The sequence below is a fragment of the Lissotriton helveticus genome, chromosome 2_2 (genome assembly GCF_964261635.1).
Source record: "Lissotriton helveticus chromosome 2_2, aLisHel1.1, whole genome shotgun sequence".
Classification (NCBI taxonomy): Eukaryota; Metazoa; Chordata; class Amphibia; order Caudata; family Salamandridae; genus Lissotriton; species Lissotriton helveticus.
Window position 1 is genome coordinate 435,702,936 of NC_136060.1, and position 144,179 is coordinate 435,847,114.

Sequence of the window (144,179 nt, forward strand, 5' to 3'; positions counted from 1 at the left end):
AGGTAGCCAGTATCAAGGTAGTTAACAATGCCGAGAATACTGAGGACACAACTGAAAAACGGAGAATGGGCTCAGACAATGCTAGACAGCGCAGCAGAAGTGAGCATAGCTCGCAAAGTCCTTATGAATCTTCTGGAGACAGTGGACACGAATGAATATCTTCAAGTGGAAACTGCAGACACCAGAGTTAGCAAACCTCACAAAATATATGAAATAACTTTACGTATAGAAGGGGATAAGACTAGAAAAATAAGGGGACTATTTTGGGATAATCTCTCCAAGGGCTATGACATCCTTCTAGCTGAAAAAGACTGGCCACCAGAGTTTGTCAGGGAGTGCCCTCATGGCGAAGAAATAATTATGCCTGCCTTCTCAAATCATATCCCAATTCATAAAAAATACACACTTGCCAGAAAGTGGGCAGTAGCTCATGCTCCTGCTTTATATAAAAATCATGTAGGATGGGATGAGGACTCTCCTCCTCACAAAATCCAGTTAAAATCACAACCTACTGCACAAAGACAGTACCCAATTAAGCAAGAAGCTAAAAAGCAGGTAAAAGAAATCCTAGATCAACTAGAATACCAGGGGGTGATTGAAACTTGCACCTCACAAATGAACAACCCTTTGTTTCCGGTCTCCAAACCAGACAATTCATATCGTCTAGTTTTGGATTACCGACACCTTAACTCATGTTGCAAAACTTTTGCAGTGCAAAACTCGCATAGTGCTGCACTAATGAATAACATAGTGCGCAAAAAATACAAAACAACATTAGACATCTCTAATGGATTCTTTTGTCAAAACATAGCACCAGAGAGCAGATATTTGTCTGCATTCTCAATAAATGGCACTCAAAAACAATTCTGTCGGTTAGCCCAGGGGTACAAGAATAGCCCAGGGGTATTCTCAAGAAGAGTAACAGAATTACTACAAACATATGATGACGAAGCATTATCTTATGTCGATGACATATACTTAACAGATGATGACTTAGATACTCACTTGAAGAGAGTGAACACCATAATACTTGGGTTCGCAGCAGAGGGTTACAAATTCAACTTTAAAAAATCCAGAATTGCCCATCTAACAGTCCTGTTCTTAGGATACGAATTATCAAGTGAAGGCAAAACCCTGGCTGACAATTTCCTAGAGAAATGTGCCGTACTCCAAGCACCTAGAACACTAAAAAACCTACAGTCAATTCTAGGCTTCCTAAATTTCGGAAGAACATACATTGCAAATTATGCAGAAAGTGTCAAACCCCTTTATGATCTAATAAAACCAGATTTTAAAAGAACCAATTGGACTCAAATACACACAGAAATTTTGAGATCCTTACAAACAGACATGTTAATTAAAACAAAATTAGAAACACGTGATAACACACGCAATCTTGTGATTCGAGTCATCCCAGGAAGATGCAGATTCACATATCTGACCTCTAATGAGGGAGAAAAGGTACCAATTGCATTCAAATCACACTTGTACACAGAAGCTGAAAAGAAATTCAGCATCAAAGAAAACATTGTTCATGCAGTTCAAACCGCAATAGCTAGAGAAAAAGATCAAGCGGACGGTAGACGTATCACAGTCAGAACAGCAGAATCAGCCTTTGAGGCATTAACAACACCTTGTAATTTACCAACAACAACATTGAATCCGGAATGGATACAATGGGTGAATTCAAATACAACGGACAAAGTATACTACTACTTTGATCCAGAACTAAAGGAATTGAAAAATCTAGAATATGAAAGAACATTCCCTCTGCCTATCGACATTCTGCCCTTACGACAATACGCTTGTGTAATCTATACAGACGGACATGCTCAACCCTCCGTTTGGGGAGAACAAGCATACAACCCAACATGTGAGATTACAAAAGAAGTGTGGCGCGGAGGTAAACTAAGACCTCTATTAACAAAAACACACTCAGTAGAAACTAATTCAGAACAACAGACTGAAATAATAGCATTGAAAATGGCGCTAGATAATGCGGATCGCGAATTCCCGACACTTATAGTGTCCGATTCATATTACTGCGTCAAATCATATAACAACGATTTGCAGACATGGATTCAAAACGGTTACAAAGATGCAAAGGTTACAAAGGTGCAACAATAAAGCAAAAACTGCTTTGGGAACAAATAGCTCTTTTACAAAAAGAACTACCAAAGACTCATGTGACACACTCACTGAGTCATCAGCGTGATGGCGTTCACGTTGCAGGGAATTCATTGGCTGAGACAGCCACAGTGGTAGCAACTAAATCGGCTTCCGTAGCTCGAAAAAAGCGTACAGTGAAGTATATTGACGGTGAAACAGTGCTGGCGGTGAAAACGTCATCAAAAGGCGACTGCTCAGCGCTACCGATCAACTATCCACTCAATTATACATACATAATCAATGCAAACTCCGTCCCTTTTGCTCGAATCCCTGGAGTGGGGGATAGAGTGATTCCAAACATGGACAGGAGAAACTTGTTAATAGCAGACGCACATATGGGCGAGGGTCTCAGACACCTCAAACTAAAAGATTCTCTGGAAGAATTACAATCAAGGTACTGGTGGCCAGGCATGAGCCTGCATCATACCATTTTTGTAAAGAACTGCCCAAACTGTAACAGAAATCGCAGTGGTGAGAGAAACGGTGTAATACCGTGTCGTTTCACTCCAGAAAAAATCAACAGTAAAAAGCAAAGCGTCCGATTAACATATACAGGCTAGTTTCCACTTATAATGTAGATCACCAGCACTCGGCTGACGTCTGGACTGTTATACAAAGATTTGTGAGTCTAAATGGCATAAACGCTAAGAGCATGCTATGTTTGACCATTGTTTTCAATCTGGCCCTCCAGCCTGAGGGGAAACATGGCCAAGTGAGCATAGCACAGCGGGACTCTTCTCACTTCCTTCCTGAGGGATACGGGATGGTGTAAAGAAAAAACCAAGGCATAAAGCTATCTATAACAGAAAGGATATTAGGTTCGGGAGCTGGGTGGGTCAAACATCTAATAAGTGCCCAACGTAGTCTAAATAACTTGCCAAGAAATTCTCTGAAGGGATTCAGTCCATACGAATTATTATTTGGAACTAGGATGTTAGTCTTAGACCTCGACAGTCAGACTTCAGTGGTGAAGGAAAAAAGCTTTGATATCAAAGATCGTTTGGCTGTTTTGCAGGACTTAAACGAAACAAGAAAAGACCTGAGCAACATAAAGTTGAAACAGCAGCCAACAACCACTGAAGAACCACCACCTGTCCCAGCAAGACCTGTCTGGATTCCAAAAGTCGGGGATCTAGTCAGAGAAAAGATCGCGGTAAAAAGGGAATTTGGGCCTTCTTACAGAAAAGCAGTTCCTGTCTTGTCTGTCAACGGGACAAGATCAGTTGTACTACCGCCGCTTGCTGGTAAAAAGGAGAACCGAGTTGTATCCATCGACCTGGTAAAACCACAACATGTGGCCGATAACAAATAGTAGGCCAAGTGGACTCCCGAGAAGTAGTAGAACACCAAGATTTGCTACTAACACAGAGGTTCAATCTAAGAGGCTAATCACATTCGAAACGCCTACAGAACTACAACAAGGACTATGCAACAATGCAATGGAACTTAGACCTCTGAAAACCCAAATAAAAACATTTAGCAGAGACACACCAATCTATAATGAAGTAACAAACGACTATGCAAGAAACAGTAATCCTGAAGCAATTGGAACAATTGACAGAACTGCATCCGGCTACTTCATAAACTTCGATGATTCCTCTGAAGGCTTCACTGAATCAAGAACACAGCCATCAACAAAAACCTTTAAAGATAAAGTTAAAGTACTTTTGAAACAACTGAAAGAAACATATCTGATTTCTCCATGGATTGAATTTTGGGTGGGTTTTGGTGCATTTATCCTCATACTTTGGCTCATCATGGTACTAACTTTGGGACGCTTCATTGAGGGAAAATATGCTAAAATGGACACAGCAAGTCAGAAAATCAACTTGATCCTCAAACCACACACATCTTCACACGTCGAGAAAAGAGAACTTTCTTCAGTCAACTTCACAGCCAATCCTATACCGGGTGGGGTAGCATGGGACAAAACTGACTACGAAATTTATGGTCCGGTTGAAATCCTGAAATATCCACACCAAATTAAGATCTCGTTGAGTGACTTTGTAAAACCAAGCTCATTTGCTGATGATTGGGACTTTAAAAGTATAAATAATATGATGTCTGACTTAGTGATGTCTGCTAAATTTACCAAACATGATTATTTGCAGGGTTCGACAAATTATGATAGTATGTACTGTTATAACCACTATGGTAACCATTTTCTACATAGATCTGCACAACCTAGAAATGTTTTAAATTATAATCAATGGGAACATTGTGCAACCCCTCCAAAAGGAAGCTCAAGAACCGTTTACGACAAATATTCATACTTTTCAGGTTTTAACACAAGTAATGCCGAAACATTTTATTTCAAATTGTCAAATAAGACAGGGACAAAGACCATGATAACAAATACGAAATTGATATATTCAGACTCATTCTTTGAACAAATGAATACTTTTGGTTTTGATTATTGGGACAAAAATGTTGAAGTAAAAAGTGTTTGGGGTACAAAAGAATGGCAAGTACAGGGTATAGAATCTTTGTTTAGAGCCTGCATGATCCCAGAACAAATTATATTTTTAAATGACACTGTTCAACAAACTACCTGTCTTGGCTTAGCCAAAATCAAAGACTTAAATAAACCGTCTATTCCAAAACCAACAATGAACAGCAATAGCTCCACAGATGAAGAGATAGACGTAAATTATGTATTAAACCAAAACAGAACACATCCTGATTGGAAACAGTGGTTGATCTGGCCCACAGATACTAATAACTGTCAAAACAGATTCCTGAACAAAACGCAGGGGTTCAAAATGACCAGGCCAGACCCTAGATATTCCCAAAGACAACACCCAGGAATAATAACCACCTACAGTGTGGGCAAATTATGCCTTCAGTGGCTACAGACTTCCACACTGGCAGAAATTAAGCAACACCTAACTTTACTTACTGATGGTGCTGACTTGCGTGATTTCATTATGGGACCGCGCAAACAGCGTCAGAAACGTTTCATAGCAGCCTCTGTATATGCAGCATACAACGAGGCCTGGAAGGTGACTCAAATTGAGACAGCAGAAAGAATACGGGAAATTGACCGTATTAATTTGGAAAAATTACTTTCTGTAGTGGACAATGGGTTAATGACTCTGTCCTCCAGAATTTTTTCTCTGGACAGCATTGTGTCTTCAGCAATCAACATAATATCGCAAGACTTGCTGTTGTTACAACACGGTCAGTCTCAATTGCGTTCTATTGTACAGCTTGGCTGGACGTTACAAAATCTGCGTTCAGGCTATGTGCCTTGGCGTTTAATCAACACAACGTCACTATTCAATATCTTTAACCTTACTGATAAACAAATCAGCATGGCACAGATGGGTGCTGATTATACAATTTGGAGCATTGAGAAACTCGAGAGATTACCAGTGACAATGTCAGAACGACCTGTCAGTGAATGGATAATACATGGGATAATTAATATTCCAATATCAACCTTCAGGTTTCAATACTGCCAAAAATATATACAGGCTGGCATGTACGAAAAATTGGGAAAGGGGTACATTAAAACAACATGGAACTTTCCCTATTCACATGCATGTGTCAGTAATAAAGGACAGAAAGTGTTTCTTAGTGGCAATAATTGTGCAATGTCACTGAGCGGTACACTTCTGTGTAATGGAATTAGTTTGCATGGAGCCTGTGAAGGGAACTCAAATAACCTTTCATGTCACCAGCTAGGCGCACCTGCAACAGAGACAGAACCATTCTTTCAAAGACTCTATAATGGGAGTTACATTCTAATTGTAGATCGCAGATGCTGTAGTCTTATGCCCGGGACTCCTTATCTCGTAACTACGACTGCGAAGGTCAAGTGCTGTGGACGCTTATTGTTCCCCAGCTCCCTTCCAGACAGGGAGGCAAGGGCATGGCCCAACTTGAAAATTACTTCTATTCGAATAGATACTTTAAGCAGAATGAAAACAGTGCTTCTTCAGACGCCGACCAGACTCACGTCATCGAAAGAAACGTATGATCTCCTAGTCGCAAGGACGACTGCAGAGATTCACTCCTTATTATCAACTAATTCCCCCATACATTTCGCAGAAATCCTGAATGAAATCTTAAATATTTCTGATACCAGTGGAGTCTCAAAAGTATTTAAGACAGTATTTTCGATGGCATTAACACCATTCAAAGCCATACTGGGTATTTTTCCAGATTTCGTCCATTCGATTTTTGGCGGACTTCCCCTCATTTTAGGACTAATTGCAGGAATCTTATTCTTAGTCCTTATATTTCGTTATGGCAAACCATGTCACAGACAAAACACCTGCGACAAGGGAAGAAACAATCCTAGCCATTGGATACCGGGACCGGATATAAAAAATCCTGGGACTATCCAGGCTTAGAGACCTGAACATGACTTGGTTTCTTTCATTTCGACCAATGTGGCATCGATGTGTTTTACCTGTATTAAGGTGCTTGCTATGCGGAGAAGAATGCGTGTTAGACACCTGTCTGACTCTACAATCAGATGCGCCAATGGATGCAGAAACATTGTTGAGTCCAATAAAGGCTCATGCTTTGTGCTGCCCTCAACGGCTACCAATCCTGATGACGGCATTCGTGGAAGCTTCACCACTACGATTAAGGGGTAGTGAAGTTCAAGATGAAAGCAGCATTGATCACGTACGACCTTCTGTCAGCAATTCTAATCGAAACGTCAATGGAGACAATCATGCGCACGAATGCATGGTTACACCTTTTTCCGAGTTAGTGGAACTCTCCCAGGAAGCTGTTGACAACTTTTTCGAGAGTCTAAATGATATGATGTTCTCACCAGAGCAGAAATAGAAACTTTTGAGAAAGCTCGCACACGGCGTTCCCTGAATTTGGCCTTCAACTAGAATAGCAAAATACCATGAACAATTTTCCCTCCAGTTCACGAACAGCAATTTTTTTCAGCAGCCCCAAAATATTTTTACGAATTTTTCGGGACACTTATTTTCTGCTTAAAGTAAGAACTATTCTTAGAGAACTAAAATTTCTATTTTTAGACACTTTTTAAACATTAGCTGCCCGCTGGTATGTTCATAATTATTTTATTCTGTGATGGAATGGTCTCGAAACTTTTTTCTGTATTAAGAGCCATTTCATGTGTAAATTCTCATATACAAATTAGTGATAATGTATAGATATGCGTGATTACTTTAGCATTATTCTACAGCTTGAGTGCATATATTACATGTGACTGTTTTTCCGTATATTTGATAATTTCAAAATGCATTTATGTATTTTGGGGTGGTAAGGTATACACGATACTCTACAGTATGTTTTACTATGCATAGATTCGTAAATATGTCCATAGTTAGCGTGGAGTGGGTGTGATGTATTCCTATAGGTTCTGTATCGATCCCCCTATTCCTGACCCTATTCTGGTTAACAAGTTAACTAGCAGCCATCCCATGAGGCAGAAAACCCCCATGATGCAGGAACCGTTATCTGATAAAGCCACACTACGGCACAGGAACGTGTTATCTGATTAGGTCATAACGCTTGCCATCTAATTAGACAAGCGATATTCCTCCAGCCCCTGATAAGGCATACGGAGTTCTCAAAACAAATCAAACCTATGACAGACCTGGGAAAAACCCTGCGGCCATTGTTTTGATTTCACCGAGAACTTCAGCAAAAGAATGTGCTAACGACCAGGTCGTATGACATCCTTATTGACGTATCTATGTCCATCCTTACGTCAATCTCGGCACCTTAAAGGTATAAATATTACCGATATTGCCCTATGCAAACACACGCGGTGGTGACGAGATCGGAGCAGCCAGACTTGCCGAAGCCAAGAGCAGAGCAGACCCCGCTGGCGCAGCCCCGCCTTCCTGACGCGCTGAGAACGAGACGCTGCTTTCTCCTGCCGAGAAATCCAGCTCCGGCGCTTCCGGGTAGCCCTCGCAGGCAGCCTGGGATATCGAGACCAGAGACGAGAGATACCATCCCTCTTTCATCCTAAATTCCAGGTACAGAACTGAATAACCCCTTGCAGAGAATTCTTTAGTCAGTCACTTGGCAAAACAAACTTAACTTAAACTGTAACTTTCTATTCCCGCCCACGTATTAGGCTTAGGTCAGGTACACGGGGTAGGCGTAGTTAGAAACACCAGTTGAGTACGATTAGTCAAATGTAAATGTGTATGTATTCATTTTATTCATTTTAAACCTTCATATGGCTTAGAAACCATATCAATGTTTTTACAGTATTATTTTATACTTCTGCTTTTAATGTATGCACTTTACTTAACCATAAGTATTGCAATATTATCGATCCATTTCTCTTGTATGAGAAAAGAGACTGGTCAATAAATAACATCTTTTATTGAACACGCCCGTCTCTTCCTTTTCTCTACAATCTGGTGAGACTAAGAATGCACGTACTGACTGAGTAAAATAAGTCGTCTTTTGTTTTCACACGACTCTAGAGATACACTCTTGATTAGGGGAGAGCAAAGTTGTCATGTTCTATGTTTGTCAGAAACTAAATCCCTTCTTGTCTATCCAGGGAGGTTCAACTCCTCCTTGCCTATTCGAGAAAGTTTCTAGTGAACTCTGAGCTAGCTGGCAAAACCCAAAACTTTAAGTCTAATATCGACAGTAGTAGACCTAGTTAACGTCTGGTCTAGGCCTATACTATTGAAGGTATTATTCCAATGCGCAGAGCCTATTGGGATAATAGGAATTACACTACAAAAGGTTCTTGGAAACAAAGCAAAACACCACTGGAATGTCCCTTTTTCTGAAATTCCAATGGCGAGAGGGTCAGCGCCGTATTCTCAAGGCAGCATTAACCCACTTAATGTGGCTTTAAGCCACGTTAAGTGGCTTAACGCTGCCTTGAGAATAAGGTCCCTTTCATGCTAATTTTTGCGTGAATGGGACGTTCCACTGCAACACCCATTGTGATTGACCCTGCCACCTATTATCAAGGGCGGCCATAATAGGTGTGAGCGCCAAACTTAAGACCACAAAAAACATCCTAGTCTAAAGTAGGCAAAATGAAGAGAAATGCTATATTTCTCCTCGTTTTTGCTTTTTCCAGGTGTGCTGCCTTGTGCAGCACATATGGGAACAACAAAATTGTATTTATGGAATGTTCATGTGCAGGAAGGGCCACCTTCCTGTACATGAGCAAGATTCTCCTGCACACAGACACTCTTGCACTCTGGTGCAAGGATATCTACGTTGGTGCTAAGTTGTGAAACGTAGCGCCATCGCAGGGTGAAACGCCAGGCTGCACCACATTCTTGAGAATACGGTGCAATCTCGCGTTTTCCGAAGTGGAGAGGTTTTAAGCCAAGGAGGCTGATGCCTCTCACCAACACCTCCTTGGGAATATGCCCCTTAATGTCTTAAACAGTCCTACTCTCTTCCTTTGGGTGAAAACTTGTATCCTCCCACCTAGAAACGCTGATCATCTCCCACTTTGATGGCGGCAATGCCCTGTCTATTAGCAGCACCACTCCCACCCTCCACCCTAAAAGTTCACTTCTTCACTGCAACCAAGCTCATCAAGTTTCTGTCGAAATTCACCCACATCACTCTCAACCTAATCTTTCTTTACTCCTTTCCTCAAAAGCATAGGTTTTTAGACATGCTGCATCATGGATAACCAAAAAATGAGAGCTCAACAAGGTAAACACACACTTTTGTCTAACAGAAGGCAAGGGGTATATCCTGAGCTAAGAGCAAATATTCCAGTCCATCAAAGAAAATTCCATATGCGGATTTATCTTCATATCATCTTGATTTATTTTCCAATCTTCATCAAGAGAACACACACTAGCCGCCAACACATTTTTCATCTTGGTCAGGTAACCAAACGACTTCTTCAGGGCTAGAAACATTACGATGAATATAATCAAAATGGCATAGACCCAAAGTGTTCTTTAAGAGTTAATTACAATTATTTAAAGCAATATAATACACGCAAAGCCATAGATCGAATAGTGAAAAAGTAACAAACAAAGTGGCCTAGATTGAGGTCAATTGACAGTTGTTCATATCATGACATCACCCACTCATTAGCATAATAGGTCAAAGACAAACAGAGTGATGTTAGAAATGATCCTTCATTTCAATACTTGTCCATCATCCCCATTTATACATTTGAGAGTTCTCATTCCAAGAAGATTATCCGGACATTTGTTAATTCTAAAAGACCACCAGAAGGCGAAGCTGTAAAGAGAACCACACGTGTATGTGCAAAGTAAACAAGGCAACATGCAGCCTAGGTTTAAAAAAATAGTGTAGATAATGTGATTAAGAAAAAGTGACCATAATCCAATAGATGATCCAGTGCCGTGATGTAAGAAACCACGGAACCAAAGAATTAGTAAAAGGCGAGATGCGCAGAGATAAAGTAGGGGAAAGCAAAGAGGTTGGAAAAGGAGGGGCTCACCTATAGCTAGGCTCGGTATATAGGCAAAACGGGTGGAGCCTTCTTAAAATCTCGACAGCCACCAAGACAATCTAGTGAAAAGATGTGAGAATTCACTCTGTTTAATCTATCTTGTAAGAATATTGGTGGATTTTACAAAGGGTGAATAAAGTTTGTATATTCACTAGTTAGTCAAGTAAGAGAGAAAGCGTGCACTCACTATTGATATAAATATTCCAGAATCCTTATATAGCTCGAGTAATCATACATATCCCGGTATCCATAAGTGCCAGGTGTCAGCCGTGAAAAATTGTATGCATCCAATTACGGCGCTCAACGTAGCCAGCGTCCTGGGAAAAAAGATGATATAAACGGTTGTAGGTATTCTATCCATACTTTATCAAACACATTCTGTCAGAGTCAGTAATCTCATACACATATGTAAACTTAAAACTTCAGGCATATAATGAAGCCCATGCTAAAATAATACCTCTTGGTGGAAAACAATAGCGTATGCACCCTCGAGGCAAAGCTCAAATGTGCCTCTACTTGCACATGTATTCGATATAAAAAATCCCACTAAGAAGGTCCCCAAAGTCAGAATCCAAATCTTAGCTCACCTTCGAGTACGAAGTATCACCACTCACAAAAAGGGAGAGTACGGCGTTCAGCACCCACGCCATATTGAACGCAACCTTATGTTGGGTTACTAGGACGATAAGCATTGAAAGAGAACTCTATTCGTTGACGCGGTACAGCCATACAACGAGTAGTTAAAATGGCCACCATCTTGCCATATATATGAAAAACATATTCTATAGTGCTATTATCTAAAATCTGACCACACATCATAGATTATTAATATTAACAGGTAGATTGGCGGGGTATCTGATGCCATCAGATGTGTAGTTGATGACAATGAGTAATTCAATTGAATATTTAAAATTATCCATCGCTACAAAACGGCCGTATGGTCACTAGGTAACTCAGTAAAGAGAGATAGCATTAGTCACCATTAGTTTAGAAGGGAGAAAGGAAAGGAAAAACATCAGAATTATCATTAGATGGTTGAAAAATAACCATAGGCTCAGACATATTGCGCTCCTATAACCCATGAACGATCAGGTATAGTTGAAAAACACACATCATAAATGGGGTGAACAGTGTAACGAGTGGCATTTACATGGGAAGGCAAAGAATAATGGTATTCATACACATCAGTTCCTATACATCCTAATCTTTTCAAATTTTATCAGGCCAAAGATTGTAATATGGGTGATAACATCTGAGCCCTTATTAGCAGTATTATCACAAAAGTATAGCATTGAGAGACCCTATTGTATATACAGACAGTATCCATTTCCTTTAGTTTGACATAATAACCTATGCCTCTCACTAGACTTTCTTAATCAGTATGTCGGTCCAACAATTGTTCCAAGTAATAAGTACATAATTCATATCCACAGTAATAATTACTGAGTTTGAAAGGGTTCACTGAAGTTATGAAAAGGGTCAGTCGATAAAGGAATATACATTCATCCTGGTAAGTGATCAGCCTAAGAAATATTGCATCGCATCATCAAAATTCAAACCTCTTTCCACCGCATGTACCCTCATGATCCAGCGTACCTCCTGTTGCCTGAGCTTCAATTTGCGATTCCCACCCCTCTCGTCCATGGATACCATCTCTATGCCATGGAATGACATTGTCAAATGATTAGTCTGGGATACACATTTTAAAGCATGTGCTGCTATGGGAACTCTGTCCTCTCTATTTTTTAGGGCCCTAAAATGTTCGGCAACCCAATCCTTAAGTCTCCTGATGGTACTTCCAATATATGCCTTCTTGCATTTGCATAGAATGGCATATATTACATAGGTGGTGTTGCAGTCTATGTGTGTTTTAATGTGATAGGTTCCAGAATCATTATATTCAAAAGATCAAGTGCCATGAAGAGACAGCCTGCACATACTACAATTCCCGCACCGGAAAGAACCCTTAGTCAGGGAGTGTAGCCAAGATGGTTTTCGATTGATTTTGGGGTAACTGGGTCTAATCATATTTCTAATAGTCACACCCCTTCGATAGGTGATCGATGGGTGGGAGTGAATATATTCTTTCAAGGAGGGATCAGAGGTGAGCAAGAACCAATACTTATTTAGAATTTGGTAAATCTGTGTTGACCAAACATTGTAGCCTGTAATAAGTCTTATTGTGTTCTTAGATTTATTGGAATCGTCTTTTTCGATTGTAGGGTCTCTGTTCTTCTCAGTTTTAGGGCTCTGTTCTTAGCCCTAGTTACCACATCATGTCTGTACCCTCTAGATGGAAATCTACTCTCAATATCAGAGGCACCAGTTAAAAAGTCTGTGTCCTCGCCACAGTTACGTCGAGCTCTGTGGAACTCCCCGTAGGGGATTGAGTTGATTTGGGACTTTGGATGAGAGCTGCTACCATGTAGGACAGAATTACAGGATGTCTCCTTCCTAAATAGTTTACTGCATAGTCTACCTTTATGTACATAGAGTGTCAGATCAAGAAAGACTATCTCAGTACGACTATAATTAATGGTAAAAGTCATATTGTATGAGTTGTTATTCATATAAGAAAAAAAGTCCAAAAGTTGTGTCTCACTGCCTGTCCAAATGAGCAGAAGATCATCAATATACCTTCCATAATAATTAATATATTGATGCCAGCGGGCACCGCCAGGGCCCCAGACATGCATCGTCTCCATCCACCCCATATAGAGGCAGGTAAACGACGGCTCAAATCTGGAACCCATGGCGACCCCATATTTTTGGCAATACCATCTATCATTGAAAAGGAAAACACTATTGTCCAAAATAAGTTTTGACATTGCCAGTAGCATGTTAGTGTGATCTAATAATTCCACTGGTCTTCTGTAGAGAAAGTGTTTCAATGCTAATATACCCTTTCCATGCCCAATATTAGTGTACAGCTGCGAGACATCCATGGTAACCAACATCATTTCTGATGCTATACTACGGATATTTACGTTGACCATTTACAAATTCTAAAAGAGATTATAAACAATAACTTTGTAGTGCTGTGGATTGAATGAATATGAAAAAAGAAGGGAGGTCTCCTCACGTTTCCGTTTAGGGACAAGGAGTAGTCTGTACAAAAAAAGAGGGGGACCCTATTGTTACCACACAATGGTTTGTTGTCTGTACACCACCATATTTCAAGAGACCCTTACAATTTTCAACCACGTAAATTGTTACATATGTTTACACAAACAGCAAAACACCTTTTATGCATTTATATCATTTATTTCCTTTTTACACAAAATTATTCCAAACAGTTATTGTGCCCGACACAAAAAAATGTATTTAAACGATGTTTCTATACATGTACATTATTTATAAATTAATACAGTTGATACCAATACAGTTAAAAAGCAAAATTCGTTAATCAACAAAAGTGTCTGACTGTGAGTAATTAAAATCAAGTTGTCACAAGGGACGATTAAAAACCAAGTTGTCGACGCAGCGTTTCGGTATTTAAAAATGACACCTTCTTCAGGACAGGTTCTTGTTAAGTCAATGCGTTCTATTTAGCATTCAACTATGGACCTCTGTTGTCAATTCACGAGGTTACTCGTTCGATGTTCAGGATGCCAATTTATTCATTTAATTGAGCATCTTTGGAAAGAGGATCCTCTCTTTCTTTATCAGAAATAACTTCTATGAAGGAGGACAAGGGGGCCACCGTAATGTAGAGTTGGGTCTATATTCTCCCTTTGGTCTGTACCTTAATCAGCAGGGGTTATGCTTTCAAGGCTGCACGTGACTGGATAATCACTGTGTCTCTTGATTGTGCGGTATTCATCAATTTACCGTTTCTTTATTCTGGATTTCGGCCTCCCTGCTCCGCTTGTCCTCCGTGTGTTCAGCGTCTCGTGGATTGAATGAATGCATTCTCTGTACAAGCATAACCCGGTGATTGGTGCTGAAAAACTCTAAGACGATGTAAAAAGCATAAACCTATGGTGATTTAGATAAAAAATTAGTGGAGTATTTATTTTCAGAAAGAAATGTGCCTGCAGCCACTTCAAAAGAAACAATATTGTGTTCAGGTGACTGGCACCATGCAATGAGGTTAAAATAAATACAACACAAAAGAGTAGCAGAAGAAATGTTTTTCAGCCTCAGGATTTCCCCTATGAATTCATTAATGTACAGGGGCGTCTGTAAGGAATCTTTATCAGTTATTGGCAATGTGGTATCTTGTCATGAACATTGGATCATTGATATATATATATAAAATATTAGAATTATATCTCCTAAATTTTTAAAGGGAAAGAATTTGCTCATTTTTTAACCTTATTTATCTGTTTTTTTTTTTTTTTTTTTTTAAGTTTGAAGTTTATTGAAGTATAAAGAAGCAATGACAGAAAATGAAAAAACAATCATATGTTACGAAGAACAAGAAAATTCTCTTACAAAATGGCAGAACTAATGAATATAACTGTATATAAAAAGAGGATACGTAGTAATACTCATAAACATAAGGAAATGAAGGAACTAGCTGATTAATAAAAAACGCATAAGTGATATGTAATAAGCATTTAAAGTATCGAAACAAATTGAATGTAATAAGAAAAAATACAATCACGGTGGTTTTTGAACTTCAACATTGCGAATGGAGGAAGTGGGTGGGAGGTTGGTGATTCTGGATAAATATTCAGTAAGGGGGATCCATAAGAGATCACGTTTAATTGCTAAAGAAATAGGGGAAACAAAATTAGTGTCTAGTCGATGGTTAAAACAAACTGCGTTCCACCAAGCGTTAAAGGAAACATCGTTAGCCTGTTTCCAATGCGACGTAATATGGTGTAATGCAATGGCAATCAAAAGATCAAACAATTTATGTTTCTGTGGTGAATCAATGAAAACATGGGAAAGTGAACCTAGGAAAACATGGACAAAGGAAAAGGAAAAACGAAAGTTAAAAATCTTTTGAAGTTGGGACCAAACCAATTGCCAGAAACGTAAAATGGGAGGACATTCGAATAGCATATGTTTCAGATCAGCCAAAGGGCATGAACAGGACCAACAAGTTGCGGGGGTGTCTGAGGAGAAAGATGATAGAAGGAAGGGAGTAAATAGAGTGCGATTGTAAACAAAAAATAAGGTTTGGGTAGTGTTAGCAGCTCTGGATGTACTGTGAAGCTTAGACCAAAGCCTATCCCACAACGTGAAGGGCCATGATTGAGACAAGTCTTTTTCCCAAGCCAACTCAACCTTAGATTTAGTGCGATCAGTAGAAGATTGCATAGACTTATAGAGAAAAGAAGCAGAAAGTGAATGGTCGAGGGCATTAGAAACCGAGAGATGAGTGAGAGGGATAGAGTTGGTGGCTGGAAGTGAAGAAAGGTATTGAGTAAGGGAGGGAATTAGTGATAAATATTGTTTATGGGAAGAGGAAGGTAACGAAAATTTAGTTTGGAGATGTGAGAAAGGGAGAGGTTGAGTATCAGAAAGAAGTTGAGAGACCCATTTTAAGCCAAGAGAATGCCAGGATTTCCAGTAAATGGAGCGATTGCGTATTTTAAGATGTTTATTATGCCAGATAGGTTGAGTATGAGTAGAGGAAGTAGAGGGATAAGAAGATAATAAATAAGGGTGAAGAAGAGCACGGGAGTGAGAAATAATGGGGGAACGGAGAGATGTAACATTAGAGGAGAAGGAAAGAACTTCACTAAATTCGTAAGGGGAAAGGAAAGAAGATTCTAAAGTTAACCATAAAGGAGGGTAAGAAGGAAGGTCTGAAGAGAGCCACCTTAGTGCTTGTTTTAAGGAAAAAGCGGTATGATAAAGTTTGAAATTAGGAAATTTGACGCCACCTAGGGATTTATCTTTTTTCAAAGTAGAGAGGGCTATTCGAGACTTCTTTCCCTTCCACAGAAATTTCAGCAGAATTGAGTCTATTGATTTAAAATAGAAGTCTGGGATACGAATGGGAATCATAGAAATGAAGTAAAGGATTAAAGGTGCTAGCATCATTTTGATGGAGTCCAGGCGACCCCACCAAGAAAGAAAAAGAGGGTTCCATCTATTAATAGATGCATTAAGCTTATTGGTAAGGGCTTCAAAATTAAACTTAAGAGTGTCAGAGAGGCGAGGAGCGAACCACACACCTAGATATTTAATCTTAGAAGGTTGCCAAGAAAAGCCAGAATCATCAAAGAGATGCTTGTGACAGAGAGGATTTAAAGGCAGGATCTCGCACTTATCCGTGTTGAGACGATAGCCCGAGACACTAGAGAAGGAGGAAACTTGATTAAGAAAGGATGGTAAGGTAATGTGAGGATTCGAACAATAAAATAAAATATCATCAGCATACACCGATAATTTGACTTGTTGGTGAGAACCAAAGTGAAAACCCGAAATATTGTCATCCAGTCTAATCTTAGTTAAAAAGGGTTCTAAAGCTATAATAAACAAAAGAGGAGAAAGGGGGCATCCCTGGCGGACACCTCTCTTAAGAGGAAAATAATCGGAAGTCACACCATTAGTAAAGATTGAAGCACGGGGGCACGAATAAAGTAAAGAAATAAGGGAAATGAATTTAGATGAAAAGCCGAACCAACGAAGAGCTTGAAACATAAAGTCCCATCCTATTCTGTCAAAAGCCTTCTCGGCATCGAGAGAGATGGCTGCTAGAGGAGTAGAAAGGGAGGGGGCCTTACTCAAGATGTTAAATAAAACACGTGAATTATCGGATGATAAACGACCTTTAACAAAACCGGATTGCTCCGGGCCTATGAGTTCTGGTAATAGGGGGTCTAATCGAAGAGCTACAAGTTTGGCGAAAATTTTATAATCTGTATTGACCAGGGAGATGGGGTGATAGTTTTTACACAAAGTATGATCTTTGTCTGGTTTGGGGATTAAGCAAATTAAAGCTTCTTGGAAAGTTCCCTGAGAGGATCCTGAAGTCGCAAAGGATTGAAATAACAAGAGTAGTTTAGGTAGGAGAAGGGAGGAAAAATGATTATAAAACTCGACAGTGAAGCCATCAGGTCCAGGCGCTTTACCTCGACGAAGGATTGAGACAGCATGAGAGATTTCAGAAAGAGAGACATCTAAATCTAGTGAATTAAAGTCCACATGAGAGGATGGAGGGGAGGGGATATCCTGAAAATAGGCAAAAAGATCAGTAGGGTCAGGACTAGATTCAGGAGTATATAAAGTTTGGTAAAAGGAAACAAATTGAGATAAGATGTCCTTGTCTTTAAACAGAGAAATACCAGCCGGACCTTGCAAGGATTCAATTTTGGACCTTTCCTTACGTATCTTGAGATAATTGGCTAAAAGTTTACCCATTTTGTTTTGACCACCATAATAGCGAGAGTTACATTTCAGGAGAGAGTTTGAGGCTGCATTGGTGGTAAATTTATTAAAATCAAATTTGGCAGAAATGAGTTCGCGAAGAGAAGAATCAGAATTAGAATGATAATAAGCATATTCCAATTTCTTAATTTTATCCAAAAGTTGAGTTGACTTGGAAATGGACTGCTTTTTCTTCTGAGAAACGAAGTTAATGATAAACCCTCTGGCAGCCGCTTTAAAGGAATCCCATACCATGACAAAGGGAGAACCAGGGAGGTGATTGAGTGTAAAAAATTCAGTTGTAAAGGCTGTAAATTGAGTGCAGAAAGTGGGGTCGAGGAGTAAAGAGTTATTAAATCGCCAACGTCCTGAGTGAGGAGAAAAGGGGATAAGGTCAATATCGACATAGACGGGAGCATGGTCTGAAATTAAAATGGAACCGATGTCTGAGTGAGTGGCAAGCTGTGCTAGGGGTTTACTGAGGAATAAGTAATCAATACGGGATTGGGAATGATGGGTGGGGGAATAGAATGTATATTCTCGAAGAGCAGGATTACACAATCTCCAAATGTCAACTAAAGCGTTATTTCGAATAGATGCAGTAAATTGAGAATGCATTTTAGAGGGAACAAATTTAACTCTGGAATTCCTATCTATAATGGGGTCGAGGACTTGATTGCAATCACCACCGAAAATAACATATTGTTCATTAAGAGTAATCAATTTGTCAGAAATAGAAGGCCAAAACAATTTATCAACACCTGTGGGAGCATAAACGTTGAAAATAACTATAGGGATTTTATCAATAAGAAGGTTAACAAGAACCCAACGGCCATTAACATCGCATTCTTGAGATACAACTGAAACGATTAACTTTTTATGACACAAAATAACTGTACCATTTTTCTTACCCAAAGCTGGAGATTGAAAAACATGTCCTACCCAGCAACGTTTGAGTTTCAGAGCCTCCTGTTCCGAAAGGTGGGATTCCTGGAGGAGGGCAACATCAGCTTTGAGCCTAGTCAAATGTGTTAGAATTCTTTGACGTTTAATGGGGTTATTCAACCCCTTAACATTCCAAGTAATTACACGGAATATAAGTCATCAATAAAATGATATGAAAGATAGAATGGAGCAAAAAGTGAGTAGTGAAGTAAGAATAATGATAGTAAGAAGTAAAAAACAGAGTTCGTAAGAGAAAGAAGCATGAGAAAATACTGAGAGCGTGAGAAGAGAAAGTGATAGGAGGAAGTGAAGAAAGAAAAAAGTGAAAGAGAACAGTAGAAAAAAGAGAAGAAGTGAGAAGATTGTAGAGACATACCAATAAAGAGAAAACAAAAAAGATATCGGGGTGACGACGCCAGAAGAAGACGACATCGACTACGGAAACTCACGCCACCGAACATCCGGGGAGCCAGCAGAAGACCAAAATTGAAGGGAGGCAGGAATACACCGGGAGGAAGAAACATGGGAAGAGGAACTGTAGGAAGAGAGAACAGGAAAGGCACATTAAAAGGACATATGGAAAAACAAAATATAAAAACTGCAAAATTAGTAGAACAAGGTCAAACAAGGCTAAAGATATACATCAGGATGTAAGATACAAAAACAAGATACGGTAGGGTAACAAAAAGACACAACAGAATAGATCGATGTGGTAAAACATGGTTGCTTAAACAACTCTTGCAGTGTCCATGCTGCAGGCTTCATGACGGTGCAGAAACTCTTGAAGGAGTAGTGGATCTTCGAAAGTGGTAGTCTTGTCTTTATAAGTCACCTTGAAGAGACATGGGTGAAGTAATCCAAATCTGGCACCAAGAGCTCGTAGTCGTGGTCTCAAATCAAGGAACTGTTTCCGACGGTCTGCTGTCACTTTAGCTACATCCTGAGAAAGATACAATCGATGGCCCTCCCATACAATTTGTTTTTTAGCTTTTGCCGCTGAAAGTACTTGAAGTAGGTCAGTATATTGTAGGAAGAGCATGATGACGCCACGAGGTTTGGCGGAAACTTTAGGGCCCAGACTATGTGCTCGTTGAATGTTAAAGGACGATGAAGGAGGAAGATCCAAAATTTTTGGTAAAAAGGTTTGGAAAAAAGCAGTAGGATTAGATCCTTCCAAAAGTTCAGGAAGACCGTAAAGGCGTAGGTTATTTCTACGATTTCGATTTTCCAACTCCTCAGTCTGCCGTCTTAGAAGAGAGACATCTTTCTCCAACATTGAAATCTTAGCACAAGATGTGTGCAGAGACTCCGTAGATTGTTCCACCAAAAGCACCCGTGATTCAAGAGTAGACCACTTGTCGTGAAGAAACTGCAAAGTTTTATTAGTTTCGGCCATAAAAGGTTTGAGCGCACGCAGCTCTTCAAGGATAAGGTCCATAGCTGTTGAGTTCGATGAGGAACCTGGTGAGGGAGGGTTGTTTTTCAGTCGCTTCGTCGAACCAGGTTGTATAAGCTTACTTGAGGGAGTAGTTTTAGGAATCGCCCCAGGGGTGATATCCGACTTGAGAGACACAGGGTTATCCATGGTCTGCGTCGTGGAGTCAGAATCTGAAGAATGACGTTGTTTGGCCTTTGAAGCAGTAAGCTTGAGGGTACGTAATTTCCCCATAAAAAGCAATGGGAAAAAATAACAGCAGTTGTACCACAGAAAACCTGGAGAGTTGTTTATAATAAAGTAGCAAGGGATGACCCCAGTGATGTAAGGTCCAATAAAGCACGTATTAAAATGTGCCCATCAAGCTGTGAGAAAGACAAATGACGGAGGTAGGTAGATGACCCACACACTGCACTGACGCTGGACAAAAACTCTTCAAAAGAGAAGTAATGCGCCAATAGTATGAAACCTCATATCAACGAACAGTCATTCAAATTACATGGGCCACTTCAGCAATGGAGCGATGACGCAGTTCAATTATAAAGGCAGTATAACAGAAGAGCAACCGTTCATGAAGAAAATCCCTTCCGAGGATGTGTGGAAAGGAAAGTCTGTGAGAGATTTTCAATTCATGTGGATAAGGAAAACTGCGGTGAAGAAGAGTGCCCTTTTAGATTAATGCAGCTTGCAGTGTTGGAGCAACACGAAGAAAAACGGCACTGGCAGTGCAGAAAAAGTAAAAAATAAGAATAATAAGGCTGCAGCTAGTATATAGGCATCATACATGTGTGCGCAGCATGGAGGCAAGAGGGTGAGGTGAGAGAGTTCGGCATGTTGGAGAATCAGGCAGAAAAGCGGCGGTTGCCGTCTGAGGAGAAAGCTCGTTAGAGTGCGAGAAAATGGCGGCCGCTGCAATAGCGAGCCGCGTCACTCACGAAATGTGGACATATCGCTGGAAGCGAGGAAAGCGGCTGACATCCTTCTGCTCCCCTCACATTCCGACATCCAAATATGTCCGTGGAATCAGCAAACGTCCGGTGTCCGCGGAGAAAAGCGCCGGCTCCGGTGCTCGAGTAGCGGAGCTCCGGTGTCAAGCCGCCATCTTGTGCGGCCCTCAAGCCACGCCCCCCCTTATTTATCTGTTTTAAACTGTATTTCTATATGGATTGTATGGTTTTATGACTATCGTCGAATAAAGCTTGCTTGACTGACTGACTGATATATATATATATATATATATATATATATATATATATATATATATATATATATATATTCACTGAAAAAACCATAGGTTATAGACCATATATAGTTAGGAATTAGCATTGTCATCAGTGATGTCATTTGAGATGTCATCAGTGATGTCATCAGTGATGTCACTGACCATGTCATGAATGATGTAATATGTGACATGATCAGCAGTGGATTGCGGGTGCGCGATATATAGTTAGTACAACTAACTATATATGGAATTTCAATGGTTTTGTGTGAGTAAAATAAGGTGTTTTAAATGCTAATTCCTAACTATATATGGTCTATAACCTATGGTTTTTTCAGTGAATTTTCAAGGTTTTGTAAATGCTAATTCCTAACTATATATGGTCTATAACCTATGGTTTTTTCAGTGAATTTCATTGGTTTTTTAAAAGCTAATAACTATAGCTGTAAAATGTATTCTTCTTTAAATCCAAAAATATATTTTATATGTTTATTAATAATTTTTTTGTAAAATATTTTTTTTGTTTCGCTCCCGGTTCGCGAACCGGGAAGCTTTCCGTTAGCTCAATTTGATGCCGCGACCCGGTCCGCGAACCGGTAAACGTTCCGTTAGCGCAACTGCCGCGTTAGAAATCAACATCGTGACGCGTCCCGGAAGCGCGACGTATCACGTTGTCGCGTAATGCGTCTTATGACGCGCCGCGTTAGCGCACCCGGAAGTGCTCCGGTACGCGAACTGAGACGCGAAGCGCAGCTCCCCGGAAGCGATCCGCGGCGCGTCGCGAAAGCGTGACGTATCACGTTGCCGCGTAATGCATCTTATGACGCGCCGCGTTAGTGCACCCGGAAGTGCTCCGGAGCGCGAACCGAGGCGCGAAGCGCAGCGACCCGGAAGCGATCCGGGGCGCGTTCCGCAGCGCGTAACATAAGCGTGAGAGGTCATGTGACTTGTTAATAAAACTTTTCATTGGTTCATTTAACTTTTGGTTTCATAATCATGTAAGGCTAGGTCAGGTGACCTAAAAATAACACTTTTCATTGGTTTAGAACTATTGTTTTTCCCAAATGATGAAAACCCCTCCTTCTTTCCTCACTCTGACTTTCATCATTGTGAGAGGAAGACCTTTATTCATAGTAGAGCAATGGCTTCAGTAGTTGCTTCAGCTGGTGCACCCCCACCACCACCTCCACCTCCTCATGGGAAGAGAGGACCACCTCCCCAGGTCATCACCAACACAGAGGAGGAAGAGGAAGAACTAGAGGAAGAGGAGACAGAAGGACCACAGTTCTTGGAAGAGGTGCCCCGGGTTTCCCATAGGAAAGCCAGTTTCATTTGGCAGTTTTTTTCACTCCCTCCAGGGCAGAAGAAAGTGAATGCGAGGTATGTCACCTGCCTCATTTGCAAAGACAAATTATCAAGAGGGACTGATAAAAAGTATAGCTATGGGAACTATACCATGCATCGGCACATGAGCAGGTGGCATCCATTGAATTACAGCCGGGCGGAGATACGAGACATGGAAGAAAACCCAACAGCAACTCCTGTGGCCAGGTCAACATCGCAAATATCGTTGACAGCAGCAGAGGCACGGGAAACCGTGCCAAACATCCAGGAGAATTTTGGGCATATGAAATATACTTGTCTGCACTGCGGTGCATTGATATCATGTGGTAACATGAGCATTAATTCAATCAACCTAGCTTATAACAACCACAATTGCCCTAACCGCCCCAGACAGTAATTTTTTTTTTGCTCCTGTTGAGCCCTTTTCAATGCCTGTTTTTTGTTGTTTCCCCCCCCAAAAAACCAAAAAAAATATTAAATTGTTCAAAAAATACAAAAAAAACAAAAAATAAAAAAAATATAAAAAAAATATAAAACAACAAAAACATTAAAAAAAAGTTCTTTTCAGAACTACCTCCCCTTTCAAAAAAAATTGCTAGAATGCTTAGCACTCTGGCAAGCTCTATTTCTTTTAGTTCGCTTCCCAGTTCGCTTTACCGGTTCGCAAACCGGGAGCTAACCCAAAAAAAAAAAAAAAAAAGAAGAGTAAGTATAAGGAAAGTAAACAGAGAGTGATGTTAAGAGAAAGACAGCTGTAGGGAGTAAACCAGAGATACTGTTTAATAGATCTATTTACCGAAGAAAAGACGGAAGAGGGTATAATTGTGAAAAACAAAATAGATAAGAAAGTGAAAGAAAAAAAAGAGAGTAGAACAATAACAAAGAAGAGTTTCTTGGAGAATGTGAGTGAATGTTCAAAATAAGATTAAAACATGGGGAATAACAGAGAGAAAAAATAGAAAACAGAAAACAAAAAATAACAGAAAAAGATTAATTGAAACAGCAAAGAAAGGTAAATAACATAGAGCCATATCTTCAACATAGGCAATAAAAGTTTTGCAGCTTTTATCGGCAGAAATATGTCACCAAAGCCGCTTTTGCGGCAGAAAACTGCCGCTAAAACCACTTTTGCACCAGTTTTCTGCCAATAAAAACAGCAATAATTTTATTGGCTGTGTTCATAATATGCCCCTTAGTGTGCTTCAACTACACAGAGAAAGCATTATGAACAAGTAGTGAAAGAGTGATCAGTCAAAGACACTAAGAGTAATAGAGACGGAGTGAGTGAACAAGAGTGAGGAACTATGAGAAGAGAGGGACTGAGAAAAAGAGTGGAAGGAGTTGAGTAAGTAGGTAATAGAGAAAGGAATGAGGAAAGTAGCAAAGGCAGGAAACTGAGGGTTAAAGAAATGAAGCTGTGGAACTAATAGTAGGTGAATGTGATAGAAATGTAACGAAAAGAATACAAAACATTTACCTTATAATTGTCGTTAAATTACTCACTTTTTGTTTTTATACTTTCAATCTGTGAAAGAGAGAACAAAAATTTGAAAAATATTAAAACATGTATTTAAAAATTACAAAAGACAAGGGAAAAGATTGAAGGACAAACAGTTTTTCAACAACTTTGACACTGACAGAAGCTTCTGCTTCTCCAGGCCCCCTACACAGTCCTAAAGATATACATTTTAAACTAACAGTATCTTGATGCAGATGAAGTGAGGCCTATCTTAAAACATGGTGCATCTTTTGCACTGCTGTTGTCTCAGAAAAGTGTCGCAAGACACTAACATTTTAAATGATTGCTTCAGGATGCCAATAAGATGTGTCCTATCCAGAGGTTTGTTTGAGGTGAGACCTACTCAGGGTTCCAAATGAAATTTCGAGTTGTTTGAAGAGAACAGAGGACATAATACATGTGAAGGCCTACCAATGAAGTAAGTCATGTCCACTTCACTCTTGAACAAAGGCCAGACCTCTTCTGTGTCCGTGTACAGACCTAAACTTCATCTGCACAATGTCATTCATAAACTTAGGAAACACAGGTGATGTAATTGAAAAATTTGGAGTTTCTTTTCCTCATTTCACAATCACATCACCTGTGTTGCCTTTGCTTAGGTATCTCATAGTGCAGATGTAGTCCAGCATATTAAACAGTACCTAGAAGTGCAGCACTGCATGCAACAACTTTGACACTTATAAAAGCTTTTGCTTCTGCATGCCCCCTACACAATGCTAATTATATACATTTTAAACTGATGGTATCTTGCTGGAGATGAACTGAAACCTATCTTGCAACATGGTGCATCTTTTACACAAAAGTGACCCACAATGGAGCAAAAGAGGCGCACGGCCACCATAAATCTGACCCTAACATTTTAAATGATTGTTTCAAGATGCCAATAAGGTGTAACCTATCCACAGATTTGTTTCAGGTAAGTCCTACTCAGGGTTGCAGATGGAATTTAGGTTTGTTGAAGAATACAGAGAAGATAATACATGTGGAGGCCTACCAACGAAGTGAGTAATGTCCACTGCACTCTTGAACAAATGTCAGACCTCCTCTGTCTCCAGGAACAGGCCTAAACCTCATCTACACAATGTGGTGTGTAATGTTAGGAACCACAGGTAATATAATTGAAAAACATGCACATTTTTTTGCTCATTCCACAATCATATGACCTGTGTTTCCTTTGCTTAGGTATCTCATTGTGGAAATGTAGTCTATCATATGAAAGACTACGTAGAATATGAGCACTGTATGCAAGAACTTTGACACTTACAGAAGCCTCTCCTTCTCCATGCCTCCTACACAGTTCTAAATGTACATCATAAATGGAAACAGTACAGAATTAATTATACATGTTAAATGGTTTATTTTTGCTGTTCTCAGAATGTATCAAATTTCACTAAAAACAGTGACTTGAAGGTATTCATCATATAACAGCGGGGGAAAAAAAACACAATCAAAATGATTGTGTTTAAAAAACCCATACAACATAACAAATCAGAATTCAGAACTCCTTAAAGTTAACTTACTTTCCATGACGTCAAAGGATGTCCTATGAACAGCTTACACTCTGTTGTGCTGTTATTACTTTCAGCCCGCCACTTTCTGAAAGAAAACCTCCATCGTTTTGAAAAACATGTTACATACAATAAATGACTTCTTGCTCTCTACCACAAGTTTCCACAAGGCCAAATCTTGTCAGAGCCATTTATAACTCTTGGATTTCCTGTAAGCCAATCCCGTCATTTGGCATTTCCGCAACTTTCAGAATTAAAATGTTGAAGATCATTTTCACAATCCTGGACTAGTAATATCTTCCCCTTCTTCCTCAGTCATGTTCTACATTTCCTATGACACTGATACTGCTTACTATGAAGCAGACTTACACTACCTCTATGACTACTACAATTATTTAATTCTCTACATCATTTTTAATCACAAAGCAATGTAAAACAGTAGACAGCATTGCAGACTTACATTCCCTCTACTCTATGTTTTGATTGGCTGCTTCAATTAGCTTATAAAAAGAAATAGTTTTTCTGAACTCATTCAAAGTGCACTTATTTCTCCATGACGTCCAGTCTTATGGTTAGAAGTTATGTCTCTGAACTACACTTATCCTCAAGGCCAAATCGTGTAGGAGCCATTAGAACTTCTTGAAATTCCTCAGAGCACATCCCGAGATTCTTTCCCTAAAATTTTGGTTTTAAAAACACCAGGTAAGAGTTTTTAAGGTCATACGGCAATTTTTTTTTGAAAATTAAAACAGAATCATTGCAGAATGACCAGCCATTGCTAGACTTTAAATAAGCTGTGTAATGTCCTGATGTTATTGAAGGACCGTCATGATATATAATTGCCGCAGTTACAAAAGTCCTTCCTGATATTGACAACTGCGAAGCCACAACATTTTTAATTAAAGTTGTCAATTTTGTTCCATCAGGCCTACATCGTTGGAACATTAAAATGACATACTGGCCATATGTTCGTATAAATAATGTGGACATCATTTCAGATTTACATTGGCTACACTCCATGTTGTGATCAGCTGCTTTTACTAGCTTATTAAAGGAGACTGATTTACTGTCTGGCAAAGTTAAATATATAAATCTTTCTGAGTCTACACTAGTAGTACTTGATACCCTACAGTTCTCGCAGTCATGCTGCCATTGATAAGAAAGCCCAAACAGCTGATCTACATCTATACCTTCAGCATGCAATACATCAAGCATATACATTAAAAACTCCTGACAATCTTGCTGAATATTTTGAGAGAATTGTGTTTGGCCTGAACATCTGTCTAACAGATTTCGAATTTCAGACACACTTTCTATGTTTGTTCTATCAGTGCTACATTTCTCTAACACAGAATTTAACAAACTGCAAAATCTTTGATCAGAAATGACCACAATCTCTTCTTTTACATTTTCTAGAGAAAACAAAACATTAACCACTACATTAGCATAGCAGTTGACACCAGAACTGTTTTCAAATTGAAAAACCAACAACATCTTCAACAGAATCCTTTTTGTTTCTGCTTATAATTTCAGGTTCATCGACTTTTCGTCTTTTTGCTACAACCTCCCCAGTATTGGTCACATTTCTTCGTTTCCGGCCTACCACACGTTTCTCAAACAAAGGATATTGAGGCAAATGTGGCGCATACTCTCTTCTTAACCTATTGTATTCCTTAACACAATCTAGATCCGCACAAATGCTTGTGACATCACACTCAATCAAGTACAATCCCGATAAAGTTCTAACTCGTGACAATGCCACATATGCCATACCCTCCTTGAACACAGAACTGCCAATATTCACCAATGCACTGTCTACACTTAAACCTTGCGATTTATGGATTGTCACCGCATATGCCAAGCAAACAGGAAACTGCTTACGGCGAACATATAAGTCTTTTACAAGCAAAAATCTACCAGAACAACGACCAATTAGCTGTACTTCCTCAATGCCATCAAATTTAATTTTTAAAAATTCAATTCCATCTCTATTTCTGTATTTTACAAAATCAACAACATTACCCATTGATCCATTTACCAGACCTCTTTCAACATGTAAATTCCTTCTTAAAATTATACGGCAGTTCAAGCACACATTCAGAGTCTTTTCAAAACCTGCAGTTTTAGATATACTCTTCTCTAATGAATCCAATTTTGTTTTCAGATTCTCAGACAAAATAATTGTTGATCCCATATGCTCTACTCTGTCAATAGCTTCCAGTTTCACAATCTCTTGCTTTTCTAAATGCAACATTTTGTTGTTGAATTTGGCACATTCTGCAAGAGTTGGCATCAAACATATTCCAGATTTCTTCTCAGTAATTTTCTGAAAAATATTCTCAGGCACAACATCTTGTTCTGGATATAAATTTGACAGTAATCGTGCATGTAAAGCTTCTTTCCCATGCTCGGTCACTATTCCAATTCTAACATCTTGTAGAATAGTCTTGTAAACTTCATCCTTCGCCTGACGCATATTTTCATGCAGTTCAGCATAATTGAAGTTTAACCATATATTGACGTTGCCAATGCTGCCTAGGCACTTCCTGGTATCTTCATGCGTGAGCATTTTGAACACAGGTTGCCCTTTCACTGGTGTCAGCTGCAGAAGATCTCCGAAAACAATGATGTGTTTGCCACCCAATAACACATCATACTCTGTTTTGAGAACTTCTTGCATTCTCAAATGCACAAAGGCAAGCATGACATTGGAAACCATGCTTACTTCGTCAATGATAAGAAGTTTCATTTTCCTCAAGATTCTTGAAACTTCAAAACAAGCATCTCCAGATAGCTTGTGATATTGTAATTTGTTGTCATGCTCCACTGGCAGCATCAGTAAACGATGTAAAGTAATCCCTTTAATGTTATGTGCTGCCAGTCCAGTTGGAGCGGTGACAACACAAGACAGCGATGACTCGGTCCTTTACTGCAAATAACATGAAATTGCTTTAATAAGGAAACTTTTTCCAGTTCCCGCTTCTCCACTCACGTACAGTCGGACAGGCTTCAACGACGTACATGAGCACTCTTTCTTGTCATGACTTTATCCATGATCAATTTGCATGGTAACTTCGTCATATATTTTCCTCTGCTCAACGTTGAGTTGTCTTTCCAACTCTTCTAAGTTAACCGCATCCTCCTGAGCATGTGCCATGGCTCTTTCCACTTCATTCATAGCAGTGGCAGCTTCATTTTCGATAACAGGTCCTCCTAGTGGATCCTGACTCAATGAAGCAGAACTCTGACTGTCCTGAGAACTGTCTCTGGCAATCTCGGCTGCAATCATTACTTCCTGCTCAATTTCCGCATTCAACATTTCTACATATTTGGGAAAAGCAGGACATTCTATGGTCTCCTTGGCGGCATTGAAAGAGTCTTCGTAACAGAGAAAATCTCCAAGCAGTTCCTCTTCTGCACGCCAAGGCTTGAAAAGTTGCAAAAGTGCTAAATAGAAAAACTCCTTTTTTTCAGGAGATTCGCCACTCAATTTTCGATGGTTTACCAAGTGGCATTTTCTTTGCTTGACCAGACATCCCTCACTTCCTATTACAGCATACACTCCTTTCTCAGTATCTTCTTTGATGTTCCTCTTGAATATGTAATTTTGAAGAACCTCATACAGACAAACATTCTCGAGGTGAATGCTTCGATTTGGATAATATGTATCCAACATGTTGGTCTTCAAAATGTCGGTACTGTTTGGCTCCTTTTCCGCCAAATACTCAATTTCCCGCACAGGTTTGAGAACTCGATTACGCGTTGCAGCAAGACCAAGACTCGCCCAAACGATACTCCTGGACTTGGCATAGAGACTTGCTGAAGACAACCGGTCAGAACATTCGTACGCTCCGATTTCTCGATGCGACAACATCTTCAGACTGAAACTGTACAACTTCTTGCTGAGGCTCTTTTCATGGGAAATGTCCTCCCACATATCCTTCAATTCTGTCTTCTCTTTTTTGGTGATGTAAGACGTCACATACCGAGCCACAGCCATACAGTTATCAGCCAGAAACTGTATATCCATGTTAGCATTCCACATGGACAAAATCACCGGGTTGTAGTCGTTGATGTACTTGGACTCTTCGTTCCTCTTCAAATTGTATGTGTTTTTAGGTGATTTCTTCATCACATTATGTCGCAGCGAAGACATCAAACTGTTTACTCTTCCTTTAGAAATCACCGGTCGTGGAAAGCCGAAACGACATTTGGTGTAGAACTTGTCCTTGTTTCGGAATTTACGACGACAGTACTTTCCACATCGATGGCTTTGGAAACGCAGAACTTTTTCTCTTAGGCTTTTCTTCTCCTTTGCGTTTGGAACAGCACACGTAGAATACTGTTGTATAAAACTCATCACTGAGTCTTCTGCATCCGTTCCAAATTTAGGTGCATCCTTGATCCACAGCAACATATGCATATGAGGAGCACCTCTTGCTTGGTACTCCTTTCTCCAGAAGAAATCCAACACCTCTCCAAGAGGTGGATTCTTCTTATTCATGATGAAAGACATCATAGCTTCAAATCTATGATTGAAGTACCTACATACATTGACTGGATCCAAAGAGCATAGTTCTCCGGGTGTCTTGAATTCGATGTTTTCTACGTTAGCATTTGCCTCTCGTAGAAATTCAAGTAAGTCTTCCCAGCCATACTCGGCACAGCTCAGAGTGAGGAACCATGTGGGAGTTCCTAAGTTCCTCAGCATACATTTTAAATCACCATGACGACGGTACCAGTACTCATTAGTACCACGCTGACACGCCATGAGATTAATCAGGTGAGAATCCAAAATACTGTCTTGGACATTGACTTTATCCATAAAGTCACTTGCCAAAATGTTTTGCATGTGTATACCACTTTTCAAGATGTCGTTCACTGCATATGACAGTCCAGACAGATCGCTTTCAAACAGGAGATGAAACAAATAAGGAATGCATTGTCGAAACCTAGCATCTCCTGCATACAATCGCAAAGTCCGGTATTCAGAAGCAGGAATTTGATGAGGTCGCTCATCATATCTTCCTCCCTGACCTGTTGGAAAAAGCTGTGGGAAACACCGAGCTTCCAAACTTTCCTCCCAAACACTAATGGGACTCCCTTTGGCTTGTTTCATTTGAAACAACTCAATAGCATTCCCCATGACTTCCTTGGAATGCAAAGGATGAACACTATAATGTTCATATATTTCTTCACTAGTAGAGGGTTCTACTTTCTCAATTTGACCAGCACACAAATCGCTATCCTCTTCCTCACTTACTTCCTCTTCTGCAACATATACATTCTTATAGTATTTATTATTTTTTTTCAAATACAATGTTGCCTTTTTAACTTTCCTAACATCCACTAAATCTTGCCATATTTTCTTATTCTTTGTCGGAACCCCATTAACTAAGATAACCAGAGGTTCCTCTTCCACTTTTTCTACTCCAATTGTGTTAATGTTTTTCTTCAAATCTAGAGGCAAATAAACAACTCTTCCCTTTAATCCTCTCTGTAAATCTGATGGAGGCAATTTCCCTGTCTTTGGCTCCATTCTTACAATAGCCTGAAAGGGATGGATACTTTGAATCAAAATAGATTCATAAGTATTTAAATCCTTCAATTCAGAAGGAATCTCAACCAATTCCAGATTATTATGAACTGCTCTAGCAGGCATCTGGTTTTGATTTAATTTGCAACAACAATAAGTACACACACGTTGATCCAATCCCAAATCAAAACAATTTTCTACCATCAAGTATGTTGCGAAATCCTTCCATTCACTATTATTTTCACTTTCACTTTTGCATATAAATCCACTAACTTAGTCTGATTCTTATAATAAGTGCGTCGACAACACACACAAGTGAAATTTGGCCTCTCACTTGATTTGACCTGAAACGTCGCAATTTCCCTCTGGAAATTATCTGTACTGGAAACCTGTACACTATCTTCCACATTACCCGCTTCTTCTTGGTCAATTTCAACATTCTCCTCTTTACTTCCAAAGTAACAAAACTCAATTTCTTCACATATATTCTTCACATCTATTTCAGAACCATGCAAAAGAGCAGCACATAATTGTTTAAGCATAATTGCTGGACTCTTAGCATAATACAACATTCTAACTAATTTCCTCACTTTATTATGATGCACTGCTAGCATCCTGAAATGATGAAAAACACTCTGGCATACTCTCCTGGAAAGACAAGCCAGTGAATGACCATGCAAACCTGTCACTTCTCTCACTCTGCAAGGATCTAATTCTTGCAACAACCTCATTTTCTGCTTCAAACTTTTCTTATTAAATGACCGTACAAAATCACAAAGCAAATTGATGGAATCCTGTCGCACACTGCAAATACTACTACACTTCCAGGTGTACACAGGACCCTTAGCACGTCTTCCTAAAACCTCATTACCTAACACCTCTTCTGCCTCTGTTGTCACAAGTTTTTCTTTTTCAACTGGACAACCATCTTTCACTTCATAAGCACGACCACTGGTGTCAACTGCATGCACCAAATCATTATCCTGGAAATAACTCTCCTCATTAAAAAATGCCTCACAGCTTGAACTATGCATCCATTCTCCAGAAAAAACTTCACAAAAATTACTACGATTAACTATTCTCTTCCATCTACTATTTCTTTTGAAATCATAAATTGCCTTGTTTAGCTTCCTAATTCTATTGATTATCAAAATAAATAACTTACGTTTAATTTCAAATGCCTGATCAATAACTTTCTCAACTTTTTTTTTTCTCTTATAAAAAACCACTTTCTGTTGACCTTTCTTAATATTTTTTAACAAATTGACAATTATCCTGTTGCGGAACATTCGTTTACGAATGTCCCTAAACTGTTGTTTCCTTCTACTATCATGCACAGAGTTATCTCTTGCTCTAGCAGTAACATTTTTCATTGGCCTTTCCTTTCCGTTTGAATTGCTTCTCTTTTTCTGGACTGAAACATTTTCTGTAGTAATATTTTTTTTACTACAGATATTTCTTATGAATGTTTTTGTACTCTTACCCGGTGCTTTCTTGGTGACTTGACAAATCTTTTTGTTAGAGGACTGCTGCTTTTTTTCATTAACCTGCTGTCTTTGACGTTTTGCAGCCTTTCTCACTCTTTCTTTGGTTGGCATGCTGAAATCTTGAAATGATCTGCAGTTGAATTTGTGGTAAAATATAATAAAAAATGTTATTAACCACTATTACCCAACAGTAAATCAATAACAGTAATCAAAAACTTAAAAAACTACTTAACATTTTTACATAGAAGATTTTTTAGTGCTTGGCAAATTTAGAATACAGAAATAGCAGAAAAGAAATGGAATTTCTATTCATGTTACCTGTGCTATTTTATATGTGAATCTGATCTAATTTTATGAGCATATTTTAATATTTTATTGAAGACACTACACATAACCTGTTTTTGAAGGTGTCTTTATTTTTAAATTAAACGGTTTACATTTTTACTTTTTATTTATTATACATTTTTAAAATAAATGTTTATAGTTCCATAGGCTCAAGCACGTCAGCTTCCCATCCTATGTCATATAATTCGGACAAATCTGCATCCTCATCACGTTCTTCTTCATCCTCAGGATTTAAATCATCCAAGGGATCAACATCCACTGATGTTTCAATTACGAGTTCAATGATGAGGTCAAAATCAACTGATTGCTGATTGTCGCTCATGTTGATGTTGTCTTTATCTTTAAAGAAAGATAACAACAATGAGATGTTGCAGAGTAAGAGACAAATCTCAGAGATTATAATAGTAAAATTGTTTAACAAGAGTAACATTTTGCAGCTATTATATAGCCATGTCCAGCGATGCTGAGCAGGTGAAGCCTATGTCTAATTTTTCAGTGAACAGGACTCATCTCTTCTTAACCTTGGATAAGCCTCACCAACTCTGTGTCCCCTGCACATACTTAAATGTAAAGGGGCAGATTTATGTTAAATGGCACATCCCCAGGCATGCACCAGTTAACGTGCACCGCTGCTCTGCCACCCATGGTGTGCCGCATTTACAATCAGATAGGAGAAAGCTACGTCAAAACCCTGCGCCTGCTTGAAGCAGGCATAGGTCTTGACGCAACATTGTGGAGATGGGGCACCCCTGAGCCTTGCTGGAGCTGCATCACACTTGCGATACAACTCCAGCAATGCGCCACCTTTACGGCACAGATGCGTCACGCATCTGTGCCAATTTTGCCCCATGCTGCGCCGCATTGTAAATGCAGCACACCATGGGTGGCGGAACAGCAGCGCAGGATGACTGGCACATCCCTGGTGATGTGCCAGTCATCATAAATCTATCCCTAAGCTTCTTATCTTGTTAGAGATGAACCGCCACATGTATCATCAAACTATTTTGCATTTCCTAAATAGCGAATTTTAAGGGATAAATAGCGATTCTTTACCATTCCTAATTTGCGATGAGCAAATTGCTAATTGCAAATTACCCATTCATTTCCATGGGCCAGGAGGCCCATAGGAATGAAGGTGCAATTTGCAATTAGCAATTAGCTCATCGCAAATTAGGAATTTTTCCAAAGGTGCAGGGGTGTCTCAAGAACACCCTGCTGCACCCCTGAAAAAGAAATTTGGGGGCATATGGCGCACATACATGCCCTAAGGGCATGTATGGGCGTCATATGGCACCTTTTGTTTTTTGGAAAAAAAGCTTTTTGAAAAGAATTCGCAAATTACCACCAACTAGAAGTTGGTGGTAGTTTGCAAATCCTTAATGGCATTTTTTGCATATTTTTTGTTTGATACATTGCATTTAAGGAATCGCAAAATTTGCAAATCCTTCAGTACAATCGCAAAATAAGGAATAGCAAATTTTGCTATTCCTTATTTTGCATCAAACTTGTTTGATACATACCATTTGTCTAATTAGCATTCGCAAAGGCCGAAATTCGCAGAATTTTGACCTTTGCGAATGCTAATTAGCTTGATACATATGGCCCCAAGTGAGGCCTGTCTTGCAACATGGTGCATCTTTTGCATCACTGCTGCATCGGTTTCATGTGGTACGTTTTTTTTACACCATGACACATCTGCCTAAATGCATCAATTTGTAATTTTGTCGCCTCATAGCAAATCTTTTGCACCGCCGCTGCATCAGAAAAGTGACGCACAGTGGCGCAAAAGAGGCATACACCTATCATAAATCTGTCCCTAGCATTTTAAATGATTAATTCAGGATGACGATAAGGTGTGGCCTATCCAGAGGTTTGTTTAAGGTGAGGCCTACTCAGGATTGCAGATCAAAGTTACGCTTGATGAACAATACAGAGGAGATAATACATGTAAAGGCCTACCAATGAAGTAAGTGATGTCCACCTCATTGCGCCAGTCATCATAAATGTATCCCTAAGCTTCTTATCTTGTTACAGATGAACCGCCATATGTATCATCAAACTATTTTGCATTTCCTAAATAGCGAATTTTAAGGAATAAATAGCGATTCTTTACCATTTCTAATTTGCAATGAGCAAATTGCTAATTGCAAATTACCCATTCATTTCCATGGGCCAGGAGGCCCATGGGAATGAAGGTGCAATTTGCGATTAGCAATTAGCTCATCGCAAATTAGGAATTTTTCCAAGGGTGCAGGGGTGTCTCAAGAACACCCTGCTGCACCCCTCAAAAAGAAATTTGGGGGCATATGGCGCACATACATGCCCTAAGGGCATGTATGGGCGTCATATGGCACCTTTTGTTTTTTGGAAAAAAGCTTTTTGAAAAGAATTCGCAAATTACCACCAACTAGAAGTTGGTGGTAATTTGCAAATCCTTAATGGCATTTTTTGCATATTTTTTGTTTGATACATTGCATTTAAGGAATCGCAAAATTTGCAAATCCTTCAGTGCAATCGCAAAATAAGGAATAGCAAATTTTGCTATTCCTTATTTTGCATCAGACTTGTTTGATACATACCATTTGTCTAATTAGCATTCGCAAAGGCTGAAATTCACAGAATTTTGGCCTTTGCAAATGCTAATTAGCTTGATACATATGGCCCCAAGTGAGGCCTGTCTTGCAACATGGTGCATCTTTTGCATCACTGCTGCATCGGTTTCATGTGGCACGTTTTTTTTACACCATGACACATCTGCCTAAATGCATCAATTTGTAATTTTGTCACATCATAGCAAATCTTTTGCACCGCCGCTGCATCAGAAAAGTGACGCACAGTGGCGCAAAAGAGGCATACACCTATCATAAATCTGTCCCTAGCATTTTAAATGATTAATTCAGGATGACGATAAGGTGTGGCCTATCCAGAGGTTTGTTTAAGGTGAGGCCTACTCAGGATTGCAGATCAAAGTTACGCTTGATGAACAATACAGAGGAGATAATACATGTAAAGGCCTACCAATGAAGTAAGTGATGTCCACCTCATTGCGCCAGTCATCATAAATGTATCCCTAAGCTTCTTATCTTGTTAGAGATGAACCGCCATATGTATCATCAAACTATTTTGCATTTCCTAAATAGCGAATTTTAAGGAATAAATAGCGATTCTTTACCATTCCTAATTTGCAATGAGCAAATTGCTAATTGCAAATTACCCATTCATTTCCATGGGCCAGGAGGCCCATAGGAATGAAGGTGCAATTTGCGATTAGCAATTAGCTCATCGCAAATTAGGAATTTTTCCAAGGGTGCAGGGGTGTCTCAAGAACACCCTGCTGCACCCCCTGAAAAAGAAATTTGGGGGCATATGGCGCACATACATGCCCTAAGGGCATGTATGGGCGTCATATGGCACCTTTTGTTTTTTGGAAAAAAAGCTTTTTGAAAAGAATTCGCAAATTACCACCAACTAGAAGTTGGTGGTAATTTGCAAATCCTTAATGGCATTTTTTGCATATTTTTTGTTTGATACATTGCATTTAAGGAATCGCTAAATTTGCAAATCCTTCAGTGCAATCGCAAAATAAGGAATAGCAAATTTTGCTATTCCTTATTTTGCATCAAACTTGTTTGATACATACCATTTGTCTAATTAGCATTCGCAAAGGCTGAAATTCACAGAATGTTGGCCTTTGCGAATGCTAATTAGCTTGATACATATGGCCCCAAGTGAGGCCTGTCTTGCAACATGGTGCATCTTTTGCATCACTGCTGCATCGGTTTCATGTGGCACGGTTTTTTTACACCATGACACATCTGCCTAAATGCATCAATTTGTAATTTTGTCGCATCATAGCAAATCTTTTGCACCGCCGCTGCATCAGAAAAGTGACGCACAGTGGCGCAAAAGAGGCATACACCTATCATAAATCTGTCCCTAGCATTTTAAATGATTAATTCAGGATGACGATAAGGTGTGGCCTATCCAGAGGTTTGTTTAAGGTGAGGCCTACTCAGGATTGCAGATCAAAGTTACGCTTGATGAACAATACAGAGGAGATAATACATGTAAAGGCCTACCAATGAAGTAAGTGATGTCCACCTCATTGCGCCAGTCATCATAAATGTATCCCTAAGCTTCTTATCTTGTTAGAGATGAACCGCCATATGTATCATCAAACTATTTTGCATTTCCTAAATAGCGAATTTTAAGGAATAAATAGCTATTCTTTACCATTCCTAATTTGCAATGAGCAAATTGCTAATTGCAAATTACCCATTCATTTCCATGGGCCAGGAGGCCCATAGGAATGAAGGTGCAATTTGCGATTAGCAATTAGCTCATCGCAAATTAGGAATTTTTCCAAGGGTGCAGGGGTGTCTCAAGAACACCCTGCTGGACCCCCTGAAAAAGAAATTTGGGGGCATATGGCGCACATACATGCCCTAAGGGCATGTATGGGCGTCATATGGCACCTTTTGTTTTTTGGAAAAAAAGCTTTTTGAAAAGAATTCGCAAATTACCACCAACTAGAAGTTGGTGGTAATTTGCAAATCCTTAATGGCATTTTTTGCATATTTTTTGTTTGATACATTGCATTTAAGGAATCGCTAAATTTGCAAATCCTTCAGTGCAATCGCAAAATAAGGAATAGCAAATTTTGCTATTCCTTATTTTGCATCAAACTTGTTTGATACATACCATTTGTCTAATTAGCATTCGCAAAGGCTGAAATTCACAGAATGTTGGCCTTTGCGAATGCTAATTAGCTTGATACATATGGCCCCAAGTGAGGCCTGTCTTGCAACATGGTGCATCTTTTGCATCACTGCTGCATCGGTTTCATGTGGCACGTTTTTTTTACACCATGACACATCTGCCTAAATGCATCAATTTGTAATTTTGTCGCATCATAGCAAATCTTTTGCACCGCCGCTGCATCAGAAAAGTGACGCACAGTGGCGCAAAAGAGGCATACACCTATCATAAATCTGTCCCTAGCATTTTAAATGATTAATTCAGGATGACGATAAGGTGTGGCCTATCCAGAGGTTTGTTTAAGGTGAGGCCTACTCAGGATTGCAGATCAAAGTTACACTTGATGAACAATACAGAGGAGATAATACATGTAAAGGCCTACCAATGAAGTAAGTTATGTCCACTTCATTGTGCCAGTCATCATAAATCTATCCCTATGCTTCTTATCTTGTTAGAGATGAACTGCCATATGTATCATCAAACTATTTTGAATTTCCTAAATAGCGAATTTTAAGGAATAAATAGCGATTCTTTACCATTCCTAATTTGCAATGAGCAAATTGCTAATTGCAAATTACTCATTCATTTCCATGAGCCAGGAGGCCCATAGGAATGAAGGTGCAATTTGCGATTAGCAATTAGCTCATCGCAAATTAGGAATTTTTCCAAGGGTGCATAGGTGTCTCAAGAACACCCTGCTGCACCCCCTGAAAAAGAAATTTGGGGGCATATGGCGCACATACATGCCCTAAGGGCATGTATGGGCGTCATATGTCACCTTTTGTTTTTTGGAAAAAAAGCTTTTTGAAAAGAATTCGCAAATTACCACCAACTAGAAGTTGGTGGTAATTTGCAAATCCTTAATGGCATTTTTTGCATATTTTTTGTTTGATACATTGCATTTAGGAAATCACAAAATTTGCAAATCCTTCAGTGCGATCGCAAAATAAAGAATAGCACATTTTGCTATTCCTTATTTTGCATCAAACTTGTTTGATACATACCATTTGTCTAATTAGCATTCGCAAAGGCCGAAATTCACAGAACTTCGGCCTTTGCAAATGCTAATTAGCTTCATACATATGGCCCCAAGTGAGGCCTGTCTTGCAACATGGTGCATCTTTTGCATCACTGCTGCATCAGTTTCATGTGGCACGGTGTTTTTTACACCATGACACATCTGCCTAAATGCATCAATTTGTAATTTTGTCGCCTCATAGCAAATCTTTTGCACCGCCGCTGCATCACAAAAGTGACGCACAGTGGCGCAAAAGAGGCATACACCTATCATTAATCTGTCCCTAGCATTTTAAATGATTAATTCAGGATGACGATAAGGTGTGCCCTATCCAGAGGTTTGTTTAAGATGAGGCCTACTCAGGATTGCAGATGAAAGTTACGCTTGATGAAGAATACAGAGGAGATAATACATGTAAAGCTCTACCAATGAAGTAAGTGATGTCCACTTCATTGCGCCAGTCATCATAAATGTATCCCTAAGCTTCTTATCTTGTTAGAGATGAACCGCCATATGTATCATCAAACTATTTTGCATTTCCAAAATAGCGAATTTTAATGAATAAATAGCGATTCTTTACCATTCCTAATTTGCGATGAGCAAATTGCTAATTGCAAATTACCCATTCATTTCCATGGGCCAGGAGGCCCATAGGAATGAAGGTGCAATTTGCGATTAGCAATTAGCTCATCGCAAATTAGGAATTTTTCCAAAGGTGCAGGGGTGTCTCAAGAACACCCTGCTGCACCCCTGAAAAAGAAATTTGGGGGCATATGGCGCACATAAATTTTAACAACATTCCTTTACCTCAAAAACGATTTTCAAGTCATAATTTGAAAACACTGCCCACGGGGAAATGACTTAAAATGTCCTTAAGACACATGAAAGTGTTTTTTTAAAGCCTTTGCAAGTTTTTGGGTCACTTTTAACATGGCTATGTAACTCAAACAGTCAAAATCTAAATTTAACATGCACAGGTGGGACCATATTTACAAGGAATGTGCCCCACGGGGAAAGGTCTTTTAATGTAATATGGGAAAAATGACATCAGAGACACTGAAATGCCTTATAAAGAAGCATACACCATTATATCCTTGTCATAAATTTACAAACCATTCCTTTTCCCCAAAAACGATTTTCAAATCATAATTTGAAAACACTGCACATGGGGAAATGACTTAAAATGTCCTTAAGACACATGAAAGCGTTTTTTGATTGCCTTTCCAGCATTGTTGGGTCACTTTTAACATGGCTATGTAACACAAACATTCAAAATCTAAATTTGCCATGCACAGGTGGGAGCATATTTACAAGGAATGTGCCCCACGGGGAAAGGTCTTTTAATGTAATATGGGAAAAATGACATCAGAGACACTGAAATGCCTTATAAAGAAGCATACACCATTATATCCTTGTCATAAATTTACAAACCATTCCTTTTCCCCAAAAACGATTTTCAAATCATAATTTGAAAACACTGCACATGGGGAAATGACTTAAAATGTCCTTAAGACACATGAAAGCGTTTTTTGATTGCCTTTCCAGCATTGTTGGGTCACTTTTAACATGGCTATGTAACACAAACATTCAAAATCTAAATTTGCCATGCACAGGTGGGAGCATATTTACAAGGAATGTGCCCCACGGGGACAGGTCTTTTAATGTAATATGGGAAAAATGACATCAGAGACACTGAAATGCCTTATAAAGAAGCATACACCATTATGTCCTTGTCATAAATTTAAAAACCATTCCTTTTCCCCAAAAACGATTTTCAAATCATAATTTCAAAACACTGCACATGGAGAAATGACTTAAAATGTCCTTAAGACACATAAAAGCGTTTTTTGATTGCCTTTGCAGCATGTTTGTGTCACTTTTAACATGGCTATGTAACGCAAACATTCAAAATCTAAATTTGCCATGCACAGGTGGGAGCATATTTACAAGCAATTTGCTCCACAGAGAAAGGTCTTACATTAAAATGGGAAAAATAACATCAGAGACACTCAATTGCCTTATAATGAAGCATACACCATTATGTCCTTGTCATAAATATTATAACCATTCATTTTCCTCAAAAACGATTTTCAAGTCATAATTTGAAAAGACTCTACAGCTCCTATGCACAATAACACCCTGTCAGTGCTAATACTTCACATTTTCTCCAATTACATTTTCTCAAAGAAACAAAATCTATTTGTAAAACACTTGAGACAAAGCAACATTTGAAAAACACAACTTTCTTCATAATTTTCTCCTTAAAGCACACTATTCTCTATCTAAATTAAAGAAATCTTTTCTCACCTTAGCAAATACTTTGAGTTTCAAAACAGTCTCAGAAACACACCAATTTGTCTTCAGCAGAGCAAAAGGTATGCACTCCAGAGTCTGCAGCTATCAAAAGCACAGAAATGCTGTAATTCTTCACACATATCTCTCATGTTACCCAATCAAAACTCTTCCCTCACTTTTTTTCAAATGAAAACCCTTCCCCCCTCTGCCCTTTCTGCCTTTTTTGCATGGCAACCACCTCTTGGAAGACCTCTGGTGTTTGCAAGTTCACACAACAATGTTGCAATTGAACTCTGAACTCTCAGTGCACCTCATATCCAGTGCATTCTTTCATTTAATGATTTTTTCTCGACCACTCAAAATACATCTTTCAAACAACTCATCCATGCACCCTAACTTTCTGTTTTCAGCAATCAAAATCCACCAATCACTGTTACTGCTTCATAAACACAGAAACTCCACAGTTTTTTTCATTTTAAACTCTTATTTTTTCAACTGCCATTTCATTGCCACACTTCATCTGACTGCAGGAGAACCTTCTCTCACCATGTTTTCTGTCTGGATTGTTGGACATAGTTACATCTATTGGGCTCAGAGGTATGCTGAGAACAGGAATTTACCTAACCTCAATTTACAAGATGTGGAAATTAAGTGGTTTGGCCAAGGAGGATTAAAATGACACCAATTGATACCATTGGTGAAAACCTTTATGCATTTGCCAAAACCTGACCTGTTAATTGTGCACGGTGGAGGTAATGATTTGGGCACTTTGACTGGGGTAGGTCTGGAAAGGCTTTTAAAGGACACCTTTGAGCAATTGATGGCACTTTTTCGTCAGACTGCCTTGGTATATTCAAATATATGCCAAAGACAGAAATGGAGGTGGTCAAACCAATTTTGTCCACAAATTGAGAAGTCGAGGAAGCATGTAAACAAATCTGTTTCAGCTTACATGAGAGACCATGGAATGGGCTCCGTGTACAACAATAACTTGCGTTACTACATGCAAGATATCTACAAAGGAGATGGAGTTCACTTCTCAGATGAGGGCAACAGAATTTTCATTCTGAATTTAAGACTGTGCATTGGTACCTACTTATAAGTACCTAAATGTACCATAAACCCAAAAGCTCTTCTCAGAGCTACCCTACATCTGATCGCTCACAATTATTATTTTACTCTAACATTTTTCACAAATTTTCAACAAAGTACGCTCCCTGGGGCGCTACCCGGTACGCGAACCGGGAGCTAACCTCGCTAAATTTAAAAAAATAAAAAAAAAATTCCACACATATGGGCCTCCTCAGCCACCCTCAGAAAACCTAGGGGGTCAAGATAAGTCTACCGTGCCCCCTTCTACCCATTCTGAACATTATTTGCCCTCCATCTTGTATCTTAATTCGACCAAAACACAAAATGGTGGACTCCCGTAACGCTTAAGGTTCGCGAACCGGGGCGCTCGCCAGTTCGCGTACCGGGTCGCTCCCTGGGAAGCACACCATCAAAAAAGGTGGGAAAGTAGTTTACAGAAAAGCGACTGGAGACAATTTCACCAAATATAGATTAGCTCATACTACATACCAATGCCTACCATTTTCACAAATTTGATTGAAATTCCATTTAACCATTTAGCCTGTAGACCTCTCTAAATACCCTGAGGTAAATTACTTCACAAAACACATCTGAAGTGTTGGAATTGACAACCAATTAAAATGTTACTTTCATTTTCTACTTTTTTTTACCTGACATTTGATTGGTTATGTACCTGAATATATATAAAGGAAGAGAGAGAAACACAGCCATTTTGACTACTACTTCCTGAACTACATTGCAAGATCATTTTCACTCACAACTTAAACTTGTTTTTAGAAGGTGAGATATTATTTTATAAATTTGAAAACATTTTCAGATAGTTATATACTATCCCTCTGTAAGAGTTAGACACTGAGAAAGGCTTCTTTATTATAATTATGGATTGATTTAGGTTTCTGTGGTATAATTATGAATTTACTTAGGCTTCTTCACAGGCAATTTTTAATAGTACTACTTCACGCCTGAAACCATACAGTGCCCATAGATTACTTCTCTGTTATAAACTCACATGTACCTGTCTGAACTTAAACCCAACAGTGCCCTATCTCTACTGATATATTTAATTTTTATGCAAATTACAGCAATAAAATGGAAGGTGAGCAGAATGTTTCCTTCGAAATTGTTCTGGAGAACAACACAGAAAAAGATATTGAGGACAATGATGACTCAGATTTCATGGATGAATCACGGGACCATGAATTAGTTCAATGTGTAGAATCTGTGGATCATTTACTTCATTATGATGACGGTCAAATGTGGGAACTTATGTTCACTCAACAAGAGGACATATCGGACAGTCAAATGCTAGACGTTCTATTAAATTTTGAAAAACAATCCGAAAAATAAAATTGTATGTAATATTAAAAAATTGTTTGAGTCTTTAATCATTTTTATATGTAATTCATAAACTAGTTAAATGTTAGAAATGTTATTACATTTTCAAACACAATCACAATAATAAATAATTGCTTAAAAAATTAAAAAATTAAAAAATAATCAACAAAACCAACAATCAATTAACATACAGTATTTGAAAAGTCTATCATTCTTTTTTCCTTATAGTACGCTGCCCAGAACGCTTCCCGGTTCGCTACCCACGCAAAAAAACTAAAAAAAATGTTCTTTTTTTTTGCCCCGCGGGGCCCTTTTAAAGCCTCCACATTAAACCTAGGGGGTCAGGGAGGATCTACTATGCCCCCTTATGGTCATTTCCCCCTTTGTTTTGGCCTCCTCTTGTCTCTCAATCCTACCGAGAGACAAGATGGCGGCCGCTCCGGACTGTTTAGAATGTTGACAGACACCGGAGAGCCAATCAGCTTCGCTACACGAAGTTCCGTTACGCGTAAAGTCCACGAACCGGAGCGCTGCCCGGTCCGCTGTTACAGATATATATCTTTTTTTGAACGTTAATTTCGCAAAATCCACTGAAGCACATATATTGAGACCTAGCAAAGGCACATCGGGCTACCAGTCCCTACAATTTTGCCAAGTTTCGTGGAAATCCATTCAGCCGTTCGGGCTAAAAGTGAGGCCAACCGCCCTATGGAAAACTCAATGTTAAAAACACGTTTTGGGACCCCCCTTTTTTCTCGGCCCCCCCTTGACGAACCCCCCCCAAATTTCCAGGGGCTGCTCAGAAACAAAATGTTCCATTTTCCAGAAAATTTCAGCCAATTCCGTCCACAAACGCCAAAGTTATTAGACATAGAATTTTCAAAAATCCCATAGGGAAAAAAATCCTAACTATATATACCTACTGGCGACCGCCAGTAGGAAATATATATATATATATATATATATATATATATATATATATATATATATATATATATATATATATATATATATATATATATATATATTTTTTTTTTCATTGGCATGTTATGCATTTATACAACTGATCTTTTTCATCTTGATCGATACAATATGTATATTGAGTAATATTGACAGCATTGCTTTAGTCAATAATAATTTTTTAACATTTTTTGAATCAAGTAAAATATGTATACTATTAAGGTATTTATATTGACATTTTTAGCTTTTTTACATTTTTTATGTTTTTATAGATTTTAAATGCCATTAATATTAGATTTATTGGTCCTTTTCATATAGTATTCATAAACATGTGTCCCCTACTTGCATTTAAGCAGCTGAAGGCGCACCTCTGCCCCAGCGCCACAGGTCTGTCCCTGACCTCGGCGGTGCCCCCTCGCTGCTGCTCGTTCCTTTTCTCCCGCCATTGCCCTTCTGTGCCTTCGTTTTTGTGTTACATTGTATGTACTGTATTAGTGCTTTTCTTTTATAAGTCGGTTTTTTGTTGCGCTTGCTTCATTACTACCCCTGGTGTGACCCCCCTCCGCTCCCTGCTTCCCGCCGCTGCTCCCTCATGGCCCGCCCCTTTTTCCTTTCTGTTACCCCATTGGCCGCCCGCTCTTGCCTCCCAGCTGCTCCTCCCTCCCACTTCGCCTTAAATGAAGCCTGCGCGTACGTGCAGCGAACACGCGCAGCGGGCGCGCCGATTGCGCGCCGAAGGCACGCCAAAGGCAAGCCCGTCTATGCCCATCCGTGCCTGGACCGCGCCCAGCGCCAGGAACCCTGGTCCCCGACGATGCCAGCGCACCCAACGGACCTACGACGCCGCCACCCTCCACGCACTCATCGCCGATCGAAACGCCGCCTGCCACCAAGCCACCACGAAACGCACCCACGGACCCTTCACCTGCCAAGCCTGCCGATACACCTGCCTCAGGACCTGCACCGCAACCGCCAAGTCGAGCACCTGCAACAAACACCTCAAGTGCATCCTGCTCAACACCCGCTCCGTCCACAGGCACGCCGTCGAAATCTGGAACCTCCTCGACACAACAGCACCGGACGTCGCCTTCCTCACGGAAACCTGGATGAACGCCTCCTCAGCCCCCGACATCGCCATAGCCATCCCGGACAGCTACAAGATCACCCGGAGGGATCGCGTCAACCAAACCGGAGAAGGCATCACCATCGTCCACAGAAACACCATCAGCATCACGACCAACTCCGACGACACCCTCACCACCGCCGAACACCTTCACTTCCAGATCCACACCGACCAAAAAACCACCCTCAGAGGCACTCTCATCTACAGACCCCGGAACCCCGCACACAATTCAGCGAAACCATCGCAGACTTTGTCAGCCCTCACCTCCTCAGACTACATCCTCCTAGGGGACCTCAACTTCCACCTGGAGAACAACAAGGACTGCAACACCGCCGCCCTGCTGGACAACCTCGGACTCAAGCAACTGGTGAACACCCCCACCCACTACGCCGGCCACACGTTTGACCCCGTCTTCTCCTCCAGCAAGCACATCTCCTTCAGCCACTCCACCGGACTACACTGGACAGACCACAGCTGCGTCCACTTCGACTTCAGGAGAACCACGACCCACCACCACCCGCAACAAGCTCCTCGCAGAAACTGGAGCAATATCACCGCCGACCAGCTCACCACTACCCTCAGCCAGAACCCGCCCACCAACACGACGGACACCGACGAGGCAGCCCGCAACCTCACACTGTGGCTCACCAACTGCGCTGACGAACTCGCACCACTGAAGAACCCCCCCGCAGACCCGGCAGCAGGAAAGCCTCATGGTTCACCACTGACCTCAAAAACTTCAAGAAAACCTGCCGCACCCTCGAGAAAGCCTGGCGCCACGACCAGACAACAGAACACATGACCGCCCTCAAGAACGCCACCCGCAAACACCATCAGCTGATCCGCTCCACCAAGAAGACAGCATTCAAAGAAAGACTGGACAACAACACCCAGAACAGCAAGGAGCTCCTCAGCATCGTCAAAGAGCTCTCCAATCGCATCACTCCCTCGCAAGATCTCTGCGACGCTCTCACCTCGTTCTACCACCGCAAGATCGCCGACATTCACAACAGCTTCGACGCACATACCACGCACCCGACCACCGAACCAGCGCCCCCAACCACCACCCTCTGCACCTGGACCCCAGTCAACACCGAAGACACCATCCACTCCGGATTCCCCTCCGACCCCTGCCCTCACCACATCTTCAACAAAGCCGACTCCATCATCGCACCTCAACTCCGGAACATCATCAACAGCTCCTTGGCATCCGCCACCTTCCCGGAGAGCTGGAAACATGCCGAGTTGAGTGCCCTCCTCAAGAAACCCACCGTGGACCCCAAGGACCTAAAGAACTTCCGCCCCATCTCGCTCCTTCCCTTTCCAGCCAAAGTCATCGAGAAGACCGTCAACAGACAACTCTCCGCCTTCCTCGAGACCAACGGATCCCTCGACCCCTGGCAGTCCTGCTTCCGAGCAAACCACAGCACCGAGACCACCCTCATCGCAGCAACCGACGACATCGGGTCCCTGCTCGACAATGGAGAAATGGCTGCACTCATCCTCCTGGACCTCTCAGCAGCCTTCGACACCGTCTGCCACCGCACCCTGATACAGCGCCTCAGCAACACAGGAATCCAAGGAACGGCCCTGGAGTGGATCATCTCAATCCTTGCCGGAAAAACCCAGAGAGTCCGCCTCCCCCCGTTCCGATCCGCGGCCACCAAAGTCATCTGCGGCGTCCCGTATGGATCCTCACTCAGCCCTACCCTCTTCAACGTCTACATGAGCCCTCTCGCAGCCATCGCCCGCCAACACAACCTCAACATCATCTCCTACGCCGACGACACCCAGCTGATCCTCTCCATCACCAACGACCCCACCACCGCCAAAGCCACCCTCCAGGAAGGAATGAGAGACTTCGCAGAATGGATAAAGATCAGCCGTCTGAAACTGAACTCAGACAAGACGGAAGTCCTCATCTTCGGACCATCCCCCTCCGCGTGGGACGATTCCTGGTGGCCCTCGGCCCTGGGCAGCGCACCCAAACCAACGGACCACGCACACAACCTGGGCTTCAACCTGGACTCCTCAGTCACGATGACCAAGCAAGTGAACGCAGTCTCATCATCCTGCTTCAACACCCTGCGCATGCTCTGAAAGATCTTCAGATGGATCCCCACAGAAACCAGGAAGACGGTCACCAAGGCCCTCGTCACCAGCCGTCTGGACTACGGGAACACCCTCTACCAGAAAAGACTCCAGCGCATTCAGAACGCCTCAGCACGACTCATCCTGGACATCCCTCGCCGCAGCCACATCTCTGCCCACCTAAAAGACCTGCACTGGCTCCCCGTCAACAAGAGTATCACGTTCAGACTCCTCACTCACGCACACAAGGCTCTCCACGACATGGGCCTGAAGTACCTCAACAGCCGCCTCTCTTTCTACACACCCACCCGCCAGCTCCGATCCGCCGCCCTCGCCTCCGTCCCACGAATTCGGAAGTCCACCATTGGTGGAAGATCCTTCTCCTACCTGGCAGCCAAGACATGGAACTCCCTCCCCACTCACCTACGGCTGATCCTGGATCACCTCTCCTTCAGGAAACAACTCAAGACCTGGCTGTTCGAGCAATAGCGACCCCCCCCCCCTCAGCGCCCTGAGACCCTTACGGGTGATTAGCGCGCTATACAAATTTTGTGATTGATTGATTGAATATATTGTTGGGATTTCACATTGTGTTATTGATACAGATACAGTGGTACCGATAACAACTTGCGGTATAAACATGCTCATGGTTTTGATAGTATTTCTTCGCTATTTATTGTGGAAACATCTGCTTGTAATTTGGAATTTGCACTAGCACATTAAATATTGAGTGAAACATACGCAACGCGTCATGTGATCAAGGCCCAGGTGGGGCTGAAACACGTCATGGCGGCGATGCAGGGTGATTAAATAAATAAAATACCTGGCACGAAGAACTTTGGGTCCGCATTCATCCTTTCGATATGAGAGCGAACTTAACAGATGAAAAACTGCAATATTTATATATATATATATATATTCACTGAAAAAACCATAGGTTATAGACCATATATAGTTAGGAATTAGCATTTAAAAAACCTTATTTTACTCACACAAAACCATTGAAATTCCATATATAGTTAGTTGCACTAACTATATATCGCGCACCCGCAATCCACTGCTGATGATGTCACATATTACATCATTCATGACATGGTCAGTGACATCACTGATGACATCACTGATGACATCTCAAATGACATCACTGATGACATCACTGATGACATCATCCAGTGACTGTGTGTTTCTGTAAAGTTTAAATATGTTTTACATATTGAAGAATGAGTAGATGTATAACTGTCTGGACGAAGGATTTAGTAGGTGCATGACTGAATGTATGAGTGAGTGATTAAATGTGTCTCACTGAGTGCATGGGTTAGTGACTAAACTGTCTTAATTTGTGCATCATTATGTCTGTTGTTCTGTAAACTGCTGCATGTGTTGATCAGTAGCTATATGATTAACTATATGGGTTATTGATTGATTGTCCAAGTATTTGTATGGGAGACTGAGTGTGTGTGTGGCTGGCTGGGAGGTGTGTGACTCTGTGCCGATCAATGTGTACTTGTATCAATGATTGTATAAGAAAATAAGTATGTGTTAGTATATGTTTGAAAATGTAAGGTGCTCTATGTTTAACTGTATAGACAAGAAAATGGAAGTGTGATTGATTCTTTACAGGACTGACTAGGTGTGTGAGTAACTCCATGGATGAGTGGCAGAGTGTGAGTGTCTGTATAGGTGTATGAGTGCATATGATAGTGTTGTAAAGATGAGTGATTGTATGTATGAATGATTGTATGGGTGAATGAGTGAATGTGTGTGTAGACGTAGGAATCAGTGAGTACGTATGTAGTAACTAGTATTGGTGTGTCAATGGTTTCAAAAATGATACTCTGTATTTAACACTGGGTGAAACAGAGGTTATATTAAAATGTGAGGAGATGCATTGTATTGTCACATGAATGATATCATCAGTGATGTGGTCATTGATGTCAAATGAGATGTCATCAGTGATGTCATCAGTGATGTCATTTGAGATGTCATCAGTGATGTCATCAGTGATGTCACTGACCATGTCATGAATGATGTAATATGTGACATCATCAGCAGTGGATTGCGGGTGCGCGATATATAGTTAGTGCAACTAACTATATATGGAATTTCAATGGTTTTGTGTGAGTAAAATAAGGTTTTTAAATGCTAATTCCTAACTATATATGGTCTATAACCTATGGTTTTTTCAGTGAATTTTCAAGGTTTTGTAAATGCTAATTCCTAACTATATATGGTCTATAACCTATGGTTTTTTCAGTGAATTTCAATGGTTTTTTAATAGCAAATATCATAAGCTGTCGAATGTCAAGTACGTGGTAAGTGAAAACATTTTCGTGTTTATGCACACTGATCTGCTTTGAATGGTGCCCCCCCCCTCATTTCTATTAGGAGTACTCTCTCTTTGCACATAGTGAAGGGTAGTTAACCCAGGCCTTTGCCCCCGTTGTAATACATCGTGCCTGCTTCTCTCTCCATTTGATTGATTGTTATCCAAGTATTTACTGTTTTAGAATTGGTTCTCTTTGGTTCATTCTCTATTTACAAACAAACACAGAGTCGCAATACTCTGTTTAGTCTTTGCAGATAACGTTAAATCGTGTAAAAAAAAAAGAAAAGGAATCGAGCAAAATCAGTAGGCCACTAATGGGATCTCTTTTTGACCTCGCTAAAATAGAAACATTAGGAACAACCCCTCATGACAAATACAAAACTAGTGAAATGAACTGAACTCCACACAATGATGGCTGCAAAACAGCTCGGCTCCGCCACCCACCCCGCCCAAAATAACGATAAAGAGCGGCTGCCATGATTGGTTGCGGAATGGCCACGACGGAGCTACGAAATGGTGCTGCTCTCATGCTAACCCCAGCTTCAGTCTAAAACATCCAGAAACACTGTAGACTACCAATTCGATCAGTTCCGGTAGCGCCCCAATGTAACCCGGTAGAGAAGAACTAGCCCTCCCCTCTTTGACTAATGGTTCTTGTTGCCTGTCCCTTCTGTTGTCATTTAACAGAACTATTTAGCCTGCTGAAAGGGGTTGTGTTCCGACCGCTGGTTGGTGGAGACATTTTGACTATATTCTGGACCTGCGTTGTCGCGTAATGCGTCATATGACGCGCCGCGTTAGCGCAACCGGAAGTCATCCGGGGCGCGCAGCGCGTAACATAAGCATAACAAGTCATGTGACTTGTTAATAAAACTTTTCATTGGTTCATTTTACTTTTCTTATTCTAATGATGAAAGGCTTGGTCATATGACCTAAAAATTACGCTTTTTATTACTTCCGAACATTATTTTTTCTTAAATATATGTTATAATGTTCCAGGCTAATGTACTTTCCCGGAAAATTTACAACTGTCCTGCAAGTAAAATATATTCTTTTTTCGAGAAAAAGAGCGTTTCTTCGTCCCATGACGGAGCCGTTGAGCAAAAGAGGGTCGACCTGCTGTCTTAGTCGCCGATACGCCTGAATATGAGATTCTTATCGATCACTTTATGTTGCAGGAATAGAAAACACAACAGCCCTTGACCATTTATCTTTACTGCGTTCCTTCGTATTATACCTTTTACCCTTCATGTAATTGGTCTGCTTTATTTCACTTGCCTTTTAATGATTCTAAAACAGTGACTATTATTAAAAACTTTACCAATGTATATACTACTACCATGTTTTCTTTTAAAAAGCTTTATTGTGAAAATTTCATTATACAAATACGAGCCTATAACCACGTGGGCCGGCCACGGAGCAAACTGTAATCGTATATGATGAGTAGACATTTACACTGTAGAGGAACGTAACGGGCGGGCCATTAGGTTGCAAGAACTAAGGTGTCTAACAGTTACGGAATCGGTGGACGTACATTTTATAATTAAAATACGACAGGGCCAGTTACAATAAAATTATCTAGATATACATTTGCGGGCAAGTACCATGAGTGACGTTAATTCGAACATTCAATAGTACAGTAATCAATAACACATCAGAACTTAATATCAATAGGGATGTCGAAATATTCAATCAATTCTCGTCCCCGCCCGCCATGTGCTTCAAAACTGCATACGTATCTCGTGATTTCAAGGTTCTGCAACCAGTACACAACAAGGAGTTACGAGTCCCATTTATTCCGGCGCCATTTTGGGCGAGGACGGGCAGGTCCAGGATATAGTCAAAATGTCTCTACCAACCATCGACTATGATGATGTTCATATGCTGTATTTATTAGAGTAACACTCATCTGTCCACATGAAATTAATTTGCCACAATCTAAACATGTCATTTTAATCTTTCCAAAGTTCTTCTAAATATTTGGGACCGTTTCCCTTGCCTCTGATGCTGTCAGTGCCACTTCTTTGATGAATGTACTAGCAGGTCAGGGGTTCTCCTCCAAATCTCTCTTTTATGCAGCACTATAATTAATTGGTGCCACCTCTCCATATGACGATGCATGGTATAGTTACCATAACTATATTTTTTTTCGGTTCCTCTGGAGAGTTCATCGTGGCAGATGAAGCGTGTAACGTACCGGGCATTTACCTTTTTTTGCATGTACAGGAAAGGAAAAAAAAATCGAGCGTCCGAGTTCTAAGGTGTCCCAGGGCCATTTTAGTGGACCAGGCCCAAATCCAAAGAACAGGCCGCCATTTTGAGAGTCCTGTTGCAGCCGCCTGTCGCTGTAGCATCAAGAGCAGCCGAAACTCAGCTGAATGGCAACTGAAACGGTAAAGGGGCGCCCCACTACAGCAGACGAGCCTCCACCTAGGAAGGCCCGTTCACGCCGCCTCCCCCCCCCCCCTTCGGGCACCCCACGCCGTTATTCGGAGCAGTATTGTAGGATGGCCACACCAGTGCGGCAACTTGCTAGACATCACCTCGGTGGTAACCGAATCTCAGCGCCTTTTGGTGTCTTCTCTTCAGAAAATATTGTTGCGCTGCCTTTGGCCCCATTCGCACATCGGTCCGCTACTGACGCCATCTCACAGGCTAATGGGGCGCCCCACGCCGAGTTTCAGCATTGTAGGATGACCACACCAGTACAGCAACTTGCTAGACACCACCTCGGTGCCATCCGGATTTTGGCATCTCAACGCCTAGTGGTGTCTTCTATTCGGAAAATATTATTGCGCTGCCTTTGGCCCCATTCGCACATCGGTCCGCTACTGACACCATCTCACAGGCCAACAGGGCGCCCCACACCGACTTTTACCATTGTAGGATGGCCACACCAGTGCCACAACTTGCTAGACACCACCTCGGTGCCATCCGGATCTTGGCATCTCAGCGCCTTGTGGTGTCTTTTATTCAGAAAACATTGTTGCGCTGCCTTTGGCCCCATTCGCACATCGGTCCGCTACTGACGCCATCTCACAGGCCAACGGGGCGCCCCACGCCGACTTTCAACATTGTAGGATGGCCACACCAGTGCACCTTACTAGACACCACCTCGGTGCCATCCGGATCTTGGCGCGTTGTGCTGCCTTCGGCCTATTCGCACATCGGTCCGCTACTGACGCCATCTCACAGGCTAACGGGGCGCCCCACGCCGAGTTTCAGCATTGTAGGATGACCACACCAGTACAGCAACTTACTAGACATCACCTCGGTGCCATCCGGATCTCGGCGCCCCACTGCAGATGAAGTGCCTCTCAACTATGAAACCACCACGGTGACATCCGGATCTTGGCGCCTTGTGCTGGTTCCGGCCTATTCACACATCGGTCCGCTACTGACGCCATCTCACAGGCTAATGGGGCGCCCCACGTCGAATTTCAGCATTGTAGGATGACCACACCAGTACAGCAACTTGCTAGACATCACCTCGGTGCCATCCGGATCTTGGCATCTCAACGCCTAGTGGTATCTTCCATACAGAAAATATTGTTGCGCTGCCTTTGGCCCCATTCGCACATCGGTCCGCAACTGACACCATCTCACAGGCCAACAGGGCGCCCCACGCCGACTTTTACCATTGTAGGATGGCCACACCAGTACCACAACTTGCTAGACACCACCTCGGTGCCATCCGAATCTTGGCATCTCAGCGCCTTGTGGTGTCTTCTAGTCAGAAAATATTGTTGCGCTGCCTTTGGCCCCATTCGCACATCGGTCCGCTACTGACGCCATCTCACAGGCCAACGGGGCGCCCCACGCCGACTTTCAACATTGTAGGATGGCCACACCAGTGCGGCAACTTACTAGACACCACCTCGGTGCCATCCAGATCTTGGCGCGTTGTGCTGCCTTCGGCCTATTCGCACATCGGTCCGCTACTGACGCCGCCTCACGTGCCAACGTATTTTCTCCGCATTTTATACCCTATGCCGCATAACAGGTCATGTGACTTGTTTATAAAACTTTTCATTGGTTCATTTTACTTTTGGTTTCCTAATGATGGAAGGCTTGATCATATGACCTAAAAACAACACTTTTCATTGGATGAAAACTTTTTTTTTTTTTCCAAACGATGAAAGCCCCACCTTGTTTCTGGATGTTTCAGACTGAAGCTGGCGTCAGCATGAGAGCACCACCATCTCGTAGCTCCGTCGTGGTCATTCCGCGAGCAATCATGGCAGCCGCTCCCCACCAGAAGCCTACAGGAGTCGGGGGTCCCCAAAACTTTTGATGAATCCTCAAGGCGGAGGGGACGCTTTCGAGAATGGGGTCCAAGACCTAGCAGACAAGCGTCCGATTTCCAAGGTGTCCCAGGGCCATTTCAGTGGACCAGGCCCAAAAAGGAAACAGCCTGCCGCCATTTTGAGAGTCCTGTGACAGCCGCCTATCGCTGCACCGCAAGAGTGGGCGCAACTCAGCTGAATTGCGGCTTTTGACACAGTGGACCAAAAGCGGACGGAATGGCAACTGAAACGGTAAAGGGGCGCCCCACTACAACAGATGAGACTCCACCTGGAGAGGCCCGTTCACGCCGCCTCCCCCGAGCGCCCCACGCCGTTATTCGGAGCAGCATTGTAGGATACCAAAACCAGTGCGGCAATTTACTGGACATCACCTTGGTGCCATCGTTCTGCTGCCTTGGAACTATTCGCACAACAGTTTGCTACTGATGACCCACCCCCCGCGACGCCCCACGCCAGAAATCTGGACGTTGTGCTGCGTTGGGACTATTCGCACAGCCGACCGCTACTTCGTTGTTTTTCCCTAAAAATGTTTATATGTTATTACTGTTTTTGTTTTCTTGTATATATTTATAAGTTATTAAAGTTTTATAATCTTACTACTTTGTTGGAGTGCTATATATTTTTAAAGTGACACATAATTGTAAAAACTTTGATGTACAAAGAGTCATCCCTGGAATCTTCCGCTTCAGGCTCGGTCCCCTCCCCAATCACAATACAGGATGGTTTTCAGATAATAGGAACGCGTCGGCTGTGACGGATCTCATCGAGTGTGGGCCTTGATTTACTATAACTCCTTTGAAGAGGGGTGATTCTTTACAGCTGGGGCCATAAACTACATCTGCAGGGCTAGCTGATACCCTAGGACCGGCCTGGACAATCGGACACAGAGGAAAAGGAGTGTCAGAGGGTGCGGTAGTGAATAGGGCGAAAGGGAGGTGTCGGGCGGGCACAGGGTGTGATTCTCAGGGAAGAGCAGCGCAGATGGGGGGTGGTTTATTACCCATGCATAAGACAGAGAGCGGGGGTGACCACTGCCTGGGGGAGATGCTTGCGAGGGTGGGGAGCCATGCTAAGGATCGACAGCGTGCACAGAGTGGGTCTGGTCAAGGCATCTAAAATGACTGCCGTGCACGACAAAAGTGTGGCATTTGAAAAAAGGCAAGATGGCGCAGACAATGTTTTTCAACACTTCCTGATTTCCTTCGAATCGAACGTTAACAGACGTTGGGGCATATTACCAAAGTTAAGCGATATTTATCCCTAACGATGCTTAGGAACGATTTTTTTACCGCTAAGCATCGTCAGAAATTATCGCAGATAAACCTTGCTATTATCAAGGTTTATCGCAAATACGATAAAAAACGACCGCAATGCATTAATATCGCTGAAAACTCAGCGATATTCATGCATTACCGAGCTAATGCTCTTAGCCATGTTATCCACCTCCCATTGGATAACATGGCTAAGAACTGCTCAGGGCAGGTGCTAGCTTTTGGAGATATTCGCGCTTATCGCGAATATTTCCAAAAGTTGATAATAGGAGATAGCGATGTTAGCGGCTGTTTCCAGTCGTTAACATCTTGGCATGCCCACTTTGCATGTCATTAGTGATAAATATCACTCACATGCAAAGTGGGGCCCAAGATGGTCGCTATCTCCTACTAGCCGTCGCTAACTGGTGTTAGCAACAGCTAGGTAATACAGATACAATTTTATCTCCGCGAAGCGGAGCGCTGTTACAGATATATATCTTGTTTTTGAACGTTAATTTCTCAAAATCCACTGAAGCACATATATTGAGACCTAGCAAAGGCACATCGAGCTACCAGTCCCTACAATTTTGCCAAGTTTCGTGCAAATCCATTCAGCCATTCGATTATTATTATTATTTTTTTTTTTGCCCCGCGGGGCCCTTTTAAAACCTCCACATCAAACCTAAGAGGTCAAGGACGATCTACTATGCCCCCTTATGGTCATTTGCCCCTTCGCTTTGGCCTCCTCTTGTCTCTCGATCCTACGGAGAGACAAGATGGTGGCCGCTACGGACTGTTTGCAATGTTTACAGACGCCGGAGAACCAATCAGCTTCGCAAACCTCCGTTACGCGAAGCGGAGCGCTGTTACAGATATATATCTTTTTTTGAACGTTAATTTCTCAAATTCCACTGGAGCACATATATTGAGACCTAGCAAAGGCACATCGGGCTACCAGTCCCTAATATTTTACCAAGTTTCGTGCAAATCCATTCAGCCGTTCGATTATTATTATTATTTATTTTTTTTGCCCCGCGGGGCCCTTTTAAAACCTCCACATCAAACCTAGGGGGTCAGCGAGGATCTACTATGCCCCCTTATGGTCATTGGCCCCTTCGCTTTGGCCTCCTCTTGTCTCTCGATCCTACCGAGAGACAAGATGGCGGCCGCTACGGACTGTTTGGAATGTTCACAGACGCCGGAGAACCAATCAGCTTCGCTTCACAAAGCTCCGTACCGCGAAAAGTCCGCGAACCGGAGCGCTGCCCGGTCCGCTGTTACAGATATATATCTTTTTTTGAACGTTAATTTCTCAAAATCCACTGGAGCACATATATTGAGACCTAGCAAAGGCACATCGGGCTACCAGTCCCTACAATTTTGCCAAGTTTCGTGCAAATCCATTCAGCCGTTCGGGCTAAATGTGAGGCCAACCGCCCTATGGAAAACTCAATGTTAAAAACACGTTTTGGGACCCCCCTTTTTTCTCGGCCCCCCCCTTGACGAACCCCCCCCACATTTTCAAGGGCTGCTCAGAAACAAAATGTGCCATTTTCCTGAAAATTTCAGCCAATTCCGTCCACAAACGCCAAAGTTATTAGACATAGAATTTTCAAAAATCCCATAGAGAAAAAATCCGAACTATATATACCTACTGGCGACCGCCAGTAGGTAATATATATATATATATATATATCTCTCAAACAAAGCACAAATAGTCGGTTAATGCTGCCGTAACTCCTGATCAAATGGCGCGTCGCTCTGGGCGGACCAGCCAAGCAAGGTCCGTTAGGAATTCATTAAAGTTCCCTCTCCAATGGAAAGCAGGAATAACGACGACGTGTCTTGAATAAATAACGGGTTTATTCATCAGCAGCTGGTGAATACACTCGTTATTTATGCAAGACATAGCGTCGTTTTATATATATATATCAAACACCTTCGCTCACCTAGGCTTGTCGAACGCACGGCGGGTGCCTCCAATGGCGGGGGGTGAACAGCTACTGTTATTCAACAACTACAAATCGTGGAGCACACTCAGGAGTTAAGGTGATTTTATTGCGCAAATGCATTTTGGCATGGGCCTTCTTCAGTGCGTAAAATCATTTCCTTTCAGCACAGCTTGCTTCTATCTTTTCAATTCACATTGCATTTTATATTGGTGGAGTATAAACCAATCATAGGGCGGCAATCCCACATGTGGAAAATCTCATTAGTAACCTGGAAAGGCATCAATGTCCCAGAATGCACTATATTTGTTCAATTATGTCCCACATTGGTGTAGCATATTCCTGCCATATCCTATGGTCACTCCACTTCGCTTGCTGCGCTGGTTTCCCTCACCTGCTTCTATATATATATATATAAATATATATATATATATATATTACCTACTGGCGGTCGCCAGTAGGTATATATAGTTAGGATTTTTTCCCTATGGGATTTTTGAAAATTCTATGTCTAATAACTTTGGCGTTTGTGGACAGAATTGGCTGAAATTTTCAGGAAAATGGCACATTTTGTTTCTGAGCAGCCCCTGAAAATGTTGGGGGGGTTCGTCAAGGGGGGGCCGAGAAAAAAGGGGGGTCCCAAAACGCGTTTTTCCCATGTTAATTTCCATAGGGCGGTTGGCCTCACTTTTAGCGCGAACGGCTGAATGGATTTGCACGAAACTTGGCAAAATTGTAGGGACTGGTAGCCCGATGTGCCTTTTGTAGGTCTCAATATATGTGCTCCAGTGGATTTTGAGAAATTAACGTTTAAAAAAAGATATATATCTGTAACAGCGGACTGGGCAGCGGCCCAGGACGCGTACTTTTCGCGCAACGGAGCTTTGTGAAGCGAAGCTGATTGGTTCTCCGGCTTCTGTCAACATTCCAAACAGTCCGTAGCGGCCGCCATCTTGTCTCTCGGTAGGATCGAGAGACAAGAGGAGGCCAAAGCGAAGGGGCAAATGACCATAAGGGGGCATAGTACATTGTCGCTGACCCCCTAGGTTTGATGTGGAGGTTTTAAAATGGCCCCGCGGGGCAAAAAAAAAAAATAATAATAATAATCGAACAGCTGAATGGATTTGCACGAAACTTGGCAAAATTGTAGGGACTGGTAGCCCGATGTGCCTTTGCTAGATCTCAATATATGTGCTCCAGTGGATTTTGAGAAATTAACGTTCAAAAAAAGATATATATCTGTAACACCGCACCGCTTCGCGTACTTTTCGCGTTACGGAGCTTTGCGAAGCGAAGCTGATTGGCTCTCTGGTGTCTGTAAACATTCCAAACAGTCCGTAGCGGCCGCCATCTTGTCTCTCGGTAGGATCGAACAGCTGAATGGATTTGCACGAAACTTGGCAAAATTGTAGGGACTGGTAGCCCGATGTGCCTTTGCTAGGTCTCAATATATGTGCTTCAGTGCATTTTGAGAAATTAACGTTCAAAAACAAGATATATATCTGTAACAGCGCTCCGCTTCGCGGAGATAAAATTATATGTGTATTACCTAGCTGTTGCTAACACCAGTTAGCGACGATCTTGGGCCCCACTTTGCATGTGAGTGATATTTATCACTAATGACATGCAAAGTGGGCATGCCAAGATGTTAGCGACTGGAAACAGTCGCTAACATCGCTATCTCCTATTATCAACTTTTGGAAATATTCGAGATAAGCGCGAATATCTCCAAAAGCTACCACCTGCCCTGAGCAGTTCTTAGCCATGTTATCCAATGGGAGGTGGATAACATGGCTAAGAGCATTAGCTCGGTAATGCATGAATATCGCTGAGTTTTCAGCGATATTAATGCATTGCGGTCGTTTTTTATCGTATTTCCGATAAACCTTGATAATAGCAAGGTTTATCTGCGATAATTTCTGACGGTAAAAAAATCGTTGCTAAGCATCGTTAGGGATAAATATCGCTTAACTTTGGTAATATGCCCCAACGTCTGTTAACGTTCGATTCGAAGGAAATCAGGAAGTGTTGAAAAACATTGTCTGCGCCATCTTGTCTTTTTTCAAATGCCACACTTTTGTCGTGCACGGCAGCCATTTTAGATGCCTTGACCAGACCCACTCTGTGCACGCTGTCGATCCTTAGCATGGCTCCCCACCCTCGCAAGCATCTCCCCCAGGCAGTGGTCACCCCCGATCTCTGTCTTATGCATGGGTAATAAGCCTCCCCCCATCTGCGCTGCTCTTCCCTGAGAATCACACCCTGTGCCCGCCCGACACCTCCCTTTCGCCCTATTCACTACCGCACCCTCTGACACTCCTTTTCCTCTGTGTCCGATTGTCCAGGCTGGTCCTAGGGTATCAGCTAGCCCTGCAGATGTAGTTTATGGCCACAGCTGTAAAGAATCACCCCTCTTCAAAGGAGTTATAGTAGATCAAGGCCCACACTCGATGAGATCCGTCACAGCAGAAGCGTTGCTATCATCTGAAAACCATCCTGTATTGTTATTGGGGAGGGGACCGAGCCTGAAGCGGAAGATTCCAGGGATGACTCTTTGTACATCAAAGTTTTTACAATTATGTGTCACATTAAATATATATAGCACTCCGACAAAGTAGTAAGATTATAAAACTTTAATAATTTATAAATATATACAAGAAAACAAAAATAGTAATAACATATAAACATTTTTAGGGAAAAACAACGAAGTAGCGGTCGGCTGTGCGAATAGTCCCAACGCAGCACAACGTCCAGATTTCCGGCGTGGGGCGTCGCGGGGGGTGGGTCATCAGTAGCAAACTGTTGTGCGAATAGTTCCAAGGCAGCAGAACGCGCCGAAATCTAGATGACACGAAAGTGATGTCTAGTAAGTTGCCACCCAGCAAATAACGGCATGGGGCGTCGCGGGGGGTGGGTCATCAGTAGCAAACTGTTGCGCGAATAGTTCCAAGGCAGCAGAACGATGGCACCAAGGTGATGTCCAGTAAGTTGCCGCACTGGTTTTGGTATCCTACAATGCTGCTCCGAATAACGGCGTGGGGCGCCCCGGGGGAGGCGGCGTGAACGGGCCTCTCCAGGTGGAGTGTCATCTGTTGTAGTGGGGCGCCCCTTTACCGTTTCAGTTGCCATTCCGTCCGTTTTTGGTCCACTGTGTCAAATGCCGCAATTCAGCTGAGTTGCGCCCACTCTTGCGGTGCAGCGATAGGCGGCTGTCACAGGAGTCTCAAAATGGCGGCAGGCTGTTTCCTTTTTGGGCCTGGTCCACTGAAATGGTCCTGGGACACCTTGGAAATCGGACGCTTGTCTGCTAGGTCTTGGACCCCATTCTCGAAAGCGTCCCCTCCGCCTTGAGAATTCATCAAAAGTTTTGGGGGCTCCGACTCCTGCAGGCTTCTGGTGGGGAGCGGCTGCCATGATTGCTCGCGGAATGACCACGACTGAGCTACGAGATGGTGGTGCTCTCATGCTGACGCCAGCTTCAGTCTGAAACATCCAGAAACAAGGTGCGGCTTTCATCGTTTGGGGAAAAAAAAAAGTTTTCATCCAATGAAAAGTGTTGTTTTTAGGTCACATGATCAAGCCTTCCATCATTAGGAAACCAAAAGTAAAATGAACCAATGAAAAGTTTTATAAACAAGTCACATGACCTGTTATGCGGCATAGGGTGTAAAATGCGGAGAAAATACGTTGGCACGTGAGGCGGCGTCAGTAGCGGACCGATGTGCGAATAGGCCGAAGGCAATACAACGCGCCAAGATCCGGATGGCACCGAGGTGGTGTCCAGCAAGTTGCAGCACTGGTGTGGCCATCCTACAATGCTGAAAGTCGGCGTGGAGCGCCCCGTTGGCCTGTGAGTTTGCGTCAGTAGCGGACCGATGTGCGAATAGGCCGAAGGCAGCACAACGCGCCAAGATCCGGATGGCACCGAGGTGGTGTCTAGTAAGTTGCCGCACTGGTGTGGCCATCCTACAATGCTGAAAGGGATGTATGACGTTACAACGCATACTTTTACTCCGCATACCATTACAACGCGGTATTTACAACGAATACCGTTACAACGCATAGCGCTTAGAGGTGCTGGATAGTGGTAAGTATAATTTTCTATTCCAACTCCAGTCCCCGTGGACACTAGGGAAGGTGTTGGATAGAAAATTAAACTTATTCCCTATCCTAGAGCGCCCCCCAGCGCAATGCGTTGTAATAGTATGCGGAGTAATGGTCGCGTTGTAGTGGTAGTGCGGAGTAAAAAATGCGTTGTAACGGGTGTATACCTGCTGAAAGTCGGCGTGGGGCGCCCCGTTGGTCTGTGAGATGGCGTCAGTAGCGGACCGATGTGTGAATGGGGCCGAAGGCAGCGCAACAATATTTTCGGAATAGAAGACACCACTAGGCGCTGAGATGCCAAGATCCGGATGGCACCGAGGTGGTGTGTAGCAAGTTGCCGCACTGGTGTGGCCATCCTACAATGCTGAAAGTCGGCGTGGGGCGCCCCGTTGGCCTGTGAGTTTGCGTCAGTAGCGGACCGATGTGCGAATAGGCCGAAGGCAGCACAACGCGCCAAGATCCGGATGGCACCGAGGTGGTGTCTAGTAAGTTGTCGCACTTCTGTGGCCATCCTACAATGTTGAAAGTCGGCGTGGGGCGCCCCGTTGGCCTGTGAGATGGCGTCAGTAGCGGACCGATGTGCGAATGGGGCCAAAGGCAGCGCAACAATATTTTCTGATTTGAAGACACCACAAGGCGCTGAGATGCCAAGATCCGGATGGCACCGAGGTGGTGTCTAGCAAGTTGTGGCACTGGTGTGGCCATCGTACAATGGTAAAAGTCGGCGTGGGGCGCCCTGTTGGCCTGTGAGATGGTGTCAGTAGCGGACTGATGTGTGAATGGGGCCAAAGGCAGCGCAACAATATTTTCTACAATATTTTCGGAGTAGAAGACACCACAAGGCGCTGAGATGCCAAGATCCGGATGGCACCGAGGTGATGTCTAAGTTGCGGACCGATGTGCGAATGGGGCCAAAGGTAGCGTAACAAGATTTTCTGTATGGAAGATACCACTAGGCGTTGAGATGCCAAGATTCGGATGGCACCGAGGTGATGTCTAGCAAGTTGTGCCACTGGTGTGGCCATCGTACAATGGTAAAAGTCGGCGTGGGGCGCCCTATTGGCCTGTGAGATGGTGTCAGTAGCGGACTGATGTGCGAATGGGGCCAAAGGCAGCGCAACAATATTTTCTGACTGACACCACAAGGCGCTGAGATGCCAAGATCCGGATGGCACCGAGGTGATGTCTAAGTTGCGGACTGATGTGCGAATGGGGCCAAAGGCAGCGTAACAATATTTTCTGTATGGAAGATACCACTAGGCGTTGAGATGCCAAGATTCGGATGGCACCGAGGTGATGTCTAGCAAGTTGGTGTGGTCATCCTACAATGTTGAAACTCGGCGTGGGTCACCCCATTAGCCTGTGAGATGGCGTCAGTAGCGGACCGATGTGCGAATAGGCCGAAGGCAGCACAACGCGCCAAGATCCGGATGTCACCGTGGTGGTTTCATAGTTGAGAGGCACTTCATCTGCAGTGGGGCGCCGAGATCCGGATGGCACCGAGGTGATGTCTAGCAAGTTGCTGTACTGGTGTGGTCATCCTACAATGCTGAAATGTAGTGGGGCGCCCATTTACCGTTTCAGTTGCCATTCAGCTGAGTTTCGGCTGCTCTTGATGCTACAGCGACAGGCGGCTGCAAGAGGACTCTCAAAATGGCGGCCTGTTCTTTGGATTTGGGCCTGGTCCACTAAAATGGCCCTGGGACACCTTAGAACTCGGACGCTCGATTTTTTTTTCCTTTCCTGTACATGCAAAAAAAGGTAAATGCCCGGTACGTTACACGCTTCATCTGCCACGATGAACTCTCCAGAGGAACCGAAAAAAAATATAGTTGTGGTAACTATACCATGCATCGTCATATGGAGAGGTGGCACCAATTAATTATAGTGCTGCATAAAAGAGAGATTTGGAGGAGAACCCCTGACCTGCTAGTACATTCATCAAAGAAGTGGCACTGAGAGCTTCAGAGGCAAGGGAAACGGTCCCAAATATTTAGAAGAACTTTGGAAAGATTAAAATGACATGTTTAGATTGTGGTAAATTAATTTCATGTGGACAGATGAGTGTTACTCTAATAAATACAGCATATGAACATCATCATAGTCGATGGTTGGTAGAGACATTTTGACTATATCCTGGACCTGCCCGTCCTCGCCCAAAATGGCGCCGGAATAAATGGGATTCGTAACTCCTTGTTGTGTACTGGTTGCAGAACCTTGAAATCACGAGATACGTATGCAGTTTTGAAGCACATGGCGGGCGGGGACGAGAATTGATTGAATATTTCGACATCCCTATTGATATTAAGTTCTGATGTGTTATTGATTACTGTACTGTTGAAAATTCGAATTAACGTCACCCATGGTACTTGCCCGCAAATGTATATCTAGATAATTTTATTGTAACTGGCCCTGTCGTATTTTAATTATAAAATGTACGTCCACCGATTCCGTAACTGTTAGACACCTTAGTTCTTGCAACCTAATGGCCCGCCCGTTACGTTCCTCTACAGTGTAAATGTCTATTCATCATATACGATTACAGTTTGCTCCGTGGCAGGCCCACGTGGTTATAGGCTCGTATTTGTATAATGAAATTTTCACAATAAAGGTTTTTAAAAGAAAACATGGTAGTAGTATATACATTGGTAAAGTTTTTAATAATAGTCACTGTTTTAGAATCATTAAAAGGCAAGTGAAATAAAGCAGACCAATTACATGAAGGGTAAAAGGTATAATACGAAGGAACGCAGTAAAGATAAATGGTCAAGGGCTGTTGTGTTTTCTATTCCTGCAACATAAAGTGATCGATAAGAATCTCATATTCAGGCGTATCGGCGACTAAGACAGCAGGTCGACCCTCTTTTGCTCAACAGCTCCGTCATGGGACGAAGAAACGCTCTTTTTCTCGAGAAAAAAAAATATATTTTACTTGCAGGACAGTTGTAAAATTTCCGGGAAAGTACATTAGCCTGGAACATTATAACATATATTTAAGAAAAAATAATGTTCGGAAGTAATTAAAAGCGTAATTTTTAGGTGATATGACCAAGGCTTTCATCATTAGAATAAGAAAAGTAAAATGAACCAATGAAAAGTTTTATTAACAAGTCACATGACTTGTTATGCTTACGTTACGCGCTGCGCGTCGCGCCCCGGATGACTTCCGGATGCGCTAACGCGGCGCGTCATATGACGCATTACGCGACAACGCAGGTCCAGAATATAGTCAAAATGTCTCCACCAACCAGCGGTCGGAACACAACCCCTTTCAGCAGGCTAAATAGTTCTGTTAAATGACAACAGAAGGGACAGGCAACAAGAACCATCAGTCAAAGAGGGGAGGGCTAGTTCTTCTCTACCGGGTTACATTGGGGCGCTACCGGAACTGATCGAATTGGTAGTCTACAGTGTTTCTGGATGTTTCAGACTGAAGCTGGGGTTAGCATGAGAGCACCACCATTTCGTAGCTCCGTTGTGGCCATTCCGCAACCAATCATGGCAGCCGCTCTTTATCGTTATTTTGGGCGGGGTGGGTGGCGGAGCCGAGCTGTTTTGCAGCCATCATTGTGTGGAGTTCAGTTCATCTCACTAGTTTTGTATTTGTCATGAGGGGTTGTTCCTAATGTTTCTATTTTAGCGAGGTCAAAAAGAGATCCCATTAGTGGCCTACTGATTTTACTTGATTCCTTTTCTTTTTTTTTACACGATTTTTCGTTATCTGCAAAGACTAAACAGAGTATTGCGACTCTGTGTTTGTTTGTAAATAGAGAATGAACCAAAGAGAACTAATTCTAAAACAGTAAATACTTGGATAACAATCAATCAAATGGAGAGAGAAGCAGGCACGACGGATTACAATGGGGGCAAAGGCCTGCGTTAACTACCTTTCACTATCTGCAAAGAGAGCGTACTCCTAATAGAAATGAGGGGGGGGGCACCATTCAAAGCAGATCAGTGTGCATAAACACGAAAATGTTTTCACTTACCACGTACTTGACATTCGACAGCTTATGATATTTGCTATTAAAAAACCATTGAAATTCACTGAAAAAACCATAGGTTATAGACCATATATAGTTAGGAATTAGCATTTACAAAACCTTAAAAATTCACTGAAAAAACCATAGGTTATAGACCATATATAGTTAGGAATTAGCATTTAAAAAACCTTATTTTACTCACACAAAACCATTGAAATTCCATATATAGTTAGTTGCACTAACTATATATCGCGCACCCGCAATCCACAGCTGATGATGTCACATATTACATCATTCATGACATGGTCAGTGACATCACTGATGACATCACTGATGACATCTCAAATGACATCACTGATGACATCACTGATGACATCTCATTTGACATCAATGACCACATCACTGATGATATCATTCATGTGACAATACAATGCATCTCCTCACATTTTAATATAACCTCTGTTTCACCCAGTGTTAAAAACAGAGTATAATTTTTGAAACCATTGACACACCAATACTAGTTACTACATACGTACTCACTGATTCCTACGTCTACACACACATTCACTCATTCACCCATACAATCATTCATACATACAATCACTCATCTTTACAACACTATCATATGCACTCATACACCTATACAGACACTCACACTCTGCCACTCATCCATGGAGTTACTCACACACCTAGTCAGTCCTGTAAAGAATCAATCACACTTCCATTTTCTACTCTATACAGTTAAACATAGAGCACCTTACGTTTTCAACCATATACTAACACATACTTACTCTCTTATACAATCATTGATACAAGTACACATTGATCTGTACAGAGTCACACACCTCCCAGCCAGCCACACACACACTCAGTCTCCCATGCAAATACTTGGGCAATCAATCAATAACCCATATAGTTACTCATATAGCTACTGATCAACACATGCAGCAGTTTACAGAACAACAGACATAATGATGCACAAATTAAGACAGTTTAGTCACTAACCCATGCACTCAGTGAGACACATTTAATCACTCACTCATACATTCAGTCATGCACCTACTAAATCCTTCGTCCAGACACTTATACATCCACTCATTCTTCAATATGTAAGACATATTTTAACTTTACAGAAACATACAGTCACTGGATGTTGTCATCAGTGATGTCATCAGTGATGTCATTTGAGATGTCATCAGTGATGTCATCAGTGATGTCACTGACCATGTCATGAATGATGTAATATGTGACATCATCAGCAGTGGATTGCGGGTGCGCGATATATAGTTAGTGCAACTAACTATATATGGAATTTCAATGGTTTTGTGTGAGTAAAATAAGGTTTTTTAAATGCTAATTCCTAACTATATATGGTCTATAACCTATGGTTTTTTCAGTGAATATATATATATATATATATATATATATATATATATATGTGTGTGTGTGTATGTGTGTGTGTGTGTGTGTGTGTGTGAAATACTATTTCTGACTGTTTTCTGTAGGTCTGGCTTCAGCTTTAGCTGTCGGTCAGGACCTCATTTTACCACTACACATAACACACAATTCAAAACATCAACATACATGTACACTTACAGAGACGAGCTTTGGATTACCTCTCCTGATTCATTGGCTTGTTTGTGTGATCACTATTCAAGCATTGCCTTGTTGGTAATAGTATTTACAACAAGGGGTGGTGATGGACAGAGTCTCTGAATTAAGCAGAGTACTCGCACCCAGTCAAGAGATCAGGGCTAGATCCAACACTGTTTTTTAGCTCATTGCACCATCCCAGTTTCAGAACCTGGCTGTATGCAAATTAATCTGTCCCTGGCCCAGTGCATCATGGGAGCAGGGCAGACCAGACTACAAAAGCCAATTCTTACACTGGGAAGGAAACAAGCTTCCGGGGACCGGTTTCTTGCATTTCAGCTGTCTTCGGCCCGGCTTGCTTCAATCCTGATGGTGCAATGAGCAAGGGACTCACATCTGAGTATACCCTTCCACGCTTAGGGTGGACAAAATTATTTACAACAAGGGGTGGTGATGGACAGAGTCTCTGAATTAAGCAGACTAATTTGCATATAGCCAGGTTCTGAGCTGGGATGGGGCAGTGAGATAAATAACGGTGATGGATCAAGCCCTGATCTTTGGACTGGGTAAGAGTGGTCTGCTTAATTCAGACACTCTGTTCATCACCACCCCCTTTTCTGAATCGTTTTTGGCCACTATAGGTGTGGCAGGGTATACTCAGACATGAGTCCCTTTCTCACTGCTCCATCAGGATTCAAGCAAGCCGGGCCGAAGAGGCTGAAATGCCAGAAACCGGTCCCCGGTAGCTTGTCTCCTTTCTGGTGAAGAATTGGCTTGGTAGTTTGGTCTGCCCTGTACCCATGATGCACTGGGCCAGGGACAGACTAATTTGCAAATAGCCAGGTTCTGAGCTGGGATGGGGCAGTGAGATAAATAACGGTGATGGATCAAGCCCTGATCTTTGGACTGGGTAAGAGTGGTCTGCTTAATTCAGACACTCTGTTCATCACCACCCCCTTTTCTGAATCGTTTTTGGCCTCTATAGGTGTGGCAGGGTATACTCAGACATGAGTCCCTTTCTCACTGCTCCATCAGGATTCAAGCAAGCCGGGCCGAAGAGGCTGAAATGCCAGAAACCGGTCCCCGGTAGCTTGTCTCCTTTCTGGTGAAGAATTGGCTTGGTAGTTTGGTCTGCCCTGTTCCCATGATGCACTGGGCCAGGGTCAGACTAATTTGCATATAGCCAGGTTTTGAGCTGGGATGGGGCAGTGAGATAAATAACGGTGATGGATCAAGCCCTGATCTTTGGACTGGGTAAGAGTGGTCTGCTTAATTCAGACACTCTGTTCATCACCACCCCCTTTTCTGAATCGTTGTTGGTAATAGAGCATCTTGATATTCTGAAAATTGTAAGGGTGCATCATAATCACTGGTAGTCCATACCCACATAACATTCTGTGTTGTATTCAGTATTAATCATCAGAAATGATGGACATAATAATGAACAATGTATGTGTAAAGTTAGGGAATTAGTTTGTGTTAGTTAAAAGGATAAAATGACATTTTGAATGTAACTGCTTATTGCAAATGCTTAATGGATTAATTCACATGTAATGTAATGCATTAGTTTTAAACATGCACTATAAAAGTCTGCACGTTCAGAGATGTCTAAAATGTAATGCTTATAAGAGTAATGTTATTAATGCATATAGGTTAGGGTGTAAAAGCCTAAATGAATATTCACATATTGTTATGGAAAGCCTGTTCATGGTTTCTTATGTTAGCTGAACCGAGTAGACCTGAAATTTATTTTCCTTGGGAAAGCTCTCAGTTGAAGGCAGTGAGCAGATGTGTACGTGCAAGGGTAATTCGTTCACATGCTTTCCATTGCAGGTGCAAGGACACTTCCCTCATTAGTTAGACTGATGCTCTTTGTTTTAGGAGTTCGGTATGGAGGCGACCTGTTACAGTGTTTCATGGAAAGCTGATAATTAGTAGCTCATTGGAGAAGCCTGGGACGCAAGGACAACTCAACCGTTCTTGGACGAAGTGCACGTTTTTTGGAAAGTTACCTGCTGAAGATGTCTAGCCAGAGGAGGTGTTTCGGGACGTGTTCTTTGGGTTGATCATTTTGTATTAGGGACAGTGCCCAAAGGGAGGGTAGAGCAGAGGGGCGTAAGAGGGGGCAGATGAGAGCAGAGAGCCGGTAGGAGGGTAAGAGAAGGGACTGATTCTTAGAATGAAGACTTAGCTTTTGCTTCTGGCCCTTTCCAATGTGAGTGTACTTCTTAGGAAGTCTTCACGAGCTGACACCTTTTCTCGATCTTGCCTGGGATATGCTATGTCGGAATATCACCTTAGTGCTCTCCACCCTATCCGTAATGTTGCCCCCAGTACGTTAGAAAGTTTTTGCTGTGACGACCACTAGATGAATTTTGGATTTTTAAATAATTAATAATCTTCATTGGGTGACAAACTTTTTATCTTGTATATGTGTTTGCCAAATGTAAAGTACTTTTTATATTGTAATGTATTTAGTTGTGTTAGTTGTGATATGTAAACATGATCAATTGTGGAGTGAAATACTGTGCTGTGCTTTGATGGTTTTAAACGTTTTAACCGAATAAAGCAAAATTCTTGACTGACTGACTGGCTAGAGTAGGGAAAGAAGTAAACACATTTTTTCTCCTTTCTGTAAACTAAGGAAGACTAATTTGGACATTGGAGCAATTGTTACTTGTTTAATTTTCCTAGAATTGCTTATTCTTTTCATATTGCACCGTAGAATGAATTTTGTATTAGTGCCCATGTATTTTTTCAAATTCTTTATGAGGTGTTTGTATGTTCAGTTATTTTTGTAAGTCGGAGTCAGTGGTTATTCCCGTGTCTGAATTCATTAGTACCTACTGATGGTGGTGAATGTATTGGTTTTCTCTCCTTTACACTTCTTGGCAGATAAAAAGGTCCTGTCGGCCGAGGATTCTTATAAATGGTAAGATCTGATAAAATGAGATAAGAATCCAGCGCAATCATTGGATTCCAATCCATCCTACCATCATATTTCAGGACATACATGCACAAGGCGATCTTGCAGAGTTCCTGGTCATGAAGTATGTTGCACCTACTATAGACCCAGTGCTTTTGCTTCCTGTGAGGTCTTGAAATGTGCTCTTTTTTTCCACTCCCCTGTCTGAGTTTCATTGTTTTCCTTAGTATTTTGCTTGGTTGTATTAAGTAACATTTTTTGCTGTGTGCTTACTTTCATTGTGTAACCTTTTTACATGTGTGTACTGTTTACCGATCTGCTCCGTTTCAATGTGTCCTGTTTGCTCTACCTCCCGGGTCTATTTTTCTAGTTTTCCTTCTTCACTGTGAGCTCTTTGGCCCTATTTTCTACACTTATCCATATGCTCTGCTTTTTGTGATCCCCTCTACTTTATTATTCTGAGTTCCTTCTTTCCTGCGTTGTGCTAACCTTTGCTCTGCTTTCCTCTTCATCATTTTCATCTGCACACTGGTATCTTATGTGCTCTGATTTCCTATGCTTTCCTATGCGCCACACATACCTTTATGCCCTGCCAAATTTCCTGTAACTCTTCTCTCTCTACGTCTCTTCTCTTTGATCCTCTTCATCCCAAGGTGCTCTGCTAAACAGTTTATTCTTCTCCTCTGTGTACCCTATCGTAGTCTGATTCCTCAGGTTTTTGCCTTCACTGTGCTCTACTTTCCTCTGGAAAATACTCATATCTACAGGGCTCACATGAATGCAACAATCATTTCAGCAAAGATCTAGCTTAGAATTGAACATCTTTTTGTTTCTTAGGATACCATTCATGATATGAACCACCTTTTATCTCAGTAACAGGAAGATGAATCAAGAGACTGAAATATGCTTTTAAATCTGTCACTCACTGATTAATTCATGTCCCTAATTGCATTTCGAGAGCACCAGCCGTAGTTCTTCATAAATGACATGTATTTTTTATCATCGGATTTTGACCCAGAGAGATAAAGATAAAGGTAGACAGAGCAGAAACAGATATGAAACTGAGACAAAGGGAAATAGCAGGGATAAAAAAGAGCCTTCAAGAATGAGCTGAAGAGAGAGGATGCAATGTGAAACAGGAAGCCATGGACTTAATCAAGAAGACTGAGAAACCAGAAAACGCCTGGGGCAGGCTCCACAGAAAAAGCAGTGGTCCTGAACATTGTCTTGTTGTTTGTTTTTTCACCGTAGCAGTAGCAAACACACAATGTTCAAATACATACTTCTTGTAGACAGAATGTAAAATCATGTTGGACCTTGTTAGAATTTGGTTTCTAGTTGACCTGGATATCAACCCTGGTCAAGCAGCAACCTCAATGGTATTCAGGGTAAGAGGCAGCAAACCCTAAATTACCTGCGCCCCCCCTCAAGCAGCTTGGCGCAGAGCAGTCAGACTCAGAGGCAATGTGTAAAGTATTTGTGCAACATTTCAAACAGTAACACAGTTAAAACAATACCCAAAATATCCCACACCAGGTTAGAAAAATAGATCTGACTTTAGTAAATAAAAGAAGTCCAAAACAACAACAATCTAATTAGTAGAGGCAGAAATAATAATTTTTATAGTGTACATCTTTGTGGATATCTGGTCACACTGTACTGGGTCAAAGTCACAAGTTCAGACTGACCGGGATGGAGGGCAGGCCGGCTACAGGGACCCAGTTAGGCCTCCTGAACAGAGTACCCTAAATCGTGGTTGCGGAGCGGTGTGTGGATCCACAGTTAAGATGCGTTACACAGTAGAGGTGATAGGGCGGTTCTGAGATGCAGCAAGGCTATGGTGCGAGGTCCTGTTGTGTCAACTTCAAGGATTCTTGGTCAACACCGCTTGCAATACAAAATCCAGTGTCGAGTATGCGAGGCGCAGCAGAGCGGTGCAGTTGTGACGTGTAGTTTGTCATCGTCGTCGAGGCTGCCGTCGACGAGGGATGCGAGGAGCTTGTGTCGGGAATAGGGTCATGAAACAGCAGTTTCTAAGGTAATGTGTCGGTTCAAAATGCAGGATATGCTGTTGTTGCAAGTCTTTTGCGATGGGTCTAATCTATGCAGCTGGGGCGATAAATCGATGCTGCTCTAGATGCACCTCTCAGCCAAGGAGATGCTTCAGTCCTGCTTGGGGATGCGTTGCTCAGCCGAGAAGGAGCTATGGCTCTGCTAGATAGCAACGTAGGGCCACTTCCAAGGGTCCATAACTGGGGGGTGCCCTCACATTTTGCAGAATACATGTGTCGCAATTGGAAGCCTGTTATGTCCCTAAAGGCTTCAGATCAGGAGGCCAGACAACTAGCCTTTGGGGTCACTTTGGGCTCTGGGGTCAAGGGATGATGGTCCTGTCCTTCTCACCCAGGCAAGTGGGCAACAGGCAGCAGATCAGCACACTGAAGCAGGAGTCTGTCAGAGTGCAGTCCAGCAGAATGGTTGTCCTTCAGCACCACAGCAGTCCTTCTTCCTGGCAGTGTATTCACAGGTCCAGAAGTGTACTCCTGTGGTGATGTCTAAGGTCCATTACTTACACCTAGTGGTGCCTTTGAAATGAGGAAAACTACAAAGACCTGCTTTGAAGTGCAGAGATGTCCTATCTTCCTGCCCTGGCTCCAGACTCACCTCAGGGAGGTATGCAGCCCTCTGTGTGTGGATAGGAAACAGCATATTAGGGTGTAAGTGAGTATGAGCCCTGCTCCTCCCTTCTATCCTTCCAGAGATGGTCCATTGCGACCCACCTAAGCTTCCGTCATGTGTGACTGTCTAGGAGGAATACATAAAGCTCAATTGCTAACTACACCCAGTCATGTAACCAGAGACAGATTACAGGCTGAACATGCCAACTTTCTAAAAGTGTTAGGTACAGGTGCCTACAAGGGATCTCTTTTACATTCAGTTCAATTCAAAAAAAAATTTCAGTTTAAGAAATTTTTATTTTGTTTAAATAAAGTTCAATACAAAGGTAATACAATAGTACATTAGAACCAAGATACACATTTGAGGCAAAGAAAAAACTATGAAATAACGGTTCATTAGCAAGATAGGATATGAAAAGATAGGGAAATAGAAGAGAGAGAAGGAGAGTAAGAAAAAAGAGGTGAGAGAGAGGAAAGGAAATAAGAAAGGAGAAGAAAGGAGAAGGGAGGGTGAAAAACAGTGGATATATAGGCCCAGCTATCAAAGAGAGGGGGGTGATGAAAGATAGTTAGAGAAGGGGAGCCAAAGAAGATCAGATTTAACTTTAGAAGAAACAGATGAGGAGGAAGCAATAGCAATCCTATGTTCATCACAAACAAAGTTCCACCAAGTAACAACAGATAGTTTAGAATTGTCCTTCCAACAAGATAAAATTACTTTAAACGCTATAGCAATAAAAAGATCCAACCCTAAAACAAGAAGGAGCAATATCTATTTGCATGCGTATTTTTCATTGTTCTGTTCCCTTATCATTCTTGACTGTGTTTTTAGGATCTGCTTCAGTTGATATAGTTCAATTCAATTTTTAACACACCAATTGTGAAAGCCCAAAGCAGTCATCTCAACCAAATAAATTGTTGAAATGAATTACAAACATTACAAGGGACTGTGTCAGGTAAACCGAACAAACAAAGAAAACAAAATAAAACAGGACAACAGGGTGTATTCTTTTTCTATACAAATTTATGTGAATAAATAACTCATCATGAGGGAACAAAACACAGTTCACATAAACAGAAATGACTGAGAATAAGAGCTTTTACAGTGATCTCATGATCATTTTTGTAAAAGCCATTTTGTATATTTGAACAAACAGAAAAAAGTGAAGTATATTAATTAGACATACACAACTAAATACTACACAATAATTTACATATATACACATTAGTAGTTGGAAATGCCACAAATTTGCCACAAAATGCCACAAATGCCGCTCGCTGTGAGGTTTTCTGTCAGTCACTCTGTTTTCCACGTCGCTACAGGAGTAGCTTGTTGCCTGTCTATCGTTCCAGCCTTTGAAGGAGAGGAGGAATAACATCTGCGTGGCCGCAGAGGAGGCGCGAGGCGCGGCTCCGGGACTGCGAGGCTCAGCCTTCAGCTACATCAGCTGTTGCCTCTTCCCGTGCGAGCCGCGCCCCCTCCCAGTGCCCGCCCCCACCAGACTGCTCTTAACCTCTCGCGGCCCCCGCTGCGCGGGAGCCGCTCGCTGTGAGGTTTTCTGTCAGTCACTCTGTTTTCCACGTCGCTACAGGAGTAGCTTGTTGCCTGTCTATCGTTCCAGCCTTTGAAGGAGAGGAGGAATAACATCTGCGTGGCCGCAGAGGAGGCGCGAGGCGCGGCTCCGGGACTGCGAGGCTCAGCCTTCAGCTACATCAGCTGTTGCCTCTTCCCGTGCGAGCCGCTCCCCCTCCCAGTGCCCCGCCCCCTCTCACCGGATATCCTTTTAACTAAGAACACAAACGCGCATCGCGGGACGCGCGCGGGTCGGAGCCCGGGCCAAGGGTGGGCCCGTCCTAGCCCGTCACAGACCGGAGGAGACCGGGCCGGGTGCACCCCCCTAACATCTACCATAAGGTAAAACATCGTGCCACAACCCTTATTATCAATATTTAGGATATCTAATCTCTGCGAAGTCTATTTACTCTATCGCACACCTTGTGAGAAACACATATCATGTCAACAAGAAAAACGAGAAGTTCTAAAAATAAAACCAAGCAAATAAATATGACCACTACTGTAGGACCTAGCGAGCAATTTTTGCACAAGGTGAACGAAACAATAGACCAAACAGTTATGATGCTTGACCGTCGCGTCTCCTATGAGTTAGATCAAGCGAGACGCTCATCTATGGGCTTGTTAGCACAGGCTAAAACCCCTAATCCTGTCCCCGAAAATAAGTTGTCTGCAGAAACAAACGACGAACTACACACTCTGCCAAGCACAGTAGATCTATCTGTAGCCTCCCAATTGTCTAACTCGCATTCTTTTCAGGACCTTGAACATACTCCTGTGGTAAATAAATAAATAATACCCTATTTTTGAATGAATAAATGAATAACAGATAGCTCAATAAATAAGAGTCAAGATTCGAGGTAGTAAGAGTTTGGCAGGTTTAATACAGCATAAGGACAGGAACAGGACAACCTGCACAGGAATAGGATGGCAGCGCTGCCGGGGGGCAGAATCAGGATCGGCGGAAGGAAGGATAACTTTTTTAATAACAGTACATGAGCATATATACATAACGCAAACACATAGCATTACATTGCAATAGGCGTAGCAGTGGGTGGAGCAATAGGCGTGCCGCGTAGCAGTCGCGAAAGATAAGGGTGAAAATGGGTGTAACAGGGCGTATACATAGACATGTGATGCAAACGTAACAGAATATGTCATGAATGGGGCGGAAACCATGGAGGGGGCTACCTAAGGAGCCGGGACCTCTAACCTGATGGTGCGCGCAAACTGGCAATGACGTGTTACTAGGAGAAGCTGGGGGCTATGAACTCTGTGCTAGGAGCAGAGACTGAAGTCTGGAGGGTCGGAGCGACATGTACCTAAACAGTATCTAGTATCTGATGTTTAGGGAACATGTTGATATAAACTAGAAGTCAGGAGGGGAAAGGCTAACAGACTCTAAGACTGGAGCATGCATTATTCTACATATAGTGCGTGATGAAGAATATTAAATGACCATTAAATACAGTATTTCTCTTACATGGAGACGTAAAAGCTAGACAATGACGGAAACTATTGATGCGATTCAGTAGCTTAGGAATGTAGAGAAGGAGGACTGAACTGATAACTGGAATCATAACATACTCTTGGCAGGCTCAGAAGCAAAGCCAGGCTGAACCGGGCACTGCAAGGCAGGAAGTAAGTGAAGGGTCGAGGATACAGGTGGGGGCCGTTTCGCTCCTCAGCGAGGGCTTCAGGAGACAGGAGCTGAATCTGGTGTCCGGGCCCTTTTGAGGCCTAGAAACGGGGACTTTACAATGGAATAACGTGCACACTGAGAAACGTGGCAACGTAGCTTTACATAGGCCTAATACTCGTTTTATTCACGAGAACTGGAAACTGACATACTAGAGGTGGACACAACTATAATTGCATCTTTAATCGAACATGGGGAATAACATATGCATATTAATCATGCACACATAACATATGATGGATGACACGTAGGGACACAGAACATGGCAGAATTTACTTTTCCACATTCCCTCCTTGTCACTACGTTTCCATCAGGAGACATCAATATTCATGATACCATCTATCATTTCATACAGTATCATTTGCTCGTCTCGAATTCTTTTTGAACGGGATTTAGAACGGGACTTGGGACTAGGAGTGATACTAGGAATACAGGATGTAGCACAAATGCCGCAAATCGCAGGGCCACATTGTATACAGAGGCAGCAGCTGAATATGATCGCTACTGCAATACCTAGAAAGGACAGGACTTTCCATCCCCAAGCGGAAATTATACCCCAGAACCAACCGGACCATGTCCAGGTGCCTGGATTTTGGTGTAACAGATGGGCGATTTTATGAAGTCTGGTTATAGCTGAATAAACAGACGGCGCGTTATTTGGAATGAAAATGCAGCAACTGGATCCGATGACTCTACAAGCCCCGCCCCTATCGGCCAGTATGACGTCAAGGACGAGACGATTCTGCAAAACTACAAATCTCATAGCAGATTGCTCTTCGGTTAAGTTACCTAGAGCAGAGGCAGTCTCATTCACTACAGCTTCAAGGGTTCTGGTTAATCTACGGATTAGCTTACTATTCTGGATAGGTCCTATAAAGAAGAAGAAACCTCTATTGAAATCTGTATACTGTTCTAGAGCAGTTTCAGTATAATCGACAATTGGGGACTCGATCTCCCTTCTATGTCTAATGTGTACTAGATGTGTGTTTCTATGATAATCAGATGGGGCTAGGAAAACAGGTGGCAGTAGGAAGGCAATGTAACAGGTTCCCTCCCAATCGAGGGGCAGACGAACATATGCGGTTTGACCACAAATAAAATATGAATGACGTGAAGCTTTGAAAATAGATTTCCCACTGTCACTATACTTGACAATAGTAGTACAATCACTATGTCCTATATGTACGGAACCATTATTTCGGACACATAATTCGCCTTTGACTGGTAGTACTGAAATAGCAGGTAAGTCTGGAGTAGTATCAGACTGAACATTCAGGACCATGAAATTCGAAGAATAGTTACCTAAATTATACACTTCATTTTCTAGATCTAACCCGGTTCTGTGGGGAAGACCTTGCTTGTCTGGGAAACATGTACTGTTAAGAAAAGACATATCTGTTGAGGATGACGTTAACGTGGACCATGCTCCACACGAACCATTATGTGAAAATGGATAAGGAAAAAGTGGCAGAGCTCCCTTCGGTGTCTGGAAAGGGGGGAGTCGACCACATACCCAACAATTAGTGGCATTGCTGGTCTGATGTGAATAATGTAACATGCGGATAAAAGTATTATTTCGCATAGCGAGGCGGTAAGAGAGTTCATGAGGAGGCAGATCACTAAACGTGTGCTCTACTGTAACATTAGAAGACTTATTTACATGAGGAACTGGAAGATACAGGTAAAATGCATAACTGGTGCAGGAAATCATAATGCTGACAAATAAAACGAAACTTAGAAAAACGATACATCGGATTGAGTTTTGACTAACTCTCTCACTATGGGGGTCTATTTTATACATGTCAGAAACAGTCTAACCGTTTCACCTAGGGGAGGACTTAGACAATTAAACTGGCTGACTTATTTTACTAGACCGGAGTTTCAACTTATACTCCTGTTGCGGAGTTTTCTCTAACGGGGGGGGTGCAGTATCATTGTTCTTTGCGGGACAGTCCTTAAAAATAGTACTTTGGCATTCCTTCAAATCCTGGGAAATGTTCTTTGAAACGGGTTTCAGTCCATAAAAATTTTTCACGTGCGAAAGGTGCACCCAGCCTTTGCGACCCTCCAACTTCACGGCTGTACGGGTGGCGAGGAGGACCTGTCGGGGCTCCTTCCAGCGCGGCTCCAGCGGACTTGAGCGGTCAAAATTACGCACCAGGACCATGGATCCTGGAACTATTTCATGCGGTGCCACCTCGGTATTGTCTGGAAATGCGGCGGCAACCTGTGAACGACAAGAGTTGAGGGCAGACATCAAGGAAGCTAGGTAATCTGTCAGCATATTACTTGAAACATCGGTAATACTTCGGGGTCTAGGAGTACCCCACATATTAGGGGGGCGGCCGAAAACGACCTCGTATGGGGATAGACCTGATCTGGAATGTGCGACCATGCGCATATAAAACAAAGCGACTGGCAGAGCTACTAGCCAGTCCACACCTTTCTCTTTACATACTTTGGCGATGCGAATTTTCAGGGTCTGGTTATGTCTCTCTACGAGACCTGCTGCTTCAGGGTGGCGTACACAATGGAACTTCCACTGGTATCCTAACAAAAGGGAAACGTGCTTCATTAACTCTGAGGAGAATGGCTGGCCGTTATCAGAATATACGACCCTAGGGAGTCCGTAACGGGGGAAGAACTCACGAACCAGCTGCTTGGCAGTGGTCGCGGCTGTGTAATCTGGGACTGGATATGCTTCTGTCCACCTGGACAAAGCGCATACAACTACAAGAACATACTTGAAACCTCGACATCGCTCCATCTGAATATAATCCATCTGGAGGACTTCAAAAGGGTGGTCAGGAGGCTGGAATCCACCTTGTTCCACCGGGACACTTTTACCTGGATTAAACTGACAACATATCATACAGGTACGGACTTTCTGCTTGGCTGCAGCTCGTAAATGCTTGTTGAACCAAATATTCTGTATACTGTCTAACATTGCTTTTTCTCCTAAATGTGCTGGACTATGTGCGGTATTGATAATGACTTGAACCATAGAGTCGGGGAGAAACCATGTGGCTCTACCCTTCGTCACCCATCCCTGATCTGTCTGGACCCCTCCTTGTTCGGACCATTTCTTGATTTCATCGGAGGTAGCATGTAACTGTATGTCTATGACATCTTGAGTAGGGTCCTTAACTGTCATACATGTAGTCGGATCTGGAGTGTGTGTCAGTGTCGTGTTGACTGGAATGTCTGGAGTCTGTGCTGTAAGCTTGGCTGTGCGATCTGCTAGATCGTTACCCTGGGAAATAGTGTCAGTGACTTTCGTATGTGCTTTGCATTTCATGATAGCAATGGATGTCGGTAAGTGTATTGCATCTAACAGAGCTTGAATAAGGAGACCATGCTGAATCTTGGTTCCATGAGAGGTCATGAAACCTCTCTCCTGCCAGAGCACTCCAAAGTTGTGTACGACTCCAAATGCGTAGCGTGAATCTGTGTAAACATTAACTTTCAGGTTCTTGGCATGTATACAGGCTTGTGTCAGAGCAACTAGCTCTGCTGCTTGAGCGGACAGAGTGTCAATACGGTGTGTCTCAATAACTTCAGTGTCAGTAGTCACTGCATACGCGGCGACTAGTTCTCCTGTACTAGTTCTTATGCATGAACCATCCACATAAAGTGTCAGGTCAGGGTCTGGTAACGGAATATCTGTCAGATCTTGTCTTGGCTTTGTCGTAATGTTAACTACTTCCACACAATCATGTGTGTCAGGATTTAAAGTAACCGATGGTAACAGTGTAGCAGGGTTCAGGATGTTGCAGCGTCTAATTTCTATGTGTGGCTGGAACAGTGTCAATTCATAACCTGTCAAACGTGCAATTGTCAAGTGCTGAGTCTGTGTTCGGTTTAAAAGAACTTCCACGGAGTGTGGAACTTGTACTGTCAGGGAGTGTCCTAATACTATGGAATCACTTTGTCTGATAGCTAGTGCTGTGGCTGCAACTGACTTGAGGCACGCAGGCAGAGCCTGGGCTACGGGATCTAATGTGCTCGAAAAATAAGCACATGGCTTGTATTGTCCTGCTTGATCTTGTGTGAGAACAGATAATGCTGTACCTTCACGTTCTGTGACGAAAAGTGTAAAAGGCTTACTGTAGTTCGGTGTAGCTAGGACTGGAGCTTGGCATAAAGCTTTCTTTAACTCATTGAAGCTAAGTGTATGTTCAGATGTCCAAGGGAGGACAGTCGGTGTGGCTGCCTCCTGTGTCGTTAACTGTATCAGTGGCTTGGCTAGAAATGCATACTGAGGAATCCATTGTCTGCAATAAGAAGTGAGGCCGATAAAAGCACGTACCTCCTTCTGGGTCTTGGGCTGAGGAAGACTCGCTATTAACTGGATACGGTCAGGTGTCAACTGCCTACCCCTCTTGGACAGTAAGTGTCCTAAGTATACCACTTGCTGGACACAGAATTGAAGCTTCGAAGGGGACACCTTGTGCCCCATCTCGGCTAGGAAATACAGAACCGTCAGTGATGCTTGCTCGCAGTCACGTTCAGAACGGGCTGTGATCAGTAGATCATCGACATACTGGAGCAGGGCAGTGTCAGTTGGCATGTGAACATTATCAAGTTGTCTCTTAAGTGCTTGACTGTAAATACTAGGACTTTCTGTGAAACCTTGAGGAGCTCGTGTGAACATATAGCTCCTTCCATTTAAACAGAATCCGAAAAGAAACTGGCTGTCTGGATGTATTGGAACACTGAAAAATGCGTTCTTAAGGTCGATTACTGTAAAGAACGTGGCTTCGGAATCAATGGCTGTCAATAGGGAAGAGATATCTGGGACAACTGGGTACTGAGGAATAATACATTTATTAAGTTCTCGTAGGTCAATCACTAATCGATATACAGGGGGTGCATTTGGATCAGTACGTTTCATGACTGGAATGATCGGAGAATTACATACATTGGAGTCAGTTTCTACAACCACTCCTTGAGCGATGAGCTCGTCAATAATTTTGGATAAGGCTGCTACAGCCTCAGGTGGCAATCTGTACTGTCTGATTCGTGGTAACACTACACCTGGCTTGAGAGTCACACGATGGGGTGTGATTTGCATGTACCCTACATCAGTTGGACCTTGCGCCCATAAATGCTGCGGAACATTAGACAATCTGGGATCAAAATCTCGTAATACATAGTGACCCTTAAAGTCACGTAGGAACAGACGTATTCCCTCTGGGGAACAGCATATAACTGCACCTAACTCTTTCAGTGTTTTAATGCCTAATAGATTTTCTGGACATGACTTAGTAAGTAACAGATCAGTAGTACGGGACAATGGACCTACTTCTAGAGTAACTGGCTTCGATATTTCATTTACGATAGGCTTTCCTGAAAATCCAAGGGAAACATTTCTAGAGCCTGAGAGCGGAGCCCCTGGAACTTCGGCGTGACTAATTGTGGTCCTACTTGCCCCTGTATCAATCAAAAACTTTCTGTCTTTCCCTAACACTTGACTGTGAACATAGGGACCTTCTTGATCTACAGGTATCTCGATGAGAGGCAAGCCTACCTCCCTCTCTAGGCTGTTGCATGAATACTGCTGATACTCTGGATACTCGGACTGTGCATACTGGTACATCTGCTGTGTAACATGCTGTGTTGCAGCGATAGGCTGCGGTACTGTAATTGTCTGTGGTGCATTCTGTGGCTGAGGAGTCTGTGAAACTTGTTCTTGTCTAGGCGGACGTGGTCTTTCTTTAGTCTTACCGGTAGCTATGTTGTGTTTCAGAACTGCACACTCGTTTATAAAATGACCTGGCTGTTTACAATAATTGCAGTTCCCTTTAACGGGAGCTGCAGGATGACTGGCTTGATTCGGACCCCTCTTCTGACTGTCTTGAGGAACAGATTGTGCAACTAGTACTTTCATTTTCGTGTCTTTCATACGTTTTCTTTCGTGTTCTTGCTCTTCTCTGATTCTATTCTGGTGGTATTGGAGCATCTACAACATCTGGGACGGGGTATTAGCTTGCCAGGTACTTTCGACTTTCAAAACTCGATTTTTAATTTGTGGGCTTGAATTCTCGACTAATTTAGTAACAAAAAGGTGAGGGTATGACTCACTACTTGTCTTGAGACCACTGTTGATGCTAAAACATTTCTCGAATCTAGAATAAAAATCACTAATGTCTTCATCCTGTTTCTGTTTACAGGCTGAGATTGCATCCCAGTCTTCTTTTCTAGTTGTCAATAACCTAGGCAAAACTTGTATTAATAATTCCGGTAATTCTTTACATTTCGCTCCAAGACCGGTACCTGGTACTCGTGCCTTATCTTCAGCTTCTAGAACTGCCCAATCGATCTTTTTCTCTCCCACCTCCCATTCTTTTTCCTTGAGCTTTTCATACACCCCTGCGGGCAGCAGAACTTTTAACATTTTAATTATATCTGGATACGTGTATTCTCCCATACGGAGCATGTCTTTTAATTCTCGATGGAACCCTGCTGGATCTTTATCATGACAGGGGATTAATTTCTTCATCTCTAGGAGTTCCATCTTTGTAATCGGAGTGTAAACAAACACTCGTTCTAGTTCGCCACCCGTTCCTCTAACTGGGTGGACTTCTCGTAACGGATTCTGTCTCTCCATGTAAAATGGTTTACTTTCTGGGGGTGAGACATGAACAAAATGCGGGTTCAAAAACGTTCTATATTTGTGACGCTGTTCTAGAATGACACTAATTAAATCGGTACCTAAACCTTTCCATCTATACTGGAGTAACTCGTTCAGGATATCATGTAACGGACCTGGATCAGAGTGCTGACCCTCATACAATGTAATGAGGTGCTGAATCATATACATACCCGCCAGTCGTTGCTCGGCTGGGGGCATTTTCAGAAACATCTGTGCCACTATTTCATCTGGAAAAGTGGTAGAATCAGTAATCCATCGGACTGCTGATCGGGCTAGTTCTTGTTCATGCATAGTACTTAACTCACTGTAACCGATTCGCGATTTCAGAATGTGATCGGTAGCTTGAAACACTTGTTCTAGAGAACCTTGTTCTGGTGCTGTATGATGGAAAGTTGACTTGTGTTCTAGGCATAAATGGCGATCTGGAAATCTAGATTTTCCTACATACGCTATTCTGGCGGGATTCTCGTTGTCTACCTCTTCAGTATCAGAGTTACTTTCTTTCTCGCTTACTTGTGCTGCTTTACGTTGTTCGTGTAACTTTATTATTTCTTTACGGATTTTCTTGTACATACTTTCCATAGCACTGATGGTCCTGTGCTTACCCTCGGCTATACTATTACTCCACTTCATCAGGGCTCTCATTTCGGCCTGATTTTTGGACGGGTAATCTTGTTCTCTTATTAGACAATTAATCAGAAACTTTAATATCATGAGCTGGGTCTCAGCTTTCCTTTGAGACATGACATCACTAATACTTTCTGGATCTTCCCCTGTACGGATGAAACGATATATTCTGTCTAGATCTTCCTTCATATCCGGTAGGGTGACTAGATACTCGGCCACATTTCTTACGCGTAATGAATATAAAACCATATCATCCTCGCCTGGGACTGGGTCATAGCAGCATTCGGCAAGGGATTTTCTTATTTCTGCAACAGACTGATGTCTGGGCGTACGTTGTGATGCTTGCATATGTAATTCGGCTGTCGTTAAACGCTTATGTGGCGGCGGGGTTTGAGGAGGACCTCCTCCTGCGGCCCCTAAACTAGAATCATCAACTGATGCTTTTCGTCTTTGCACCGCAGGAAGTTGAAATGCGGGCTGGACTTGTATGGCGGGCTGGACCGGGGGGACCGTAGCAGGTACTGCAAGGGGTACCCCGGTGTCTGGAGGAACGGGAAGTGCCTGATTTACAGGGACTGGTGGAGTGCGAACAGGATTTGCATATTCTGGGACTGTGTCGTCCAAATAGGACGAAATGAAAATATCAGCTGCGGTCTGTTGGTGACGTAGCTTGGTCAGAACTAATGGCGGCGGAAAGTTACTGGATGCCTCCGGGGTCGCTTTTGGCAGGCCCTCGGCAAGAAGAGGATACATACCTTTAATAAGAGCATGCCTCTGTCTGTCTGACTGTTCGGTTTTAACTCGTTCACCAATCTCGATTAATTCCCTTTCTTGGGCTCGTTCCAAGGATTCTCTACTTAATTCTGAGTTTCTGATTTCTTTTTCGGTTCTTTTATGAGATTCTTTGCGCCATAACTCGATGGCATCTTTCTGTGACTGTCTGGCTTTCTTTTTCCATAATGCCTCTTCTACTCTCATGATGCACTCGGCATCCCACGTACCTGATACGGGCCATCTATACTTTTCTTCCAACTCTTTGGTGTACTCTACCCATAAATCTAGATATAATATGGCACTTATGCCATGTTTCTGATACATAAAATGACCTGGACTGTCCCTAGGCGGAACCGGAACTGCTGCTTCCAGCAGACCCTTTCTGGTTTTTAACTGACGTAACTTAGAAAACAAGGGCATAACTGGACTGTAATCTAGACACAATACAATACACAATGAACACGATACTTATTCCCCATTCATACCACGACATTAAAATACATGAAGAACATTTAAAATAACAGTTCGAACAGAATACTACCTGGAATACTGAGAACAGAACACATGAATTTTCTCGAGAACAGAACTGACTAGAACAGAAACCAGATGCACTGCTGAAACAGTACGAAACTTACCGGTCTCATAAAGAGACACGTCAGGACCCGCATCCACTGAAGGGGACACTTCGTTTGTGGGTCTGCGTACCACCAACCCACGGACCAGAGTCAATTAAATTGACCCTGTCTAGATACTACCCCAGTAATGGTACTCACCGGGCAGCAAGAACGGAAGGCCTCAGACTGGACTGGACTACTTCGACGACGGACGACGAACTTCGGACTTCAGTTACGGGTGGACCTCCGGATACCTCGGACCTTGGACTCTCGGCTTGGGCTCTGGTCGGGACTCGCCGCGTTCCTCCACCGTCTCGTCTGGATGCTGGACCGCCTCCTCCGTCTCCTCCGTGGGCCTGAGGGATACTTGAAGCAGAAATATCTGCCGGTGCGCAGAAGAGTTCCGTCACGACTGCAGAGGGTCAGGGGGTCGGCGTGGCTTCACCGACGCGTGGGGAAAGGGCAAGTCCCTATTCGGGCGCCATTATGTGGTAAATAAATAAATAATACCCTATTTTTGAATGAATAAATGAATAACAGATAGCTCAATAAATAAGAGTCAAGATTCGAGGTAGTAAGAGTTTGGCAGGTTTAATACAGCATAAGGACAGGAACAGGACAACCTGCACAGGAATAGGATGGCAGCGCTGCCGGGGGGCAGAATCAGGATCGGCGGAAGGAAGGATAACTTTTTTAATAACAGTACATGAGCATATATACATAACGCAAACACATAGCATTACATTGCAATAGGCGTAGCAGTGGGTGGAGCAATAGGCGTGACGCGTAGCAGTCGCGAAAGATAAGGGTGAAAATGGGTGTAACAGGGCGTATACATAGACATGTGATGCAAACGTAACAGAATATGTCATGAATGGGGCGGAAACCATGGAGGGGGCTACCTAAGGAGCCGGGACCTCTAACCTGATGGTGCGCGCAAACTGGCAATGACGTGTTACTAGGAGAAGCTGGGGGCTATGAACTCTGTGCTAGGAGCAGAGACTGAAGTCTGGAGGGTCGGAGCGACATGTACCTAAACAGTATCTAGTATCTGATGTTTAGGGAACATGTTGATATAAACTAGAAGTCAGGAGGGGAAAGGCTAACAGACTCTAAGACTGGAGCATGCATTATTCTACATATAGTGCGTGATGAAGAATATTAAATGACCATTAAATACAGTATTTCTCTTACATGGAGACGTAAAAGCTAGACAATGACGGAAACTATTGATGCGATTCAGTAGCTTAGGAATGTAGAGAAGGAGGACTGAACTGATAACTGGAATCATAACATACTCTTGGCAGGCTCAGAAGCAAAGCCAGGCTGAACCGGGCACTGCAAGGCAGGAAGTAAGTGAAGGGTCGAGGATACAGGTGGGGGCCGTGTCGCTCCTCAGCGAGGGCTTCAGGAGACAGGAGCTGAATCTGGTGTCCGGGCCCTTTTGAGGCCTAGAAACGGGGACTTTACAATGGAATAACGTGCACACTGAGAAACGTGGCAACGTAGCTTTACATAGGCCTAATACTCGTTTTATTCACGAGAACTGGAAACTGACATACTAGAGGTGGACACAACTATAATTGCATCTTTAATCGAACATGGGGAATAACATATGCATATTAATCATGCACACATAACATATGATGGATGACACGTAGGGACACAGAACATGGCAGAATTTACTTTTCCACATTCCTGATATCTTTGTGAGTCTGCAGCCAACAAACAACGATCAAACACAGCTAGAATTCAGAGCCACCAGAGAAGGTGCAATCCCTAAACGACAGCCCCATGAAGTAACTCACCTTAATAGCTCAACTCATGGCCTCGACACAACCTCTGAATCTGATCAGTCTTTTGGCAACCATAGTCAATCGCTCGTTGTCCTTACAGACTTAACCAACAATACCACCCGTGATAAACCCAGAGGTGGTGACGATGCGAAGAGGTCACACTCCAAACGTTCTCGACAAAACAAGGCAATTCCGCCCTCGTCTGGTACTACTAAACACATCACGGTAGAACAATCAATGTTAACAGATATCCTGGGCATAGTAAAACATCAATTACAACCCGTACAAAAAAGCCTCGAAGTAATTGAAAAACAACTGGCCATCTTAATTACCACCGTTAAAACAATTACAAATTCAAGGAAAAATGATTTCCTACCTACAATAAATACAGCAACTAACACAAATAACATCAGTGTTACCAACAAACCGAATCAACCAACAAACAATCCAACTACCATAACTTCTCTAAAGACGTGTTCTAAAGAACCGGGGAAACAATCAACTAATCAAACTCTCCCTCTGAAAACCCAGCCCATTCATAACAATGCTAAAACTACTTCAGTTTTACAAAACCAATTGCCTGAAAAATCCATTTCTACAAAAACCCTTCAAGTAACAACGCCTTCTACATTACCCACGTCAACCACTTCACGACAAGAACAATCACAGAGACAACCTAGCAAACCTGAACGATCGACTAAAAAATGGCCGAAGCCAGCAAATCTTCCACCCGAAGCTGCACCCTTCGTAGCCATATTAACTGGGGTCCCAGAGCTCAATAAAGACACAGATGAACCCACCTGGTCTTTACTAAATAAAGTACGTTATTGGCTAAATGCCAATAGGCCTAATCATCCAAACAATAACACTAGAATAACCACGGTGAGGAGGGTCCCCTGGATAGGCCATCAGCCGAAAACTATCCAGGGTGACTGTATAATAGTCAATTTTGAAAGCCCACGCGCAGTGGATCACATCTGCTCCTGGAACACTCCAGAAACTGGAGAAAGAATAGACGCTAAACGCTTATACTTCTTTTATCCCCGACAAAACCTTCGCCTAGAGGATCCCAACTGGCCATCGAATTGGTCCTGGGATCACTATGACCAAGGACCAAGAAATTGGAACTGGGGAGACAGGAGCCACGAAAATACCCAAAGATACCACTCGCAGGGAGAGTGGGGTTACGAACAAAGAGATCGAAGAGACTACACTAACCATGTCAGGAACCCAGATCAACGTCCTAACAGAGAACCCTGGACTGGAATTCCTACCTTCAACTATTACAGTTGTCTAGACATGGTGGATTGACCGCTACTACACTCTCCGTTAGCTAGGTCCTCATCCAACTCAAATGTAGGTCCATCTTCCCCATCAAATAACTCTAAGTTCAGAATTCCTGAAAAGGCTCAAAGTTTGCGTTACACTGGACTATATCAGAATCCCCGGAAAAGCTCAATCCAAAAGTTAAATAGTAAGTTTAAAGCCATTCCAAATAATTCTACCCCAGACATCATATGGCAGTCTCCTTCATACCCTCCTTTAAATAATAGGAACGCTGAGGCTGAGACAATACTGAAAGCTAATTATTTAACTACAACAGTAGAGGTAGAAGCCTCAGACAAAAAGACTCAACTTGATAGCACCACCCCAGCCACCGAGAGACATATGCTATTTTGGAATGTGGCGGGTCTAGCATCAAAGTATATGGAGAAAACGTTCCTGGACCTAGCTAACACAAAAGACTTGATCTGTCTCCAGGAGACTTGGCTGAACGACCCAATTCATCTGGTGGGATATAGAACGTACTTCTCCCACGCAACAAAGTCACATCAAGGAAGAAGTAAAGGCGGATTAATAACGTATATTTCTAACTTATGGTCAACCCAAGAGATTAAGATCATCGCACTCCACCAGAATTATCAGGCCATCAATATTAAAGTAAATAATCAGGTCATCTATACAGTAATTAATTTTTACAATAATATGTGTCTGACTGATTCAGTTAAAGTTCTCGACGAAATTAGAAACACGATAAACGAGCAACAAACTAAATACGCCAAAATAACACACTCGACAATCTGGGGTGGAGACTTCAATTTACACATATGCAGTAAAAGCAATGCTCCTATCTGTGGGATTACGGACAATGAAGAAAACCCCCAGGAGCATTTCTCTCACACGGAAGAAGGAAACATCATACAGGCCATGATGTTTGAGTTAGACCTAGGATTCGCAAATACGATAATGAGCCCGCCGATCCAGTTCACTCAAACTTTTCATGGAAGAGGAGCCCAAACCTTAATCGACTATATATTAGTTTCTATAAACAACGCTGCACGCATAAAGAACTTTGCAGTAAACTGTAACGCACTAAGGGACCACTATCCACTTACAATAACTCACTTAGAATTTGCTCACCGTAAAAACCAATCTGTGGATGATTTGGGTTTATTGCACCAAGACACACTCACTCTAAACAGATCGAATGGATTTACCCTAAAATGGGGCAGTATAGACCAAGAAACATTTAGCGCAGGAATAGTTAATAAATGTAGAATTCACATAGAAAACTGCCTAAATCCTACTACAACGGCACTTGACATCCTGACCAGCTACGATGTAATAGTGGAAACTATAGCCAATGAGTTGTGACTTTTTTTTATACTTTCAAAAACATTAACACCTGATAGGAGTTAGTGTTAATAGCAATTTCTTAATTTGCGATTTTTTGATTTTCGCAAACTGCGATTCCTTAATACATCTTACAGCGAAATCTAAACTTGCGAATACCTATTTGCAACATTCGCAACTTGCGAAAAATGCAAAATAGAGAATCGCAATAAAAATTCGCAAAACGAGAGAAAACGCAAATAAGAAAACGCAAAAGATGTGAATTCTAATTTTGCGATGCGAAAAATCAGATACATCATGGATTTCTATTTTCTTGTCGCAAACGGGGAATTTCTGCGAATCGCACCATTTGCGACAAAAAAATACTTTGATACATCTAGGCCCAGATGTCTTATTTTGAAGTTCTGTGTTTGTCCTCAATGCCAATTTAGAGCTGGGGGACAAGTGTGTATGATCTGGCCATTTACTCTAGTCTTTCTGGTTATGTTGAGCAAAGGCTAGGTAAGGCTGGGTTTTTCACCAGTGGGTGTTTCTGCAATTACTAAGTGATATAAAAACGTAGCTGGTCTTTACCTAAGGAATGAGTAACCCTCCATGAGAAGTGATTGCAAGTCCACAACACCTGTGATGTCACATGCTTGGAGACGAGTGAGGAAGAATGGGAGCTGCTACGGCTGTTGTGTGTTCTTTCCAGGGGAAGTGAGACAAGGTAAGGCATTGCGGCAGTGTGATGAGTGGTATCTGTCACTTTGAGCGGTCCTGTAATCTGGCTTGAATTGGATCGTGTTTACAGGCCCACCCGCCCTCAACCTCAGCACAGCCTGCCCTTAGCCTGCCCCCAACCTCTCTCTACCCGCTTCTCCCCACTTGCGGTCACCTATCCTGTCATCCCGTTGTCAGCCCTCGCCAGATAGGCCTCTCTTCTCCATTAGCGGGAAGGCAAGGAAGGGGAGGTGCAGGAGCAGGAGAAATGGGTAAGGCTAGCGCGTGGCTCCCGCCTTGGGTGCGGAAGTGGCCAGCATTAGGCTGGTGTGGCTTTCTCCTTAGGAGGGACCGAACTCGAAAATATTGTTCAATCATTTTGCAGTTGTGCTGAAAAAAATCACTGTAACACAGTCTTCATCAAACTACACCTGCTGCTCCTGGTTGGGTTAAACCAACAGCAGGAACAGCTGTCCTTCTACACCAGCACTCACCTTTGCGCCTATTTAAAGTTTTTGCCAGGACCTTTTTTGGGCATCTCGCCAGTTGAACCCATGCAGTGCGGTGCCTACAAACATCACAACTGTGTGCTCGTGCCCCCTTTGTATAGACAGGGTGTGGTGGTGCCTGGATAATCCCTCTTCTCTCTTTAGGTACAAATGGGCCCCCAGGAGGGTGCACTGTTGAGCACGTGGTGGAGCTGTGCCGACTGCCAGTGTGTGTGCATGCTTGTGCCCCTCATACCTAGGAAAGGCTTTCAGCAGCTTACTCAGGATGGGCGTGGCAGTGCACCACTTATTGACCAGGCCTACCTGATCCATCAGCTGATCAAGATAGGGCTCTAAAGCCCTCACCAGACAGCAAGGAGCAGCAGAGGCCCTGGCCACACGCACAGTGTCAGCAAGGACTAGCTGCAGTCTTGGAGGAATGGTGCAGTTTTCAAGCTGAATGCAGAGTATACTTACCATCATCAAAAACCCACCAAAAGAAGTTGATTCATCAAACATCATCAAAGCTTGTTAAGCAGGTCAAAAACGATTAAGTCAGGCAACAACAAGCCATGCAGAAGACCCGGAACCAAAAAAAGCCTGCAAGGAAGATGAAATCAATAGGCCCAGCAGCCGACACATCAAAAGTTGCCCTAGGCCAGGTCAGTCCATTCATATCGCAGCTGGCTCCATTTCTCATAAATATTGAATAACTCAGTACTTCTATAAGCCTGGGAGTGAAAACCATCAATTTGACAAGTAATCACGGAGTGTGTGCACTTTTACCAACAGCGACCCTGAGTCAACCAGTTCAACAGCCTCGAGCAGATTCAACAAAATGCGATGGAATTACAAAACGTGCTCTAGCTCCTTCAATAATAGAAATTTCGAAGCGTTAGGAAGTCGATCCAACTTAGGGGCATATTATCAAGCACGTCGTTAAAATTGTTGCCGCTTTAGCGGCAGAAAACTGTCGCTAAAGTGGCGATAATGGGCTTGATAATATGCCGTAGAGAATTCCAATAGAAGGCCATATTGACACCAGAACATGGGCTTCTATTGGAATTCTCAAGGGCATATTATCAAACCCATTATGGCCGCTTTAGCTGCAGTTTTCTGCCGCTAAAGCAGCAATAATTTTATTGCCTGTCTTGAAAATATGCCCCTACGATGCCCCAGGTCCAAAGCAGGACCAGTCTGGAGTGGCAGATCGGAAAAACCGTCATGCCTAAGTATCAATAATAGAGAAGCCAGCGTGGGCCCTCATTTCTATACGAACCATGAACATATAAGGATGGAGAATATCCCATACTTACACTCTTCCTTATTAAGCATCCTGTAAACCTCAATTTAGGCACTTAACATGCAATCAGACAAACTGGACCTCCCGATCGAGCTTATGAATAACTTGGAACCGCATATAGATGGTATTAACACTGAACTAGAAAAAATAACACAATTGTTTACCAGTTGAAAAACTCATTCAGTTCAACAGGGACCTTGCTACTGCAGCCCTATCATAGATAAGCTAAACTCCATCCCAGTCATTCTGACATTTTAAATTAGTTGACAAATCGTGAAAAACCCATAACACCTATCAGGCGCACTCCATCTGAGTACACCTCTCACCAAAAAACAAAATCAAATAACCAGCTGAAATAAAAGCAAATAATATATTCAATATTCCCTACAAAAAATCTGTGAACTTGAAGTTAACTTATCAGAACACTCCTTCCCCAAGGCCACTTAATCTCTTGAAATTAAGACCCCAGTGTAAACCGAAAGACAAAAGAAGCACACTAGGAAGACACGAAAGAACCATTGTGCAGAGTGGAATGGTGCACATAGTAACAATTTATACCTAATTTTTACTGCTCAGCAGGAATACCAAGAACCTTTCGCAACCCCAATGATCCAATTTGGAGACACTGTACCTGAAATACTTGCTGAATCAGACACAAAGGGGCCGATTCCGATCCGGTAAAATCACCGTCTGTACGACTCGCATCCGGAGCCATTTCCGTACGACTTGTACAGACGCCGTACGACCCGACGAGTACGATCCCGACTGGGGTACCAGGACGCGAGTCGTACAGTCCACGTCAGGTAAGGGCGATTCGTACGGAAAAGCGCACAATCACATACACACCGTACGGTGCGTACACCCCATGATCGCAGGGGTATGCGCTGTACCCCTGCGATCATGGGGGGTACGTGCCGTACGCCCAGCGTACATGGGGTACGCACCATACACCCAGCGTACATGGGGTACAGTGCGTACCCCATGTACGCTGGGTGTACGGCACGTACCCCCCATGATCGCAGGGGTACGGCGCTTACCCCTGCGATCATGGGGTGTACGTGCAGTACATGGGGGGGCCGTTCCGTACCTGTTTCGGGACGAACTCTGCTTTTACGTCTGTTTTCAGCTCCCATAGGAAAAGGGTCGTACGGTGCGTACCCGACACGAATCGTACTTGCCGGTTCGGAAAAATCGGCCGCAAACCATACAGATGTCGCGTACAGCGGGTTCTGCGGGAGAGTCATACGGGGATTTCATTTGTACGGTCCCTGTACGATTCGTACGGAGTACGGCTCCTGGTACGGATCGTACTTCGTCGTTCGTACGGGGGACGTTGCAGGGTACGATTCGTACGGGAAAAACGCTCCGAACGGCAATTCGGAGCACTTTTGACCGGATCGGAATCGACCCCTAGGTTGACATTCTGGGTTTCACTTGATAAATCTCAAGCTACCACGGGTAGGTTAGGCTTTAAGCAGGAGGCGCAGCCGGTAATTTCCCAATCAGTGTGTGCAAGCATTGTCTCCTGGAACATCGCTGGAGAAAAGCACAAGCCTACTGAGGGTGCACTACTAGCAAATTGGGGGAAGTACGAAATCATAGTCCTGCAAGAGACCTGGCTGACCAATCTAATGCAATTGGCAGGTTAAGTCCTCTGATTGTTGGTGCAAACAAACTACATCATAAATCTTGGACGCCCGCAGTGAGACTTGAAGTCCACATGTCAACGAGATTCACCATTACATCAGAGCAATTACCAACCTCAAGTCCAGATTCACAAGTAATTAAGCTGTGTTTCCGCAACGACCACCTGCTATCCCTGGTAACACTATTTAATATATGTGCACATCCCAATGCACACAAAACTGCATTTTTTAAGAAACTAACTCACGAGAAAATAGAACCAAGAGTCATGAATCCTACATGGGAAATATTGGTGACACGGGATTTCAACACCAACCTAATATATACACTGGATGAAGATGAGCACCTGGCAGCCAAAAGCGCGATTTGGGCAGTTGACCCACATGCCAGCCACCATTGAAACTGATCTGATCTTTCCGGGAAATAATTGGTCACTGCTTTTGAACACCTAGGCTTCAGGGTAATTAACAACTGAACCCCTGATGATAACTGTTGGATGTAGCCCTTTTTGCAGCATTTTACCCAAACTTTTTGCTTCTTCCTCTCTTGTTTTTCCTTACCTGTGGTTGTTGGCAATAGAACTCTGGGCACTTTACCATTGCTGATCAGTGCTAAAGTGCATATGCTCTCTGTATAAATTATTATTGTGATTGGTTATACATGATTGGCATATTTATTTGACCAGTAAGTCCCTAGGAGAGTGGACTGAGTGTGCCAGGGCTGGTGATTCAAATGCTACTAGTGGGCCTGCAGCACTGATTGTGACACCCACAGGAGTAGCCCTAAAATGGTGTCTCGGGCCTGTCACCGCAGTGCATGTGTGCAGTTGCTAACTGCCATGCTGACCGGTCCTCACTGGCCAGGCCTAACCCTTGCCTTTCTGTGTATATTGGACACTCATATGGAAGGCCCAAGGTATCCCCCTGGGCAGGGTGCAGTGTATGTGAAAGGTAGAGCATGTACTAATGTAGGTGACATGCTCTGAGAGTGAAATACTGACAATTTCGTTTTTCATTCTTGAAAGGCTATCTTGCCCATAGGCTATATTGGGGAATGCTGTGTATAATGTTTACTTGCATATCTTCCCATAGGAGCAAGATAGAAAATTAAAATCTGGTATCCCTGAACTCAAAATGTAAGAACACATCTTTTAGGAAGGATGGTTTTTAAATCCTGTGTCTGTTTTCTTGTCTGACATTTCTGTATGCCTTGGCCTGTTTGTGAATTGACTGTCTGGTTTGTGAGTGACAGGGGCTGGGTTGGCTCCCAGAGGCGGAGTAGGCCAGCCCAAGGCTGAATAGCTTCATCTGCATCTTGAGTGGTGGGAGGGGATAGCACCTGGGCCTGAATAGGGCTGTGCTTGCCTTCCACAATGCTGGCTCCACCTCCAGCTGGGCGGAGGACGACCTTGCCCCTCTCTCTCAAAGGAAAGAAGTAGTCAGGTAAACAAAGTGCTCCAGAACTGACCAGAACTGGTTCGGACTAGGCCAAGGCCTCTCTGCCTCAGAGAACAAAGAGAATATTGGTATATAAAAAAGGGATACCCAGACCTCAGAAAATGTGATCATCCTGGAATCAAGAAGGAACCTCGGTCAAGGAGAAAGCTAGAATACTGAAGAGGAGGGACGGTCCTGCTTTCTATTTGTGGGCTGACCTGCAGTTGCTTTGCTGCCAAGGAGAGGGGAAGGACTTTGCTGTTGCTGTGTCCCCTTGCTTGAAGAGATCTCCAAGGGCCTGAGGAGAGCTGGCCTCCTGTTAAGAAATCCCAGGAACAAAAGGACTTCCAGCTTCCCCCTGAACTCTGCTGTATGAGTTCTGCCCTTCCTAGAGTGCTACATCGAATTATGAGGCCTTTGGAAGTTGTGCCTGCTGTTTGGGGAGCTGGACAAGAAGAAAGGAAGAAGATCTTCAATTTTCACGCATTGCTCGCTTGTGGAGCACATTGTCTACAGTGTGAGGAATTTCCTGCTGCCGCGAAGATCGAGATTGTCGCAGTGCCTGTTGCCGCAGCAAGAACTGACGCATCGTTTGCTTGCGGAACACATCGCCCCGGTGTGGAAAGATTCCTGTTCCTGCGAGTATCGTCGCAGAGCCTGTCGTCGCTGGGTGAGATCGCCGCCCCGCTTGCTTGCGGACTGCATCACGTCACTGCGAACATCGTCGCAGAGCCATCGCATTGAGGGGCCGTGAGAGGAGAAGATCGATGCCACGCATCGCTGCCGCACCTGAGATCATCGCTGTCCCGAAGATCATCACATCGTCCCTGTGCGAGATGCTTCCTACCGAACCTGCGCACCAGAATCCATACAAGGTATTGCATCCCTGCCCATACAGGCCGGATTTGTCGCAACACGCCCGCTGCGTCCAGCGGGGCTGTCGCATCACCTCCCCAGGGTGTCAGGAGTGACGCATTGCTTGTTTTTCAACTCTGCAGCTTCCACATGCATCTACAGGTACTTTGGGCTAAAAGTGACGCAACTGTGGATTATTTTGACGCAAACCCTAGAACTCTTTTAAAATCATATTCTTGAACTGTGTATGTTGGATTTTTGTTGTTTTGGTCTTATGTAGTTTAGATAAAGATACTTTATTTTTCTAAACTGGTGTGGAGTCCATTTATGGTGTTTTCACTGTGTTACTGTGAGTGTTGGTACAAATACTTAACACATTGCCTTTGATAAACCTGTCTGCTCATGCCAAACTACTAGGGGGGTGAGCAGGGTTTATCCAAAGAGTGTACCCCCTTACCCTGACAAGAAGCAAGGGTCCCTATTTGGATATTGGTAGTAACCTCTGCCAACCGAGACCCCCTGATCTACCAATAACATTCACAGGCTCACATATTATGGAGCGACCTCAGGATCAATAATTGAATACTCTATTTCATCTCTGCCACTACTTCAGAATGCTCCACCAAAAGTGATCACTCATACAAACATCTGGCGTTGAGAATAAATTCTGCAAGACGCATTCCAGCACCAGTGAAAATCGGGTGCCTAGAAATGATTAACCTGAAGCGTCTAAAATGGTCACACCAAGCACTCCTGAAGTGGATCACCAATGCAAAAGTACAGGAATCCAGTACAATACGTTGTGCAACCCCAATAAAAATATAGATGTTATTTTCAACAAAAGTGCTAAAGCACTGCTCAGTAGTTACCCCATCCTTAGGCATATACTCTGGTAACCACCGAGTTTGATGGAGGAAACCTTCAACCTGAGAAAAGAATTGAGACAGGCAATCAGTAAGGCAAGGAAATCCACAGTCACAACACATATATTGGAGAGCTTAAAAAACTTGAAAAACCATTATAAAAACTAACTCTGGGCAGAGCCGAATCCAAAATTCAATGAGTTGCGGGCAAAGCTCTTCTTCAACTCCAAACGAACCAACACAAGAGCCTTCTGGGAAACCATTATTGGCATTAGTAGTGAAGCAAGAATAATAAACAGCTCAAGTGTCACTGAAAAAGACTGGGTAGGCCATCTCACGAAGACCTTCACTATTCAAAAATGTTTGTTAGTGCCAGAGCAGTGATGCTGAGGCTAACGATGAAAAGACCTGCCCATATTTACAACACCCCAAGGAGCAAATATTGTACATTGCCAACAGTGGCACAAGTGCTCAGGGCAGGACGAAGTGATGGGGCACCAAGCCCAAATGGCATCCTGCAGGCCATTTATAAGCTAGACCCTAAATATTGGGCCAACCAACTAACCGCACTATAGAGAGAGGTAGAGTCAACTGGTCAAATTCCCAGCAGCTGGAGAGGGTCAATAATAAACTTGATCTTTAAGGCAGGGGGACCCATCCAACCCAGTAAACTATAGGTTAATTGCTCTCATTGACTAAGAAGCCAAATATTATGCTTTACTATTCCAGGAAGATCTAGTTGAGTGGTCCTAACCCACTAATCTGGTCTCTTTCAACCAGACATGGTTTCGAAAATGCTATGGCACTATCATCAACACATTAGCATTAAAAACAATTGTGGGCAAATGCAAGCACTTAAAGAAAAAAACTGCATCTGTGTTTCATAGAAAACCCTGCGAGCCAATGAGCAACTCTTTACACACACCTAGATCCGAATTAATCTGGCAGATGGGACAAGGCTGTCCAGAAGAATGCCCCCCATTTTTATGGCTGACCTTTAACCCAGGTTGAACAAGATACAAATAATGCTTCTCTGGAAACGACCTGCCCATCCACTTCAGATCAATCTTGGAGATGATTGTTTAGAAGAGGTTCGCAGCTACAAATACCAGGATTTCTACATCGATAACAAATGTCATTTCCAGGTGCATAGACAGTATAAGGGGAAGAAAAGTAAGGTCCCCTGACCTATGCCTTCTGTACTGTGGCTAAGACGTTGGAAGGCCCCTCTTTCAAGCCACTATTGCCCGTTACTGCTGCAAAGTGTTTTACAACAGTGGCTTATGCAAGTCCATGAAAAAGATCCTGCAACCCAAAATTTGAAAAAATATTTATAAGCATTTTTTGGGGCTTCTCCTTTGTGCCTCTGCCGCACAAAATCACCTGTACTTTGGATTTTTGCAGCAAATCATCATGAAAAGATATCTCACCTTTAAAACATGGCACAAAATACAGTCAAATCACAGCAGGCCACTGGTCTGTGCCTTATGAGAGTCTTTGGTCTTTGGTATGAGAGTCCCTGTTCAATCTACAGCTAATACTTGAGGTCTTCATTGCTAGCAACAAACACAACCGATTTTTGGAATTTAAAGCTCTGCATCCGGCTTTTAGCCGTGCTATTAACAAGGTCACTAAACTGCATTCTCTCATCGACGACAACCTAAACTAAAGTCTTGGACACACACCTGGATGGTACTCCAATCTTATGACACTTTAATGCCAGCAGCATACATGAGCACAACATATCCAGCATATTTAAAGAGAAAGCTGTTGGCCATTCTGCTACCAGTCTTGCCATCTTTGGTTGACCAACCAGCTTGGATCACAAAGGCTCTAATACATGCAGATAGTGTGGTGCTCAGAAGGAAGACATACTACATCTGTTTTGCATATGCCTAGCCCAAAAGGAATGATGTATTTTACTGCTGAAATCCACTTTTAACAAATGGGGGATTCAAACTTGTCTGATAGCTATAATAGAGAACCTTGACCCTTTGGATCCTCTGGTCAATTGTAAATTGCTGGCATTTCTGACACTGCACAGCAAACTACTTAAATAATGCAGGGTCTCTCAGAATAGCATAAAACAAGGATATTTTGTGGTACTGTGGCACCTTATCATCCAAGAACATAGATCATTATTATAACTTGGTTTCTGAATTGAATGATATGTATTAATGTATTCAAAACACTTTAAATTCTTCAGTGGCTAGAGTTGTGATATTAATGAAAAGCATTTTACACTAATTGAAGCAAGGAAAGAGTATTTATTTTTTGTACCTTTTAGATTGCCTGGGTCAGTCCCAGTGATGAACTTTAATGGGCATTTTAATTTCAGGATAAGTAACAACTTACCCACCCAATATTATATGTTTATGTTTATGGTAATATTGTGATGGTTTTTATTAACTCAAAATAATGAAACTATTCCTTCAAAAATACGCTTGTCCATAATCAGGGCGGCAGGTTCTAATCCGTGTACCTAATTATTATAAAGAAAAAAGGAATGAAATAAAAGGAAAATGGAAATAACTGTTGCAAATTTAATGAATGAGAGAAACCATTGAGATGACAATTTATGAAAACCAATTGTATTTTATTGAGCATTGTAAACATGTCCGAAAATAAGCATGTGTTCCAACTTAGGATAGGCCTACGCATAAGTGTATGTCAGTGGCTCTTACTTAGAGGTTTGGATCTTTAAAAATATTTTCCTCATAATTTATACATTTTTATAGACTTCGGGCATATTATCTAGGAAGTGGCGGTGAGAGGCCCTAGCCTCCTTGGCTTAGTGGCTCTCATCACCACTTAAGAAGCGCCAGGCTGCACCATATTACCAAGAATATGGTGCAGCCTGGCGTTTCCCTCACGACTTAACAACAATGCAGGCACCCTTGCACCAGAGTGAGAGGGTGTCTGCGAGCAGGGAGGTTGTTTATGTACAGGAAGGTGTCCCTTCCTGTGCATAAACAAAGCAAAAATGCCATTTTGTAACTTTCATGTGTGCTGCTTCATGCAGCACACATGTAAGTTACAAAATGGCATTTAAAAAAAAAGTTTCTTTTTGTACAGGAAGTAACACCTTCCTGTACATAAACAAACCTTGGCATTTTACTTTTTCCATCTGTGCTGCACAAGGCAGCAAACATGAAAAACGCAAAAACGAGGAGAAATGAAGCATTTCTCCTCATTTCGCCACCTTAAGACCAGGAGTTTCCTGGTCTTAAGTTTGGCTCTGCCACCTATTAGCACCTCTCTTGATAATAGATGGCAGCGTCGAAGTGAATGGGTGTTGGGGTGGCATGCCCATCGCAACACCCACTGCACGCCCATCTCACGCTAATTGTAGCGTGAAAGGGGCCCTATTTCCAAGGCAGCATTAAGCCACTTAACGTGGCTTTTAGCCACGTTATGTGGTTTAACGCTGCCTTGGTAATAGGGGGAAGCTCCTATCACCACCATAACGTCACAAAAAGTGACGTTGTGGTGGCGATAGGAGCTTGGTAATATGACCCTTCATTTTTCAAAAAGGTAGAGCGTGCATAATCATAGGGTTCCAAGGTATGACAGGAGATTTGGCTCATAGTGGTGTGAAAACGTAAATCTTGCCTGTACTATGTTCATGAATTCCAATATAGTAGAATGTTAGTGATCACATACATAGCCAAGAATGTATAAGCATCTTTAATCAAATTAGAATTTATTTTTATGGTTGTCTAACGATTGTGGCTACAATGACTATTCTTGCTAACTGTCATGACTTTAGTAACCCCAGAAACCATATGGTTTAAGGTTGCACCTTTGCACGTTTCCTAGCAGCACATCCTCATTTTCAAAATCGTAAAATGGAAGTGGGATTTCAGGTGAAAAAAAGAAGTCAGTATTGAGTTTGAATCATATTTTCTCCTCTAAGACGTGCATCATTACCTTTGAGAGACATTGCTCTCACCTGCTAATTAGATAAGTTGAAATGACAATTTATTTTAGTTATTTATTATTTGAGCTTTTAGAGAGCGACAGCTACCATAAAGCGTTTCCCGGCGCTATGATAATGTAGTTAGTCGAGGATGGTCAGGCCGAATCAGTTATTGGTCGAAAAGCCAGGTCTTGTCTGCTTTACGAAAGCGAATATAGCTGTCCTCGGAGCGGATGTTCAGAGGAAGAGAATTCCATAACTTAGGTCCCAGATAGGCGGAGGAGCTTGATCTTTGCAATGCAGCCTGCTAATTTGCATTGAGCCCTAGTTGGACTGTGAGCTTTTCGGGGTATGTTATGTTACATTTTTAAATAGACCAAGTAGAAGAAAGAAAACAGAAAAGTATATATGGTGAAAGGTTACTGTCAATGCCTCTGTTGTACATAATGGATCCAAAATCATTGGATGGTTTGGCCAGATTCTGACAATCAGCTTTTGTGATAAATGAACTATAGATCTTTTTTTAAAACTGTATTTACCTTTTAACATAGAGTTAACAAACCATAGGATCATGGAAAAAATAGACTGTGTACATTTCAGACAGCATGTATGACTGTTCTTAAACTATTATCAACATTGACATTTTATCAATTTTGCATCATCAGTTAATTCTGTACCCTTCACATGAGCACATATGGGTTACTATCATAAATGTATATATATGTAGAGACAAGGGCTCCATGCACCTGTCTAGTTAAATAACTAAATCAGGAATGTGGTCAGATTTGTCTTGTGTTTTTAGGAGGTATGTTAAGAGAGGTTGCCAAATGTCGCTCAGCGTGGGGTAGGTGGTTGAAGTTGTGAATATATGTCGCTATTGGTACTCCAATATATCAAGCTAGCGGTCCAGCACTTCAGTATTGGTGGGTGTTTACTGCCCCAGCGTATTGCAATTTCAGGTTTTGCTAACAGCAGAGCTAATGCCACACACCTATGTACTGGTTTTGGGACATTGTTAACAAACCTGAGCTAAGCTTGTAATGAGTTAGACGTGAGTGTCTGGTTTATCATGCGGGATAATGCAATGTACACTTTTGTCCAAAGTACTGCTATTTTAGTGCAAGTACAGGTCATGTAGAGGAAGTTTGAATGGGGAGACTGGAATTAAGGTCATCCATGTGAGCCAGTGTTGTCCATACAATGTACCTTGTTAGGAGTCATGTTTCCCTGCCATATGAATTTAAAATGAAGCAGCTGATGACGATGGTTCATGGATAGTTTGCTTGTTTGTGTACAGCAGTGCTGACATTGGAAGTCGGCTATAGCAAGGCCCAGATCCTGTTCCCATGCCTCACTTATGCGAGAATCTTTAGTAGGAATATGATACATGCTTGATAGAGTCTAGACATGAGATGTTTCCCCCCGTGTCTTTGATGAGTTAAGTCAAAGGGGTGAATTCTGGTGGCTCATGTGGGTAGCTAGGGATTTGTGCACGTAAAGCATTTTGTAGCCTGTGTCGTATATAATGATCCATCTGTGTTGTGTTGTGATATCTAGCATCTTCTGTCCGGGAGAATATGTGGCCTTGGGGGAATAGATCCCCCAACGTTTCGAGAGAGAATTCCGAGAGAGTGTGTTTAACTATTTATTTCTGTGTGATAGGCTGCCCCGTGTTATCCACCAGGGGAAGCGCTGATAAATAAAGGAGGTGGCCACCTGTGGATCTAATTAGTTTCCTCCATGCCCAGCTAGTTGTTGAGACTGTTTGGATGTCTTGGTGGCTGCTTCTGAGGCTTTCCGTTAAGATTGCAGAGAGTGGTGTCGGGCTTATGAGGTCCGTCTCTGGTTTGATGTAAGCGATTCTAACGTCTGGGTGATACCAGTACCTAGCGAAACTGCATAGTATATCTGGAAATTGGGGGGCATATTATCAAGGGGGTTTATCTCTGCTTTTTTGGGTTTAAAAGCCAAGAAAGCAGAGATAAAATTATCTCCCTATTACCTAGCTGTGGCTAACACCAGTTAGCGACAGCTAGTAGGAGATAGCGACCATCTTGGGCCCCACTTTGCATGTCAGTGATATTTATCACTAATGACATGCAAAGTGGGCGTGCCAAGATGTTAGCGACTGGAAACAGTCGCTAACATCGCTATCTCCTATTACCAACCTTTGGAGATATTCGCGCTAAGCGCGAATATCTCTAAAAGCTAACACCTGCCCATAGCAGTTCTTAGCCATGTTATTCAATGGGAGGTGGATAACATGGCTAAGAGCATTAGCTCGGTAATGCATGAATATCGCTGACTTTTCAGCGATATTCATCCATTGCGGCCGTTTTGTATCGCATTTGCGATAAACCTTGGTAATACCAAGGTTTATCTGCGATAAAAATCGCCGCAGCTCAGCGGTAAAATTTTGTCTCTAACCAAGCAATAGCGATAATTATCGCTATTGCTTGGTAATATGCCCCTCAGTACCCCCAAACCTGCCTCTATCCTAAGACAGCGGAAGGGTGTCCCATTTAATCCTGGGCTGTTTATTATCCCATACTAAGCATAAGAGTGAAGTGTTTATGCGTATTTTATGAAACAGATTTAGGAACTTTGAAAGCACAACCATATTAATAATAGCAATTCGACCTGCCATAGCTATTGGTAGTTTTGACCAGTGGTCCACCTGACTGGAAAGTTTGTAGAGTGCAATACCATAGTTCAGATGCAGTATCTGTTCTGGGTCTCTATGGATGTGTATCCCGAAATATTTTACAGAGTCCTCGCATCTTACCAGAGGATATTCGGTGATGATTTTTCCGGTGCAAGGAGTCAATGGGAACATCTCTGACTTGCCCCAGTTTATTTGTAGGCCTGATAGCACCCAATTGTAGATATTTCTCCAGTGTGAGCAACAAAAGGTTGATACCAGAGAGCAGTCCAGTTCCAGAGAGAGAACATGGGAGAGTTCACAGTGGAAGGCTTTCCTGAACTTGATAAATGTTTGGTCAAGTGCAGAAGCTGGTAAATAAGACAGGTTCCACGTTCTAGACTTACTCTGGAACCCCAGGCCGAGGACCTTTTTGCCTGCATTGTAAGTATGGAGGGGAGAAAAAATCATTAGCAAATTCCCATTAATCCATAGTACCAAAGAATTCTAATCCAAGTTATATCAATTTATTATAAAGCCAAAAATAGTTGGACACATAAACACCTCAATACGAGAATGTAGAAATATATGGGCACTAATACAAATCCTAACCTACGAATAATATCTAATTGGTGCAACATGCATGGAATAGCCCTTTCCAAAATTGAGACGCAAAAGATCATTGATACCATATCCAGGGTCTTTTTCATTGATGGATAATAGACACAACACTATCTGTCCCTACACTACCTCTATCGTGGCATCCCTATTTAGAATTTCCTAGGGAAGCCCCAGAAAGGTGTCAGCACTTGAAGACTTCTTAAGAAGCCCACTCACGTTATATGGGTCGAGTAGTTTAAAGCTACAGACCTTGTTCTAAGATGGTCTCCCCTCGCCAGGTAAGGCAGAAGTCACCCGGGTCTGTCCCTGTCTCTAATACGAAAGGCGAAATTCACACCCACAAACGCATCACATGACTATTTCATCCAGTTGAACACCGGCTTGTAGGTAACTTTCCAAAAAGCAATAGTAAACCCAGGTTCTTGCTCGATGACCTTGGGTCCCAGGCCTTTCCGGACATGGAAGACATCTTCCCTTATTATGAGGTCTGGTATTCATATGCATCATCTCCTCCCTATGTCTAACTATCTCCTGAAAAAAGAAGATATTCTAAATAACGAGGATGAATTCTTGCACCTGCATCGGAGACGTAAAATAACGTTTTCCATGGACACATAACTCTAATACACAGTTTCACTTAGAGCAAACAAGGAGAAATAGAATCTAGGCCAATTGACTTCAGCTAACATAAGAACAGTGCCCACTTTAAAATACAAACATATATCAATCATTAATATGCACACATTATATGAGCTCCTATATAGAAATTCATTAGCCCTGAATACATTTCACACGTATATAAATAACCTAAACATGTACATTTACTACTTTAATAATTTTTCTATTTAAATCTTTTTTATTGACATTTGTTTTCTTTTTTAATCATGCAACGTGAACAATGCACAGACACCATGTATAATTACTTTCAAGTGATGCAATACAGAGAACAGATCCATGTCATACCAGGTGGGTTATCAAACTGGTGACTGAGAGAAGGCTTGTAACATTGTCCTCACAGTAGGCAAGGCAAGGCAATGCTAAGGAATCTTGTGACAGAACAGTCTTCAGATGTTCCAGACACGGTGTATTGTAGACCAGAACTGTGGACATAGGCTACAAAAAAATGAGGACAGCATAATCAAAGGAAGGGTTAGGTAGTCGCTTGAGACCCGCTGCCAGAAAAGGGAGCAAGCCCTGACAGAACTCACCCCTAGCCAACTGATCTGGGTTTAGTCCATCAAGATTCTTTAGCTCACTCTGCCAACCCAGTTCAGAGATGGCCATATGCATATCAGTCAGACCCTGTTCCTCATGGGAACAGTCCAGCCCAAACTGCCAAGCCATGTCTTCCCTGGACCGGAAACAAGCATCTTAGGACCGGTTTCTGACTAATCAGCCAACATCAGCCAGGCTAGCTTGAACCCAGTGGCTAAGTGAGCAAGAGAAACACGTCTGGGCATACCCTGCCAACTTAGGGCGAACAAAGCAAAACCAAAGGGGATGATGGACTGAGTGTTGAACATTGCACTCACCCCCAGTCAACTGATCTGGGTTTAATCCATCATCATTCGTTAGCCACCCCAGTTCAGACATGGCCATATGCAAACCAGTCTGACCCTGTGCCTCATGCGAACAGTGTCTAGCCCCAGATCAAGGAAACGGGTGGTGGCCCTGTTTTTCTTATTCCTACTGAATATGTGCAGTATGTGTACCTTCCAGCGAGGGGATATTTCGGGATGTGCAGGCAGTCAGAGTGGTTGCCACACTGCCCCAACACTGCCCCGTGAAGTTATTGCCGCCCTCAACAAAGAGATACAAGAGCTAGAGCAAAAACTTAAGGATGGTAATGCGGTAGATCTAGCTAAACTTAAATTAGAGGAAATCCACATTGAACTGGACTCTTTTTCGGAATACCTTTTAAAAAGAAAAAACGAAAAAGTGCGAAAGGATATTCGCCTGTTCTAGCAAGAGCGGGCATACCCTTATCTTGCCACAGGATTCTATACTAACTCCGATGACATTAACCAACGTAACCAGAACCCGAGGTGGGGTAGTAAAAAGATCACTACCTTCTCCGATACCACTGATTCGGAGGGGGAAGGGTACGATGAGCATAATTCCAACTTTGATCAAGGATATAATTCTAATCCCCAGAATAGACAAGGAACATTTGAGAGGAACACCCCCCCGAATCGTTTTTTGGGGAACCGCTGGGGGAACTCCCGCACCAGGATGCGGACATCCCAGCAAAGGAACTTCCGTCCGGGTCCGGGACAACCCCAAACGTACGTGCAAACTCGCCACCAGCAGTACTGGAAAACGTAAGGGGCATACCTGTTTTCAATTTATCCCTCAAAGAACTTGATTCCAACTCAGTTACCCTCCTCACTCGAGGTCTTTCGTTTGTGCCAGCGACCCATTTTGACAAGTTCAAATTCATGAAGGATTTGCACCTGTTTTTCAGGAAAATTCGATTAAAAAAATTCTTCCTTGCCATCGTCTCCAATCCTGACCTGGACAACAGGTCTGGACTTAAACCTCCTTCCACCTTTACCCTCACCATTGAGATGGTGGGTGGTGAAGTTGACATTTTTGAAAAAGATGTTGTAAGGAAGATTGACAAAATGATAAAATATGTACCTGTTCCCACCCCCAACCTATCGAGATTGGAAGCAAACACCTTGCAAAAACTCAAGGAGGATAGGAGCCTCACCATAAAACCATGTGACAAAGGGGGAGGGATTGTCATTTTTAATACCACCGATTATACTGAAAAGATGAACTCCCTCCTTTCTTTCTCTGACCACTACCTTAAGATTGCGCACAGTCCGGAGATGGTCTTAAAACAGCGTATCCTGACCTTAGTGGAAAAATGAAATGAAATTAGATTTATAAAGCGCATGGATGCCCTTGAGCGTCCCAGCGCTAACTTAACTGAAAAACAGAAAAGCCCTAAAGAGGGAGGGAGGGGAATAGGATTATTCTGCAATAGGAAAGAGAAAAGTTTTGAGAGAAAAAGCAGTGGAAACGGGCCACATTTGTGAACTAGAGGTGGAGTACCTGACCCCGAGTTTTACAAGGATAGGATACCCATTATATATGGAATCCCATAAACTCATAAAAGCAGTACGGACCCACCTCTCAGACCTATCGTGACTACGATAGGGGCTGCTACCGAGCCCCTGTCCAAATATTTAGACCGATTTCTTAAACCGCTGGTTGGCGAATTGGAGTCCTTTGTTAAGGACACGGGTCATTTTATTGGAAAAATTGAGGGGACACCCTACTATGATGATCGAGAACTACTGGCAACGTTGGATGTGGAATCCCTATATTCCAACATCCCTCAGAAAGGAGCCCTTGAAGCCATTGAGAATGTTTTGGCCTCTAGACCAGATATAGACAATGCCACATTCTTACTCGAATGCCTAAGCATAGTCCTACAGGAAAACTACTTTGAATTCAATAACACCTTATACAGGCAGATATGAGGAGTCAGCATGGGGGCAAGTTGTGCCCCCAGCGTGGCCTGCCTATATGTAGGAGAATTCGAAAAACTACACATATACAATGAAATGGCCCCCTTGCACGAAAATGTCAAAGGATGGTCACGATTTATCAATGACATTTTTTTCATTTGGAAGGGGGACTAAGGGTCATTGAATGAATTCCTGCTATGGCTCAATGGGGCCGACACCAATCTCAGGTTCACCGCTCATGTGAGCAATGTCAAGATCGAATTCCTAGACATCTGGGTGGAACACCAGAATCAAGAACTTAGGGTTTCCTTATATACGAAGCCCACAGCAAGGAACACGCTGCTGCAGTACAGCAGCTTCCACCCCCGCTGCCAACGAGACAGTATCCCCTACAGCCAGTTCCTCAGAATTAGGAGGAATTGTACTGATACCAGAGACTTCCTCACTCAATCTGATATTCTGAAGGAGAAATTGAAACATCGAGGTTACCCTCCTAGAATAATCAAAGAGGCCTTTAAGCGTGCAATATACTGCAATCAGGACCAGATGTTTGTACCAAAGGAAACCACCGATCAACTAATCTGCATCACAAGGCATTCCAATCTGAACCACAAACTGAGACAGGCGGTGAATTCCAATTGGCATCTCCTTCATTTAGAAGATGACCAACCTCGCCTACCTGAACCCATATTTGCCTTTAAGAGAAATCGTAATCTCAGAAACCATCTTGTGAGAGGCAGGTTGACAGATGACCCCAGTTCTAATCAAAAGGCTATTGATGGAAGTATTCCCATTTTTGGGAACCACAGATGTGGACATTGCCAAGCGTGCCCACATGCCATTATTGGGGACACGATTAAAACCTCCAAATTGACTATTTCTGTAGCACGCAACAAGAGGTTAACCAACTGCCGGACGGGCAACGTGGTGTATGTTATCCTATGCCCATGCGGATTACCCTATGTTGGTGAAACCGGAAGGGAATGCCACCTAAGAATAGGCGAGCATCGATCTAACATCAAGAACAAAAGACTTAATGCCCCCCTGGTAACCCATTGGCTGGACAAGAATCACCAGGAAAATGAACTCAAATGGTTCATCCTGGAGAAAATCCAAGCCAAACCAGGAGTGGACCCCACCGCCCTCCGCAAAAAGAGGGAGGTCTTTTGGATCTTTCTGTTGAACTCCGTCAAGAAGGGCCTCAATGAGGAATGTCCGTGGCCGAGTGCTATTATCTGAATTACAACCACCTCCCTCCATCTCATGAGTATGTTGTAGGGAGGAAACCATTGAATGGTCATCCCTGGGGACTATTGACGTGTTGCCTCTTTTCCTCTAAGGTATATATAGCTATATTACCAATCCATGTGGTCTTCCCTCGTTAGATCTTTATCGCCCTTTGCCCAGATGTGAAGTCACCAGGGCGAGATTGTGTTGGAACTTTAGATCACCTTATTGCGGATAGGCACCTATTAGGTATCCATTTATTTGTTCCACCCTTGATTGGTTAATATTAGCAAATATGGTTGTTGCGGTGTGACTCAGGCGGCCTTTATTGAATTGGCTCAACCAACCAGCTTATTCCCATAGACGTCAGGAGATATGATTTATCCGGACTATGGGTTTGTGATCAGATTTCTTCATAGGGATATTTTGCTCTTCACCCACTTTGGGATACATAATTTATTGGAAAGCATAACATGTCAATCTTTAGAGATATACATGATATATTGGCTTTTCCAAAGAATATTAGACACTTTTAGCCACGACGTGGTACTCCTTAGGTCAACTAAGAAGGATTGCCATTAGCGCGTAGGAGGAGGTTTCACCCTACTGGCTCCCCTCCAAGATGGTCGCTTCATTCTAGTCCCCTGAGGACTGACTGCGGGTTCCCTCCTCTATTTTTACGACCTGTGCAGGTGAAATTAATCACCTCGGACTACGCAGCCCCTAAAGTTCCCTTAAATAGAGACCCGGTAAGATGGCTCCAATTGCTGACGAGACCCTGCCCACGAAGGTTCCCAGTCCCGCGGACCATCGGGCTTTCCTCCGCGTCCGGCTTTCTTCTCGGTGAGTACCCGCCCCCAGGAGACAGTAACCTGCGGACCGTTAGTTATCGTGTCTTTTTGTCCCACTGTTTCAGACGCCGGGCTGCTACTTGCACCCATATGCATATGTAGACTACGTGGAACAACTTGCCCACGAGTCACCCGGACGTCGGCTTATGTGCGGACATCATCGGAAACACCCCAGGAATCGACCCTGTAGTCCTGCCCTACTTCTTTGTTAAAAGGTGTGTGGACGCTTGTATTATCCGAGGCCCTTAATATACAGGTACCTATCTGTGCCCCATCATTTTGATAGGGGGGCAACTCGGCTTAAAAACTGGGAAGTATACCGTAGCCCTAATAGAGATGTGTTCTATCTTCATTCCACATATTACCTGGTGCGGGCTGCCCCCTTAGATTCATCTGGATACTCCTATTTTCTTTGGATGTTGCCTTCACAAAACGTGCTCTTATCTGCCGTTTTGGCCGAATCGCCACCTGCTTAACTGACAAGCCAGGGCCCTGCCATTCATTGTATCTTCGTTCTTTGTTCCCTCTAGGCAAGAGAATATTTAACTCCCGTTTAAGGTGTCTGTGGGGCTCACCGTAAAATCCTGAACTCCCCCACGGTTCGAGCGCAAGGTCCCGGGACCCTCCCCACTAGGAAATTCCATCTTATCCTATATGTGGTAAGCTGTGACTATGCTTTATGTACCAACTATATGTGTCTTGAGTTTTTTCCCCATTCCTCAAAGAATTAGGTGAACTAGTATATCAACATTAGGGCCCACTCGAGGATTCCCTTGATTCTGACTTTAGGGCCCCTCGGCTAGGTGCAGACCTAGATGCATTGATAGTGCTCTTTTTCCATCTACATAAGACAGTGATGCAGATTAAAAACGTGTGTAAAAAAGTTTTTCTCAGATGGTTGTGAATGTTGAAGTATGTGTTGTAGTGTTCCCTGAGTGGTCCCCCGCCTTTTTGCTATTCTTCGGAAAGCGCGGAATCCATAACCCTTGAAAGCAACAGAGTGTATTCAAAGTCACTAAATACATGAGAGCCTAAGTCTATTGATAGAATGCATAACTATGTGAATGTTCAGACAATGATGTGAATGTTCAGATATGTTCAGCCTTTTAATGAAAATATATTATTGCTTAATTTTGCAGTTGGCTGATTTTGTCCCATACTGGTTGGTCACTCATCGCCCTGCCGAAGGTGTGGCCTAAGTAGGCCGGAACACCGAAACGTGCGTTGGCGTTATTTTCCCACCGGGCCGGATCAACTTTACCATCTATGACCCATATATCATCCTTTGTGCCCCTTTTCACCCTTGTCAATGATTGGTTGAATACAGTGACTTGATGTTTTCTTTTGATATAATGGAATGTTTAATTGTGGTTTGAATGCTTGAATGAATGCCTCATGAAATCACAGCTGTTTGGGATATGATTGTGGCCATGAATGTTTCATGAATGTTATGATGTATGGGACTTGTCTGTTTTGTTATGAGCTCCACATGTTATGAATTTTTATGTAGATTTCAGTATGTATTAAATCTTTTTTATATAAGAACCTGTGAAAAAATAACCATGAAAATAAAAATGATCAAAATTCTAAAAACTGATGTAGTCAGAAGATAAATATGTTGTGTGACTTTGACTATACCTGGTGTTGCTCATTGTAAATAAATAGGATCCTTTAGTGGGACCATGTCTTATTAAGACGGCAGGGTTTTTTGCTTTTGTTTTGGTACCAATATTCATTTGAGACAGGGCAATGCCACAAGATGTGAAGGATGTCCGGTTCTAGCAGGCGGCATCTAGGGCAGGTAGCGTCTGTTCTGAGGAAATACTCATTAATTTGAACTGGGTTGAGATGGGTTGAGATAAGCCCGATGTAATACAAAAAATGTAATTTCTTTAAATCGCTGATTTTGCGGAATACATGTTGGACCACCCCGGACAGCAATCCAGTCCCTGTCTGTGAATGTTCTTCCCAGGGCATTCTCCCAGTGTTGCTTCAAAGGGGTCAGATAAACCTCTTTTTGTTGATGTAGCGAGGACGTGAACCACCAAGTCAAGTGCGTCCCGGTTCCCATCACATTTAGATATTGCATTGTACAGTGTGTGGGTGGTTCCTGTGTGAGCGTATCCCACTTAGATGTCAGCGTGGGTATAAGTCCACGGTACAATAAAAACTGTCTGGGTGCAGATTCTCTGCAGACATGAGTTCCTGATATGGGATGAGTTAGCCATCTTGAAAAAGATCACCCACGTCTTGGATGCCCTCCGCAGCCCAGTGCCGCAGTTCGGCTGCTGTGGTGTATATGTCCCCTCGTGGTGTTCCTAGCAACGGGATGGCGGGGGCATATGGGGTGGTGAGGAAAAGGCATCTACGGAAGCATTTATAGGCCTCAGAGAGTAAAAGGGTGTCTGGCAGTCTAGGTTTTGCACAGGAATGAAAGAAATGCAGCAGGACGTGGTGCACTAGCCGGTGTTGCAATGAGGCTGTGTCTGCCAGATGTCGAGATGATAGCCACCGGTTAAGCCACTGTAGCTGAAAGGCTAGGTAATAGTTCCAAAAATTTGGCACTGCCAGACACCGACTCCGCCGGTAAGTATAGCTTCCCCATACACACCCTATTCCTTGTCATCCCCCATATAAAGTCCCTTATTGTCTTTTCCCATTGCCGGAAGAATGAAATGGATATAATAATTGGCAAGGTGGTGAAGTAGTAGAGGAGCCAGGCGAGGGCTACCATATTAACAAGAGCGATCCTCCCCGAGATACCCAAGTGAAGAGTCTTCCAGAAGCTCATTTGTGACTGGATGGCTGTAGGGGCTCTGAGTATGTTCCCTTTGAATAGATTTTCCTTAGTACAGTAGGTGCGGACCCCCAAGCATCTAAAAGGATCGGAGCGCTATGCCACTGGAACTTCCACAAGGGAATTCCCCCTGGTTTGGAGTCCCCTGTAAAAACAGAGAGAGGATAGTTTTAGCTGTGTTAATCCTCAGTCCCGAAGCCATTGCAAAGTGCATTAAAGCCTGATCTAAGGAAGGCGGAATGGTATGAAAGTCACACACATACAACAACAAATCGTCAGCGTATAACGATATGACGTGTGTGCTACTCTCCCAAAGTGATACCCATGTCGACATGAGCGCGAACATGCGCAGCAAGCGGTGCAACTGCTAGCCCAAAAGGACAGGGGACAATGGGCATCCTTGTCAAATCCCACATCGTACCTGTATGGGATCCGATATATAGGGCCCCATCCGAACCCGGACCGTTGGGCGCTTATATTGCAGTTGAACCATGCTAAGAAAGTATGGTCCCATTCCAAACCGGGCCAGTACAGTGAAAAGGAAATTTCAGGCTAGCGAATCAAAGACCTTCTCGAGGTCCAATACTATTTAAACCGAGCGAGGCCATTCGATAGAGTGCAGTAGTGCGGTATTGCGGTTAGGGAGTTTACTACTTTAATACTTTGATTACATGAAGAAAAATTCTTAACTTCACGTACATGTTATTACATTCCATATTCTAATCACTTAATGTTAATCCAACAATAGCTTATACATGGGAGTGGACTAACCATGATTATAATGCACCCCTATAAAATAAAGAGCAATGTTGTGCTCGATCTGGAGTGATTCAGGCTCTTGTTTGGATTCTTTTGATGATTTTCAGAAACATTTTCTTTTTCAAAACAGTTTTTCAAGACTTGAGGTTTTGTGCAATTTTGTTGACAGTGAGGCAAAAATCTGGAGAAAAGAGGCTCTAGGCCAGTGGAATGGTCCACTGACAGTACCTGCCCATCTCTAGATCTCTTGACTCAAGAGCTACTGGCCTTACTGGGTTCTCGAAAGGGGAAATAAGGGTACCAGCAACAAGATATTGCTAGACTAGCTTGCCTTGGCTTCTCTGGCACTGATAAGAAAGTTCTTTTCAGGAGAGGTTTTCACAAGAGAATGCTTTTTCTACATGATAACCGTATTATATTAATAAAAGTATTAATGTTAACACTATTTTTGTGCATTTCAGCATCTCACCCTTCTCCTATTAATAATCATTTTAATTAACATGTTTTACAACGAACCAATGTAAATATATTCAACAATATTTGAAGAATGTATGTTACGTTTTGCCACTGGGATTGCCACGCAGGACTTCCAGCTCATTTCATATGCCAGCAACAAGTGTTAACTCATTAGAACTTTTGCCAATTAAGATACAGAAAACCTCTGCTCTAAATGGTGCATGTTATCAGTCTTTCTTACACACTTCTTTAACTTTCCTCAAAGCAAACAAAGTCGTCCAATATAATGTGACCCAGCAGAATTACAAGTGATATGTTAGAGAGCTGGCCCGGACAAACACCCAAGATCCTTATACCAACAAAGAAAAGGAATGTAATATAATTTTTCTTTGTTTATACTCAATCTCCATTTTAAAAGGGAGGCTGCTGGTATGCATTATTTTAACTGTATTGTCTGAAGTAATGAAGTCTGAAGTAATGAGAAATAAAATGCAATGAATATATTAGAAGTACCGAAGATAAAAAATGAAAATTACACACTGATTCGCACCAAATGTAATGTTTCTTTCATTTCAATAGTTAGGTGTTTTGCTTAGGGCCATAAGAGTAAGTAACATCATATGCAGAGGGAGTTTTTCACAGTTAATTATGAGGCCCATAACAATTGAACCTAGCAAATGCCTGGGCCCATAGTCGATCCCCATTAGGGCGCATGGTGAGGAAAAGGGCAATTAATACCTATTAAAATCATCAGACTACACGAGTACAGTAAGTCAATTTGCAACCACAAACCTAAGCACAATGAAAAGATGAAATAAACAGTCAAAAAAACACAACTACTCCCTGTCTCTGCTAATACAGATTACTGTTGAGGTCACATATAACATTTAATAAATGTGATTGTGGCTAAATAGTAAAGGGGTGATAGTTCAAAGCATATTTTGTAATGTCACAAACTTTAACTTTGATTAATGTCCCAGTACAATATGCACACAAGTAGTACCCCATCTTCTCTGAATGCGGTGTAGATTTCATGTTTTCTATATGCAATTTTTGTGAACCTCGAGATAAAAACAGATTTTCTACATCTGCTTTCTTACCTCCCACATATTCACATCATCTCTAAGACCACATACTTTTCCATCCAGAGGAGCTACAACTGAACCTGTTTCATCTGCCTTCTATAGATTTAGTCACAAATAAGCTGATGCACCATTTCGTACAAAATCACAACTTGGAGCTATATTATTACCTTGAGAGTTTTAGTGACAGTTGATTTGATATTCACAATCTTAATTTTTATGTAATTTTGCTTAAAGGGATCAAATCTGAAGACAAGAAGGTCAACATTAAGCCATCTCTTGATCTTTCAGATATCAAAATGGAATATTTGTATAGTTGGAACACGAAGAGAAAAATAACTATTCCTCTGAAACTTCTGATTTTGCACAAAACGAGAGAAAATATCTGAGGAACTGCTTTGTGCTTGCCTTTCTGGAAATGTATGCAAATGACTTGCATTCTCTTGCCCAATTCTTTTGTGGGTGCTTCCAAACGTCATAGGCATCTTTCTCTGGTGCATATTCTGTTGATTTCTCCAATTGATGCTAATGACATATGATGTTGGTAATGGGTTGTGTTTAAGCTTGGGAATAATTTGTTTCTGCTCAGGTTTTCTTTTCCCATTTGAGGCTTTGACTGTAGAATGCTTTAGAAAATATGCCCCTGACAATAAAGCACTCTTACTGTGCAGGAGATATAGGTAATGTTGGAAACGTAATAGTGGGACCTCTGGTATATACTGAGACATATTGGAAACGACTCTAAGAGATATTTCTGATGATAAATATGTTTGCTTAATTTCATGAATGTTTTGCACTAAAACAAATACATTTTTAGTGTACATAGCCATGTCTGTGTAACCTTGGCTGAACTAAGGCCAAACTAGGTCTGACTCCAGTTTGCATTTCTAAGACTATGTTTTTTTTCTCACATTCTCCATATGCAATGAGATGCTATGTTAATGCATTCCTCTTGGTTAACTCTGAACGAAGCGTTCCTACAAAATGTACCTGTTGAAGGTCCTTTCTATCCGAACTCAGTGGATTTATGAATTTTGTAAGTCTGTCACTGTGTAAATCAATTTGTACTGTCACATTCATTGACTTTAGGTCAAAGGGGGACTAATTATTATACATTTAGGTGATGGTGTTTAGGATGGTGTTAGGTAATATTGCCATTTACTTTGCACTTCGATTCACTGAGTCCTTGTAATATTTTGCTCACCTCATGGTTACAGTGTGTCTGAATGAATGAATGAAAAATGTATTGTTCAGTTACTAAAGACTTACAATTAGACCAACATTATACAATTCTTCTTACATTTCATACATAATTAAGACCATGTAATTAAAAGAAACTTTCATCAATGTATAATACTAAGTATAAATAAAACCATCCTCATTGTCCACAGTTAAGCAATTTTTTCTCCACTATTTCTATAGATTTCAGAAGTCTACCCGTAAATTGCAAGCTTTCTCCTTGTAAACTGGCTATGACTGCTTGTCGGCATGTTCGTATAATTTGACTATTAAAGTCCGACCATAGCAGCCTCCTAGGTTCCTCTATTAGTGCAGGGCAGCTACAGATGAAATGGTTACTGTGTGATTTTTATTGTGTACAGTACTATAAAAGAAGACTTATTTTGGACGGGAGTCAGACTTGCTTGACTCTTAGGTAGCAGACCTATGTTAGTCAATCTTGCGCTTAGGACTTAAAATATTTTGTCAGACTTCTATGCTGCATTTGGCTAAGATTTAGGGTAATTCCCTATATTGACTGATTAACTAAATTAAACCTTCATGGTTTCTAATGTATATCTGACTCAAGAAAGCATATTTCATTGACTGTGACCCCTGTTCTTTTGACTATCCTGTTTCTATCAGGAGCATACTATCTCATCTCTTCTTGGGGACAACACCTCCACTGATCCTGTAAATGTGCTTTATTCTACTATCTTATTAGATTATCATATAACACTACTAATGGCATGATTGACTGTTGAACGTTCAGAATCAAACTATAAATGAGAAGGTAGTGCAGTGGTGTTTGTGTAGTGAAGGGGGTCATGCTGGGGTAATGTTTTAGGGTTTAGGGTAGTGCAGTGGTGTTTGAGTAGTGTAGGGGGTCATGCTGGTGGGAGTGTTTTAGGGTTTAGGGTAGTGCAGTGGTGTTTGTGTAGTGTAGGGGGTCGTGCTGGGGCAGTGCAGTGATGTTTGGGTAGTGTAGGGGGTCGTGCTGGGGGTAGATCTAGGGTTTAGGGAAGTGCAGTGGTGTTTGTGTAGTGTAGGGGATCGTGCTGGGGGTAGTGTTTTAGGGTTTAGGGTAGTGCAGTGGTGTGTGTGTTGTGTAAGGGGTAGTTTTTAAGGGTTTTGGGTAGTGCAGTGGTGTTTGTGTAGTGTAGGGGGTTATGGTGGGGGTAGATTTAGTGTTTAGTGTAGTGCAGTGGTGTTTGGGTAATGTAGGGAGTCGTGCTGGTGGTTTGTGTTTTAGGGTTTAAGGTAGTGCAGTTATGTTTGGGTATTGTAGGGTGTCGTGCTGGAGGTAGTGTTTTAGGGTTTAGGGTAGTGCAGTGGTGTTTGGGTAGTGGTGGGGGTAGTGTTTTAGGGGTTAAGGTTAGTACGCCCAACCAGCCACAATATCCGTGGACAAAGGGGATCATGACTCTTTTGAATGCTCCGACAATTGAATAATTTGGGTCAAGGGCCCTACCACGTCCAAGACCTATCAATTCCTTTCTTGGGATCCCTCATATACTTGGAGAAAAAGTACATAGTTCTTCAGTGAGGGCCTGGGGCATTCTCCCCTCATACTATTCCTGACCTTCCTTTCAAGGGGTTGATGGATTTTCCCCACCACATACTCTGCCACTTTGGTGTCAGGGGTCCACTCTGCCGACCTAGGATGGTAAATTTGGGTAGGCATGAACATGTCCGAGTGGACCCCATTCCCAACCCGGGACTGAAAGGAGTGGGACTCTGGATGCCAGGGATGCCCCTAGTCCTTATCCTCATTGGAGGAGAAATTGCCCTCCGATACACCCTCTAAGGGAAACCCACCGTCGAGTCTACAATATTGGTGACAGCGGACTGCTCCTCCTCCCGGCAGGGTGCATGTTTTAGCGTACGCGCACTATTGAGGAAGGTCTCTGTAAGTTTATCAAATCCTTCCAAGTGCTGCGTGTTATGCTTAACAGCCATTGTATTCCCCATCTGGGAGCTACTGGGACCCGCCACCATCAGATCTGGGGAACTGAACACCCCAGGGATGCTTTTTACCAGCTTATCAATCCCTAAGAAGAGCCAGCGCCCTAGAAATAGCCAGAGGGAGGGCTTGGTCCACTGCTGGAGGGAGAAGTTGGGGAACCATTCCTTCTCCACTTCCTGGGAGGAGGAGTAAAAATGGTCTTCTGGAGAAGACATGATAGAAGAGGGTGTGAGCACAGAACAAATGCCCTTAACATCCTTAATCAGGAAAAAGGGGAGTTAGGCCCAAGGGGGCAAGGCACAAGCCGGGCCGTATTATAACTTGTTAAAGAGAAATGTGCCTGTGCCTCGCATTTTTTTGAAAGCTAAATGTCTTTGCTAAATAGCCAAACCCATTGATTTCAGTTTGAACCGGTGTATTTATTTTCACTTTTTTGTTATCACTATTTTTTATGATTCATTATTTCTTTCAATCTGAAAAAAGAGATCTTGTTCTCGAAACAATTTAGTAAACGTACTAAAATCTCTATATATAAAAACGAATGAATGTCTGTCTGTCTTTCTGTTTGTCCTTTATGCATTACTACACCATTCATCCGATCGCCATGAAACTTTGGGAAGTTGTTGAGTACACTCCCGCGAAGGTTTCTGGCATATGCATTACTACACCATTCATCCGCTTGCCATGAAACTTTGGAAAGTTGTTGAGTACACTCCAGCGAAGGTTTCTGGCATATGCATTACTACACTATTCATCCGATCGCCATGAAACTTTGGGAAGTTGTTGAGTACACTCCCGCGAAGGTTTCTGACATACATTTTTTTTAACTATCGGCCCCCTCAGGGCCCTCATAATCTTTGGAATACTGAATGTTTCCATTTACTGAATACCAGGTGAAGCGACAACGTATAAGTCCATCTATACTGTGATGAATCAAGACGAAGTTGTCAATTACTCAACGGAATTCTTGAATTCATTGGATTTGCCAGGTATGCCACAGCACATTTTAACAGTGAAAATTGGCGTGCCGATCATTCTTCTCCGAAACATCAATCCACCACGACTTTGCAACAATACAAGACTTTCGGTGAAAAAGATGATGAACCATGTCATCGAAGCTACAATTTTGAATAGGAAATTCAAGGGGGAAGATGTCCTGTTGCCACGTATTCCATTGATCCCAACAGATATGCCTTTTGAATTCAAACGTTTTCAGTTTTCCGGTGCGACTCGCTTTTGCAATGACCATCAACAAAGCACAAGGACAATCGATGCAAGTGTGTGGACTAGATTTGGAGAATCCGTGCTTCTTACATGGACAACTGTTTGTGGCCAGCTCACGCATCGGAAAACCTTATGATTCATTTGTGTACGCACCAGACGGAAAAACTAAAAATATTGTGTATCCACAAGCACTCGAATAAATAAATAGAATTAAAACATCACTTTGAAATGTTTTCCATATTAAAATAGATAAGTTTCAATAAAAATGACACAATGTAAATTGAATGTTATCATAACAAGTTTCCTTGAATTTCCTTTCTTATGAGATAGCAGCAACGCGTGACGGGTAACACTTTTAACATGAAAAATATTTTAACAAAAAAGACATCCAGTACATATATCGCTATTGGTGATATGCTTTTGATTATGATCCTTAAGACTCTTTAATGTCTATATTCGATATCCAACCTTATACCAAGTTGTTTTTTTGCGAAAAACTGGAGATTTTTCTCTCTATTCACAAATAAAATTATTCAGTAGTCCTCTGTATATTTATCTGCTGTCGCATTTCTGTTCCTGGGCGCGAGGTACCAGAAAGCTCATCAGGGCAATTGTGTGGCGATTTCTGTAGGGCTATGTGACATAAAACAATTATTACAAGGGGCTCCTTTCTATTTGCCTTTTATTCACTAATCTCATTGTTTATAGTTGGATCATTTACCTTTAGACTTTTTATTTATCTTTCTCTTTCCATATTTTAAACCAGCAGGTAATTATTCGCAGTAGGCGGTAGTTCTGCGTGAAACAGAAGAAACTGTCATTATTGCGCATTTGTATTGCTTTATTATTGCTTATTTTTTCCTTTAGGTCCATTTATCAAAATTATGTGGTGGTAGTTGAAGCCCTGTGAACAAGGTCCATAGTTTCTGAGTTTGGCTCTATCTTAGAGTCAGTTTCTTAATATATAGATTACTTCTTAAAGCCTTTCGTTAAAGATGTGCCATCATATTTGCGTGACACTACGGATTGTATTAACCAAGATTGAGGGCACCCCATTTGACGACCAGACACAAATAATGGTGAAATTTTATGCCACATCACTTAATCCACAGATACCTCAGGATGAGGCGCTGCAAGTGATGGAGCAATACTTGGATAGCAGCAAGCGCCCACATAGAGTTCCCACCTCATTTATCCTACAACTAGCAGAGGTCACCCTTAAAAAGAACTACTTCACAATTCGATGATCAGTTCTTTATGCAGGTAAAGGGCACCGTCATGGGATGTCCTTACGTACCTGAGATGGCGGTGCGATTTATGGCCCAATATGAAAAAAGGTATATAGAACATTTCTCTTTAACAACTTAAAATCCTTAAGGCAACCCCCTCGCCGGTGCTCCACCAGCTGGGCTTTCCCCAAAGCTCTTATAGGAATAGACTGAGGCGCAATACCAACTACCACCACCAGGTAGCGCTGGTCACCAACGTGGCCGTGTGGAGAAATCACTGCGTAGCGGTGTCAAAATTAGGCGAAAGTTGGTCGTGAATCAAGCAGACACTAAAGGAGTGACCGAATTCCCAAACGTGAGTAAAGACCAGCAGGAGCGCTCGCTGGAGCTCCCTCACTCGGACCAGATGCACCTGACAGGATCTCACCGCGTGCAGAGCGCATAGCGGGAGAAACTGCAAGTGGGAGAACGCTCTCAGGCAAGAGCCAGCTGCGCTGGGAATATGAAACAATACCAAGGCAATAATGCTAGTAATGTGCACAAGAAACCGCTATACAAACACCAACAACATCAGATTAAGCCAAGAATGTAAGGAATGCACTAAACTGGCGAGCAGTGAAGAAAGAGGAAGCGGAAGGGACGTCACAATATTAAATACGATGGACTGTGATATGATTGGAGACTACCCCCCTAATGGTTCATGGGCTGTTTAGTCTTTTGTTTAAATATTTTTGTGTTATGTTTTCTTTGAACTGCCATGCAAATAAAGTGAGGAAAGATATGCATAATCCTTGCCTCCGTCCTGCCATAGAATTCATTAAACTTTATTCGATCTGATTTAGAAACATAGATCATAAAAGTGGACATAAAAACAGTAAATCCTCTCTCCTAATACAATACAGTGAGAATTAATTACAACCAGTAGGTAAAAACAGGTGTTGCAAAGCCCGGTTCAGAGCAACTTCAGGTTAACAGAATCGTGAAGTTCAATGATTCACAAGATCAATCTCATGTGCTTTGTGCAAAATACGCAATAAGGGGTCCAAGTAAGATGTAACGCTCCAATTCCTGACCAGTCTGCACTATATAAAACTGCAGAAAAACTAAATATAAAATGTGTTTTGTACACTTCTGTTATTGGGCTATACGTGGGCTACATCTGGGTGATATTTGTGCTACATTTGGGCTATTTTTTCTCTGGTAACCATCTTGGGAGACTTATTTGTTTTGAAGTTTCCTAATTTCCTCATTTACTGCAGTCTCCTCCATAGGAAATGCTTTCGGTGTTTTACTTTGATTCCATCAAGAAGGCATTCAGATGTGTCACACATTTGGCATAAATTCAGAGTATTAGCACTTTAGTTGTTCATTAGATCACTGTAGTAAAGCTACTGCTCACCAGGGAGTTAACTGGAAGTCTACTGCTGGTTTAGAAAGTGATTGTTTCAGTCTGCATGTCAGAATTTTCTAATGAAATAGAAGAGGATTTGAAATCTCACTTAAAACATGCCCCACATTTGCTTTCTGCAGCAATAACCATCATTTCTATGGCAACATGAACCCCCTCATTTTGTTCCTTTTTAAATTAAATGTTTTAAGTGCTACCAGTCTACTCCAATCAAGATGGCTTCAGGTATGCCATAATCTTTTCATAAGTAAGACTGTTAGCTTTCTAGTTGTTCTTTAGAACACTCTGGGAAGCTGCAGTAGTACACAAAGGCATCGACTGACAGGCTGCTCCTGTTGAAATATAACAGGAAGATATTTGAGATCTCACTTAAAAGAAGTCCTATTTTTTCTTTCTACAGCATAACCATAATTTCTATGGCAAAATTAACTCCCTCATTTTGTTCCTTTTTAAATGAAATGTTTTCAGTGTTACCAGTTTATTCCAATCAAGATGGCTTCAGGTGTGGCATAATTTTCTCATAAGTAAGACTGTTAGCGCACTAGTTGTTCTTTAGGAAACTCTGGGAAGCTGCAGTAGAACACAAAGGCATCAACTGACATGCAGCTCCTGTTGAAATATAACAGGAAGACACTTGAAATCACACTTAAAACATGCCCTACTTTTTCTTTCTACAGCACTAACCATAATTTCTATGACAAAATGAACCCCATCATTTTGTTCCTTTTTAAATTACATGTTTTAAGTGTTACCAGTTTATCCCAATCAAGATGATTTCAGGTGTGCCATACTTTGTCAGAAGTAAGGCTGTTAGTGCTCTAGTTGTTCTTTAGAACACTCTGAGAAGCTGCAGTAGAACACAAAGGCATCAACTGACATGCTGCTCCTGTTGAAATATAACAGGAAGAAACTTGAAATCACACTTGAAACATGTCCTACTTTTTCTATCTACAGCACTAACCATAATTTCTATGACAAAATGAACCCCGTAATTTTATTCCTTTTTAAATTAAATGTTTTAAGAGTTACCAGTTTATTCTAGTCAAGATGGCTTCAGGTGTGTCATAATTGTGTCATAAGTAAGACTGTTAGTGCTCTAGTTGTTCTTTAGAACTCTCTGGGAGGCTGCAGTAGAACACAAAGGCACCAACTGACAGGCTGCTCCTGTTGAAATATAACAGGAAGATATTTGAGATCAGACTTGAAACATGTCCTAATTTTTCTTTCTACAGCACTAACCACCATTTCTATGACAAAATGAACCCCTTCATTTAGTTCTTTTTAAAATTAAATGTTTTGTTTTAAGTGTTTATTTCAATCAAGACGGCTTCAGGGGTGCTATACTTATGTCAGAAGTAAGGCTATTAGCGCTCTAGTTGTTCTTTAGAACACTCTGGGAAGCTGCAGTAGAACACCCAGGAATCTACTGACAGTCTCTGCCCTTGCTGGATGCACGTGATTTACTGACAATGACAGACTTCATTCTCACATGACTGGGAAAGATAATGTGAATTTACAGAAAATATGCTCTCATTTTAGCTTCAGTTTTCTCTCAAGCGTGATTCATGATATCCCAGTAGAAGGTTTTTCACAGGTTAAAATCACCTTAGACCACACCACGATTCCTGAAATGAGTATGGTACCATCAACAAATGAATTCTAATGTAACTGAGTCTGTTATCAACCTTTATAGTTCTCTTTTTGGTAACTCTCAAAATCTTTGATTCACTACAATGCATTTCAATGGGGTACTATCATGTATATTGGTCCCAAGATGGCTGCCAGCAATTCCAGGATAAAGTGCTGACACCTAATCAGATCTCACGATGAGATGTGTCGTTAGGCTCGGCCCAGATATTGAAACTTTTTCTTTTCCTAATTTCTCATGATCTACTGAACAGATTTACACCATTTAACAAAAAGGGATCTTTCTGAACCAATGGCTACCTTTTCACCAAATTTGGTGTAATTCCGTTCAGCAGTTCGGGGTGTAGCCGTGTCTAAAGTTTCCTATAGGAATTAACATAGAGAAAACATGTTTTGGGACCCCCCTTTTTTCTCGGCCCCTGCTTGCCGAATCACCCTGAAACTTTTGGGATAGGAGCTGACCGGAGCGCCCCACAAGTTTTGAAAATTTCTTGAAGATTCATCAACCAACGCTAAAGGTATTGAAAAAAGAATGTTACAATTTTCCTATGGATCAAAGGTCCTAACTATAACTACCTACTGTCGACCGCCAGTAGGTAATATCCTTATACATATACTAGTTAGTCCTGCAGCCCTTAAGTACCATTCACACAGCAATGTTTTCCTAATCAGCTCACAAATTACTTTTTGTATATATAATTTAAAACAGACCACTAAGTTGAACTACTCGATCATCAACAAATTGTGTCTTATAACTAGTCACTACAAAACAAATGGTTCTTGTATAGTATTTACACCTCAAAATATTTCAATGAAGGTATCTTTGAAAGTCATCCATTCTTCTTTAAAGACATGATAACAAATCAGTATGATAAGAGGAGTACCATTTTGTAATTGTCTTTCAGCCACTTTTCTCTCTATTCAGTACCCCACTTTAAAGTGATTGATGACGCTTTACAGTGGTTCATGAACACAGCTAATGGATACTGGTAAATTTACTGACAGATCTTGACAAAAAATGTAAATATTTAACTGATGAGCTGACCATGTAAGCAGCGCTGAAGGTGCAGGTTGGTGGCATGCCATTGCAGGGGGTCCAGAATAGACTTCTTCACTTGTTTTACTGCAATTAATTGAAAATCCTACCACACTTAAAACCATAAAGATTGTATTTGACACTAGTCAAACTATCAAGATAACAACTCCTGGGCATGTGATCTATCGTGTTGTTGACCATCAATGAACAAATATCTACCCATTTTTATGATGTGGGCAGGTGTGCCTGATTACTAGAAGAATCTAAGTAAGAATAATCTCCAAGATAAGCTATTCTGTATAAATGAGTGACCCACCCACACAGGTAGTGTGGCATCACACCTAGTACAATGAGAATGAAGAACAACGAAAAGTCTCTTATCTTTAATGTGATGTTCCTTGCAAGAGTTTAAATCTGCAAGCATTCCTCTGTGCATTCCTCAGAATATGACTGGTTCTCACACAAGCAGTAATCAAAATGCCATGATAACCAGTGGGTACGAATGGGTATTGGTTTTTATTTGACTTGGTAAATACCGATACCCTGCGGTCCAGTACTTACAGACTGCGATAAATACCTCCAACTGCAATTTGATGTTTTCGTTTATGCTTTCCAAACCAATTTTCACCTACATTGGAATAAAGCATGCATTGTTCACCTGATAAATATCACAAGGTTTGAAGTAGTTGCATTTACCATGGGTAAAGTGTAGTATGCAGTAATTGCCACAGCAAAATCTGTTCAGAACTTACCACCCAAAATGGACTAAGTTTCAACAGTGGACGTGCATGGCTCCAAATTAACACATAAATATTGATTAAATAATTAAGGTTAATTTGGTGCATGTGGAGCAATGATTAATCTTCAGAGATTAATGTGGCAAAAGTCAATTAAGCATACAGAGCCGCTGGTCAAATATGCCCACCACCCATTTGATAAAAATTATGCCGAGATTTTTGCACATTTATATGAAATGGTACATTTCAAGAGAATAACTGCATCTGGATTCATAAAGTACTATTTTGCTGCTGTGCTTTACAGTTTTGATGTTAAAAAGAGGAAGTATATTTAATTAAATGGACCATGAACACAATGAAAGAAACATCTATATTGTGAAAAGTTCTGAAAGCATTTGCCGGAGAAAGTTACTAAGTATGTTTTAAAGGATAGATTTAATGAGCTCTTGGTGAGAACAAATCAAAATACAAAATGCAAGTTCGCTAACTCAAACAAGCTCTGTTCAACCATAAACCATTATCCCATCCTCTCTTGATCAGGAGGATATAAACAAATAGCCCGTTAGGCATTCGTTTCCAAACATTAACTCTATTTTTGCAGGATTTTATGGCGTGAAATACAAAGATAACTTTTCCTTGGTGAAATAATAAACAATTGCTACTTTTTTCTAATGGTATAAAAAACAGCTTTATGTAAGATCGTCATGCAGACCTTTTCCCTTGTAAAAAGAATTCTAGGGGCCCTAGAGCTACAGAAACTTGATGTGTGTTCGCTATAAATATTATAAATGTATATACACGTCTCTCTGTCATATAGATCAAAGATAATTTTACAAAGTGCTCGATATTCGCTTCAGAACACTGGAGCTATTTTCGCAGGAATTTGTATCATGAAATACATAGATAATTTTTCATTGCTGACATAATAAACACAGACATCTTTTCGCACTTTATGCACAATCATTTTTTGAACCAGGCTATAAAGCATATATTTTCTTTTGGAAGAAAGAAATCTGAGGGGGGGGGGGTGGAATCCATAAAATGTTACCTGATACTAATTCTGTATAACTGGATAGGATTTTTCTACTAATCATCGTGTAATGATGAGACATGAATGAAACTGGAGAGATGAGTCATTATTAAATGTATTTTATGCGGTTAACATTTGCAATGTGCAACTTTGCAGCCTGCATCTGCAGACGCAGTAAAAATTAATGGGAGAAACACTCTACATGCAAGGAGGATTTGGGAGTTGCCATTGCAAGGGGGTTTCATTGAATTGCTGAGTCTGTTTTGCTTTTTTATGGAAATTGAATCAATGAATAGGAATGGACAAGGGCGTAGCTTTTTCAATAATGTCAGGTGGGTGTTTGTGTGTACTTTTCCAGCAAGCAACGAGGCGTGCCTAACTAAAAAGGATACAGTGGGCTGGGGCCAGTGGCTGTGGTTATGGACAGGGTTTGGTATTAGTGGTTAGCTATTTGGGAAAGAAAGACAGTCAGTGTATGCCACCCATGAGATAGTCTGGACTATGCTGTGCACTCTAGTTCACCCTAAATATCGTCATCCTCTTTACAGCATCTTGTCGTTCTCTTCTTCTGCACATGTTCAACTCATCATAACTCCAACATCTGCACTACCCACCCACCATCACTACTTTCAGCCCTGCATTTTATTTCCTTTTGCTGCTGTCAATATTTTGACATCTCTGTACCTGTTTCTCACACTTCTCCATGCAATCACAATTGCAATTGGTAAATATTCCATCACTGTGATGTGGCACTCTTAAGAGGGGCCAAAGACTGCATGTGTGTGGGCACAATTCATCACCAGAGCTCTGGCTCATCCCCCGTCATGAGCCCTCGCCATCATTCGGAACTCAGCTAGACGACCAGAGATGATTCAGTTCACTTAAAAGCTTGATATGTCATGACCAAACCGAAATAGAGAAAACAAATATTAGGGAATGCAAGTTGAATTTAAATTAAATGTCAACAGGGACAGCATTAGAGTTGTGGTTTTAATGCCTTCAGATCCATACCCTCGGTCTGCCTGAGCATCACACACATCCTTCTTGGTAAATCTGCCATCCCAAGCCCAGTCTTAGATGTGAGCAAGCTTCTGAAACCTTGATTCAGGCTTGAGTCGGATACCTGGCTTGGGCTCATCTTGAGGTCTCATGAAACCTCGAGCCCATGGCTTCTGCCTGTCCCCACATACTAACTTCATGCACCAAGAATTAATGAAAAAGCATTGAAGTTTGATGTAAAATGAATGAGTGAAAGAGATACCTCATATGTCTGGCTGGACAGAGCGCTAGACTTCTCGTCCCAAGCTACTATCACTGCCTCTGTATGCGTGGGTCTAATGAAAATGCTCCGGAAAGTGCTCCCCCTGCTCCCATTCCAGGCGAGGAGGGTCATGGTCCAGGCCCTGATTCTCTCCCGCCTGGACTACGGAAATGTTTTATATCTTGGGGCTCCGGCAACAGTGACAAAAAAACTTCAAGTCACTCAAAACTGTGCCGCACGCCTACTGTTTAATATCCCTCGCTGGCAGTCGGCGAGAACTGCCCTAAAGGAGCTTCATTGGCTTCCAGTGGCCTCAAGAACACTATTCAAGGCCATGTGCATTCTGCACAAATCCCTTCATCAAACTGGCCCAGCAGTACTGTACCCTTTAATACCGCCTTATGTGCCGCTCAGAACCCTACGTTCAGCTTCACTGCATCTGGCAACCAAAGTAAAAATCAAGAGAGCCCGATGGGGTGGCCGCTCTTTCACTTACTCAGCGGCGAAGGCATGGAACTCCTTGCCTTTGTCCCTCAGGAAAAACAACAACCTGATGTCATTTAGGAGAGAACTGAAAACCCATCTGTTTTCTAAAGCGCATTAATCCTTCCCTGCAGTCGCACACAGAATTCAATCTCAAGCGCTGTGAGGCCTTCGGGTGGTTATGCGCTATATAAATGGAATTTTCAATTCAATTTAATTCAATACCCATCTTGTGGCTGAATTGCACAATGTGAAACCAGACATTCTGGGCTCAATCCCAGCTTCCTCACTATAACAAATTGTGTGATCCGTGGTAAATATATTTCACTGATCTTCCTCTTTCTTGATTATCACATAGCAGAGTACCTTCAAATATGTGAGCTCAGCAGGTGCACTGTACAAAAATATCTGTTTGATATAACAGACGAAAATGTTGCTCCATCTTTAATAAGAATCTAAGCCATGCATGGGTGTACAGAACCACGACTTGCCTCCGAGTTCACTAGAGCCCTTGTGGTCGGGGAGGGACGAGAATATTTAAAAGTTGCTTTTTTAACCTCTCCCATGCTCATGACGAGCTCAGCTCATCATGAGGCACTGTTGAGCTGCACTCATGACGAGCTGAGCTTGTCATGACCGTTGAAACGTTCACACGCGGGCATAATTTCCCCGCTGTGCTGAACGTTCCAAAACGGGTGTGGCTATAGCTGCACTGTGCCTCATGACGAGCCGCGCGGCCCCCCGCACAGCAGGGGGAAAACACTCCGCAGCGAAGGGGTTAAAACTATCACTCTTTATGAATTACTCTCAATGCAGTGATATTTTTTTTATTAAGGTGAAACAGTTCAGCATATTAAAAGAAATATGCTTTTTGAACAATTTGCTGTGAATATTATATTTTCACATGATGCTTGTTGAATGCTTTACGTGACAGATATTTTCAGCATGCATCACATGCATGGGCTCTTAGAACCAAGCCAGACCCATGGCTGGGTTCTGACTCAGCTCTCCCTCTTAGATTGTCGGCTCAACATCTCAACCCAGCCTGCAAAAACAGTGAATTAATGTCACTATTGCTGCAGACAGCTGTCACTTCAGGCCAAGACTGTTACTCCAGACCGTTACTAGACTATGAAAGTATTGGGGGGTGTTGAGCAGATTGGCAGAAAGTGGGATATGTAGAACAAAGCTAGGTAGGGAAAAGTAAATCTAAGGAAACAAAGATGGATAAGCTAAGGATAAGTATGACATGAAAATGAAGGTCTTCCGGACTCAAAGATAGTACCCGGTGCAGAATAAAATGCTTTGTGCGTGGTGTGGAAGGAATGTGTGTTTGATGACCTTTAACACAAGGAGCAATGATTATGTGTAACATCCAGAAAGGTTGTATAAACAATGTAGTGAGACTGTAAGTCTAGGTTACTTTCCAGACAAGCGTCTGTGGGGGCTATTCGCAAACTTTGTAGTATGTTTGAAGTACTACAAAAGAAGTTGCAGCATGCTATTCACAAACCTAGGCATGAACTTTACTCCTCTGCCTCCCCTATAGATTAATGTTCAGAGATCACTGCTCCAACTGTGGAGGGTCCACACATATTGATATACGTTTTTACAGTAAATGCGGAGGGACACGGGAGGGGTTGGAAAATAGGGAATAATTACAAATAAAGGGGAGGGGCTGAGTAAGGAGTAAGGATGGATTTAGAGAGAGTCAAAGAGTGACTTAGGGAGAGTCACCCACCCACCCCCAAAAGAATATGCCCATAGCTATTCAGAAACTTAAAATCTATAGTTACTACTGGTAGCAAGTGACTCACAACAGTAGTAAAGTACTCCACTTCCGAGCTGAAGCCGATCAAGCACCACTAGAAAGTTATTAAGTTAGGGACCTAAAACCCCATAGAAAATGAAGTTAGATTACATAAAAATATTTAAGACAGTTGAAAATATAAATGAATATATATACAGACAACTAAGGTTTTTTTTTAGGGTATTCCAGAATTACAAGGCGCACAACCGGAGTGTCCATAAAGTTACAGTTTGAAACAAAGGTATTCAATGGTTGGTACAGGCAATAGGGCGAACGGTAAAACCTCACAACCGCTCAACGATGGACCAAGCTTGATGCATACAAGAACAAAAAGAAAACCACAATGCCCCTGCACTTGTACAGAAATGTAATTGAGGTGTATGGTAACAACACTGTCAATTCGCTAAGTATGAGGAAAAATTAGAACAACATCCAACTCATACAAGTAGCTCAATAGTTGGTGATCATCTTAAGACAAAATAGGGAAAGAAGTTCAGGATGTAATCCGTTGCTGGTACGAAAAAGTTTCGTTTATTGTTCCTTTAGGTAGGCCAACACGTGTTTCATCGCAGGGAAACAGACTGCGAATCTTCAGGGCTGGATTAAAACATAGAGAGTACATTTGCGATCATATTTACGTTGCAAGTGTATTAAGAAGTGACTGGGTAGTGTCACCAGTAGTGACAAGAAGACATGCCAACATGTGACTGTAGGTGACTCAGTGTTGGAGTGTATGGAGACATTTTTCTTGTGAAGGGTGACAAAAAGTGCAAATCTGTGAGTTCCTGATCATATTATTTCTAGTGACGCGTTGTAGACAGTTGACAATTTGTGGCCGTGGAAAAATATATGGTGCTACAAGTGAAAAGGTTGTGTAACAACGTGAGGTGTCTAGCAAGATAAGAATACGACATCCCGAGTGACTGTTGTAGTGAGTTTACATACATTTATGAGAACTCTTATGGTAACAGTACCATGGCGCTTAATTGGTAGATGTTTCTTATATTCTTATCAGGGTTTCTTTTGTATACATTGTAAGTCCCAACTATTCTATATTGACTAGCTAGGTAGTTATTGCAACGTAAATATGATCGCAAATGTACTCTCTATGTTTTAATCCAGCCCTGAAGATTCGCAGTCTGTTTCCCTGCGATGAAACACGTGTTGGCCTACCTAAAGGAACAATAAACGAAACTTTTTCGTACCAGCAACGGATTACATCCTGAACTTCTTTCCCTATTTTGTCTTAAGATGATCACCAACTATTGAGCTACTTGTATGAGTTGGATGTTGTTCTAATTTTTCCTCATACTTAGCGAATTGACAGTGTTGTTACCATACACCTCAATTACATTTCTGTACAAGTGCAGGGGCATTGTGGTTTTCTCTCTATAAATGAATATATAATTTGATGTTACATATTTTAATTGTTATCGAAAAAAAGTAACAACATTTTTGCATTTAAAAACAATTTAACAATACGGTTTATTAGAATATAATGAAATTCAGTTCAGTTCAAAAACTTTATTTCAATTAAAAATCACAAAAGTTGATACATGACACATGAGCGATGATATTAGAAAAACTCTAAAAGTTCAATACATAACTGTTATTCATCAATTCCTGCAATTTAGACAATTAATCAAAATGAATATAAATATACAAATAACACATTAACCCCTTCCATGCTCATGACGAGCTCAGCTCGTCATGGCATGTACCTCTCAGGTGCTCATGACGAGCTGAGCTCGTCATGACCACACCCGTTTTCGTTGCTGTCCAGCACAGCAGGGAAACTCTCAAGCAGCGATGTGGTTTAAACCATATAAAAACGAAGGAGAACCCCAGTATATAAATCATTTAACATTTTTGGTTTCATCAAGCAGCAATCCAGAAGTACTACCAATACTACATTTGAAAAGTACAGTGCAAATAATATAAAGTGCATATGCAAGGAACAGGTACAAGAAAAAGTCTTGTCATCTAACATGGGCTAATAGATTTCAAACAAATAACCCACACCCATCCCAAGAACTTAGTGACAGCGACCACTACCGGCTCTTCCAATGATGTAGATAAAATCCTAACAGCCTCATTGCTCAACCTAGTTCCCATGTTCAGACAAACCAATCAATCAATCAATCAATCAATGACACTTATAGAGCGCGCTACATACCCGTAGGGTCTCAAGGCGCTTGGGGGGGGGGGGGGGGTAGCCGCTACTGCTCGAACAGCCAGGTCTTCAGCTTCTTCCTGAAGGAGAGGTGGTCTTGGGTCAGGCGCAGGTCAGTCGGGAGGGAGTTCCAGGTCTTCGCGGCCAGGTAGGAGAAGGACCTTCCTCCTGTAGTTGCTCTTCGGATGCGGGGGACGGCGGCGAGGGCGTGGTTGGCTGACCGGAGGTGGCGTTTGGGAGCGTAGAAGTTGATCCGGCTGTTGAGGTAGCTCGGGCCTTGGTCGTGTAGGGCTTTGTGTGCGTGGGTGAGGAGGCGGAAGGTGATTCTTTTGTTGACGGGGAGCCAGTGGAGGTCTCTCAGATGTCCGGAGATGTGGCTGTGTCGTGGGATGTCGAGGACGAGTCTGGCTGAGGCGTTCTGGATCCGCTGGAGTCTCTTCTGGAGCTTGGCGGTGGTACCGGCGTAGAGGGCGTTGCCGTAGTCCAGTCGGCTAGTGACGAGGGCCTGGGTGACGGTCTTCCTGGTCTCGGTGGGGATCCACCAGAAGATCTTCCGTAGCATGCGTAGGATTTTGAAGCACGCCGAGGAGACGTTGTTGACTTGCCTGGTCATGGAGAGGGAGGAGTCCAGGATGAAGCCCAGGTTGCGTGCATGGTCTGTCGGTTTGGGTGCGGTGCCCAGGGCGGGGGGCCACCAGGAGTCGTCCCAGGCGGAGGGTGAGGAGCCCAGGATGAGGACCTCCGTTTTGTCCGAGTTCAGTTTCAGGCGGCTGGTCGTCATCCACTCGGCTACCTCTTTCATCCCTTCGTGTAGGCTGGCTCTGGCGGTGGCGGGGTGGTTGGTCAGGGAGAGGATCAGCTGGGTGTCGTCGGCGTAGGAGATTATGCTGAGGTTGTGTTGGCGTGCGATGGCCGCGAGGGGGCTCATGTAGACGTTGAACAGGTTTCAGCCATCTATGCCTATGTTTATGAGAGGCTGGGCAAGCAATAAGAATATGGATCACTGTCTCTACCGCATCTAGACAATGGGGACAGGCACTACTATTCATGCTGTTCCATTTCAGTGTAAATACCTTTGTGGGGAGGGAACCCACCCTGAACTGATGGTATAATTTTCTTTCTTTAGGGGTGGTAATTAGGTCCCAATAGCTGTCATACTTGGCTTTGTGTTTTAAGTAAAGAAATACTCTAGTCAGAGAAGGCGCAATAAAGGCCGCATAGAGCCTAGTTACAACCATGTTCCAGTATCTGCCTTAAGCTCTGCCTTGAAAGGAAAGACAATATCCCTGGGTTGGTCCATAACCTACTCATACCCATCTCACTAAGTGTATTCCTCACACACCTTAACCATGAAATTTTGTTAGCGACAGCCAAGTTCTTGACATCATTTAATGCCAGTGCATAGTGTTTTAACTCTGGAGTCACCCAAATCCTCCTCCAATAAGCGACTGGCCTAAACTGTGCCACATCCCTAATGGAGTGGCAGCCCAAATCCAAAAACAGTGGTAACAGCGGGGTGGACTGTGGGAGCCCAATTAATGACCGCATAAACGTATTTTGCACTAAAACCAAAACATCCAGGTTAGCATAGCCCCACAGCTCAGCACCGTAGAGGATTGAGGCACCAATTTTGGTATGGTATATTTGGAGGACAGGGGCTATCGGTTTTGTGTAAGAGGATCTATGCTCTTTGATCAATACACCTGACAATTGGGCGTGCTTAACATTGAGGAGTTTGACCTGGGGTTTCCAACTCACATTGCAATCAATATGGACCCCCAGATAGGTAAAGGTATCAGTTTGTTCCAATGCACCGTCCCTCATTTCGACTCTGCCGCCAGTCAACTTACGTTTGTGCAGCACCATGTACTTGGTTTTGTCCACATTGACAATTAGTTCATGGTCCTCACAAAACTCCTCGAATCTAGAAAGGGCTCTTTGAAGGCCCATTCTAGTTTTTGAAAGAATGAGGGTGTCGTCGGCAAACATGAGTAGGAGGATCCTACTTCCCACTAGGGAAGGTGCATCGGGAGGGAAGTCCTTAAAATAACTCACCACCCCATTTATATGTAGTGAGAAGAGCGTTGGGGCTAATACACACCCCTGCCTAACCCCCTTCTCTATTGGGAACTTATTGCTGAGGCTTTCCTGTACACCCCATCTCACCTTCCCGTAGCTTGCAGTGTGTAACTTGACCAACAGAACCAGGATCTCAGGTGGCATGCCTAACTGCACAAAACAGCACCACATCTTGGCCCAGGGAACAAGAACGAGAGCCGACTTTAAGTCGACAAAGGCAGCATATAAGTTGCCTCTCCCTATTACCACCGTGCGGCAGTAGACAAGTATAAATCTGAACACCTGGTCTATGGTGCTTGTACAAGACTGAAAGCCCGCCTGCAGGTGGGAAAGGATGTTGGATTCCTCCAACCAGACTGAAGTCTATTTAAAATCATTTTGCCAGGACCTTTTGTATGCAGTCTAGTAGGCTAATGGGCCTATAGTTCCCTGGAATTGTGTGATCCCTTTTTTGTATGTAGGTATTATTTCCCCTCCTGCCCACGTACTTGGCATTGGTGCACCACTAGCCATTGCGTTTGCTAGGAGCTGAATATATTCCGCCCAGTTTGATAAGTCATAGAGGAAGAGATCAGTGGGGATACAGTCAGGCCCCGGAGCCCTTTCTCTTGGGGCTGACTGAAGTGCAATTTCCACCTCATGCTTAGTAAAGTGTAGATTAATATCTGGAGGTGGAATGACTTGGAATTCTAGATTAGCCTCTGCACTTGAAAACTGTGCTGTAAAGTGGGAGACCCACCTGTCGGGCTCCACACAGTTATGGGGGACATTATTAGGAACACCGCTACCCCATCTCACCATTTGCAAAACGCACACATATTCCTCCCTAGAGATGCTTCCAGCAAATCTCCCCAATGCTGTTCTGTAGTGTAGTTCCTATTATCCCAATAGGCTCTGCGCATTGGAATAATACCTTCAATAGTATAGGCCTAGACCAGACGTTAACTAGGTCTTCTATTGTCGATATTAGACTTAAAGTTTTGGGTTTGCCAGCTAGCTCAGAGTTCACTAGAAACTTTCTCGAATAGGCAAGGAGGAGTTGAACCTCCCTGGATAGACAAGAAGGGATTTAGTTTCTGACAACCATAGAACATGACAACTTTGCTCTCCCCTAATCAAGAGTGTATCTCTAGAGTCGTGTGAAAACAAAAGACAACTTATTTTACTCAGTCAGTACGTGCATTCTTAGTTTCACCAGAGTGTAGAGAAAAGGAAGAGACGGGCGTGTTCAATAAAAGATGGTATTTATTGATCAGTCTCTTTTCTCATACAAGAGAAATGGATCGATATTATCGCAATACTTATGGTTAAGTAAAGTGCATACAATAAAAGCAGAAGTATAAAATAATACAGTAAAAACATTTATATGGTTTCTAAGCCATATGAAGGTTTAAAATAGATAAAATAGGTACATACACATATACATTTGACTAATCATACTCAACTGGTGTTTCTAACTACGCCTACCCCAGTTTACCTGACCTAAGCCTAATACGTGGGCGGGGATGGAAAGTAGCAGTTTAAGTTAAGTTTGTTTTTGCCAAGTGACTTACTCAAGAATTCTCTGCGAGGGGTTATTCAGTTCTGTACCTGGAATTTAGGATGAATGAGGGATGGTATCTCTCGTCTCTGGTCTCGATATTCCAGGCTGCCTGCGAGGGCTACCCGGAAGCGCCGGAGCTGGATTTCTCAGCAGGAGAAAGCAGCGTCTCATTCTCAGCGCGTCAGGAAGGCGGGGCTGCGCCAGCGGGGTCTGCTCTGCTCTGGGCTTCGGCAAGTCTGGCTGCTCCGATCTCGTCACCACCGCGTGTGTTTGCTTAAGGCAATACCGGTAATATTTATACCTGTAAGGTGCCGAGATTGACGTAAGGATGGACATAGATACGTCAATAAGGATGTCACACGAGCTGGTCGTTAGCACATTCTTTTGCTGAAGTTCTCGGTGAAATCAAAACAATGGCCGCAGGGTTTTTCCCAGGTTGTCATAGGTTTGATTTGTTTTGAGAACTCCGTATGCCTTATCAGGGGCTGGAGGAATATTGCTTGTCTAATTAGATGGCAAGCGCTATGACCTAATCAGATAACACGTTCCTGCGCCGTGGTATGGCTTGATCAGATAACGGTTTCTGCATCATGGGATGGCTGCTAGTTAACTTGTTAACCAGAACAGGGTCAGGAATAGGGGGATCGATACAGAACCTATAGGAATACATCACACCCACTCCACGCTAACTATGGCCATATTTACGAATCTAGGCATAGTAAAACATACTGTAGAGTATTGTGTATACCTTACCACCCCAAAATACATATAATGCATTTTGAAATTATCTAATATACGGAAAAAACAGTCACATGTATTATATGCACTCAAGATGTAGAATAATGCTAAAGTAATCATGCATATGTATACATTATTACTATTTGAATATGAGAATAACACATGAAATGGCTCTTAATACAGAAGAAAAAGTTCGAGACCATTCCATCACAGAATAAAATAATTATGAATATACCAGCGGGCAGCTAATGTCTATAAAGTGTCTAAAAATAGAAATTCAGTTCTCTAAGAATAGTTCTTACTTTAAGCTGAAGATAAGTGTCCCGAAAAATCGTAATAATATTTTGGGGCTGCTGAAAAAATCGCTGTCCGTGAACTGGAGGGGAAATTGTTCATGTTATTTTGTTATTAAAGTTGAAGGCCAAATTCAGGGAGTCGCCGTGTGCTAGCTTGCTCAAAAGTCTTTATTTCTGCTCTGGTGAGAACATCATATCACTTAGACTGTCGAAAAAGCTGTCAACAGCTTCCTGGGAGAGTTCCACTAACTCGGAAAAAGGTGTAACCATGCATTCGTGCGCATGATTGTCTCCATTGACGTTTTGATTAGTATTGCTGACAGAAGGTCGTACCTGATCGATGCTGCTTTCATCTTGAACTTCACTACCCCTCAATCGTAGTGGTGAAGTTTCCACGAATGCCGTCATCAGGATTGGTAGCCGTTGAGGGCAGCACAAAGCATGAGCCGTTATTGGACTCAACAATGTTTCTGCATCCATTGGCGCATCCGATTGTAGCATCAGACAGGTGTCCAACACGCATTCTTCTCCACACATCAAGCACCTTAATACAGGTAAAACACATCGATGCCACATTGGTCGAAATGAAAGAAACCAAGTCATGTTCAGGTCTCTAAGCCGGGATAGTCCCAGGATTTTTGATATCCGGTCCCGGTATCAAATGGCTCGGATTGTTTCTTCCCTTGTCGCAGGTGTTTTGTCTGTGACATGGTTTGCCATAACGAAATATAAGGACCAAGAATAGGATTCCTGCAATTAGTCCCAAAATGAGGGGAAGTCCGCCAAAAATCGAATGGACGAAATCTGGAAAAATACCCAGTATGGCTTTGAATGGTGTTAATGCCATCGAAAATACTGTCTTAAATACTTTTGAGACTCCACTGGTATCAGAAATATTTAAGATTTCATTCAGGATTTCTGCGAAATGTATGGGGGAATTAGTTGATAACAATGAGTGAATCTCTGCAGTCGTCCTTGCGACTAGGAGATCATACGTTTCTTTTGATGACGTGAGTCTGGTCGGTGTCTGAAGAAGCACTGTTTTCATTCTGCTTAAAGTATCTATTCGAATAGAAGTAATTTTCAAGTTAGGCCATGCCCTTGCCTCCCTGTCTGGAAAGGAGCTGGGGAACAATGAGTGTCCACAGCACATGACCTTCGCAGTCGTAGTTACAAGATAAGGAGTCCCGGGCATAGGACTACAACATCTGCGATCCACAATTAGAATGTAACTCCCATTATAGAGTCTTTTAAAGAATGGTTCTATCTCTGTTGCAGGTGCGCCTAGCTGGTGACATGAAAGGTTATTTGAGTTCCCTTCACAGGCTCCATGCAAACTAATTCCATTACACAGAAGTGTACCGCTTAGTGACATCGCACAATTATTGCCACTAAGAAACACTTTCTGTCCTTTATTACTGACACATGCATGTGAATAGGGCAGGTTCCATGTTGACTTAATGTACCCTTTTCCCAATTTTTCGTACATGCCAGCCTGTATATATTTTTGGCAGTATTGAAACCTGAAGGTTGATATTGGAATATTAATTATCCCATGTATTATCCATTCACTGACAGGTCGTTCTGACATTGTCACTGGTAATCTCTCGAGTTTCTCAATGCTCAGGATTGTATAATCAGCACCCTTCTGTGCCATACTGATTTGTTTATCAGTAAGGTTAAAGATATTGAATAGTGACGTTGTGTTGATTAAACGCCAAGGCACATAGCCTGAACGCAGATTTTGTAACGTCCAGCCAAGCTGTACAATAGAACGCAATTGAGACTGACCGTGTTGTAACAACAGTAAGTCTTGCGATATTATGTCGATTGCTGAAGACACAATGCTGTCCAGAGAAAAAATTCTGGAGGACAGAGTCATTAACCCATTGTCCACTACAGAAAGTGATTTTTCCAAATTAATACGGTCAATTTCCCGTATACTTTCTGCTGTCTCAATTTGAGTCACCTTCCAGGCCTCGTTGTAAGCTGCATATACAGAGGCTGCTATGAAACGTTTTTGACGCTGTTTGCGCGGTCCCATAATGAAATCACGCAAGTCAGCACCATCAGTAAGTAAAGTTAGGTGATGCTTAATTTCTGTCAGTGTGGAAGTTTGTAGCCATTGAAGGCATAATTTGCCCACACTGTAGGTGGTTATTATCCCTGGGTGTTGTCTTTGGGAATATCTAGGGTCTGGCCTGGTCAATGTGTTTTGTTCAGGAATCTATCTTGACAGTTATTAGTATCTGTGGGCCAGATCAACCACTGTTTCCAATCAGGATGTGTTCTGTTTTGGTTTAATACATAGTTTACATCTATCTCTTCATCTGTAGAGCTATTGCTGTTCATTGTTGGCTTTGGAATAGACGGTTTATTTAAGTCTTTGATTTTGGCTAGGCCAAGACAGGTAGTTTGTTGAACAGTGTCATTTAAAAATATAATTTGTTCTGGGATCATGCAGGCTCTAAACAATGATTCTATACCTTGTACTTGCCATTCTTTTGTACCCCAAACACTTTTTACTTCAACATTTTTGTCCCAATAATCGAAACCAAAAGTATTCATTTGTTCAAAAAATGAGTCTGAATATATCAAGTTTGTGTTCGTTAGCATGGTCTTTGTCCCTGTCTTATTTGACAATTTGAAATAAAATGTTTCAGCATTACTTGTGTTGAAACCTGAAAAGTATGAATATTTGTCATAAAAGGTTCTTGAGCTTCCTTTTGGAGGGGTTGCACAATGTTCCCATTGATTATAATTTAAAACATTTCTAGGTTGTGCCGATTTATGTAGAAAATGGTTACCATAGTGGTTGTAACAGTACATACTATCATAATTAGTCGAACCCTGCAAATAATCATGTTTGGTAAATTTAGCAGACATCACTAAGTCAGACATCATATCATTTATATTTTCAAAGTCCCAATCATCAGCAAATGAGCTTGGTTTTACAAAGTCACTCAACGAGATCTTGATTTGGTGTGGATATTTCAGGATTTCAACTGGACCATAAATTTCGTAGTCAGTATTGTCCCATGCTACCCCACCCTGTATAGGATTGGCTGTGAAGTTGACTGAAGAAAGTTCTCTTTTCTCAACGTGTGAAGACGTGTGTGGCTTGAGGATCAAGTTGATTTTCTGACTTGCTGTGTCCATTTTAGCATATTTTCCCTCAATGAGGCGTCCCAAAGTTAGTACCATGATGAGCCAAAGTATGAGGATAAATGCACCAAAGCCCACCCAAAATTCAATCCATGGAGAAATCAGATATGTTTCTTTCAGTTGTTTCAAAAGTTCTTTAGCTTTATCCTTAAAGGTTTTTGTTGATGGCTGTGTTTTTGATTCACTGAGGTCTTCAGAGGAATCATCGAAGTTTATGAAGTAGCTGGATGCAGTTCTGTCAATTGTTCCAATTGCTTCAGGATTACTGTTTCTTGCATATTCGTTTGTTACTTCATTGTAGATTGGTGTGTCTTTACTAAATGTTTTTATTTGGGTTTTCAGAGGTTTAAGTTCCATTGCATTGTTGCAGAGTCCTTGTTGTTCTTCTGTAGGCGTTTCGAATGTGATTAGCCTCTTAGTTAGGACCTCTGTATTGGTAGCAAACCTTGGTGTTCTACTACTTATCGGGAGTCCACTTGGCCTACTATTTGTTATCGGCCACATGATTGTGGTTTTACCAGGTCGATGGATACAACTCGGTTCTCCTTTTTACCAGCAAGCGGCGGTAGTACAACTGATCTTGTCCCGTTGATAGACAAGACAGGAACTGCTTTTCTGTAAGAAGGCCCAAATTCCTTCTTTACCGCGATCTTTTCTCTGACTAGATCCCCGACTTTTGGAATCCAGACAGGTCTTGCTGGGACAGGTGGTGGTTCTTCAGTGGTTGTTGGCTGCTGTTTCAACTTTATGTTGCTCAGGTCTTTTCTTGTTTCGTTTAAGTCCTGCAAAATAGCCAAACGATCTTTGATATCAAAGCTTTTTTCCTTCACCACTGAAGTCTGACTGTCAAGATCTAAGACCAACATCCTAGTTACAAACAATAATTCGTATGGACTGAATCCCTTCAGAGAATTTCTTGGCAGGTTATTTAGACTACGTTGGACACTTATTAGATGTTTGACCCACCCAGCTCCCGAACCTAATACCTTTGCTGTTATAGATTGCTTTATGTCACGGTTTTTTCTTTCTACAATTCCGTTCCCCTCAGGGTGAAATGGACAAGAGTACCGCAATGCAATGCCCATGCTGGTCATGGCCTCCTTATAAGCTCGAGAGCTAAAAGCAGGACCCTGGTCAGAATGCAGCATGCCAATTGCGTATGTGCCGATAAAGACTCGCAAATCTTTTATAACAGTTCTGGCGTCAGCCGATCGCTGGGGCCACATCCATATGAATCTCGTGCATGAATCCACTGCGACCAGGATATATTTATAGTTACCATCCCTTTGTAAGGGACCACAGTGGTCCAGATAAACACAGGCTAATGGTTTATCTGAGATTAGAAGGGGCGTCTGCGCAGGTCGTCTCACCGTTGATACTTTCATTCTTTGACATATTTCACATTCTAAAACATAGTTCCTTGTTTGTCTTCTCATCTGTGGCCACCAGTATCTCTGTTTTAACAATGATACTGTGGCTGAGACGCCAGCATGTACAGAAGCGAGCCCTTCGTGTTACCGCTATTATTAGTCCTAACCTATGTTCCATGTTTGGAATTGCCCTATCCCCCACTCCAGGGATTCGAGCAAAAGGAACATTGTTTGCATCAGTTATGTATGAGTATTTTACTGGAAAGCCTTTCAGGAGTGTTTCTATCGAATCCTTTTCTGTAGCGCTGACAGCCTGTAATATCTCGCTGTCTATTTTTGTTTTTGACCGTGTGATGGCAGCTACGGAAGCCGTTTTCACAGCTGCCTTCGCGGCCTCATCAGCCAATGAATTCCCTGCAATGTGAACGCCATCACGTTGATGACTCAGTGTATGTATCACGTGAGTCTTTGGTAGTTCTTTTTGTAAAAGAGCTACTTGTTCCCAGAGCATTTTATGCTTGATTGTGCCTCCTTTTGCATCCTTAAAACCATTCTGAAGCCAGATCTGCAAGTATTCATTGTAAGACTGAACGCAATAATACGAATCGCACACTATGAGTGTGGGGAATTCTCGATCGGTATTTTCAAGCGCCATCTTGAATGCCAGTAGTTCAGCTCGCTGAGCTGTACAATCTCCCAGAGATTGTGTTTTGGTGATAGCTGGTTTAAATTTCCCTTCGTGCCAGCGACCTTTAACAATCGCGCACGCAGCACTGTAAGCTTGTTTACCCCCCACTGCGGGTTGTGCTGATCCGTCTGTATATATTATACAGCCGTAATGTTCTACAGGCAGAATTTCGGTCGGCGGAGGACATTCGAATTCGTATTGGAGAAATTCTTGTGTTTTTAAGTTGGGATCAAATTCGTATACCACGTCTGTTGCAGCAAGAGAATTAGCCCGCTGTATCCACCTTGGATGTAGTGCTTTAGCATTCGGAATGCTTGCCTTTGTTACCGCCTCTAGGGCTGGTATCGGTGTCACGATTATTATTCGTTTACCTTGTGCCAGGGCTCGTTCTTTTGCTATAGCTGTCTGTGTTGCAGTAGGAATTTTTTCCGTTGGGCTAAATTTCATTTCAGCTTTAGTGTACAAGTGTGATTTGAATGCAATTGGTACCTTTTCTCCCTCATTAGAGGTCAGGTATGTGAATCCGCATCTTCCTGGGATGACTCGAATCACAAGATCGCGTGTGTTATCACGTGTTTCTAATTTTGTTTTAATTAACATGTCTGTTTGTAAGGATCTCAGAATTTCTGTGTGTATTTGAGTCCAATTGGTTCTTTTAAAATCTGGTTTCATTAGATCATAAAGGGGTTTGACCCTTTGTGCGTAATTTGCAATGTATGTTCTTCCGAAATTTAGGAAGCCTAGAATTGACTGTAGGTTTTTTAGTGTTCTAGGTGCTTGGAGTACGGCACATTTCTCTAGGAAATTGTCAGCCAGGCTTTTGCCTTCACTTGATAATTCATATCCTAAGAACAGGACTGTTAGATGGGCAATTCTAGATTTTTTAAAGTTGAATTTGTAACCCTCTGCTGCGAACCCAAGTATTATGGTGTTCACTCTCTTCAAGTGAGTATCCAAGTCATCATCTGTTAGGTATATGTCGTCGACATACGATAATGCTTCGTCATCATATGTTTGTAGTAATTCTGTTACTCTCGCTGAGAATACTCCTGGGCTGTTCTTGTACCCCTGGGCTAACCGGCAGAATTGTTTTTGAGTGCCATTTATTGAGAACGCGGACAAATATCTGCTCTCTGGTGCTATATTTTGACAAAAGAATCCATTAGAGATGTCTAATGTAGTTTTGTATTTTTTGCGCACTATGTTATTCATTAGTGCAGCACTATGCGAGTTTTGCACTGCAAAAGTTTTGCAATATGAGTTAAGGTGTCTGTAATCCAAAACTAGACGATATGAATTGTCTGGTTTGGAGACCAGAAACAAAGGGTTGTTCATTTGTGAGGTGCAAGTTTCAATCACCCCCTGGTATTCTAGTTGATCTAGGATTTCTTTTACCTGGTTTTTAGCTTCTTGCTTAATTGGGTACTGTCTTTGTGCAGTAGGTTGTGATTTTAACTGGATTTTTTGAGGAGGAGAGTCCTCATTCCATCATACATGATTTTTATATAAAGCAGGAGCTTGAGCTACTGCCCACTTTCTAGCAAGTGTGTATTTTTTATGAATTGGGATATGATTTGAGAAGGCAGGCATAATTATTTCTTCGCCATGAGGGCAGTCCCTGACAAACTCTGGTGACCAGTCTTTTTCAGCTAGAAGGATGTCATAGCCCTTGGAGAGATTATCCCAAAATAGTCCCCTTATTTTTCTAGTCTTATCCCCTTCTATACGTAAAGTTATTTCATATATTTTGTGAGGTTTGCTAACTCTGGTGTCTGCAGTTTCCACTTGAAGATATTCATTCGTGTCCACTGTCTCCAGATGATTCATAAGGACTTTGCGAGCTATGCTCACTTCTGCTGCGCTGTCTAGCATGGTCTGAGCCCATTCTCCGTTTTTCAGTTGTGTCCTCAGAATTCTCGGCATTGTTAATTACTTTAATACTGGCTACCTTCTTTTTTGGAAATTGTAATTTCTTTTTTAGATGAGCAGGTTCCTTGTCTTTGGACTTGACTCTTTGGACTTGACGTGCTCTTCTCTTTGTTCTGATCGTCCTCTTCTTTCCGATTTCTGCAAGGAAGTCTGAAAAGATTGAGAGGGGCGGGTATCAATTTCTTGATATCTATCAGGCTTCTTTATATTATCCCTATTTCTAAGGTTGTATTTTTTCCCAGAGGGCTCACTTTGGGGAGACCTGCGTCCTTGGTTCGGAGATCTTTCTCTCCACCGAGGAGACCTTCCTCTGGACTGAAATTTCTTTTCTTTAGGATTGGATTGTTTGTTTCCATCCCAGCTCTTTTTTTGTGATGTTAAATTATTATTAAAAAATACTTTTTCAGGACTTTCAATCAGTTGTGGTTTAACTGGTATTCCACCTAAACTATCTCTACCTAGTTCCTCATAGGATTTTTCTATGATTCTGGCAATTTCAGCTGGTTGATCTGCTATATCTGTTTCTTTTAACCTCTGGCGGATCGCCACGTTTGCTGCTTCTCCCTTTATGTTGGCTAATAGTATTGCCGAGACCTGCTTGA